A 144,179-nucleotide genomic window follows, 5' to 3' on the forward strand; every position below is an offset into this window, starting at 1 on the left:
GCAGAGGAATCGAACCCAGGTTGGCCGGGCCAGCTGCATGCAAGGCAAATGCCCTACTGCTGTCCTATTGCTTCATTATTATATATTTGGGTTTTTCTTTATTTATTTTCTTGGTTTTGGACTATACCCAGCAGTGCTCAGGGCTTACTCCTGTCTCTGTGCTCAGGGATCACTCTTGCCCTTGTGTGGCATGACTTGGTATGGAATTCAGGTCAGTCTCCTGCAAGGCAAGTACCTTGCTCACAGTACGATACTCCAGCCCCAATCCTGTATTTTAAAAACACTGAAGTTAATATTTGTAAGAACCAATCTGAATCACAATTGGCCAACATCCAGGGATGGTGCTTTCTAATCTTGTTAGTATTGTAAAAACCTTCCTATATCTTCCTAACCTAAAGCTATAACTCGTTAAGATAATGAAGATGGATGAGGATAAAAGTTCTATTTCAGGAACAAGTAATGTGATTATTTGAAAAAACATTAATTTGGAATGGGTGAGTCTCCCAAGTAACATTCAGGAGTTTGGGGTGGGAGACCAGCAACTCCCAGCCAACAAGCTTCAGTTCAGCGCATGAGGGCCTGAGAATGAGATGCTGTGTGGGCCCGTAGTGAGGGGACCTGGGCTACATCTGTGGTGTTGGGACCTTCAGGACCACCCAGTGGTGCTCAGGTTTCCAGGGATGTACCTTAATGTTCTCTGGGGGCCATGTGGCACCAGAAATCAAACCTGAGTTAGGCACAAGCCACACACACACCCTAACTGCTGAACTATCTCCTGCCCCTACAAAATTAAAAAAAAATATTTCACATTGTTGTGTCAGTCACTCTTTTAAATACTTTGTGAATGTCATCTCATTCACCATTCATAATAACTGTAATTTCTCCAGCATACACCTGAGGATGCTGAGGTAAAGACCAGTACTTTCCCTGAATTTCCACAGCTCATAAGGATTGGAGTCAGAATTCATTCCTGGGTATTCCAGCTCCAATGTCTAAACTCTTAAGTATTACCCTCATACACAGATTCTACTTCACATTTCAAATCAATTTTGTGCTACAATGCACCTAGAAGTGCAAGTAGTTACTTACCTTATTTATTTACCCTAGTTAAGTGTAGTTGGTCGGCTGCTGGGGCTGGGTTCCTTGGGGCGGGGAGGGCTCTCACCCGCTCCACTCTGGGACGCATGAGTGAAAATAGCCTGGTGCAGAGTCTGGTGGCATGGCCATGGGGCCTTTATTTTATACTCCCCTCTGGGAGGAGCATCCGTGAGTTCTGCAGGGTGGTTGATGAGGAGATTATCTGGTGCCGGCGGGGTGTGACTTATGGGTATGATCCCTGGGTCACCCGAGACTGGGGGAAGCAGGCAGAGGACCTCTGTTCCCAGGTTCTGTTGAGTCCAGAGTTCAAAGTCACAAAGTTCTGCATTACCTGGGTTCTGTGGGACTTCATTCATGTGTGAGGCTCAGCCTGAGCATCCAGAAAGTGGCCTGGAGCGTGGCGGTGGTTGGGTAGCGGAGGTCAGCTCTCAGGTCTGAGTCCCTTGGGGCAGGGAGGGTTCTCACCTGATCCTCTCTGGTTTTCCCCCAGTGAAAACAACCTGGTGTGGAGTCCCGTGGAAACCAACCTCCACTACCCAACTGCTGCCACGTTTCAGGCCGCGACACATTCTAGGACACTTTCTACCCATTTTCCAATTTTTCATAATTGCCACACCATATTTGATGAGGTTCAGATAGTAGGCAACAAATCATAGAGAGAAATATATAAATATATGTCTCTTGGAGGGCCAGGCAAGCTAGAGAGACTGTTCCGCCCGCAAGGGCCGAGCCTGGCAAGCTCCCTGTGGCGTATTCGATATGCCAAAACCAGTAAGGACAACAGGTCTCATTCCCCTGACCATGAAAGAGCATTCAATCTTTGGGAAAAGATGAGTAAGATGAGGCTACTAAAATCTCAGGGCTGTGAGAAATAGAGACATTACTGGCACCCGCTCAAGTAAATCGACAAACAACAGGATGACAGTGATACAGTGATACAGTTAACTGTAGTTAAATAATTTAACTTAATTAAATAAATGAGTGACCTGCTTAGTATAAAAGGTTATTACTTATTAGTGATTACTCCCAGTCCTTAGCCACTGTCTCAGTCAGCCCTGTACTGCTCCCTTCCTTTTTATTGTATTTTAGGTGAAACCAAATATCCGTTTGGATCAGTGGTTCAATGCTCCTCTATGATCTGTACTTTCATTTCACTTTCAAGTGAAAACAAACAATACACAAGCAAACTAAGAAACCAGACTAGATGGATTAAGAAAGCACAGCTATAACTAAAGAATGTGGATTTGTGCACAAAACAAGTTTGATAAGTACAAAGAATGGGCTGATACATTAGAGAACAGCGATATATTAAATTATAATTGGTCTATGTTCTAGACCTATCTTGGAAGTACTACCATAAGAAAGTACTTTTTCTACCATCTCAGAGTTTCTAGGTGAATCTCAGGTCAGAAGTACTGCTGTTTTGTGATCTAAAAATTGAAGTTAATACTGGTCTGGGATTGGACGGGGGAGAAGAATCCAAGCTCTGTTCACTGGAAAATGGTGTAAATAGAAGTTGCTGAACTGCTAGGCATGGAGATGTTGTGGTTCAGCAGAAGTCTTTAAGGGCATCAGTGTTCTTTCTTCAGAAGATGATAGATGGCCCTGTTTAGTCCTTTCCTCTACGACAAAATCACAAATCACAAATCATCCTGTTATTCGTCGATTGCCTCGAGCAGGCCCCAGTAACGTCTCCTTCATCCTAACCCTGAGATTATATTCAAGGCTCTTTAGGAGAATGAGACCCATCATTGTTACTGGTATTTGGCATATTGGGTATGCCACGGGGAGTTTGCCAGACTCTGCCGTGTAGGCAGGCTACATTCGGTAACCTACCAGTTTGTCCAAAGTAGGAATGAGATAATAAGATGTCATAATAAGATGTCACGCGGCCGCAGCAAATCCGAGTAGGCTGGGAGATCTCGGCCCCGGAACCCGTGTGACTTTGTCCCTCTGCCAGTACCTTCATGTGTGCGGAGAGTGGTCTCAGCATGGTGGTGGCTGGTCCTGGAGGTCTTTGGCTGCCGGAGCCCTGGTCGGGGCGGGGAGGAAAGCTCAACCCGCTCCCCTCCAAGGGGTCCCAGTGGCGAGGACAGTCAGGCGTGGGGACAGGAGACTGCACTGTTCTCTTCCGGGAGCTGGTTTTTATAGTCTCTGAGTCTTGGCCGTTGATGGGATTACACGGCACCAGGGCGCCAGCCTCTACAACAAATACCTTTAATAATCTTTTAAAAATAATCCCAGTCACATAATTTCCTCAGAGAAATGTTTGGCTAGTCCCAGACTTTGCATTAGTGAAAGGGTCCGATCACACTGACCCTTATCCATCCTTCTGCATAAAGCTATTGTTGTTCATGTTGCATAAAGTTGCTTATAAAGTTAGACCCCCATTCTTTGCTTCATGCTTGTCTGAATGTCTCAATTCCTTGATTCAAGGGTGTTCTCTTGATTAAAGAGCGCCCATTGCTTTTGCCGCTGATATAAACACACTTATCCTCTTTGAAGCATGAATTTTTACTTTATGCGTACCCCATATTTGTTATTTTAGTCTATATATCTCTTCAAAACCATATATCCAACTGAACATCAGTTTAAGTACTTGACGACGGTAGAATCATTTCAAACACTGTGAGCCCTACTATAAAGTCACTATCACTTGTCTATTTTCAGTGTACAAATATTACAGAAATTTCTTTCAATTTGGTGATGCAAATAGGAATTTTTCCACTTCTCTCATGTTCCCTCTTTCCCTCACTCTTCTATATATCATCTATTGACAGTATATATGTCTTTGTCCTCTAAATCTCTCTTTTTTTGTATCTTCTGTCCTTCCCTTTGTTGTTATTGTTGATGTTGCTGTGACAACCAGGGATCATAGCAAACAGCCTGGCTGCAGCACACACACACACCTTCTATGTGGTACACACACACATCTGGCTACGCTGTGACCAGACTGTTTATGGTTCTGGGGTTCACAGACAGCATGGCTGCCAAGATCCAACAGCAGAATTCCCTGGAGTTCTGTGCACTTGGCACCGGTGAGACACTGAGGATTTGAACTCATGGCCACATGCTCGCAAGGCAAATACTCTAAGCCACTGCCTTATTTCATGGGTGTCAATTTCCTGAATCCATTTCCTTCTTTCAGTCCAGTAGTGTCAATGAGAATTTTACTATGCACTTGAATGTATCACTGATGAAGCTGGGTAAATGCACATTCTCTTATAGCAGGACTGCATTTCCAACAGACCCTAAAATGAGGCTCATGCTATTAGACCTTAGTCACACTTTTTCAGTCACGATGTTCTAAGATAACAGCAATGATTTCCTGGTTGATTATCAATAATCCTAAGAGGTACAGATAACCCTTGCCATCCCATCCTCTACCGTATAGCCAGAGTCATCTTAACCAAGTTCGGTTCTTCAGAATCCCCTGGAGTCGGTGGCCCCAAGCAAGACCAAGTATTGCAATGTGTTTGGAAATCCTCGCCATGAGTAGCCATTTCCTACACTGCGGAGGAAGGTGATGGGTGATAATGCACAAAAAACCTGACCTTGCACAGCGGCCCTGAAGTGAAACCTTGCAAGAGGAAGTAACTGGACCCAGTGAGCAAAACAGGGTTTCTGCACCATGTGTCCAGCCTTGAGTCTTATTTGACCCTCTAGTCACATATGCCTGAAATGTAGAAACTGTCACGTATGCCTATAGCAACTCATTCTAATCGCAACATAGAGCCTTTTCTTCAATTGATCCTATGAAAATATTTAGAATATGTTCAAATTCTCATTTCCCCTCTTACCAGTGTCTAACATACACTGTACTTTCACTCTTCCCTCAAGACAGAATCTTTATACCAATTACTGCAAACTTTATAGGTTAAATGGTTATTCTCTCTCATAGGATAATTGTAATACCCTTAAAGCTAGTCTCTCCAAATTTACAACTGTTGCACTGAAGACAAGACTTGGAATGTCCAAGTCTGGAAGGCATGTTATGGTCCAGTTTGTAGCTTTGACTAACATCTACCTGTACACAGATACCCAGAATGATATGTAAAACATTCCATTTAGCTATACACAGAAATAGTCTCCCCAGTGATCAAGTAGTTGCATTTCTAGTAACAGGAAACCCTGAGCTGACTCAAAGAATTATAGGTTTACTCATCCATTATTGCAACATATTTGGAAAAGCCAGGAGTGAGCCCTAAACATTGCAGGGTGTGTCCCCCAAACAAAAAAAAACAAAACAAAATTTGAAAAATGTCTGGGAAAGAGGCCATCACTAATTCTTTATGAGGCAGTCGTTTTCAATGTGCTGTAAAATATGAGAAAAGGAAAAGGATTATATGAACAATATAAAATGTGTTAATTGTTACAGGCATTATTGTTACATGATTAAGAAATATTTGTTCTTAACAGTTTGGTATGTGGGGAAAAATCTATTATCTAAAAATAAAGTTGTCATGCGATATATGGACCAGAGCATCCCTAAAAATTTTTCATTCTAATGACTTAATTACAGCAGTCTGCCAAATTAAGAGGAGCATTTCTTCCCCTCCAATGACAGACACAGCAGTCTGACTCCGGGGACACTGCTTATGAAAATAACTCAGGTTTGACAATAGAAAGTCTGAGTTAGAGTTCCAATTCTACCAAGCTTTTCAGCCCAAGAGTTTCAGACAGCTGTCTATACTCAAAAAATAGGAATTCAGAGTGCTTTTCCTGCTTAGCAACAGGATTGCGAGGATGTTCAGAAGAAATAAAACCTTATGCAGAAACTTTATCATATATGTAGTAACAAGATACTCTCGGTAGCCTGCCAGGCTCTCCGAGAGGGGCGGAGGAATCGAACCTGGCTCGGCCGGGCCAGCTGTGCATAAGGCAAATGCCCTACCGGAGGGATAGCACAGTGGTAGGGCATTTGCCTTGTGCGCAGATAGCCTGGCCGAGCCGGATTCAATTCCTCTGCCCCTCTCGAAGAGCCTGGCAAGCTACGGAGAGTATCTCGCCCCCTGGCAAGCTTGATATATAACCAACCAGGAAAAAATTATGTACCCAATATCCAATATGAAAGGGGTTAACATCAAAGACATATAAGGCACTGGTAGAACTTATTAAGAAATAAAATCCAAGCCCATTGAAAATTGTGAAGAAGAAATGAACAGAAACTGCCTCAAAGATGAGATTCCAATGGCCAAAAAGCACATGAAAAAAATGCTCTATACCACTAATTATCAGAGAGATGCAAATTAAAACAACAATGAGATATCATCTCACATCACAGAGACTGGCACACATTCAAAAGAACAACCATTGCCAGTACAGATTCAGGGAGAAAGGGAATCTCATTCATTGTTGTTGGGAAATCCAACTGGTGCAGCCTTTTTGGAAAACAATATGGACATTCCTCATAAAATGAGAAATTGAGGTCCCATTTAACTCAGCAATATAACATCTTTGGGTGCAGCATCATTGGGTCTAAAAGCACACTGACAAAAAACTATCAGCATTCCTATGCTCATTGCAGCACTCTTCACAATAGCCAGAATCTGAAAACAACTTGAGTGCCTGAGAACAGACAATAAAGAAACTATGGTACATCTACACAATAGAATAATACACAGCCACGAGGAAAAATGAAGTCATGAAATTTGCCCAAAAGTGAATGAACATGGAGAGTACAGTTCTGAGTAAAATGAGTCAGAAGGAGAGGGACAGACACAGAATGATTGCATTTATGTGTGGGATATTAAAAAAAAACACACATAGTATGAGATAAATACTTCAGAAAAGTACAAATAACGGGAAGGAGGACTGGTCCATGGTTGAAAGCTTGCCACAAGTGGTCAGGGGGAGGGCAGTTAAGACAGAGAAGGTCAAAGAGAGTTGGAAATGATCACTTTGGACAAGAACTAACTGCTGAAAGTAGGTCGAGACAAACCTGGCAACCTTTCAGAACTTGTACTGTGAGGCATAATGCTCAAAAGTAAAGATAGATAAAAATAGAGATAGGAGAGATAGAGAGAGAGAGAGAGAGAGAGAGGGAGAGAGAAAGTACCTGCCAAAGAGACAGACTGGGCATAGGGATGGTCGCAAGAGGGAAACTGAGGATATTGGTGGTGGGAAATGTACACTGGTCAAGGGATGGGTGTTGAAACATCATATGACTGAAACCCAATCATGAACAACTTTGTATCTCAAGGTGATTCAATTTAAAAAAAAAAACTAAAAAGCCATGAGTCAACACTAGTGTAAGCATGTGACCAAAAGTATATTATTTTTTTTTAAAAAAAATCCTGTATTTGATGAGGATATGGGGTAGGGAAAGGGATGGGACTTTGGGGTCTTGGTGGAGGGACAATGACATTGGGGATGGGCTTTGAGATAGAACACTAAGTGCCTTAAACTCTATAATCAATATCTTTTTTCACAGTACATAATTTTTTATTTTTTCATTTTTTATTTTTTTCTGAAAGTTTAGTAAATTTTTTTCCTTAAATTTTTATTAGTGAAACACCATGAGGTACAGTTGTAGACTTACAATTTTCTGTGCTTGGGTTTCAGTTATACAATGATCAAGTACCCATCCCTCCACCAGCGCCCATCCTCCACCACCACTGGTCCCAGTATCCCTCCCATCCCCAGTCCCCCCCCCCCCCAATCTTACCCTACCTCTGTGGCAGGGCATTCCCTTTCTTTTTATCTCTCTCCTTTTGAGTGCTGTGGTTAAAATTCTTTAACATATTATTAAAAAACAAAATTCCTGCCCTCAGAATCCACTCTCCAGCACCGTAAATAAACTGGAGGAAAAAGTGACAATTAAATTAACAGAGAAATTTGGTGTTTCACTAATAAAATAAAAAAATAAAGAGCCAGAAAGCCCCCCCAAAAATAAATTAACAGCAAAATGAAGAATTTGGAGTTGAAGATGTCACTCAGAAGAAGAGCATTTGTTTCACACATATGGGCCCAGGGTTCAATCTCTGCCACTGAAAAAAATAAATAGATTCAATATATAAATGACTGAAGGTTAAGAAATTTAGAAGCCATTTGAAATGTTTGAAACTGAATTTGTTTCTCTTTACTAGTTCCAAGATATTGTTCCACACATTGGTCTGAGGTCATTGACCACTGTTCTTCCAGCATGGAAGAAAACAGGACTCCCTGTCTATCAAAATAAATGATAACTCCTGATCCAGACCTGGCCTATCAAAAGGCAGACTTAGAGTCAGGAAGAGGCAAACACATGTGGGACACAATGTAAATGACTCTGAAGGCCAGTGTGTGAAAATAAGGAGGATAAGGATACCCCTCAGATGACCAGCAAAATGGCAGCCTGGAAGTGGCAGCATCTGCCCCCAGAAATATGCCATCATTAATTCTTTTTAAATTTCATTTACTTGTATAAGGTAGTTCACAGTATTTGATTACATTTACTATTCGCACACCAATCCCATCATCATTACACCTTCCCACCACCATATTTTGTATGTTTCCATCCCAACTCCAACCTCTCCCCAAAACAGAACCGAAATAATTTATTTTGTTTTGTTTGTTGTGAATAAACTGCTGAAAATGCTCCCAAAAAGTTTCTTTAGGGGAAAGTGTGTGAAAATTGCTTTATTTAACTCAGGGGCTATTAACCCTTTTATAAGAGATTACTAACATGTTGTTAAAGGTTGAGCCCTGTGTTTATATATATATATATGTATATAAATATATACATATATACACATATACATATTTTATATATATACATATATATCTGTAAAAATATCTTTCCCTCTAAGATTGGTTGCCTTTTACTTTAAACCCCATCAAATGTGGTGTGCTACTCTTGGAATATGAGTAGTGTGAGGTATGAGATGTCCAGAAATGGGTTTACTGGCGGGTGAGGCTTGGTCTGAGCATGTGGAGAGCGGTTGTGAGTATGGCGGCCATTGAGTTCTGGTGGTTTTTCACTGCCAGTGCTGGGTCCCTAGGGTTGGGGAAGGGCCTCAACTGCCCTACTCTGAGGTGCCCTGGGTTGGAACCTGGCGGCATGACTATGGTGAGTTGTTTTATGTTCTCTTCCGAGAGATCCATAATGAGTCTCTAGCCATCGTTGATTTTGGCTTGAAGCTAATAACCTAGAGAAAATCAAACATTTGTTTTTTTAGTAGATTATGCATTACCGATGCTTTTACCCAAGATTGTCATTTTAGAGGGCAGGATGATTTTGTTGTTTTCCAATTGGAGTGGAGGGGAGTGACACACCCAGTCGTGTTCAGGAAATACTCCTGGCTCTGCACTCAGGAATCACTCCTGGCAGGATTTGGGGTTCATATGAAGTGCCAGGAATCAAACCAGGGTCAGCCACATGCAAGGCTTACCAACTCTACCGTTTCTCCAGCTTTTTTTTCTCTTCCTTATGTAATCTTTATTTATTTATTTATTTATTTATTTATAATTCTTATTAGTGAGACACCATGAGGTACAGTTGTAGGATTACAAGTTTTGTGCTTGGGTTTCAGTTATACAATAATCGAAGACCTATCCCTCCACCAGTGCCCATTTCCCACCACCACAGGTCCCAGTATCCCTCATCCTCCCCACCCCACCCTGCCTCTGTGGCAGGGCGTTCCTTTTGTTCTCTCTCTCCTGTTGGGTGTTGTGGTTTGCAAAAGAGGCATTGAGTGGCAACCATGTTTGGTCTATAGTCTACTTTCAGCATGCTTCTCTCATCCTAGGAGGATCCTCCCAACACCTTTTATTTTATTTTATTTTATTTTATTTTCCTTAAATTTTTATTAGTGAAACACCATGAGGTACCGTTGTAGACTTACAAATTTTTGTGCTTGGGTTTCAGTTATAAAATGATCAAGTACCCATCCCTCCACCAGTGCCCATCCTCCACCACCACCAGTCCCAGTATCCCTCCCACCCCCCTTCCCCCCCTCCCCCATCCCACCCTACCACTGTGGCAGGGCATTCCCTTTTGTTATCTCTCTCCTTTGGAGTGCTGTGGTTTGCAAAAGAGATATTGAATGGCAATCTAGTTTGGACTATAGTCTACTCTCATCACGCTTTTCCCATCCAACACCCTTTATTTTTTAAGAATGATTTTTTAAAATTGAATCACTGTGAGATGGAACAATACAGAGCTGTTAATGATTGGGTTTCGAGTCATACAATATTCCGACACCCATCCCTCCACCAGGGTAATTTCCTAGCACCAATGTCTCCAGGTTCCCTCCAACTCCCCCAACCCAAATCCTCCCCACTTTAGCCTGCCTCTATAACTGGCACCTATTCCTCTTCTCTCTATTCCTATCTCTCTTCCTCTCTTTCTTTCTATCTCTCTCTTTCTCTCTCTCTTACCTCTTCTCTCTCTCCCTCATTTTAAGCATTATAGTTTGCAATACAGATGCTGAAAGGTTATCGTGTGTATTTCTTTATCTACTTTTAATGAACCCTTCTCTATCTTAACTACCTTACACCCTCAACACACTTGTAATTTTCAGTTATTGATGAATAGCTAAAGCAATCCTTGGGAATAAGAAGATGAGACTCATCACCTTCCCCAATCTCAAACTGTTCTACAAAGCTGTAGTAATTAAAACAGCATGGTATTGGAATAAAGACAGACCTGCAGACCAGTTGAATATCCTGTCAAAGACTCTCAAATAAATGGTCACTTAATCTTTGATAAGGGAGAGATAAACATGAAGGAAGGAAAGCTCTAACAGGTGGTGCTGGGAAAATTGGACAACTACATGTAAGAATGTCTTTGAATCTGTGTTTGTGATAGCTTCTAGTCCTTTGACTTGTCCTAATCACAGTACATAGTATATATACATATACATAGCACATATATGGGATGACTGTGATGGCCTTTCACAAATGAATAAATTTATAACTGTATCTCACAGTGATTTAATTTAAAAATAATAAATAAATGTTATAGGAAGAATCCAGGAATATAGTGCTGAGATCAGAGGGATGCCTGTTGGACACAAAATATCACTTTGTCCCCAAGCACTGTTAGCTGTGGATACTCAGCTGAAACTGACCACCAGGACCTCCGAGCACTGCTTGAAAGGTCCGCAAATAGAAAAAGTGCTCTAGGAAGAACATAATTTTGTCAATGATGGATTTGCTGGTTGAGTCTAAGTGTTAGAAGCCATGACTTTTGCAACACTGTTCACAATAGCCAGAATCTGGAAACAACCCAAGTGCGCAAGAACAGATGACTGGCTAAAGGAACTTTGGTACATCTACACAATGGTGTACTATGCAGCTGTTAGGAGAGATTAAGTCATGAAATCTGCTTATAGTGCATGGACATGGAGAGTATCATGCTAAGTGAAATGAATCAGAAAGAGAGGGATGGACATAGAAGGACTGCACTCATTTGTGGAATATAAAGTAACATAATATGAGACTGACGCCCAAGGACAGTAGACACAAAGGTCAGGAATATGGCCCCATAGTTGGAAGCCTGCCTCATGAGCTGGGGGAGAAGGCAGCTGGAATAGAGAAGGGATCACTAAGACAATGATGGTTGGAGGAATTGTTCGGGATGGGAGATGTGTGCTGAAAGGAACAAACATGATAACCACTAAGTATTTATATTGCAAACTATAATACCCAAAAGTAGAGAGTGAGTATGTGGGAAATTGTCTGCCATGGCAGCAGGAGGAGGCTTGGAAATGGGGGTTTACTGGAGACATTCATGGTGGAGAAGTGCACTGGTGGAGGGATGGGTGTTTGATCATTGTATGATGAAACTCAAATATGAATGCTTGTAACTGTATCTCACGGTGATGTAACTAAAAAAAAAAAAAGATAGAGAGAAAGCCAAAAAAAAAATCCATGACTTAACAGGAAGGAAACTAGGACATTGATGAAATTTATTGGACAATAGTGAAAGGATTGGTGTTGAAACATCATATATCTGAAACTCAATCGTAAATCTCCTTGAAACTTTGTTAAAAAAAAGCTAAAAAACTATGACTTAATGCTCTCTTCTAGTCAAATTTTTTTCTTTCTAGTGAAGCTTTTAAAAATCAAATAATGTTGTTGTCTCAAAGTTAATTCAACTTTACTAATTAATTAAATTTTTCCCATTAGTTCTATATATAAAGCAGACCAATATATTTAACTAATGAAAAATTTCCATTCAACAATAGTTGTGCACATAGGTAATTGTTTAGGTAGAAAATATAATAAAAGATAATAGACTGAAATTATAAACCAATTTCCTGCATAATCATATTTTGAATATTATGTAGAAATTCTAAGGCTTATATATATATATCATCTAGAAAAAAAGATTCATTTATATATGTTTCAATACACACTACCACAAAGAATTAACAACTGACTCTAAAACCATAAAGGTCACATTTTGCTTTAAGGGTAAAATGTAAATAGTGTAAAAAGATATAATTGTTTGCATCTTTTTATGTTAATCTTTTTCTTTGTAATATAATGATATCCATTCTTTTCAGGGAAGCATGGTATCTTTAAAAATTTAAATTTTTAGGGATTGGGACTATCAGTAGTGCAGCAGGCAGGGCAGTTGCCTTGCAGTTGGCTAACTGACCCGGGCTCAATCCTGGACATCCCATATGGTCCTCTGTGCCCTGGTGATATCTGAGAGCAGAGCCAGGAGTAAACCCTGATCACTGCTGGGTGTGGCCCCCCACAAACAAACAAAACAAAAATTAAATTTAAGTAATTGTCAAATCCAGGATTTTGCTGTTGTTGTGGTGGTTGTTTATCAAGATTGCAGACTAATACTAGCTTAAGAAATTTTATCACATTTCTGAAATCTTCCTGTCTCTTGTTTGTGAGAGGAAATATCAGATAAATCATCTGACTTACTGGAAATGCCTTATTTTGGAGTGTTTTCTTTAAAATTTTATTCGAACGGATTTTTGTCTCACAAGAGCATGTCATTAGTCAAAATGATTCTATCACTTCTGAAAATATTTTTATTTTCTGACACGCACTGAGGTGCCATAAAATAGTGTTGACAACTCCGTCTTTACCATTCTACAAATCTTATGGAGATATATCATCCAAAACCACACACTTCATATCCGGGCTTTGACAAAATCCGAAATATGGCCTGCCAGCCACAGATAAGGCTTGAAATGTTAGTCAGTGAAAAGGTGATAACAGAAGAAAAGGATCAAATGCATGTACACCCTCACCTTTGGACACCTGAGGTTTTAAGTCATGCCACTTTGGTAAGAGATATTGCCATTTGGCCCCTCAGCACGGTGAGTGGCTATGTCAAGCGTGATAGAATCTGAAGACACACTGAGCACGTAGTGTGGGACACTGCCTGAGTGAAACTGGGCATGCTGGAAGCAGTAATGCACATCTCTACAAGTTGGAGAACCAGGGACTGAGGGTTGGAACAGCCAGAAAGCCAGAAAGATCAAAGCAACATGCCATCATTAAAACCGGCCATCGCGGCTCCAATGAAAACCATAAAACATTTCAGAATCTTTCCTCTGTTTTTGCCACTTCTTTATCTCTCCTCTTCTTTCTTGGAGTTTTGTTTTAATCTGTTAGTGATCTGGGATTTCAGGCTGTTCTCAGTTTTATATGGAACAATTTCAATCGATAGGGGACAAAAACTTATGTTGGACCTAGACATGAAATATTAAACCAAAAAGAATTTTAAACTCTTAAAAAATATAAGCAGAAGGACCATGAATAGTACCTTTAAGACAGAATTTATAATCATTTGCTTCTTAATGGTTCCTCCCCCATGCCATCCATTTCCAAACAGAGCTGAGTTTAAGGCCATCATGCGAGATTCCATTCCCGTGCAGTTGCCGTATTTCTTCTGCAATGATTTATTTAAAAGGGCTTCACCATGATAGCTCTCCAACTTTGTTCCTTCCTGTATATCACTGTTCAGGGTCAAAAGCTGGGAAAAGGGCTGGTCCCTAAGGCCCAACATATTTCACCAGTGGAGACTCTGGCTTTTCACTTCTCTCTCTCTCCTCATCACTTTATGCTTAAAGAAGAACAGATGTGGAAACGCTCAGAAAAAGACTAATTGAATTTCGCATAACACAATTCAACATTGTTTGAGGAAGTACCTAAATCAACAGCACATTTTCTGAAGCTGCAGCCTCGCCTAATTAGAACACCAAACGTGTGACTAATTGGCCTCACTTCCAGCAAAGGCTCCGCAGCAGATCAGCTGTGGCCCACTCCCTTCAACCAGCCGAGGCTGGCGGGCTGGCTCTGAGGTAAGGCAGTTGTTCTCAATGAGCCAGGTTGAGTATAATGGGAAAGTCTGGGATGCCTGGAGAACAAATCCACGCGAGACAGGACAGAAAGGGTAATGTTTACTCCGTGACAGTGCCCAGGGAATTACCAGGAGATTATCAGTACATAAATTTAGAGATACTTGGGGCTCCTTAATTGGGACAGTTGATAGTCTGCTCTCCATCATTTCAGCTCCCAGGGTCTTAGAACTTGACATTTAATTAAAATATCATCTGGTATCATCCGCGAAGGTCCCATTTAACCCAAGCCTTTCCCTTTGGCAGATCTGCCTTCTGCATGCAACAGGAGGTTTTCTTTTCTCCTCATTTTATTTCCTAATGGTGGTCAGTAGAGTATGTGGGAAAGAATGGACATAATTAGGGGAAAGGGAGAGGATGATTCTGGACTCCGTTATATTGTAAAAACTAAGCACTTTGCCTCTGGTAATCTGCCATCCCCACTTTCTCCTCCTGGGCATGAAAGAAGTGGCTAAAAATCATTTAATGTAGCTTTCACATTTTATAGGTGAGGATTCAGAGGCCAAGATGAGTGAAGTGATTTGCCAAGAGCCACGTGTCTCTTTGGTATCTGACATTAATATCAGAAGATTTTAGGAATGAAATCTGATATTAACCGCTAGTGTCGTTTATATTTCCTATTTCATGCTCCAGTTGACGTTGAAAGAGTGACTTAGTGCAAGGGTTCATAATTGCCTGCTGACTGGAGTATTCTTCATCCCTATCCTTCAGATAACGAAATAACCTATCAGATTATAAATGTGCTAGGGAATTTTCTATGCTATTCTAGGTTTTTAGTGAAGATCTTGAATTCTGGATAATTAGCTAGCTAAAAACTAAATATTTCATTTGATTAAATACATCAGTTAGTAGAGGAAATATTCTATAAGATGAAAACTAGTAATCCATTACTGGATAGGAAAGCTTTTCAGAAATAGAGGCTATTTCTTCAGACTCAGGTTAAGTTGAAACGCTATTCATGTTCATTTTTTTTACCAAATTTATGTTTGCTGTTCATTAAAGAAGAATAATATGGCTTTAAATTATAAAGACATAAAATAAAATTTATCTTCCACTGAGGTTCAATCTGTAGCACCATTGGGAAAATTTTAAGCTTTCCTCTTGCCACATGAATAGTGATTTTTTTCTTCATTTTTTCACAGTAAACTGATGAAATCACAGGGACAAAAGTTATTATAGCCCTTACACAAGAAAATTACAATTATTATAGTAAGCTTCATTATATATTTGATAATCTTCTGCTTAGAATAGTTTTCCTTCTGTTTTCCCCATAAAAAAACAAACTAGAAAAGAATCTATTCATTTGGAATGGATGGATTTCCAACTTCCAAATACCAATGCAAATAGAATCATAGAACTATTCTTAAATTTTAACCAAATTTTTAGAAAACTAGAAATGAATCAGAGTCTGACGTTATAAAAAATTCTCATGCATCACCAATATTGAAAATGTATTATTGATACGTCACAAATAGCAGGACACTGACTAAATTTTTTTTCTCTTCTTGAGAATGTATAAAGAAGAATAATGACATTGTTGAACCCTAAGAGAGTGACCAGATAATAAAACCAGGTAAAGGTGTTCTGATTTTCTAATACTTGGGGAATAGCTCTATCAACTCTGTAATGTGACCAAATAGGGTAAGAAGTCAATACATCACTTAGAAGGAGTTAGGCTTGGGAAAGTCCCGTCAACTCCATTTGCTTCAGTCTTGAAGTACAAATGAACAAATGGACTGTGGCATGATTGTATGTCAGAATGGCGAATTTTACCCATTTCTCTTCTTCCCCCTGTGTTCACCACAACCAAATGGACTGTTGGGTGGTCAGAATTTGTCATGAAGATAGACGGTCCCTGGGAACAGTGCTGATGGGTCTTCTGGGCTGTGATCCAAAGTTTTGCTTCGTGTAGAATAGTGCTCCGTGTCACCACATATAACATGGTATCAATAAGTTTCTTTCTTTTAAAAAAAAATTATCTCAGTGAGAAAACTTGAGAACACATATAAGTTAGGAAATTGGATTAACCATTTGAGATTGTTTAATATAGGCATTGACTGGTGTACTTCTGCATTAAAAGAAGAAATAGTGAAAATCTTTGACATTAGTCATGTGTGTTGTTGATTCTGAATTCACTCACAGGCAGTAAAGATGTGACCTTTCACATTTAGCAAACAATCAAAAATTAAATAAAACTTTGAGAAATAAAAACAAACTACATATTTGTGCAAACTATTTTCAAATAATATCTCAACATTTCCTTTAAATTTTGAAAGGATTGCCTAGATTATACAAGTAGACCAAAGATATTGATATAATAATTCTCTTTCCTACAGAGAATAGTGCACAGACCATTAAATGAAAATGGAGTTAATATCTACATATCCATCTCTAAGATACATAATGCCTAGGCATTATCTGTTTTTTCCCCACATCGTTCTTACTCTTACCTATTCAACTTTGTGTCCTCTCTTGTAATTCCTCATTTGAAGAAATATACTTCTTTCATTGGAGTGAAAAGGAAAAAATGTGTCCAGCATACACATGAATGAAAGCAAACGTTTCCCCTTGTTTCTATCCAGGCACATCAAAAATATACCTCTTCTGCAACTTTCATATCAAAGCATTTTTAATTAAAGCGTGATTCTTCTCTAAACTATGAAGACTAGAACAGACCAAGGACTGCCACATCATTTTTCTCCTCATTATCACCTCGTTAAGATCCCAGAACATGCCTCAGAGGCAGGGGGTTGCTTAACAAGGTGATAATGAGGAGAAAATGTCTCCAGTCTTTGGGGGCACAGCCCATGCCAGGTCAGATGATAGCATACCAGGTTGAACTAGAGCACTTTGATACTAAAATGTGGTACTCTGACATGGATTAGGCTATTTTAAGGGCTTCTGCTCATTGCTATTGGTAGGTCAAGATGGTGGGCTGGGGGTGGAATGAAGACTTGATATTTTGAGCCTGAGATTTGGGGTTAGAGATAACAAGCTGTTTCCTGATATTCATTTATTATCTCTAATAACAGTAATCTTGATCCAGCTGTAGTACTACTTCATAGAAATCTATACGTGCTATGTTTTGGTTAATGATACCTAAATTATCTAAATGGAAACACATTTGCTACCTCCAAAAAATTGCCTTTGTCTTTGACCATTTCTTCCTTTATGTTGGCAGAGTGTGTCCGATAATCAGAACTTGGGCAGTCATCTTGCATCATTAGGTGGTGAAGCATAAAGAAGGAACTTAATTACCATGTAGATATCCTTTCAACCTAGGCAGTTTCCCTCTGGATTCTATTACCTGAGGGGAAGAAAACCCAAATTTCTAACTTGTTTAATCCTGTAGTACTTTTCCGTGATGATATTGATTCATGATATGAATTCAAGACTACCACACATATTGTAAAGATTAACTTTTTGTTTTTGTGATGTTGGATTTCAATATGACCCAAAGAGCAAGTCACTTTTCCTCAACTCTTAGCTGTCATCTAAAGTTGAACACATGGGAACGTGATATGCTACAACTTTGCTTTTTGTCGTTGTTGTTGTTTCCTGAACTCTTCCAGGAGTTATACCTGAGCTCAGAACCAGGAGTTAATTCAGAGTACTGTGGGTGTGACACACAGCGCGGATGTGTGAGCACACACACATACATACACACACACCCCACATTTAGTAACAGTAAATATTTTCTGAACACACAATCTGAAAGTGAAAAATCAGTCTTAATGAGTCCAAGGTGCTTCTGGTAGGATTTGCCTGTGCTAACTGTGTTGCTCTGAGAAAAAGAGGCTATGAGTGGAAAGTGTTTTAGAAGTCCTATTCTAACCTTTCTTATTTTCTCATGTGGAGAATGACTTGCTTCATCTTCTTCGTATCCACGGACATTTTTTAAAAGTTATTCAAACACCCTTGTTTACAAAGTTGATTATAATACAGTTGATTCAGTGTATTCAATGATCCAACACCAATCCTTCCACCAGTGTGACATTCCCTCCACCATTGTCTTTCCATCCCACCCCCCCACAAGTATTCCCCCTCAGCAGACACAAAATAATTTATTTTATATTGCCTATGACAGAAAAATGGCTAATGGAATTATCAAAAAGTAGTTGAGCAAAAGAAAATTTGTGAAATTTGTTATATCTCACAATGGTGTTATTAAAGTCATTGTCTGAGGATTTACTAAGCTGTTTGCTACCACTTCAGCCTTCTGTGTTATTGTTTTCTCTTATTGAGCTTATTGGGCTTCTGTTTAACTCTCCCATCTAATTTTCTATGCTCCTACTGGGCGGTCAGTATTGTGAAATAATGCTCCAGAGGCATTTTAGAACAAGGAGGATTCATCAGTTTGGCATTGTAAGGAAGCTGTGAAGCTGGGCCCTTCTATGTGCTAGAGGCTGGGAGGCTAGAGGGTGTTGGTAGAGGTTCTGGAACGGGGCGGGGTGGGGGGGGAGGTGAGAAATTAGGGGAAGGGTTCATAGGGGTCAGAGTTTTCAGCCTGGAGAGCAATTTCCTGGGAGTTTGTTGGCATGGCACTATTCTGAGATTAGTCTTACAACGTTGCTTCTTAACATCTTTTCACTTTTGATTTATAAAGTTTTGACCATTTTGTTGTTTGTTTGTTTGTTTGTTTGTTTTAGGCATTTGGGTCGCACCCGGTGATGCTTAAAGGTTATTCCTAGTGCTGTGCTCAAGAACCCCTCATAGTGAGCTCAGGGGACCATATGAGATGTTGGGGATTGAACCCAGGTCTGCTGCATGCAAGGCAAATGCCCTGTCCACTGATATTACAGCTCCAGTCCTTGTTTGGTTTTAGGACCACCCTCATGGTTCTCAGGGCATACTCCTGGATGTGTGCTCAGGGCTCCTAGTTGGCTATGTGGACCATATCGGGTGCCAGGGATCAAATTCAGGTCAGCCGCTTGCAAGGTAAACACCCTATATCCTGCACTGTCACTCTAGGCCCCCTTGCAATCCTCTGCCTGAGAAATTCTTACATGACTCTAAGCATATAAAACCAACATGAAAGTCAAATATTACTGATTAAAAACTCATAAATTTATTTTAAAAAAGTTTTTATAACCCTCACAATTAGTTACACATCCCCTTTGGGGTTGCAACCCACCATTTAAGAAAAGAGGTGTAGGAGTTGACTCAAACCAGTTCAACTGTTCAGAATTTGGGGACTGGAGCAAGAGTATAGTGGTAGAGGGCTTGCCTTGTTATCAGTCAATCCGGGTTCAGTCCCCAGCTTCCCTGAGTACTGCCAGGAGTAATTTCTGAATTCTCAGCTAGGAGTAGATCCTGAACACGGCCAGGTGTAGTTCCCCCCGACCCTACAACAAAATAAATAAATATTCAGAATTTTGTAAGTCAAGCATTGAATGTATTCTTTATTAAAATGTAAAATATATTTCATCATCATTTAATAAATTATGCTAAAAAACAAAAATATAAGCATTTGGACAATAATAATAATACCCTAAATTCATTCTATGTTCTTGGGTTTATATTGTACCTAAATGTAGAAAATATCATGTCATGGATTGTCACTGTGCATTTGTTTTCAAATTTATGCTTAGTGGTAAGCCATAGCTGGCTTATAATTAGCCATCATGAGTGTATCAAGAGTATCTTCACATAATTTGCCAAATTCTACAAACTGGAACTTGCTGTTTATGTTGTTGCTTAAGAAAGCAATGAGGAAAGCTGGCGCCATGTTCACTCACAGACTGGTCCTGCTCCATCAATTCCCATCCAAATCCCCCAAGAGATGCACACCACGCAGCTAAACTTCATGGAACCACAGGAACCTGCAGCTGAAAACTCCGGAGCCTCCATGGAAGTCGGGCGGAGTCAATACCCACAGCTGAAGCTCCAGCAGCAGTACCCTCATCCCACCACCATAGCCTCAACAAGGGCTCAGGTCCACAGCTCCATGAATATTCTCTGCAGAGACGCCAATCTGAATGATTTTAGGCACATGGTGATGTTTTTTTTTTGTGGGGTTTTCAGATTTTTTCTTTTAATTGGGGGGGTCACCTCCCGGCAACCCCTATACTTCCTAGCAGTCACGCCCTACCGCCCACAGCCACCACCTGTTGGCTCATTGGCCCAGACCATAGATCTTGAAAGATCCGGACCTCCTAAAGCAACAAATAGCTTATTAAGACCTTAGATAATGACTTAACAACCAGAAGTACTGTTCTCCCGTTGTTCATCTATGTACTTGAATGTGCACCAGTAACCTCTCCATTGTGAGACTTGTTGTTACTGTTGTTGGCATATCGAATACTTAACGGGTTGCTTGCCAGGCTCTGCAGTGCGGGTGGAATACTCTCGATAGCTTGCCTGGGTATTTGAGAGGGACAGAGGAATCGAACACCGGTTGGCCATGTGCAAGGCAAACGCCCTACCTGCTGTGCTATCGCTCCAGCTCGTGAGATCAGATATAATAATTTTTACATAAATTGATTTTCTACAACTACTGGTTTTAATTTTAAAGCTTTGTTATATAATCAATTTTAATTCTATCAACAGTCGTGGCTTTTTTCTACATTAGAATAAATTTTAAAATATAAAAAAAGTATTTAAAGTGCTAAAGACATAACAAAATTATGGTGGGTCAGACAGATAGTACAGGGATTAAGGAATGTGCCTTGCATCCCTTTAACCATGGTTTTACTACCCAACACCAAAATTGGCCTCCTGAACATTAGGAGTCAGTCTTGAATACACCACCAGTATAGCTCTTAGCATAGCTGGGTGCGGCCCAACCAATCCCTATCAAAAGTAATCAAGAAATTGTTAATAATACGCTTTAATTTTTAATGTGTATGATGTTTAGTGCCTATACATTTTTTAAGATTTTAAATTTAAACACCATTTTTGTATAGAAAATAATAGAAATTGAGCAGTAGTCTAATAGCACTTGTCACATTTTGTGAAAATAATTTTATTATGTAAAAGATTTGGGCTTGGGTACATGGTGTTTTCTCAATACACGGTTGGACTGCAAATGTACGTTGGCCACAAACATAACAGTTCAGCAACATTAAAAGAAAATATTCTGAGAATGAATTAGAATTTACAATAAGTAATATTGTGTATTTTATCATTTTTAAATTTATGTCACATATATCAGTAACATTTATAATAAGCTGATAAGTTTATGGGTTTTTTGAAGGATGGGGTTGTGCCACACTCCACAGTGCTCAGGAGTTATTCCTGGCTCAGTGCTCAGGAATCACCCCGGTGGTGGTCCGGGGACCATATGGAGTTCCAATTTGTAGAATTGGTTTGGTGTAGTACCATTTAAAAAATTTTTTTTATCCCTTCTCTTCCCCTCAGCGTTGAGTATACAAACATATCACTAGGGCAAAGTCAAGAATGGTAAGTCCTGATTTTGCTCTGTGAATACTATACTATGGTCTCATTTAATGTTTTTTTAAATGTGGCTACAGTTTTCCTAGCATTATTTACTGAAGAGAGTTTCCTTGTCTCCTTTGCCAAAAATTGGTTGTCCATATTGTGTGTGGTGTGTGTGTGTGTGTATGTTTTTCTGGACTTTTAATTTGATTCATTTGCCTGTGTGTCTGTTTCTATTTAAAGACTAATCTGTTTTAATTACTGTCACTGTGTAGTTTAGTTTGATGCTGCAAAAACATACCTTCACTTTTGTGCTTCTTTTGTTGAATGTTTGTGATATTTGGGGATTTATGTAATTCCAAATAAATTTTCGAATTTTTCTATTTCTGTAAAAAATGTCGGTGGGGTTGTGATATGGATTGCATTGAATATGTATATTGCTTTAGGTAACATAGCTAAAGAAAACACAAACCTCAGTGTAATAAATACTTCACAAAGAATATTCTCTCAAGCTAGTATATCACACTGATTTGATATAATGATACAAAATTTTATGGACATGCAACAGTTCAGGAACTTCACAGCAAGAAGTATTAAAGAAACTTCCTTGAAAGATAAGACAAACCTCACAAGCATGCATAAATCTCACAAAATGATAGTAATAAATCCCACAATCTTAATTATACTGCTCAGTGTTAATGGCCTGAACTCACCCATAAAGAAACACAGAGGATGGATCAAAAAACTAAACCCAGGACTCACAAATAAACCTCGGAAGGGGACAAAAGTAACACACCAGAGAGATGCCTGTGGACCCTGCACCAGGCTGTCTTATCTAGGACAATGCTGAGGGGGGCAGATTCGTCCCACCACCCACCCCAAAAGGGCCCTGGCAGCCAATAACTCAATCACATCCATGCCCACAGCCGATCTCCACAGGCTAGGATGAGCCTCATTCAGGAGGAAATCTGCTGAAAAAATCCAGGTATGCAGGACTTGTGACTGAAATCTCCAGGCTGGAATGGACTCTGGAATGGGTGACCCTCCCTCACCTCCCTGTGCTTCCGGGAGCCTGGCAGTCACGCCCACAAACTGTCTCTGGTCCTGTTTGAGCTAATTAATGGCCATGATCCAGAGACTCACAAATAAATCTCAGAAGAGGAAGAGAGCAACATCCTACAGAGGTGCCTCGAGACCCCAAGTCACCATCCAGTTAAAAATTTAATTCTAGCTGTATCACCCTATTTAAAATATTAGAATTCCTGGAGAATTCTAATATCGCTGGGGCTGGAGCGATAGCACAGTGGTAGGGCATTTGACTTGCACGCAGCCAACATGGCTGACCCGAGTTCGATTCCTCCGCCCCTCTCGGAGAGCCCGGCAAGCTACTGAGAGGATCTCGCCCACAAGGCAGACCCTGGCAAGCTACCCGTGATGTATTTGATGTGCCAAAAACAGTAACAACAAGTCTCACATGGAGACGTTACTGGGCCTGCTCGAGCAAATCCATGAACAATGGGAGGACCATGACCGTCAGTGGATTATTCATAAGAAGCAATACAAAATAAATTATTGTGATCTGCTTTGGGGGCAAGCTTGGGGCATTGGGGTGGAATAACTAGAAATATGGTGCTGAGAAGGTGTAATAGTAGTGGGATTGGTGTTGGAATATTGAATGTAATCAATTGTTGTGAGCAACTTTATAAAAATAAAACAAAATTAAAAAAAAAACCTAAACCCAACTTTCTGTTTCTTACAAGAAACACTTCTGAACAGTCAATAAAAACACAGTATCCAACCCAAAGGCTGTAAAACCATTTTGCATGTGAACAATTGCTTTGAAAAGGTTGGAGTGGCCATACTTTTTTCAAGAAACATGGAATTTAAATTTAGAAAGGCAATAAGAAACAGGGAGGGTAATTTCTTTTTTGTTTTGTTTTGTTTTGTTTGCTTTTTGGGTCACAGCCGGTGATGCTCAGGGTTACTCCTGGCTCATGCACTCAGGAATTACTCCTGGCGGTGCTCGGGAGAACCATATGGGATGCTGGGAATCGAACCCGGGTTGGCCATGTTGGCTGCGTGCCAGGCAAACACCCTCCCCATTGTGCTATCGCTCCAGCCCCAGGGAGGGTAATTTCTTAATGATCAAGAATTTTTATAGTGTTTTGCATAGTGAAATGATTCTTCTTAGATGACATTCCCATTAACACTATACCTGGGCACCCTTTTTAGTACTTTGTTGACAAAATTTGTTAATTCATAATATTTTTAAAAGTCATTTTAAGAGTTAAGAAGTGATATGTCATTATAGTTTTGACTTGCATTTTCCTTATTTTGATCACCTTTTCTTACACCGTTGTAAGTTTGAATGTCTTATTTGAAAAAATACTTTTCTTCTAACCAAGGTCCTTTCCCTAAATTGGTTTTAAGTGGGTTATTTGGCATTTTGTTAATGAGCTGCACAAGTTCTGTGTATTTTGACTATTATCAGATTTAGTTTGCAAATATTTTCTCCCATTCCATTAATTGCACTTTCATATTTTCATATATTTTATATATATACTAAACTATGCCTAGAAAAGTAATTGCACATATAGACCTAAATATTAACAAATATTTCTCTGAATGATAGAATTACCAATGGACTTTTAAAATTCTATTTTTACTTGTTCTCCTTTCTATTTTTGTAAGCTCATTATCTGTTGTGTGGAAAAATAATTACCCAAATAAGAAAATGTTGATTAGTTCCTTTAGTTGAACAAAGACTCATGCCTGTAAACTCTTCTAGAAGAATCCATATAAACTTGTCATTTTCTTTCATCTGTCATAATTATAGATAAAATGTGATGCTGACAATCCTTAACCCAATCATGAATCTCCTAAAACTGTATTTTTAATTGATAGTGACAGGTGATGGAAGACTGAACAGGCGGGAGAAAAGTCTTTGCCCACTTTTGAAATGACAAATGTTACAAGTGGCAATTGTACTTGTTGAAGCTAGTGGAAGTTAAGAGTAGGCTACCAAGTGTGTCAGAATCTTCCAATTAACTTCTTTACTATTAAGATTCCTAAGATAAAATTGGTATTCTAATAACAAGATATGACTTTTGTCTTTAGGGAGAGTCATTTTAGAAGAGAAATATACCTACAAACTTGGGTAAATAAGGTGCCTCAGAGAAAAACTAGAGTAGAAAATCTGTATTCAACAAAGAGCATTTTATTGAGGGATCTCAGAAAACGTGATTGCTCTAGGCCAGATCAATAATACAGCGTGTGGGGAATTTGCCTGGCATGCTCCTGGTCTAGTCTGATCACCAAATAGTTCCCCCAGCACTGCCAGGAGTAACCGCTGAGCATCACCAGGTGTGAGCCCCTCCAAAAAAGGGATGTGATTGCTTCAGTTCTTAGTTTTTCCCAGATACTGCCAAGCAACTTACTAATACAATAAACAGTAAAAGTCTATCTGTCAACATCAGTTTGCACTACAGATCATTTGCTTAGTTGTATGTGTTTATTTTTACGTTTATTGAGTGCCACTATACTAGATATGAGCAATAGTTGTAAACAAATTGAAACGACGTCCAATTTATATTGGTAAATATTGTCAGCTGGGAATCAAGTTGATATCAGCAAGTTTGAAGAAGTGGAAATAAATCAACAATAAAAAGAGCAGACATAAAATACAAAAGTGGAAGAGAACAGGAGGAGATGTGCACAGTGCAAAAGCTGGGAATATGGGACATAGAAAGGAATAGGCAGAAGACGCAAATAAATCTTAGACAAACAGCCGGGCACACAGAGACTCTTCTTTTTGCCCAAAGCGATTACGTGTCACAAAGGGGCATCTGGCAGTGGAGACCTTTAACTAGACTTATTTCCTTTTCTATTGACCATGTAGCTGTTGATCTAGAAATTTGACAATCTTTATGATGCTTATTAAATTTACTTCTAAAGGGAGTTATAAGGATAAAAACTTCTGTGATTTAAGAACTTGGCTCTAGTATCTCTGTTTATATTATCAGAAGGAATTAAGATTATTCATTTGAACAAAAGGGAAATAACCAAGAGACAGACCTGTGTGACAGGCACTAATTACTTTTATAGTTCTAGATTGGCCATCCAAGACGGTCTAGGAAGAAGAAATACAATAGGTAGAATTCAAAACTATATTCCTTGGGATTTCTCTCTTCTATTCACAGTGGTCCAGCCTATAGAATAGATGATAAATTAACAGCTATATTTTTGATTAAGTAAATAATTGAAATTACTTGTAAAACAGATTTTTACTTGCTAAGGTTAAGATGGATTCTAAACAAATCCTTACCTAATAAAAAAATACATCTATTTCAAAATGCTATCATCTTTGTTCAGATTTGTCACTCAATTTTGATTTTTATGTATATTTTATGTATATTATATTTATATATATTATGTGTATTATAGTATAATTTGCTATATAAGACCAAGATGACTGCCCTCTGATGTACTGATTGATCTATCACACCTTCCAGAAGGGCAATGGAGAAGATTATCCATGACTTCTTAGATCTCTTTGATAGCCACGTCCACCTGCCCACATACCAAATTCCGCAGGATGGATATGTCATTCCCAACATTCTCCCTTCTGAAATCTGACACACCATTTTGTTGGTAAAGCAGTGTACAGCACCCAGTTCAGACAAGGTCAGACCCAAATACCTGAAGGATCTGCCATCAGTACTCATCAATACACTGGCTCAACTCTTCACACGCTACCTGTCTGAATGCAAGTTTCAGTCCCAGTGGAAAACCATCAGGACCGTTCTGTTGTACAAGAAGGGAGACACCCACGACATTGGCAACTATCATCCAATTGTCCTGTTTTCTGTCGTCTACAAGCTTTTCACTTGAGTCATCCTGAATTCAGGATTGGCAGAACACTAGATGAAGGACAACCATGCGAGCAAGCTGGGTTCCGAAAAGGATTCAGCACGATCGACCATATCCACATGGTAACCAATCTCATTGAGGTTTCTAGGGAGTTCAAGGTGCCGCTCTGTCTAACGTTCATCGATTTAAAGAAGGCCTGTGATTCTATTGAAACTGAAGCAGTCATTGAAGTCCTAACCAAACAGGGCATTCAAACTCAGTACATCAGGACCCTCCGTGAGCTGTAGTATGGATTCACCACCAGGATCTCACCATTCTACAAGGAAGTGATCATCCATGTCAAGAGAGGGGTTTGGCAGAACCATACTATTTTACTTAAACTCTTCAGTGCCACCCTCAAGAACATCACGAGAGGACTGGAATGGGAAGGAACGGGAGTGAAGATAGACGGTCGGCAACTATACCACCTCCGCTTTGCTGATGACATTGTTCTAATAACACCCACCATTAGCCAAGTGGCACAAATGCTGGCCAGCTTCGACCTTGAGTGTGGAAAGGTCGGACTGAAGCTGAATCTCACGTAGACATTGTTCATGAGAAACAAACTAGTCCCTGTTGTGCCATTTGCTCTCAAGGGAACGGAAAACTCCAAATGCCAGAAGTTATGTGTACCCAAGTCGAGAACTGAACATGATGAATGACCTGGCACCTGAGTTGCGTAGGAGGAAGAGAGCAGCACGGAATGCCTTCAAGAGCATCAAAGCATTTAAGAGGCAAAGAACCTCCAGCTCTGGGCACATTTTTTCGACTCCACCATTCTTCCTGCATTAATATTTGCCTCAGAGACCTGGGCCCTACAAAAACAGGATAAGAACACTATTCGGGTCTCCCAAAGAGGAATTGAAAGAGCTATGCTTGGAATATCACATTTCACCCAAGTGAGAGAAGGAATCCGGAGTTCCAACCTCCATTGATGAGGGATAATCAGGGATGCTGTCTTGTTTGCCAAGGTGTCGAAAATCAGATTGGACGGACATGTAATGCAGTTTAGAGATAACCACTGGACTAGAGCTGTTACCGACTGGATTCCATGGGATGTCAAAAAGACACCTGGCCGCCCACCTACAAGATGGTCAAACTTCTTTGTCAAGACCCTGAATAAACAGTTTGAGGCTCTTGGTGTTCCTGGAGCAAGCAGATGCCATTGGGCTACACTAGCACGCGACAGGGACAAATGGAGACGTTACTGGCACCTGCTCAAGCAAGTCAATGAGCAACAGGATGACAAGTGATACAAGTGATAGTATAATTTTACTCATTTACGTATAAATTTTGATTATTTTCTTTGAGTTAATTCTGTCTTAGATACTGGCATACAAAGAACATGAACCAGACAGAGTCTTTGCTCTCCTGCAGCTTCCAGGTACAACAAAAGAGAATATATACATATATATATACATATATATATATATATATATATCACAAATCACAAATCATCCTGTTATTCGTCGATTGCCTCAAGCAGGCCCCAGTAACATCTCTTTCATCCTAGCCCTGAGATTATATTCAAGGCTCTTTAGGAGAATGAGACCCATTATTGTTACTGGTATTTGGCATATTGGGTATGCCACAGGGAGTTTGCCAGACTCTGCCGTGTGGGCAGGCTACATTTGATAGCCTGCAAGTTTGTCCAAAGTAGGAAAGAGACAATAAGATGTCATAATAAGATAGTCTCTGAGTCTTGGCCGCTGATGGGATTACACGGCACCAGGGGGCCAGTTGGTGGGTGTGACCCCCGCCTACTGGAATTTGGAGGATCTGGGTGGAGGATGCTCAGCCCCAATCCAAGTAGGCTTGGAGAACTCGGCCCCGGAACCCGCATGGCTATGTCTCTCTGCCAGTACCTTCATGTGTGCGGAGAGTGGTCTCAGCATGGTGGTGGCTGGTCCTGGAGGTCTTTGGCTGCCAGAGCCCTGGTCGGGGTGGGGAGAAAAGCTCAACCCGCTCCCCTCCAATATATATATATATATATATATTATATATTATATATATATATATTCTTCAAATGGACTGTCTATTTCCCTCTGACTCATTTCACTCAGCATGATACTCTTCATGTCCATCCATGTATAAAAAAATTTCATGACTCAATTTTTCCCAATGGATGCAAGATTTTCCACAGTTTACTGTTGTGTAGTTTTACCATAGTTTCTTTATCTACTCCTCTGTTCTTTGGCACGTGGGTTGTTTCCAGATTCTGACTGTTGTTGATAGTGCTGCAATAAACATAAAAGTTCAGATAACTTTTCTGCATTATGTTTTTGGCAAGAAAGTATTTTTTAATCATTTTAAAATTTCAATTGCCATGAATTACAGAGCTACAAACTTATCCATTGTTAAATTTCAGGCATTCAATGTTCCAACACCAGTCCCTTCACCAATGTCTCCAACCTGCCTTTACAACAGACACTTTTCCCCCGACCGTTGTCTTAGTGTTTCCTTCCTAATTTATTCCCCCATCACCAATCTAGAGTTGATCTTTTACTGAAGAATAGTTTTCTTGTTTTTCTTTTCTATCATCTTTTGGGCTTTGTTATTCCCTCATAAAGTTTTATTATTATATCCCACATATGAGACATTACACTTGATGGGGAAAAACTGAAAACCTTCTCTGTAAGATCAGACAGAAGAGAAGGTTGCCTACTCTCACCGCTTCTTCACTATAGTTCCGGAAATATTGCCATCGCAATTAGTCAAGATTTAACTAATTGTGGTTTACGTACCATATTTAGATATTGCTAAAGACTCTTTTAAAAGTTTCTAGAAACAATATGTTTATCTAGTAAAGCAATAGGCCCAAAATTAACACACACATGCCCATGGTTTTCCTATACAAGAATAATTAAATAAAAGAGATATTAAGAGATGAAAGCATTTAAATGAATAATGGATAATAACTGTATTAAGTCACTGAATTAATCTTATTATAAATGTACATTGAATTGCACATCAAAGAAATTTACATGGGTAGCAAAGAAATAATTCCTGATTTGTGGAATATTTAACCTACAATATTTTAGAGACATGATTACTCCCCAAAAGTGAGACAAATAAATAAAACAAATATACACAAACCCAAACCACCTCATTTTTGACAGACCTACAGGGTAGACCAATGAGTCTGAAGATGTTAATCTTTTTTATTGAATTAAAATAACATTTTTCAGTACTTTAAAAGTTGTTTCTTTAAAATGGCTTAGTACAAAAGAGAATAATTTATCTGTAAAGTAATTACCACAAATAAAATTGAGAGTCAGGAATAAATCCTCACTGGAATTGGCTTGATAGTAAGTAATTCTCTTTTGGAATACTATACTTTTGGCAAATAATAATTTTAGGGTTATCCTAAGCATATTTTGGCTTCGGAGTAAATGGTTTTGTCATAGAATGAACTCAGATAACTTAGCATAGTGTCTCAATGTTGTTGCTGGAATAAATTTTATGTTTCAGAAATCAATCAGATTTCTAAGTCAAAGCTTCGTGTAAATCAAGGCAGAGCAATGTGGTAGTTGAATGCATGGTTGAGGAACAGCTAGCTACAAACTTATTAATATCCCATTGCCAAATCAATTTGGGATGGTCTTTGATGAAAAGCCTTTTTCAAATTTATAAAAATTTCTGGAATGGTTGGGATTTATTCTTCTCATTGTCAATTAATATATTGATCAATAAAGGTTTATTTTTAAGGAAATTAATTATTTCAACGTTTTTCAACGACAAAAAATTCTCTTGAATGAGAAAAAGTAGACTATCTTCTATGTCCCAGGATTATTTGAGTTTCCATGACATCCTTATATGTATCCCACACTCAATTTGTAAGTGAGGAAACAGCCTCAGGACAGTTACTTTCTCAGAGAAATAAACATTATTATAATTTTTGGAACCTGACTACCAAACTAAGTTTCTTGCCATTTAACTCCTTTGCACTTGTTGTATACAGGAAACTCACAAAAATGTCAAGATATAGCATCCACTTTTCTTTCTTTTTTTTGTTGATTCACCATGAGCTACACTTACAAAGCCTTCATGCTTAAGCTTCAGTCATACAATGATCGAATACCCACCCTTCCACCAATTTCTACCACCTATGTCCCCAGTGTCCCTCTTCCTCTTCATCCCACCCAGCCCCCTGTGTCTATGGCAGACAATTTGCCTCTTTCTCTCTACTTTGGGGCATTATTGTTTGTAATACAAATACTGAGAGGCTAGCATGCTTGATCCTTTATCTACTATCGGCACACATCTCCCATCTCAAGCAATCCTTCCAAACATCATTGACTTAGTGATCCCTTCTCTATCCCAGCTGCCTTCTCCCCCTGCTCATAATGCATACTTCCAACTGTGAAGCACTCTTCCTGCCCCTGAATCTACTGTCCTTGGGTTTTAGTCTCATATTATGATATTTTATATTCCACAAATGAGTGCAGCCATTCTATATCTCTCTCTTTCTAACTCATTTCACTTAGCATGGTACTCTCCATGACCACCCACTAAGCAAATTTCATGATTTCATCTTTCCTAACAGATGCATAGTATTCCATTTTGTAGATATACCAAAGTTTCTTTAACCAGCTGTTTGTTCTGGGGCACTCGGGTTGCTTCCAGATTCTGGCTATTGTGAATAATAGCATCCTCTTTTTCAACTTAAAACATAATTTAATGTCATTAATATTAAATATCAAAAAATAACTCTTTAAGTATCTATCTGGATATTTAAATATGCTCATGAGTTTTTGCATGAGAATTTGGGATTAGGCATGAGAGCACAGTGCTTCAGTGGTCCACCTAGTGGAAGATCAGGACAAAACAAAGTGAAGAGAAACTCATACAAATGTACAACACTGCCTACAGAGCAGGATTTGAACTGCAAAGAGGCTGCTGTATGTCCTGAAGAATTTTAAAATCATTAAAACTCCCCAGGATAAGACAGACTTCCCAAAAAGTCTCCGTTAAAGTTTAAAAATAGTTTATCAGAGTTATTTCAAATTGAAAATCAGACATTGTACAGCTTGAAGGTTGGAAAAAGTGAGAGATGCCAAGTTCTAGTGGCATCTCTAGGGAACCACAGTTCTTGGGGAGGCCAGTAATGCAATAGTACAACAGACTTGGAATGGAAGGAAAAGCTGGTGAAAAGCTGAAGGGTTAAAAATCCAACGCAAAATTATTATTAAATTCTTCCTTGAGCTTCCGCTTTGGTTGTAACAAAGTTCTGTAAGTAGAGAAAGCAGATATGTGTTAGTGTCCGAGGCCGTCATAAGTAGAAAGGACCTTTAGGTGATGACTTTCCTGGTACTGCAGATGTATGAGGAATTTAGATGCCCCGTATTAAAGAATGGTGGAGGTATCTGCACTAGTCGATCATTAAGATTCCTTAAAATTATCAAATTCTCTAAGAATTTTAGGAATAACTTTACTGTCATTCAGATATTCTTTGGTACTGTCACAGTACCATTTTAATGAATTAATTCAACAAATTCATTTAAAAATATATTCCATGTACTAAATACTGTTCATTTAAGTACATAACCTCAAAAATTTTAGTGATATAGGTAAGAAGTTAGAACTGACAAGATGCTAGGATCTGTAGAAACAAAAGTATCACCTCAGACTATAAAATTATCATGCCACTAATATTTCTTTGCACTTCTTATCCTCGTGTCAGACCGTGGAATTTCACTTTTGGGCGTATTATGCTCTATCTCTGGTAGATGGTATGTAGAAATTGAATCGCACGTTTTCAACTGTAAAATAGTTTCAAAATAAGCATGAGTCCAAGTTCTGTGAGGTTTGAAAATGGATTTACCTGAGACTTGTGGCCAAATTTAGAGCTAACAACTTCCCATCCTTTGGGGGAAAGGATCACTGAGGTCCATGCAAATTACTATTACCCTGTCTTAAGCAAACAGGATTCTCTGGATTTACTCACCTCTTTTTAGTTTTCAGCTGTTTTGCATGTCTAAAATATGTCATATTGAAATATTTTCCTTGTATAAATAGTTTTTGGTAAGTTGGTAAAAAGTTATACATGTTTATCATATTAGTGAGATTGCAGTATCGAAGTCAATAGCTTATTTAAAATCAACCACATTTGAAATATACATTCAATTCACTATTAAATATATGTATATATTCAGTAGATAAAAGAGAAGTAAACAATATGAATTTATTTCATGATCACGATCACGACCACCCTGTTGTTCGTCGATTGCCTCGAGCAGGTGCCAGTAACGTCTTCTTCGTCCTAGCCCTGAGATTTTTTTTTTTAAAGTGCCATATTCAAGGCTTTTTCAGGGTTAGGAGAATGAGACCCATCATTGTTACTGGTATTTGGCATATTGGGTATACCATGGGGAGTTTGCCAGACTCTGCCGTGTGGGCATGTTACATTTGGTAGCCTGCCAGTTTGACCAAATTAGGAATGAGATGATAAGATGTCGCGTGGCCGCAAATGCGACCATGCGCTTCCGGGAGCTGGGTGTGATAATCTCTGGATCCTGGCCGTTGTTGGAGTTACACGGCAGTTGGTGGGTGTAACTGTCTAGTTACTGGCAGGTCCAGTTCCAAACTGTGCAGGCTTGGAGATCTCAGCCCCGGGTCCCACACACCTGGGTTCCTCTGTCAGTTCTTTTATGCGTGAGGCTCATCCAAGTGTGTGGAGAGTGGTCCCAGCATGGCCTTGGCTGGGCCTCGGTGGTCTTCAGCTGTTGGGCCCTGGTGGAGATAGTCAGGCATAGGGTAGGAGACTCTGTCTTGTTCTCTCCCAGGAGCTGAGTGTGAATTTATTTATTTTTAAGAAATTTAATGTAAAGTAATTGAACCATATGAATCAAGGCGATATAGGTTATCTGCAATATTAACAAGGACTCAAATGTGATTCTAATTCCGTACAAACATATATTTTAACACACACACATACATACACATACACACATATATATAATATTAACAGGGCAGATTTATGAACCAACATAGACTAGGCTATCTGCTGCAGTTAACAAATCTACCATGAAGCCTCAGTTCCTTAACACAAAAGTTGTTTTTTTGTTTCTCTTTCATCATGCTTCATGTTCAACATAAATTGATAGGGTGCTCTACTTTTCTTTAGTCATTTATATCAGCAAGCAGAATACACAATACAAAAGAATATGTAGACTGGTGAAGCAAGTAAAAAGAGAGATACCAGAATTAGAACAATTGGTTTAAAAACACAGGTATTGTGCCATTTTTAAAAGCTTAGTTCAAATGGGTTCAGATGATCAAACACACACAAAGGAGGAGATGATAAAACAGGTAGCCACAAATATCATCTATCAAAACAAAACAAAACAAAACCACAGTCCTTTCATTTTGTCCTAGGCTGAACAGATTCAGTCTTTGCAGACCTGTGGGTGTCAGCCCTTCACAAAGAGGGTAGTGGCCAGTGAGAACCAGAGTAGTCTCCCTTGGATTAAATAAAAACTACACTATCATCCTGTTGTTTGTCGATTGCCTTGAGCAGGCACCAGTAACGTCTGCTTCGTCCTAGCCCTGAGATTTTAAAAAGTGCCCTATTCAAGGCTTGTTCAGGGTTAGGAGAATGAGACCCATCATTGTTACTGGTATTTGGCATATTGGGTACGCCACGGGGAGTTTGCCAGACTCTGCCATGTGGGCAGGTTACATTCGGTAGCCTGCCAGATTGTCCAAAGTAAGAATGAGATAATAAGATGTCGCGTGGCTGCGAATGCACCTGGGGACATTTGGTGGGTGTGACCCCTGCCTACTGGAAGATGGAGGATCTGGGTGGAGGACGGTCAGCCCCAATCTGAACAGGCTTGGAGATCTCAGCCCCGGGGGCCACATGGCTTTGTTCCTCTGCCAGAACCTTCATGCATGTGGAGAGTGATCTCAGCATGGTGGAGGCTGGTTCTGGAGGTCTTCAGCTTCGCTGTGTAATCCCAGCAACGGCCAAGACCCAGAGACGATAAAACCCATCTCCTGGAATAGAATGGTGCAGAGTCTCCTGCCCCCATGCCTGGCTGTCCTTGCTGGGGCCCCGGGGGGGGGGGGGGCTTGAGTTTCCCTCCCCGCCCCAAGCAGAGCCCCGGCAGCTGAAGACCTCCAGAACCAGCCACCACCATGCTGAGACCACGCTCCAAAAACTACAATTAAAGATTAATTTCTGTTGTCAGTGATTCAGAGAGCCTGACTTAACCTGCTGTATTGTAGCTATGCTGTTACATCACTGATTCTTCTTTTTACATACCTCCCAAAGTCTCTCTCCTTTCTCCTACCCTGCCATAATGATTTGTTCTCCCTCATTGAGCATCCCCCAGTCCCTGTCTAATGTTTTGATGAATGTGAACACTACTTCTTAATTTTCTTCACATTCTGTGCCTCTCGTGAGTTATTTCTGAAGGCCTTGAATCATTTTCAGCATCACTCAGCTGCCTCCTGTTTGAAGTCCTTGTCTGGATGTCTGCTTATTCATCACCGCTCTCTGTAATACACATGTGTCCAGGGTACTGTTTATATTGGGCTTTAAGATGTTGTTAGTGGCTGCTTTTGTGTACCCTTTCCCGCCAAGGGATCCATCCCCGGTCTTCGTCCGTACAGTGAGAGAGCAGGAGTTCTGATTCTTAACCTTGGCCTATGGACTCTTGCCCAAATCTTCATCCAGACCTCCTTCTTTTGCTTTTCTTTCAGAACAGCTTCTTTCGGTGTTGGCTGTACAGTCAGCTAAAAAGACACAGGACCCCCAGTCGATCCGTTCAGAGACAGTGCTGGAATAACACCCTGCAATGAGAGGTCACTTGTTCTTTCTCACCACCCACCTTCCAACAGACACGCCCCTCTTGCTCCATATGCCAGGTGGTTCTTGTTTGTTTGTTTGTTTTTATTTGAAAATACTTGAACATGCAAAGCCTCTAGTTCCCACTGCTTTGTAGAAGGTCCGATCTCATGTCTCCAAACACTGAGGTTCTGCACGAATCTTGACATTTCAACAGGCTTCAATAGGTTTTCGTCCAGTTTTTCCCCTTCCCCCAGCCAGTTGCTCTGGAATTGATTTATGAAGCTAGCTTGTTTTTTACTTATTTTATCCCCCATTATTCATATTTAATGTTACCCACACTTGACCCCGTGACTCTAATTCCTTAAACTGAATAATGTACACACATTGACTTTGTTCTTCTTGACAGGTCTTATCACTTTTTATCTCCTCCATCCCTCTTTCAGTCTTTTAAAGATCTCGGGCTCTCTGACTCTCTTATCTGTTTACATTCTTCTTCATTATTTGGTATTAATGTTCTTCTCTCGGCCATTATTCTCTAGGTTGTTATTTCCCTAATTTCCTGATTTGGGACTTTTTGTCACTGAGCCAGGTCCCTTGCTACCACATTTCGTAGGTCACTATAACTTCACCCATTAAAGCAATTCAGATGTCATTAAAAAATCATTGTGACAAGGAACTCGGCAATAGTTCGGACTTCTTGCATGAGATTTTTAACATCTTTAGATTAGTTGTGAGTTTTAGCAATAGTACACATTTAATCAATGCAGGAAGATCACTTAGTAGTTGAACCATAGGACATAAATTTTGTTGTCAAGTAATTTTTAGGCCACAGATACAGCATAGATCACTTACACAGCTATTATTTTCTCCATAAATTTCACAGGAAGAGAGTGAAATATCTCTCCATTAATGTCCCTCCAGAATCTAGAGACATACTCAGGATAATTCTTCTGTTAATTTCTTATGAAGTGCTGTAGCACAGGAAATAAAGTATATAATAACATGGGGGTTCTTTACATTTTTAACATAGATGGTCTGGTTTGCTTTGTTATTTAGACTTTTTTCCTTCTTTCTTCTATGAGGAGGTCTGTTAATTGTACAAAATATTTCTAGCTGGAGAAAACTTACAGGTGTTCACAAATTTTATTTTAAGAGGGAATTTGGCCCTTCATAGATTCAGTACCAAAAGGAAAAAAATTGTTTCAAGCTATTTGCAGTGAATTAGTTTCTTGTCTTTTAAGTGAAAGGATGCTTTTATTAATCCTAAAATTGCAATGATTTTATCATTTTATATCATTAATCTTAAATATTAAGTTTAACAAAAATTATTTAGTTTTAGTTCTGTTAAATTTTTCTTAATATAATTTTGTTGATAATATTATTATTTTATTTTATTGATAAATTTTATTATTATTTTCTTTCTTCCTTTTTTCAGTTTTTTGGACACATCCAGTGGTCTTCAGGGCTTACTTTGGCTCATGTTCTCAGACGTCATGCGAGGGACCATATGGGGTGACAACGATTGAATTTCCATCTGATGCATGAAGGCAAGTGCTCTACTGACTGTACTGTCACTCTAGCTCCTATTCTGTCTCTTTTCTGATAAATATGATTGTAATACAAAATTATAGAAGTGTCTGTGAAGTAGCAGCATATTCAAAAAATTGTTGGAGATTTATGAAAATACCCTTCCTTAGAAACCCTTTTTGGTTTTTTTAACTGTTATGTATGTCTGACTTGACAGTTTTGCTTTCTTTTTGGAGAATGCGTTTGGACCATATCCATCTCTAATCATCAAGGGATCACTCTCTGGTAGTGCTCTGGGAGGCCTGTGCAGTGCCAGGGATCCAACTGGGGTCAGGAATGTAAAGGCGAATTTATTATTTCTCAAGCCCAACTGTTTTGCGTGCTGCTCTCGAGTTTCTAAATGGCATTTTCATCACAAAAGTGTGGAGACTGGCAATCTCTATTTGTATGACCCTCAGTTTTTCCTTCTTTTATCTGTTCCTCTAAATATAAGGGATAAGGAACTAACAGATATCACAGATTTTGAGTGTGCAATAAAATTTGCATATATTTTTTAACTATTAGCCAAATTTCTTTTTAAGTCACAGTGATTGGCCAAAGCCATTTCACGATGAATCAGAGTAGCTCTTTCAATTACCAAAATCTAACAAAATCATCCACAGAAAGATCCCTAATGCCTATGTAGACTCTGACCAACAATCTAGTTAGGTTGTTAGGTTTTAACATTCAATGCTGCAAAAACAAACTCCAAATGCAGTGGCTCAAATACAGCAAAGTGCCTCTTTCTTCAGGGTCACCCAGTGATTCTGTATTTTTACTTAAAAAAATCTTAGGATTTTATATTTGCCCACATGGCTGAGAGAGGGTCACTATCTCAAAGCTAGCAGGTAGGATGGAAAAAAAAGAAAGTTGTGTAGGGCAAGCATCTTGCTTGCTTGCTTGCTTGCTTTCCTTTCTTTCTCTTTCTCTCTCTCTTTCTCCCTCCTCTTTCTCCTGTCTGTTTCTTGTTGTTTCTAAGTTTTTAAAAAAATTATATTAAAGTCCAATAGCGATAGCACAGCGGTAGAACATCTGCCTTGCGTCCAGCTGGCTGGCTGAGCCAGGTTTAATTCCTCTGCCCCTCCCAGAGGAGCCTGGCAAGCTACCGAGAGTATCTCACCCGCACGGCAAAGCCTGGCAAGCTCACTAAGACATATTTGATATATTTGATATGTATATATTTGATATGCCAAACACAGTCACGAGAAGTCTCAAAATGGAGACGCTACTGGGCCCGCTCGAGCAAAATCGATGTACAACGGGAGGACAGTGTTTTTGTTTTGTTGATTTACCAAGTTATTCATCATCAGGTTTTAGCCATACTGTGTTTCAGCACCAACACCACCATCAGCATCTTCCCTCCACCAGGAGTCCCAGGTTCCCTCCCACCACAGTCCGCATCCCCAGCTTGCCACCTGGACAGGCTCCTTTTTAATTTCAGTTCTTGAAGTTTGGATCTCTTGATTTCAGTGTTGTTCACTTTAGGGTTTGGCTATGAAGCTGTACCACTCCTTTACATCACTAATGTGCTCAGATTCCCTGGGGCCCGTAACTTTTTTTTGTTTTTTGCTTTTTGGGTCACACCCGGTGATGCTCAGGGCTGACTCCTGGCTCTGCACTCAGGAATCACTCCTGGTGGTGCTTGTGGGACCATATGGGATGCTGGGAATAGAACCTGAGTTGGCCGAGTGCAAGGCAAATGCCTTACCCGCTGTGCTATCATTCTAGCCCCAGCAACTTTCTTTTTAAGGACAAAATTCAGAAACTCTCTCTCTCTCTCTCTCTCTCTCTATATATATATATATATATATATATATATATATATATATTATATTTGCTTGAGCTGGCCCAGTAACGTCTCCATTGTGAGACTTCTTGTTACTGTGTTTGGCATATTGAATATTCTCAGTAGCTTGCCAGGCTCTTCAAGAGGGGCAGAGGAATTGAACCTGGCTTGGCCAGGCTGGCTGCGGCAAATGCCCTACCGCTGTGCTATCACTCCAACCATATATATATATAGATAGATAGATAGATAGATAGATAGATAGATAGATATAGATATAGATATAGATATGCACCACTTTTACTCCCAATTAAATGGCAAGAATGTGGTCACCTGATCATATCTGGCTATGATGGGGACTTTGACCTGCTGGCAGCACCATATCCCCATTGTTTCATTTCTCATTGAAACTTTGGATTGTGCATTTCACTGATTTTAGTAAATAAGGCAGGCTAAAGCAAATAAGTTTCAAGGCTTATGACCATTAAATGGACTTTGCTCTAAATCCAGGTTTTCCCTATCCTGGGAAAAAGGTGTTCCAGAACAATGTAACTGAAACTTAGCACCTTAGTCCATGCCCAAAATGATCAGACTAATGTGCATTGCATTACACCCTGAGCTCTAAATCATACTGTAACTTGGCTGGAGCATAAAGTTCATTCTTCATATAATTGAGATATAAAATTAAATTCTACTCACACAGTTTTATCAAGATAATCTGGACAATGCATGATTTCCAATACTCAGTGGCCCAGATTCAATGCCTTGAAACCAAAGTATCCTGCAAAAGATGCTCTATAATTTACTTCTCAGCTTTTGTTTACTCTTCAAAAATTATTTTCCCCTTCAGTACCATAATAAAATTAGTAAGTTAAAACATTAATTTGTAACAGTTTAATAAAAACGGAAGTATTTTTGGTTCTTTAATTCCAAGTACACAAGCACCATTGAGTCATTTTTTTTTTCCTTACTGGAAAGTGACTATAAAAATACAGCCCTCATCTCTCAGCAGTGTTAGATAAGGAGCACTGAAACAGCATTAATAATTAATGGACAGACAAGATGAAACTCCAGTTGCTCAGACGGCTGTCTCCACATAATCTGTATTTTATACAAAAAAGAGAAAGAACTCAATGGAATTTCAGCTGGGACCGGATAAAAACTGCCAGCAAAATGTGATAAGAAAGTCTAATGTGTATATTAATCATGTTTATAGCTCCTCATTTGTTGATATATTAGCCTAAACTCCCTTTAAAAATATATTTTTGATCACTAGTGGATTTATCTAATGCAACAAACCCTCTAATAGGGTCTAATTAAAGTTTCCAATTTTATTAATCAAAAATAATTAATCTATCCCATAAATCATGGAAGAAATGGGTTAAGAATTTTAGTGCAAGATGAAAAACATTAAGAAAAAAACCTAGAAAAGTTTGATGCATGGTATAAATATGCCATTGTATGTTTATAGCTTGAGTTAACATTTGGCACTTTTATTATCCAAATTGTTTTTCTAGATATAATGAATGTATAACATGACTCAAAGTGAGACACAGTTTACCCTTCAATGGCGTAGACTTCAAACATGATGCATTTTTATTTTCTCTGGATCTTTTAAAAGAAAAGAGATTATAAGATTGGGTAGAAAATGCAGTATATCTAAAAATTTTACGTTTTAACTATATAAAGGTCTGAGAAAACAAGGCCCAATTTAATCTTGAATAAAGTGAACTGATCCATGCAACTTTATAAATTATTGACATTGAAAAATATGTATGAACAAAAAGTTAAGGAAAATCTATTCAATTATATCTTTTTATTAATTTTTAAATGCTTATTTTATTTATTTATTTATTTATTTAATTTTTGTTTTTTGGGTCACACCTGGTGACGATGCACAGGGGTTACTCCTGGCTCTGCACTCAGGGGTTGCTCCTGGCAGTGCTCTGGGGACCATATGGGATGCTGGGAAATGAACTCAGATCAGCCGCATGCAAGGCAAACACCCTACCTGCTGTGCTATCTCTCCAGCCCCACATTTTTATTAATTTTTCAAGTTATAGGCATAGAAACTAAAGCTTATATATTTATTCAATTATATATTTTATTAGTTTTTTATAATTACCCATAACTATAGATAACATCCTAAATTTATCAGAGAAATCAAGAATGAATGTTAGATAATAGGTGAGAAGTCATATTAAATGTATGGAAGTATTATTTAGTCACATTATCAAGAAATTTGAAGAGGAAGAAATTTTCTAATGTATATTTGGATATACATTCACTGTAATGACTTATTTTTAAAATTTTCTAAAAATTGAGTCTTATAATTTAGATAAAGGTAAAGGTAAAGGCCCTCCCGTTGATCGTCGATTTGCTCGAGCGGGCCCAGTAACGTCTCCATTGGAGACTTTGTTGTTACTGTGTTTGGCATATCGAATACGTCACGGGGAGCTTGCCAGGCTCTGCCGTGCGGGCGAGATACTCTCGGTAGCTTGCCAGGCTCTCCGAGAGGGGCAGAGGAATCGAACTCGGGTCGGTCATGTTGGCCGCTTGTAAGGTGAACGCCCTACCGCTGTGCTATCGCTCCACCCATAATTTAGATATTAATCAAATATTTATGTAGTTGGCATGCTCATGAAAAAATTCTGTAAGTTTTTATTCTTAGAGAGATTAGAATAAGTCCTTCAGAAGTAAAGCTGTAGAAAGTATAAGGGAAAATATGGCACGACATCAAAATGAAAGAAGATTCAAAGATCTAGTGTAATAATCCTTAAAAGCTATAGGTTTTGTTTGCTGAAAGATATAAAAGTAAACTAGTGGAAAATGTTTACTTATGTTAATTGGGAAAATGTAGGAACAGTTTTGTCCAGCTGTGTCTTAAAATGTTACATAGATAAAAATAAATTCCTAGCCAACCAATGATTCATGACTAGCCCCATCAGGGCTAAATATATTAATTGAGATAATAGATTCTATCTTATATAGAAGAAATGAGTTGGGAAGCCTGAGTTCAAGTCATCCCAATTATTGAAAAAATAATCAATAGCTCTTTACCCATTGCTAATCAGTGCAACCACTATTCCCATGAATAAGACAAAATGTAGATGGATGATCTAAATAGATAAATGCATTACTTTCTATGAATTCATTCAATAATACCTAATCTTCTTGGTTCACAAAATCAAATGAGAATTTTTATTTAAAATAGAAGAAGTTGTAAAACTGCACAAATAAATAGATGGAAGGTATAAAAATGAGCTACGGATTTCTCGCCTTAGTGAAAGGATTTCTAAGAACTGAGAATTAATTCTGGGACTGAGTATCACGCTAAGTGAAGGAAGTCAGAAGGAAAAGGACAGATATAGAATGATTGCAATCATTTATGGGATCTTAAAGAAATAGTATGAGACTAACACCCAAGGACAGTAGAAACAAGGGACGGGCTGAATGGTCCATGGTTGGAAGTCTGCCTCAAAGACTGGGGGAGAAGGTAGTTAGGATAGAGAAGGGACCACTATGACAATGATGGTTGAAAGAGATCTCTCTGGATGGGAGATATGTGCTCAAAATGGCAAAGGACCAAACATGATGGCCTCTAAGTTTCTGTTTTGAAACCCAAAAGAAGAGAGGGAGGGTGAGACAAAGACACAGAGAGAGAGAGAGAGAGAGAGAGAGAGACCTAGAGGCAGGCTGGTGGAAGGGGATACGGGCTTATTGGTGGTGGGAATTGTACACTGGTGGAGGGATGGTTGTTAGAACATTGTATGACTTGAAACTCAATCATGAAAGCTTTGTATCTGTATCTCCTGGTGACTCAATAAGAAAAAAAATTTAAAAAACGAAACCAAGTCAATGGTCTAACTGCATTAATCAAGGAGCAGAATTAATTGAGAAAACTTAAACCAACTTTCCACTACCTACAAAAGACATTTGAACAGCCAAGGCAAACAAAGGCTCAAAGTTAAAAGTCAGTAAAGAAGGAGTATTTCAAGGAAACAAAGATAAACGATGTTTTTAAGGATAAAAACGTTGAGGTGGCCATATTTATAGAGACACCATAGACTTCAAACTTACTTTGTTGTGAATTCTTGGCTTTTGGGACAGAGACAGCTGTGCTCAGTGTGTACTTCCGGTTCTGTACCCAGGGATCACACCTGGTGGAGCTCACGGGACACAATGTGGTGCCAGGGATTGAACCAGAGGCTGGCCACATGTAAGTCAAACATCTTACCATCTGCACTCTATTTCTAGCCCCAGACTTCAAAATTTAAAAATATTGTTGAGGGGTCAGAGATGGTCATTTCTTAATGATCAAGGTATATATACACTAAGAAGAACACACATGCCTAAATATTTGCTCACTTCATGAGGGACCATCAAAATATTCAAGATAATTGCTAAAAGATCAGAAGGAAGATATTGATAGAAACATAGTATTTGGGGACTTCAACACTGCTTTATCACTCCTGGATAGACTAGACTGAAAATTGACAATGAAGAACTGACTTTGAAGAAGGAAATGAGAGGCATAGCTGAGTTGACATGTATAGGCCACTCTGTTTCTCAAAGTCAAACACATTTTTCTCCATTTCACATGGGATATTCTCACATCCCATGTGATATATCTTATACCACATGACGGGCTGGAGGGATAGCACAGTGCATAGGGCATTTGCCTTGCAAGCGGCCAATATGGCCAACCTGAGTTCGATTCCTCCACCCCTCTCAGAGAGCCCGGTAAGCTACGGAGAGTATCTCGCCCACACGACAAAGCCTGGCAAGCTATCCGTAATGAAGCCGATATGCCAAACACAGTAACAATTGTCACAATGGAGACGTTACTGGGCCTACTCGAGCAAATCGATGAACAACGGGAGGACAGTGACAGTGACAATGACCACATGATAGGCCACAAAACACAGTCCCATAAAATCCAGAAGATAAAAATTGTATCAACTCTCTTCTCAGAACATGATACAATGAAAGTGAACATAATTTACTAATGAAAATGTGGAAAAAACTAGAACAGCTGGAATTTAAACAAGTCACGACTGAAAAAGCAGTGGGTGAAAAATCAGAAGATCCCTGAAAACAAATGAAAATGATGATCTAAGAAACAAAAACATATGGGACACAGCAAAAGCAGTATTAAGAGAAATGTTCATAGCAATGCAAGTGTTCATCAGGAACAAAGAAAAGGCCTAAATAAATAACCTAACTGCACTCCTACAGTCTCTCCCTGTTTAATCAAGAGGAAACGGGTCACTTGAATGGACCAACTATTATCAAGGAAATCAAGATTTTAATCAAGTTTCTCCCCCCAAATAAAAGCCCAGGTCTAAAAGGGGTTTACCTAGTGAATTCTTTCAAATATTTAATTAATGCCTACTCTACTCCCAATATTCTTCAAGCTCTTTCAGTAAGAGTGAGAAATGGAATTATTCCCAGCTTTTATGAGGCAAACATTACTCTGATAGAAAAAGATGTTAGAAAGGTCACTCAAAAAAGAGAACTATAGTAGACTTAGATTGCGGATGAATATTGATGCAAAAATCCTCAATAAAATGATAACAACCAAAAACCCAAGTTACATCACTAAGATCATACGGAATGACTAGATAGGATTCATCCCAGAGGTGAAAGGATGACTTAGTAAAGTCATTTAAACATAATAAATGACAACAATACAAGGAAAAGTGAAAGTCATGAGATCATACCAATAGGCACAAAGAAAGTATCTGACAATATTTAACATCCAGTTAGCATGATAAAACCCCTCAATAAGATGAGAGTTCAAGGAACTTTTCTCAAATAGGCAAAACCTTTTATCACAAGCCCACAGTAAATATTGTCCTCAGTAGTGGAAATATGAAAGTCTTCTTGCTAAAATCAGGCACAAGACTAGAATTGCCCACTCTCACCACTTCTACTCAATACAGCACAGGAAGTACTTACTATCACAATTAGTCAAGAAAGAGATATTAAGGTATCCAGATCAGAAAAGAAGAAGTCAAACTCATTATTTGCCGATGACATTACACTATAAAAAACCCTAATTCCTCCGTAGTCAAGTTTCTAGAAAGAACAAACTTGTATAGTAAAATGTTGGCTACAAAATCCATGTGCAGAATACAATGGCTTTTCTAAACAATGTTATTTTTTAAACAACAATTTAAGAAGGAAAGGCACTTTCAGTAATCTATAAAATTCTAAACAGTCTATTATGGAGAAACTTTTTTGTATTTCCCCAATTCTTATAGGAACGTTATGTAACTGTATGTACCCAAATGAAAAAAAGAACATAAACTTATTCTATAAGCTCTGGGTCATATTGTTAAGAACTGCTTGGTTAATCAAATTGCAAATTATTTTGTTTCTCATTCCACTTAATGGATCATTCTGAGTTCTTCCACTGATTTTGGTTACTGAATTCTCTAAGCTCCAAAGTTTTCACCCACGACAAGGGGAAAATACTTGAATGTGTCCCTCAGAATGCCTAAGTAAATCAAAGGGAAAACAGTACAGTGATAACTGCTCAGTGATACAAATGGTCATATTTTCATTGCTGAGATAACTTTTTTCTCTCACTGAACTTAGGAAAAGTCTTTCTTCATTGAAAGGCAAGGGAGGAATATGTCGACGTAAATTTAGGGTGATTTAAGACCCTGTGCTGGTTTTCTTAAACATCTAGAATATTGTGAGAGAATTCTGCAATGATATGGAGGTATGTTTTTTGCCTCAAAATTCTCCTTTTCCATTTTGAATTCATCAACCATGGGTGGACTTCCAGATTCAGGGCAAAATAGAATGATTCTTTATTGCTTTATTTATATTGGCTGTGTGTCCCTTTGAAGATGTTTTTTAATGATATTTTGAAAGGGTACAGGTGAACTTTGTTGAAAACTCATAAATAAAAATACTATCAAATTATCATGTTTTTTTGTGAAATAATCAAATATCTGTCTGCATTTTGATCTTTAAAAAGGCATTTCAGTAGCCCAAAGAGCATGATAATGAAGTGTTTCAATTGAAAGGAAAATTGCTATTATTAAAAATGTGTAATATGTTGAGAAATATTACTTACATGCTGGTGTATCGTGGATACTCTGCTAGACAACGTGCCAGGAAAAGTTACATTCGCTGGTTGCACTTTTAACCCAGTGATAAGTGGAAGACTAAAATCCCAATAGACGAAGAACCACACATATTTAAGATATCACTTTACTCCTACATCTGATGATGGAAAGTTTTATCTTGGGGGCTGAATAAAAATGGATTTGGTTGCTTGTGTCTACACATTAAGATTTGGCTAAAGCATAACTAGTTTTTTTCCTTGTGGCTTGTGTGGAAGGATTGGAGATGTGGTGGATGGAAACTGGAATTGATCTTAAAACTAGGGGAAAGTGCAGCAGTGACAGCTTCTCACTCCCTGAACGCAGCCTTTCTGAGCTGGTTCTCCTTCCTATTGGGCCAAAAAGCCCACACTTTTTTCTCAAATCTAAGTAAGACCTGGTCTGGTAGTTTTCTAAATGTGACTCCTTGGGTTGAAATCATTTCTTGGGTTGTGAAACCAATTTAGGGGTTGGGGATCAATATTTTGAAATGTGCAGAAGGGAGATGAAAATGAAGAAACACATTGTGTGTGTGTGTGTGTGTGTGTGTGTGTGTGTGTGTGTAAGCCAAGATGTGATTTGTATTTCTGACTTTGAATATGTTTACAAATTTCTGGAAGTGACTAAATCTTCATAATAGCATGAATAATGTGAATTGATAGCATAGTTCCTGAGTATTTCTTTTACATCTCTCACTTAAGTTTTCTGATTGTTGCTATATACTATTGCGTGTACAACTTACTGGGTTACCAACCCAGTAGCTAAATAAATACAGCTAACAGCTCAAATTAAATGAACAATTATTAGTTGTTAGATAGTATTCTAAGTGTTTTAATTATCAAAATAATCCTAGCAATCAAACTTTGCTAAAATTCTTTCTATTTAAGAAAACGGAAATTGTGACCTATAGGGGTTAAATCATTTTCTTAAATTAACATATATAGAAAGAGGGAGAGCTATGATTTGAACCAGGCAGGGTGACTTTTGAATATCGAAATTTGACAACTGACAGAAGAGAAAAGTCCAAAATATGTATCCAATTTTATTGACTATACTCTTCTTTTTTTGTCTGAAATAAAGAAAATAAAATAAAGCAGCTCCTACTATAGTATCACCTGCTATAAATTTATTATATATGCGATTTAAAAGTCTGTGTACAAATACAAACTACTCAGTATTTACATGAACTTCATACACAGTTTCATTGGAGATTTAAAAGATGGCAAAAACACTGTGATTTTTAAATAATGTGGACAGCAGAAGGCCAACCTCTAGTTAGCTTAGGCCAACCCAAACTTCTCTAAATGTAATTCATCAGAATTTTAATATTTTATTTTAATTATTGGGGCTGGAGCGATAGCACAGTGGTAGGGCGTTCGCCTTACAAGCGGCCAACATGGCTGACCCGAGTTCGATTCCTCCTCCCCTCTCAGAGAGCCCAGCAAGCTACCGAGAGTATTCGATATGCCAAACACAGTAACAACAAAGTCTCCAATGGAGACGTTACTGGGCCCGCTTGAGCACATCGACGATCAACGGGAGGGCCTTTACCTTTTACTTTTATTGAGTTGAGCCATATGAAATTGATAATATTTGAATCATAAACGTAAGTCATATATGGCAATATCTCATAGTTCTTTCAATGTATGAATAAATGATGAAATTTGATTTTTTTGTTTTCTCTAATATTAATACATTTATATCCAGGCACTAAGGAAAATTAATACTTGACTATTTTCTATTTCACTTTTCAGTTCTTCTGAGTTGGATTTTAATAGGGATATATTTTGCAGAGAAGTAATGCAATTGCATGGTAGAATATTTGAGCTAGGAAGAACCTTATCAGTTATTCAAATGGAGTATCTTTCATAGGTGTGAGGAAACTAAGGCCTAATGAAATTAACTTTGTACAGCAATTACTCTCAAAACTATGACTAAAATTCAGGCTTGCCTGCATTTTATTCAGTAATATATACTTTTGACTATGTCAAAGTAGTCACCAACAGATAATATTAAAAATTCTCAAAGGATGTGTGAATGTTGTACAACTCCCAACCTCTGTTGCCAAAATGCTAAGAGTCACATGTAAAACTTACCATTAGCAGTAACAACTCTACCTTTGTTTTACCTTCTTTCCTTTTTTCTTTTCTTCCTTCCTTGAGACCTTCCCTACAATTTGACCTGAGTCAGGTCAGTTACATTAAAAATTCAATTTTAAGCACAAGCATTTCAAACTTTTAGAATGTTTTCTGTGAATTTATTTAGGGTATTTTTATTCTGTCATTGACAAGAAAAGGGCAGTGATACTTTAAGGAATGTGCTACCATAGCACACTGCTTATTCTGTCATCAGAAGATTATAAAATGAAAGCAAGATGGCTCCCAGAATATTTCTTTGATAGCTGTTATTTCAGTGACCCAGAGCTATGTAACTTTTCAAGTGATAACTCCCTAATTAGTTGAAGCATTAGTATCCTCTGCCATCTTGTCTTCAGCCCAAATGTTCACTTATCTACACCAGAGTGCTACATGACGTCTTTGTTGTTTTAGGAAAGCAGTTACCGTTCCCAAGCCGCCCTCATACTATCTCAGATATGTGTTATATGACACATCTTCAAATTCAGAGAAGCATGTAGAGGGGAAAAGGAAAGGTCTTACTAGTTTGAATTTCTTTACTGACAATTTCAAATAGATAGCTCTTAAAATGGGTTTTTACTCTACGTGCCCCTAGGTTTTGCTGGTGTACAAAAAACTAAAGTAGCCAATTGCTGTTTATTAACAGTGTAGTGAAACATAAAAATAGCCACACTATAAACCTTGGTAGTAGTTTCCACATAGATCATACAAGTATTTTGTTTCTTTGACTTGTGAAATAAAAAATGATTTAGGAAAGGAAAGTAAGGTATCACACAGACAGAGAAAGCCCTATCATTGAAAAAGCATTTGGCTATCTTATAAAATATCAATTATAAAGGGAAATTAAGAGCTTTTTCCAGTAGAAGGAACTAGAGGCATCAAAAATATAAAAATAATAAATAGCAGCCAGGAGTGTGGGTTGTATTAAATCTGTGACAAGATAGTCAATATGGTTGAACTTTAGGATTGTCAAAAGAGTAGGCAAGGTTAAAAAGGAGAAGTGAGCATTGCTAGAAGGAATTTTATTATTTTCATATAGATACATCAATAAGGCAAAATGACCTGAATTCTGTTCTTAAGAGCAAGGATCAAAGTGAGAAACAAGTGTAAGAGTGGAAACAAGAACAGAGCTTAGAAAATAATGTTGTGTGTATTTCAAATTAACTTATTTAATTTGAAAAGCTGTTGATTCTTCACAAAGGATATATGTTCGTTAACTTCTGTTTACTGAAGAACCCTAACTGATAAGGACCCGTAAACAGAAAAAATATTCATCAATTAAAACTGTTCCTGAGACAACCCAGATATTGGATTTACTAGACAAAAACCTAAAATCAGCATTTAAAAATGTTAAAAGAAGCAAATTAAACAATGTAGAAAGAATAAAATAAGAATATTCCCCTCAGAGAATGTAGAGAGGAAATGAACAGATGTGTCTCTGAAGAAGACAAACAAATGGCCAATAGATATATAAAATGAAAACACTGTATAAGGATAGAAATGAAGAGGCACATTAAAAAGAGGTGGTCTAGATACAACATAGGGGCGAGGATCAGGACCTTGGACAAATCATTGGCATAGAGGTGTGCTACCTGTATATATATATATATATAAACCACCGGAGCCAACACCATAAGCACATTGTGCAACCTTTTTCCTACTTGAGTTCACGAGCATAAAATAAGTGTGAAATATGTACCTACCTGGCAAATTTCAGATAAGGATGATACTTGGTATTCAGTGGATAATGAAAATAACTATTCACTTATTGATATAAGAAATGCTTGATATGAACCTCTCAGCCTATTTTTACCAATGGCACAGCAATTCTTAATCTAAAATTTATTAGTATTGAATTACACTTATAAACATTTTAAGAAATAATTATGATCTGTCCTTTCTCCCTTCACGGGGAGCTTAGGTTTGTTGAGTAACTCCCAACGCAATGCTCCCAAAGCACACCCAATTCCATCAGGCCCTCCCAGTCCTCTGTGCGTATCTTTAACCTCTCTTTTGTGTTCTTCTTTCCTTATCTGTTGATCACAACTATCCCCAGATCAGACCCTGTATCTTGTAAAGTCAAATTCTTTTGAGGGCTCTGGAGTTTGTGTAAATGATGCATTGCTTTTCTCTTTCTTTTATGTCCTTTGTGTAGTTTATTTTAGAACAGTGCTCTTTTTGTATAGACACAGGAAAAAAGTTAATGATAGATTTTGTAACATGGGAGTTGATTGACTTCAAGTAAGATTTAGTCCTGAGCATGTGTCATGTTTCCCTGACTTAAGTCTCAGTTGTACTTACTTCCTAACATTCCCAAAAGGAAGGTCCCAGTAAGGGACTTGGCAAACCATAAGCTACCCTTGCATTGATAAGGGACAAGATAAGCACCATAGAATTATAAGTTAAGAGTGCTGTCATGGAACAAACTCGGCCATGACCCCAAAGATTTAACTGAATAAGGACCCTGTGTGGGTTAGGAAAGACTAACCTGGCCTGAGGACTGTAGACTACGATAAATATCAAGATACCCCCAGGAAAAGCCACCCTTTAATCTTAATGTATCTCTTATTATGTCCATACAAAATCACGGTCACTGTCCTCCCGTTGTTCATCGATTTGCTCCAGCGGGCCCAATAACGTCTCCTTCGTGAGATCTGTTGTTACTGTGTTTGGCATCTCGAATACGTCACAGGTAGCTTGCCAGGCTCTGCCATGCGGGCGCGATACTCTTGGTAGCTTGCCGGGCTCTCCATACAAAATGACTAGAAATATTAAGAAGTAAATTTAAGATGACTGATGACTGTTTAAATGGATTCTGGCTAAGGAAAGGAGAAAGCAATACACCCTTCGATGGAATTCTGACCTCAGGCAGATTTCCCTACAGAAATCTAGAGTGCTGAGCATCTAGATTTTGTCCTTGAGTATATCTCCCAGAAGAACTACTCCCCAAGGAAGGGCTTTACATCTGTTCATTGTTTATGATTATGTTCAACCACACCTATGTGTAATTGCTACCCCCCAACCCTACTTGATTTCTCTAGAACTAAGGCTGCGAGATTGAATTAACAGCCACTGATGACCAGTCAGCCCCCATTCCTTCTTTTCCTGTTCCCTCCTTTGTTCATCCATTGAGGTTGGCTGGTGGGGTCATGAGGGGGGAGGGGAGGTGATCAACCCAAATGTATCAAGAGGATCCTCGGGTCACCATGGGTAGGCCAGTGACCACCCACTCAGAAACAGTGACAATTAATATAATTAAACTAATGTGCATAGATGCTCAACATAGAACTAGAGAAAACAGATGTACATAGAAGTAGGTTGAACTATATGAAAAGGATGAATTTCACTCTTTTTATAAAAAAAATGACTATTGGCAATTTCATATTATTCAAACTAAGATAAATGTGTGCATACAGATATAAAATGCATGAAATTGAGACATAAACATATAAACATGACTGAAAAATTGATAAGGAGTTGACATTAGTAAAACTCAGTAAAACTACCAGCTACTGTTTAGGTGACCAGTTCTTGCTAACTTCCCAAGACTTTTCTAATTAAGCATTAAAAATTCCACATCCTGGGAAACACTAGTTTCTGACAACCCAGGGTGGCCACTTTCCTAAAGTTTTGCAAAAACTATGTACAGAATCAGCATCCAAGTAGTGACTTGCTCTACGTTAGGTGCTAACCTGTGGCTCAGAATGTATCATAGAAAAATCTCATCAAAATTCTGCTTTATAGCTGACCAATCTTTTAATGACCAGGTATGTCATAATAACTAGGGGAACACAAGAAGATCTATAGCCACGCGAGAGTTTGGTATAGGTCAAATGTTGCTACTCTATAATTTTGGCCAACATTATTGCTCTGAGTCACAAAATCAGCTTAGTTCATTTTATTGTCACTAACAGTATGCAATAAGAAAGTAGAGAGACCATTATGTTCTCATACCTGCCCAGGATTAGGGCAGAGTAAGAAATCTACAATGTTATAATCATATTCAGTGCATCTACAGTGACTTGGTAGGAGATGAGAAATGGGATGGAGACAGAAGGATCTCTGGAGTTGCGTTACTTGCACCCTATAGGCGACCCCCCACACCACACCTCTTGGCAGCATGTGGAGCCTCCACATTGTAACCTAATCTAGAGGTGTGTTAAGCATTAAGGCAGCAAGACTTAACCTGCAGGGGGCACATCTCCGTGCTACAGGCTGAACCCTGGGGAAATGGCTTCTGAGCTCCAGCTGGAAAACACATACACAGGCGACGAACAGGTTTATCTTTGTAAACTCTATTTACAAACAAGGTGCATTTGTTCTCCACACAGTTTGTCTTTGCCACTGGCACTTGAGGAATCCAGTTTCAACTTCAGAACTACAAGTTTGGATCACTTCCAAACCATGGTTTCTTGCCAGGATTTTTCCTTTTAAGGGAATCTCTTTGTCCCAGAGTAAGAGAACTAGAGTAATTCATCTACTCAAAGCATATTCCAAGATCTAGTTCATGAAATCTGTGGCCCAGAAAGATGTACACACAAAATATATTAAACTTCTAGATTAAATCTCTCTCCCTAAAAATATAATTAAACAAATCTATCCTCAAAAGTCATCTGATAGTAGGATGAATTGATAATAATATGATAGTCTGATGAAACTGACAAAAGTCAGAGTCCATAAGAGGTTGGGAAACAAAGAGGAAAAGCATTGAAAAATCTGCAGATCATAACATAAAGGAGGAATGCGTTATTTCGTTTGATTAAAACAAAGGATATGGGGCCAGAGAGATAGTAGAACAGGGAAGGCCCTTGTCTTGACATGGCTGGCCCAAATTTGATATCCAGTGGTCTGAAGTACTACCAGTAGTGATCCCTGATCATGGATCCAGGATTATACCCTGAGCCTCGCTGGGTACAGTCTCCAAACAAAACAACAACAAAAGAGCTAAATAAAACACAGGGTATGAATAGAGTTGAAGGAGATGCATCAAGGTAAGTGGGAGGAGTCAAATAACTAAGTTCTAAAACACTCTGGATATTACAACTGTAACAATAATGAGCAAAATGAGGCCAATCTTAGATCTCATGATGTTTTTATTTGAAAGGGAGAGATCTGTGTTGAGCATCTATAAGCATCTGTTTTCGTCAGAAAAGCTAATGAAAGGGATAGATGACTATTGTGTGATCATGACTGGTTCCCACCAAGTGGCGTAAGTGGTGTTAAACAGTTTCTGAGTAGTCAATTTCTGCCAAAATTCAAGGAAAAAGATACAGATGTGAATTAAGGTGAATTCCAATAATGTAAAAACAGAAGAATGGCTAACTGTGATTGATGTGGTGGCTCTGTCCTTTTAGTGACTAACAGAATTTGGGGAAGAATAGGAAGGAAGAGCAAAATAATAATAATAATAATAATAATAATAATAATAACCTATGATGGTGATCCTGAACAAATGGGGGAAAAGGAATACATGAATAGAATCCTAAGGTACATTTAAAAGTTTAAGGTTTGAGAATCAACACATTAGTCAGCAAAAATTTATTATAATGTGCTTAATTAACAAATTCATATGTTGCAGTTCATGCATGAGGCTCTGTTTAGGCAAGGAATCTAATTTCTGGGTCCTGAGTGACAGTACAAGGGTAGGGTGCTTGCATGCTGGGGTCCAGTTCTATCCCTGGCACTCAGTATGGCCCCCAAGACCCTCCAAAAAAGAAATAGAGAAAGAAACAACAGAAAAACGGAATTTGGGGAGAGACAGTACAACAGGTCAGGCACTTGTCTTATACACAGCTCACCTGGGTTTCATCCTTGGCATCTCATGCAGTTTTCTAGTGATCCACTAGTGATCCCCAAATGCAGAACCAGAAGTAACGCCTGACCATCACTGGGTGTGGCAAAAAACAAACCAAAAAAAAGAAAAAGGGTTTTAAATTAAGCTCATACATTTACCATTTAGTGAAAGAGAAGAAATATACACTCAAAAGTATATCGTGACAACTGAGGGGAGGCTAGACAGTAGCGATCCAACTTTCTGGCCCTTTGGCTTTACTTGAAACCTGTTTTCTGCTTCTACAGAGTTTGTGATTTTAATGGTAAGGTGATAATAACGATAGTAATTAGTTTAAGAGGGGTGTGTGTGTGTGTGTGTGTGTGTGTGTGTGTGTGTGTGTGAGAGAGAGAGAGAGAGAGAGAGAGAGAGAGATTCTATTGTGCTGACAGTTTTGAGAACCAGTGTTGGAGGAGATTATCAGATTATCCTTCTCAGGCACAATCCAGACAGGGAACTACTTGCTATTGTATATAAGGTGTATTGGGACTTAGACATTTACATTTTTTCTGTACTGTCACTTGTATCTATATCCAAGAAATTGAGTGGTTAAAAACTCAGATAAAAAAGCCCACAAGCTAAAAAAACAATCTATGAATACTTTAGAGAAAAAAAATGTAAAACTGTGTTGATGCCTCTAATAGAAAGAAATGGTGTATCCAAAGGCATATAAACAAACTATCGTGACACAGCATCATGATGAGGTTGAAGATACAGCGGGATAACATCTTTGTAGCAAAGTTGCTTAAGGCAAAGGAACATAAGAACAACTCTAGGGGCTGCAGCGATAGCACAGCGGTAGGGTGTTTGCCTTGCATGTGGCCGACCCAGGTTTGATTCCCAGCATCCTATATGGTCCCCAAGCAATGGCAGGAGTAATTCCTGAGTGCATAGTCAGGAGTAACCACTGTGCAAAGCCAGGTGTGACCCAAAAAGAAAAAATAAAAGAACAACTCTAACAAAAAGAGAAAACCCAGCTTAACACCTACTTCAATGCAATGAATTGCCACAAAATGTAATGGTTTGAAACAACACTCACTTTATGTCACCTTCCACTTAGAATATATCCTGAACCTTAGCAAGAAATTAGAAAGTTATTAACTCTTAGTATTACATAGTAATTGAGAAGTAGTTAATGTCCATCTCTTTGTCTTAAAGTGAAACCCAAGTGGTTTTTTTTTTTTTGGTAAACTTGGTGCCTTTTCTGCAAATTCTACTCTGGCTAAGGCAACTGAACCCTTGGTTTCCTTCAAGGTAAGTTCTTAGTACTACAGCCCAGTTTCTGCCTTAAAGATCTGTAAAATGTCTGACATTCAGATTACCAAATGGGCTGGATATTTGATCTTCATCTGCCCCCAAACTCTCATTCCTTTCCTAGCCACCTCCCCAACCTGAGCCCTTTTCCTAGCTACACACCTTCAGCTTATTATCCAATAATGCAAAGATTTTCCTCTATCCAGACACTCTCCAGGAGGACTCTTTGTCTTGGATGTACAATGAGTTCTTACTTCCTTTCCTAACCATCTGCTTCTCCCGGATGGTGTACCACTTGGCGTTTCTGTCAAAACCAGGATCCGTTACTAAATTTGTGGGGACAGGAAAAGATAAACAGGACTGTAGTCTTCTTTAAAATTACCAAAAATTTCACAGCATCAACACATTAAATCAAGTGTGTCTCTTTCTGACTCCCAACGACCTCCAAGGAACTGGAAAACAAGGACGGCATTTTTTGTGCCTCTGTTAATTCTACCCACAACCACGCTGTGTATGCAGATCCATGAAATACAATGAATGATCATGAATGCTACAGCTACACCAATTACCTAGACAGTTGAGAAAGGGGAAACAAAAGACACCTCTCTTAACTCTCTGGTACAGAAAATGGAGAAAAGTTGGGACTTCGGAATCCAGCAACCTAGTGCCAACCCCCCTTACATCTCTCGAGACCTTGAGCTAAGTTCCTAAAACTCACCCATCCTCCATCACTTCCTTTGTAAAATGGACAAAATCACAGAATCAGTCTCAGAGAGCCACTGTTTTAAGTGAGACAATGCGTGTCCAAAAATGTCTTGGATATGAAAATTATATAATTACTGATCATTGCCATCCTTAGACAGAAGGGGTTAAATTTAAAGTGGTACTTTAACTTTTCAAAGAATTTTCATGCTGACTACTATTTCATTTAACTTTAAATTCCTGATTCTCTCTCAAAGATGGAGAAAAGAAAATTCATTTTCAATCATCTACCCCAGAGACTGCAATAAAATAATCAGAGTTAGATCACTTTTCACTAATCCAAATGACTTCAATTGCATGAGGAGCACTATAGCTTCCAATGAAATTAATCTATCAAAATATCGCATTTTTGGTTAATTAAATGAAACTAATAAAAGTAATATTTTTGCTTTAATATATAACTAACTTATTTCTTCTGCCCGTAGGACATAATAAATAACTTTCTTAGTCTTTCACATACTTGGATTTAAAGAACTACTGAGGCAATTTAGAGCTTAGAGAATGCAACTGGCTCTTTAAGCACAGCGAGTCAATTGAGACATTCAACGCTTTAATTTGGTGCCACTTAAAGGTTCACTCCTTTTGCTGATGATGGATATGAAATACAGGCCTACAAATAGTTGTCGTAGAATGGGGGTAGCTTCAACCTAAAGATAAAAACTGCACTGAATCTGCCTCCCTACGCCTGTGGGATGTTCTTTCAATCTTTCCTCCTGCCTTCTTGCTGACTGATAAAACACTCAGTTTTCTAGGGAAGTTGAAGTATTTAAAAAGAATATGAAGAATCTCATGTTTGAGAGACAGTGTATGAACTAAGAGAAGTTGTTATGCAGAACATAGATTTTACCTTTCCCTCGAAAAGGTAAAGGCTCTGGAAAAGAGACAAAGAAAATTAGCTCCAATTTGTCTCATATTTTAAGCCCCAGTTTCACTATATTGTTTCATGGTGCAGCCTAAGTTTATCTGAGTCTTCATTGGTCCAACATAAACACACACACACACACACACACACACACACACACACACACACCACTCAAAATTAACCTTCCAATAGAACGATTCAAAAGAAAGTGTGTGCACATGTTATTTAATGGAAGCATAAGATAAAGGATATTCTGTACCAGAAAAAATTTTGGAATAGATACTTACCAGACTCCCAGCATCTTGCCCCAAATCTCCCTTTATCTAGTTCTCTATTGAAAAAGTTTCATCTTTCTCAGCAGTAAAATAAGGAATAGGACAAGATTCTTCTCAAATGTGCTGAGAAGAAGCAAAGGAGTTAGTGTTTATAAATGCGGATATTACTAAAAGAGGAATTTTATTGGAATGTAAATGTTTCTACAAATACTTAAACTTTATCGGTATACTAGTTGAAAAATGCAAAAAAAAATAGCTTTTTGGTTAACCTTCAAGTATTAGCAAATACTATCACTTTATTATATTTACGTCAAATGATTAAAATTTTAAATATTAAAAATCATTGCAGTACACAGGGAAGAAGGACCACATGGAGGGCTGGCTCCACAGCTCCCGGAGAAGAACCCAGGTTCCAAAAAGAGCCGAGATCACCGGGAAGTCCCAGATGGGGTAGGTGCCGCATCCTGCCTCCCCCAGATGGAACCCCGGTGACCAGAAGCCTCCACAAGTATAGCTCGAGTATGCGGGAACTAGGACTTTTCCTCCAAACTGCGGGGCCGCTTACGCGGCTGCACGACATCTCTGTATATACAAAGTCATCAATGGGAAGTAAATCACCCAATGTTTCTCCCTGAAAATCAGAGTTAAGTTTGGAGCACGGCCACAGCCCCAGAAACAGAAGGACTTAATGCAGAACCCAGCAACTTGGAGCAGAAAAGTGAACAGACTATTCGTTAATCCAGGCCATCATGTCTGCCCGGAGGGGAAAGGGTGTTGCCCCAATCGCCCTCTCCTCTCTGGAAAGAAGATGGCAGCCACATGGGTGCCTTGTGGAGAGCAGGTGTGAGCCGGGGCTGTGGGGGCAACTAAAACCTCCTGGGAAGGGGGGCGTTCCGATCCGTCCTTCACACCCTACCGAGGCCGCCAGTTGCCCCCCACGAGCGGCTCTCCAGCACGGCCACGACTCCAGAGCACAGAAACCAATCTCTTAATTATCTGACTCTCAGTAGAAATACTTCCAGGGTTAATTAGCAAAATAGTGTAAATCCAAAACCAACATTTAATTCTTGAACCCAGCTGTAGAAAGCAAATCACTTCGCAATGCTTTCTCAGCATGTCTGATTTTGGGGGAGGGGGTAAACTAAATAATAGTGGTGCATCTTTTATTGAAACAATGAATCTAACCAAAGCAGATAGAGTGTCAACTAGAATTCATCTGCCTCGCAGGGACGGGGAGGGGTGGGGGGTGGGGTTTTGTTGGGGTTCTTCGTGGTGAAAAATAAGTATTGGTAAAGGGAAAGGTGTTTGATATTTGCATGACTGAGACCTAAACCTGAAAGCTTTGTAACTTTTCCCACAGTGATTCAATAAATAAATAAATTATAAAAAAAAAATCATTGCAGATACAGTTTAAATCCTGTTTGTGTCCTCTCTAGCGTCATTCTCACCCTTCTCCAGAAACTTGATTTGGATTTCTTTCATTTTTGCTTTTCTTTTTCTGAGGGGATCTGGGGGTGGGCTATGGTCATAACTGGCAGAGCTCAGGTGCCATGTCCAGAGGTATAGCACTGTCCTCCCGTTGTTCATCAATTTGCCCAAGTAGGCCCAGTAACGTCTCCATTGTGAGACATGTTGTTACTGTGCTTGGCATATCGAATACGTCACAGGGAGCTTGCCAGGCTTTGCTGTGAGGGCTAGATACTCCCGGTAGCTTGCCAAGCTCTCCAAGAGGGGTGGAGGAATTGAACCCGGGTTGGTCAGGTCGGCCGCATGCAAGGCAAACACCCTACCACTGTGCTATCGCTCCAGCCCTGTGTATATGTAAACATATATAAAATTTTTACAGGTATATGCACATAATGGCTCACGAAATAGGTTTACGGTATATGGCAGCAGGAATAAAACCCAGGCCTCTTGCATGCAAAGCATCCACTTGTCTTGTTTAAAATTGCCAAAAATTACCAAAAGTCCTCTAAATTAAGGAAACTAAGGTAAAACTCCACTACTATGAGTTTTATAATTTCTTGGTACTGAAATATTTTTATGCTATTATTATGGCATATAACATTTAGTTTCCTAAAATTATAAAAATAATGCCATTGTGTATTATTCTGCAATATCCTCCTTCAACTCATAATTAGACAATAATATGCACTGTATAATATTTTTATTTTCATTCCACACATTCACGGTCATGGTCCTCCCATTGTTCATCAATTTGCTCAAGCGGGCCCAGTAACGTCTCCATCATGAGACTTGTTGTTACTGTGTTTGACATATCGAATACGTCACGGGTAGCTTGCCAGGCTCTGCCGTGCGGGCGAGATACTCTCGGTAGCTTGCCGGGCTCTCTGAGAGGGGTGGAGGAATCAAACCTGGCTCAGCCGAGCTGGCTGCGCACAAGGCAAATGCCCTATTGCTGTGCTATCGCTCCAGCCCATTCCACACATTAATTTCTCATATTTATTTTATCCATACTACTGCCTGTAGCACTGTCCTCCAGTTGTTCATCGATTTGCCTGACCAGGCACCAGTAACGTCTCAGAACAAATTGTGAGACTTGTTGTTACTTGTTTTTGGCATATTGAATACATCACAGGAAGCTTGCCAGGCTTTCCCGAGAGGGTGAGATACTCTCGGTAGCTTGCTGAGCTCTCCGAAAGGGGTGGAGGAATCGAACCTGGGTCTGTCCTGTCAGCCAGGTGCAAGGAAATGCCTTACCCGCTGTGCTATCGCTCCAGCCCCATCCATACTACTATTAATGGATATTTGGTATGCTTGATTTATTGTTCCTTACTTAGCAAGCAGTGGAGATCATATACAAATACCAGAATGTTAGACTTATAGCACAGCGGGTAGGGCATTTGCATTGCATGCGGCTGACACAGCTGACCCGGGTTCAATTCCTCCGCCCCTCTCAGAGAGCCTGGCAAGCTACAGAGAGTTTCTCACCTGCACAGCAAAGCCTGGCAAGCTACCTGTGATGTATTCAATATGCCAAACACAGTAACAACAAGTTTCACAATGGAGACGTCACTAGGCCCGCTCGACCAAACTCTATGAATAACGGGAGGACAGTGCTCCAGTGTTTAATTTATAGAACATATTTCTTATTTTCACTTACATTACAGAACTGTAACAAATATACATTGGTTATTATGATGCTTCTGATGCTTATGCATTTTTTGTACAAATTCCTAAAGATGATTTTACTGACTTGGTAAAACAAGCTCTTAGAGGTACAATCCTGGGAAAACATGTTTTGTCTAGCCCCTAACACATTCACATTCTGAATTGTTCTCATTTCTCTTAGCATTCTCTAACAAGGTCCAGAAACATCACATTAGGACCTAGTCCATCTTTCTCTGACCTTCACAGAATTCTTTGTGCCTGTAATGTTTTCTTAAGACCTTCACTACTTCATCATTCCTTTGAGTTTTATTAGTCTGCCACTGCCCTCCTGTTGTTCATCGATTTGCTCGAGCGGGCCCAGTAACGTCTCCATTGGAGATTTTGTTGTTACTGTGTTTGGCATATTGAATATGTCATGGGTAGCTTGCCAGGCTCTGTCTCGGTAGCTTGCCGGGCTCTCCGAGAGGGGCGGAGGAATCGAACTCGGGTCGGCCATGTTGGCTGCGTGCAAGGCAAATGCCCTACCGCTGTGTGTGTGAGTTTTATTAATGTCGAAAATATTTATTATTTAATCTTCTATTTTCACTCAGTTATACCCACTCAGGATTATAGCTATGCCAAGGATTTGCAGGTGATCTAACTTGCTAATGTCTTAAGTTTTAATCACAGCCCTCCAATAGGAATCCATCACTTATCAAATTGCATTTTTGCATAATTCCCACTACCTTGTACCAACATCCCTCTAACTTTGTGTGTTTCTACCCATTCCAGAACCTAACTTTTAATCTTTCTAAAATTTTCTAGTAATCCCCTAGATCAGCATATTCTTTTGTTGTTCATAACACTGCTTTGCTAACCTGGATAAAATCCATTTCTCTTCTATATATGTTTCTGTTTATACTGGGAAATCATATTTTCTAATATAAAATTCATTCTAACCCAAGCTTCCTCCTTTGGAAATAGGGCGAAGGGGCAGCAGGAGGAACCAGCCAATGCCATAGAAGGCATCTCACTGTTGCTCAAATCAGTTGTTCTTCTTTGCTAGGGTCCATTCTATTTGATCTTTAGCATCTTCTAGCATAAACCGGTTTATTGAGTCTAGTAGCTCTGAACTTGAGTGCTATGTAATCACTTTCGAAAATTTCAAAATGGGGATGCATAAAATTTTCTTTGAAAGAACTCCACACTGGTATGTGGAGTGATCTGGATAGGGGCATTTTTTTAAGTCTCTCCAAGTGTTGGGGCTGGAGCGATAGTACAGTGGGTAGGGCTTTGTCTTGCATGCGGCTGACCCAGGTTCAATACCCAGTATCTTGTACGGTCTGTGGAGCACTGGCAGGTGTAATTCCTAAACAAAGAGGCAGAGGTAACCCCTTAACATTGCTGAGTGTGACCCAAAATACGGAAATTAAAAAACCCTCTCTCCAAGTGTTTTGAACTGCAAAAAACCTCATTTAATCTAATGTCATCAAGTTTTATTTCTTCTATAGTTATCATACTCTTTTTTGTGGTTGTTTTGGGGTCAAACCCAGCATTGTTCAACACTTTCTTGTGGCTCTACACTCAACAATCACTCTGGAAGGCTTGTAGGACCAAATGTGGTGCCAGAAATGGAACCTGAGTCAGCTGCATACAAAGCAAGACCCTCACCACCACCCACCCACCCCAACCCCGGTGATGCATCTCCAAACGCTTTAGTATGCATTCAATGTGCATAAACTTTAATTCCCTCTGTTCTTCCTTCATATCAAGATTTTATTCTGACTCTGATGTTCAGTCTGCCACTCATTTTCAAGGGAAGGGGTTAACCATATCCACACTTGGTTAATTAAGCATCCTACCTCTCTCTGTCTCTCTGTCTCTATCTCTCTCACACACGCAAACACACACGCACTCTCTCCCTCTCTCTTCCCACAAACACCACTGAATCTCTATGATTTTGTACCTTGGTCTATAGGTTCAGTAATATGAATGTCAGCTGAACTTATTGTGGTAGCCATTTCTCAATACGCATAAATCAAGCTATCATGATATATGCCTTATTGAATGATGTCTGTCAATGATCTCAACCTAAAATTGTAAACTAGGAAAAATATCTCTAATTTGTAGAATGTTTTTATGTTTGAATATACTGCAAATTCCAAATTGATGTTCAAAGTTAAAAATTATTTTTTGTATTAGATTAATAACTTTTATTTATTAATAAAATTTATTAGATTAATAAATATTCAGCATAAAAATTAGATGCCCACTGTCAGGGAGATAGCTCACAGTGCTAGTGAATGTATTTTTGTATGCTGGTATCTTGAGTTTGATTCCTAGCACTACCTGATCCACTGAGCACTGACTGGAGAGACTTCTGAAAACTCTTTTTTTCTTTTTTACAAATATATATCCATATATATTTGTAAAAAAAAATTCCCTCTAAGATTGGTTGCCTTCTACTTTAAATACTATCAAATATGATGCAATACTCTTGTAGTATGGGGAATATGGGTGTGTAGTATGAAGTGTCATGCAACCCACACAGAATTTCTTATAAATCAGTATCTTTTATGTTTTTATCTAATTTGCCTGAAATGATCTTTTCTAGCTGTTGCAGAATTTTATCTTCCCTATAACTAATCCCCTTGTCTGTTTATTTTTCTCCAAACCATTCATCTCTTTCTAACAATAATAAAAATAAATATTCATTAAATTTTTCTCCAAACCCTACAGTACATTGTGCAGGTCCCTTGTGCGCCATCAACGTTTGAATACAAAGACAAAGTGTCTCTGATCTCCACTTCACCACACCACAAACAGATCTACGAAATACAATGCTGAGGTAAAGATAGTTGACCTGCAGTAAAACTCTCATTTTAAAAAGAAGGGAGAGGAATATTTACAGCAGTCTCTGGTGCATAGCAGTAATAAATCCTGCTGGGAAGATGTTATTGGTAATGATCCAAAGAACAACTTGGTGGAGAGAGACAGATCACTAGAAGAGAAAGGTTCATGGAACTTAGACACCTCAGTTCTGAAAGTATCACCCCCCTGAGCAATTTTGTAGAAAACACCTATCAGCAACTGTCCTAAATAAATTTACTCGAATTATCCAGGTTAAACAATTACCCAAATGTATCTGATTAAGTGCAACATGTAGAATGTATCAGAGTGTATATTACTCAGTTACATGATTCTGGAAAAAAAAAGATGATGGATGCATTTACTATTGTCTATGATTATTTCATTGCATAAGAATCTCACCTTGCATTCCCTGTCTAGACTTTTAGGCAGAGACAAATCATATTCATATATTCTTCATTTGAATAGTAGAGGCCTCACTCATCGGGCCTAAATATTTTCTGGAACTTATATATATAAAAGTATATATATATATATATATATATATATATGTATATATATATATATATATATATATATACTTGGGCCCTACAAAAACAGGATGAGAACACTATTCATGTCTCTCAAAGAGGAATCGAAAGAGCTATGCTTGAAATATCATGATTCACTCAAATGAGAGATAGAATCTGGAGTTCTGATCTCCATCAACGCTCAAGAATCAGGGACACTGTCTCATTTGCCAAGGCATCAAAAATCAGATGGGCTGGACATGTAATGAGGTTTACAGACAACCGCTGGACTAGAGCCATTACTGACTGGATTCCACGGACGTCAAAAGATCACGTGGACGCCCACCTACAAGATGGTCAGACTTCTTCGTCAAGACCCTGAATGATCGGTTTGAGGCTCTGCATGTTCCTAGAATGAACAGATGCCATTGGGCTACGCTAGCATGCAACAGGGATGAATGGAGATGTTACTGGCACCCGCTCGAGTAAATCAATGAATAACAGGGAATCAAGCGATCAAGTGATATATATGAAAAAAAAAAACACAGGGTTGGAAAGGTATATAAGAGATAAGGCCCTTGTTTTGTAGGTGACTCATCTGGGACCTACAAATCCCTGGCACCATAAAGGATCACACAGAGCCACCAGGGTCACCCCTGAGGACATATTCAAGAATTGCCCCTGAGCACTGCAGGGTAGATCCATTACCATCCCCAAAAGGGGGAGGGAAAAATTACGTAAAAATATTTCTCTATTACTTTCCACACCATTGTTTTAAGAAACTTAATCAAGATAATGACGTCCAATGCCTCTTTTGCAAACCACAACACTCAAAAGGAGAGAGAGAACAAAAGAACAGAGGCAGGGTGGGATGGGGGAATGGGAGACCCGTGGCGGTGGGAAATGGGCACTGGTGGAGGGATGGGTGTTTCATCATTGTTCAATTGAAACCCAAGCACAAAAATTTGTAAATCTACAACTGTACCTCATGGTGTTTCACTAACAAAATATTTTTTATTAGTGAGACACCATGAGGTACAATTGTAGACTTACAAATTTTTGTGCTTGGATTTCAATTAGACAATGATCAAATACCCATCCCTCCACCAGTGCCCATTTCCCACCACCACGGATTCCAGTGTCCCTCCCACACCCCGTCCCCCACCTCCCTCTGTGGCAGGGCATTTCCTTTTGTTCTCTCTCTCTTATTGGGTGTCACTAACAAAAAGTTTTAAAAAAATGTAAATGATGGAGAAAGGGCACTGGTGGAGGGATGGGTACTGGATCATTGCATAACTGAAACCCAAGCACAAAATTTGTAAGTCTACAATTGTACCTCATCGTGTTTCACTAATAAATTTTTTTAAAAAAAAGATAATGACATCCAAAATAACAAAATCCTCACAATATCATAAGGATTTTAGAAAGACAAAATCAAAGGACAATATTTCCCCAGCAGTCAATATGTAAATGTGGGGATCTCCACATGTGAACTAATTCCTTTTAACATATTTTATCTATATTAAAACAACTTGGAAACTTTCAAGTATGTGAATCCATTCGTGGCAACAGTAAGTAGGCATGTTTTGAAATGTCATGTAATCCCTATATACCTTATTCTTGCTTCAAAATGAGGAGTTTTTGAAACTGCTTTAAAGCCAAATGGATTCAGCTTTGATCATTTTCTTTGCTATTTGTATTGAGGGCATGTCCTCACATCAGAACTGTGGTAATTTTGAATACAGCATATTTTCACAGTACCCTGCTCACCATGTGTGAGTGCTGTGGTGGTTAGGTCATAGCTTTGTTATAGGCGTTGGGAACCCAGGTTCTCAGACGTTTTTTGCCCTAACCAGACAGATGCCCATGGTCTTTAGGAAGGCACCTCTCTCTTCATTTTATGATGCATTCTAGGCTTCTCCATGACTTGATAGAAAGTACTAGGGGAGAGATAGCAGTACAAGTTAAAAATGATTTTAAAGGCATCCTGCAGAAATTGAGAACTGGTCTTTAGTAGGAAGCTTACCAGAGGAGGGACGGGGCATTAAAGGGAGACAGGGGTGGAGAGAGGTGAACTGGATGTGCTGGAGAATGTGGTGCAGGATCGTGTAATGCATGAAACTACCATTTACTTTATTGTAAACTATGGGGCCTAGAATAAAATGATGAATTAATTAAAAATTCTAACAATAGGGAGCTGGGTTTTATAGTCTCTGGGTCTTGGCCGTTGATGGGATTACACGGCGCCAGGGGGCCAGTTGGTGGGTGTGACCCCTGCCTACTGGGATATGGAGGATCTGGGTGGAGGATGCTTGTGGCCGCGCTACATCCTATTATCTCATTCTTACTTTGGACAAATTGGCAGACTACCGAATGTAACCTGCCCACACGGCAGAGTCTGGCGAACTCCCCGTGGTATACCCAATATGCCAAATACCAGTAACAGTGAAGGGTCTCATTCTCCTAACTCTGAAAGAGCCTTGAATATAGCACTTTTTAAAAAATCTCAGGGCTAGGACGAAGGAGACGTTACTGGGGTCTGCTCGAGGCAATCAACGAATAACAGAATGGTCGTGATCTAAAAATAATATAATAATAATTGGGACCAGAGAGATAGTACAGTGGGTAGGTCACTAGCCTTGCATACAGCCAACCCCCAGGCTTGATCCCCAGAATCCCATATGGTCCCCCTAGCCTTCAGGACTATTCTTTGAGTGCAAAGCCAGGAGTAAGCATTGAGCACTGCCAGCTGTGCCCTCTCCCCCAATTAAAAAACAAAATAATAATAATTAATCATCCCTGAAGTCAGGAGGCATACTATCAGGGTTTTAGTGTTTGTCATGCATGAGGCCAGCTCTGGCTCAGTCCTGGCATCCCATGGCCCCCTAAGCACCACTGGGAGCAACTCTCCAGGGTGGTAACCAACCAAAGCTGGTAATCATGGTCTGAGGCCTCCCAGGTGCCAGGCGTGATTCCTTCCTCCAAATCGTGCATTTTCATGTCCTGAATTACATACCTGATCGTCAACGATATTTTTCATACTAGAAAATATCAATCTTGCTTAAAAGTCAAATGTGCTCCTGAAAACATATTCTCCAAGACATTTGAAGGAGAAAGTTTCATTCCCCCACTAATATTTATAGTCAATTATTTGTAGGTCTTGTAGGAATCACTGGGCTGGAGCAATAGCACAGCAGTAGGGTGTTTGCCTTGTGCGCAGTCAGCCCGGCCAAGCCCAGTTCGATTCCTCCGCCCCTCTCGGAGAACGCGGCAAGCTACAGAGAGTATCTCGCCCTCACGGCAAAGCCTGGCAAGCTACCCGTGATGTATTCGATATGCCAGACACAGTAACAACAAAGTCTCCAAAGGAGATGTTACTGGGCCTGCTCGAGAAAATCGATGAACAACGGGAGGACAGGACAGGACAGGTAGGAATCACTGAACTCAGCCTAAGGTGGTTGGACCTTGAGAGTCACCTGATTCATATGCTTCACTTAACAGATGAGGGAACAGAGGCTTGAGAAAGATAATTAAATATAATTGAAGAGTCCTGGAGTTAACACCTTATCATGCTACTTCCTCAAGTCCTTCAAGAGACTCCAGTTATTATTTTTTTTAATTATTAGTGAGACACCATGAGGTACAGTTGTAGACTTACAAATTTGTGTGCTTGGGTTTCAATTGTACAATGATCAAATATCCATCCCTCTACCAGTGCCCATTTTCTACCACCATGGGTCCCGGTACCCCTCCCAGTCCCCAGCCCCCATACCCCCCATCCCACCCTGCCTCTGTGGCAGGGCATTCCCTTTTGTACTCTCTCTCTTATTTGGTGTTGTGATTTGCAAAAGAGGCAATGGGTGACAATCATGTTCGGTCTATAGTCTACTTTCAGCATGCTTCTCCCATCCTGGGAGGATCCTCCCAACACCCTTTATTTGGTGCTCCCTTCTCTATCTGAGCTCCCTTTTCCCCTAGCATGTGTGATTGGCCTCCACGCCACGCAGCAAAATTCCTGGTACTAATCTCAGTCATTCTTGGGTGTTAGTCTCCTATTTTGTTACTTTATGTTCCCCAGATGAGTGCAATCTCTCTATGTCTATCCCTTTCTTTCTGGAGACTCCAGTTATTAATGTTAGGTTAGGTACGCTGCCCCTTGAAACGTGATGCTACTTCCTAATTGTTTAAATGATGTTCATCTACTCCGCCGTGCACAAGTACAGCCACATCCTAAAACTCATCTCCAGCTCTCTAACTGGCAACATGCTCTCCAGGCCTCTTTCTGAGGCAAGGTGCAGAGCTGGGGGAGGGCACACAGCAGAAGCAGAACAACCCTGGCAGCCTTCGGAGCTCTGCCTCAAGCTAAGCCCTGCCAGGAGTGAAAGTCATTAAAGGCCCTTTGCAAAGGTTGTTAAGAAATGTGTAAACAGCCGTATAAACAACACCAGGTCAGGTCAGGGAAGAAGACAGGCAACTGGGGAGGCCCATGGAGAGCCTGCCAAAGTGTGAAATTCCCAGCAGGGAGAAGACATTTGGAAAAACAACTCCATCAAGTTTTATCAACACAAATCATTTCCTAAGTGGTATATTTTATTTAGAGTATGTGTGGCCCAACTTTAACAAGGGAAGCTTTTATCAATAGTGGTTTTTATCGCTTCCAGATATCTCTGCGTCTGAGTTACTGGGAACGTTTATGGTGTGCTCATTTTTGTGGGCTTTGCTCTCTAAACACACCATGGTGATGCTCTCAGTGTGGAGAGCAGGGCGGCCCTCCACACACACTTCCTGTTGGCCATGCTGCGTGCCTCGGGTCCTGCACATGCGGAATTGTAAACAAACTTGGGCCTGGTGTTCTAATTTTAAGCCTTAGAGGAAACAGACATATTAATAATCACAGTGGCAGAGAAACACCCACGCAATAAAGGCTACAGGATGAAATATCCGGGGTCTTTGTTCTGCCATAATAAGGACTTTGGAGTTTCTCTTTTGAGGGGGTGGAAAATGGAGGACAATGATTTCATCCATAAATTCCTTGACCTTCTCAGGGTTAGCATCAATGGCCACAAAAAATTCAGTGGAGCTGCGTGGCTGTGTGCATTTTTCCTTGTCTGGGTCTTGGATCCCATGTTTAGAACAATTGCGTGAAGATGGTAGAAGTCTTATTATGCAGATAATTGCTAGGACCTAAAATTCTTGACCTTTCCCACCCAGATTCTTTCCTTGCTAGCCATTCAAAAAAAAAAAAGTCTTTCTGTATGACCTAGCTTTTGTTCGTCTGCCAATGTTTTATTCCTCGTTAGGCAGGTCTTGCCCTGGTCTAGGAAAACTAACTCTGAGAATATGCTAATAGACTCTCAGATATAGGTAGACTTCCCTTCCTCAGCAGTTTTCCTATTGTTTATCATATTGAATGAAAAGTGAAACATTATGTAACACGAATAAATTGCATTCCGCGTCTCTGCCTCCTGGCTATCGTTGAAGAAATCACCACCAAACTTAAAGCGTGTGTTTGTGCTATTCTGATTTAAAATATAGGCTGTGTAACCTATGAGGAATTGCCCTGTGGATATACCTCAAAGAAACATGCCGTCACCCTCCAGGACAGCTGAAGAAAGAGTTCATTGAGGGGCCAGGCAATTATGGATGCCCTTGAAAGAGAAATAAATCATAGCCAGGTCTTCACCATGACCGCCCTGAATACAAGTTATAAATGGCAGACTTTTCCAAAAGAAAGCATTACTTTGGAATCAAGTGCATGCAAGTCTATGTGGCAGTCACCTTGGGCGAAGCATTAGACATTTATTTGTTTAACGATGACTTTTTATTCACCTGAGTAATGCTGGGAGTGGTCAGCATTTTACAAGCATATAGTACATCCTGTTTTCTTCAGTCGTCACTTGGCATAAGAGCTGTTCACTCTCCCAGAAACCCTTACTAAGTGTCAGGAAATTATGAAACGTTTTCTTCCCTGAAAATGTAGCTGTTTCTACCTTTGTGTTTATAGTTTTACTAGGAAAAAAAAGAGAGATGGTAGCATCTATTCAATTTGGTGTTACTAATAGCAACTAACATTTGATGAGAGCTTATTTTCTAAATGGCTTATTTTTATTTTATTATTTATAAAATACCTTAAACAGTTTAAATATATATGACTGGTGATTTTTACAATAGTTATAGAGTTTTGCAGCTCTCATTCCTGCTAAATTCTAGAAAAGTTTCATCATGCTCGAAATAAACCTGGTACCTACTAGCAGTTAGAATGCTCTCAGTCACATCTTCAGTATGACACATAGTATATAAAAGGTAAAAGTATTAAAATATTAAATATTAAAATATTAGAAGCTGTACACTTACTATCTTTTTGTTTCTGTGTATTTGTCAATCTAGATGTGTCACAAAATAGGACCATGCAATATGAGGATTTTTGTGACTGTTTTCTTACACTTTGTATAGTGTTCCTAAAATTAATTTATTTATTTGGAATAGTGGTGCAATGAGCATTTATGTACAAGTTTTTCTGTGAATTTATATTTTCTTTTCCCTTGGGTACCTAGGAATGGAAAGTGGAGTCGAACCACAATTAATTTTTTAAATTCAACAAAATATATTTTATTTCCTGAAGCATACTGCTAAGAGAATAAAAATTCAAATTTCAAGCTAGGGAAAACAATATGCAAAACATTCGCTTGATAAGAACTTTTCTCTAGAACATATAGATATGCTTTATCTATATGATCTAGATAAAACGACTATTGATTAAAACAGCAAGATGCTTCTGTAAATTGGCAAATATTTTACTATTTATTTAATTCTGATTTTCTATCAAATCTGTGTGAAACACATTTACAAAGTTGTTCACGAATGGGTTTTCTTGTCACACAATATGCCAACGCCTGTCCCTTCACCAGTGGGCATTTCCCAGCACCAGTGCCTTCATTTTCCCTCCATCCACCTCCCACCTCCTGTCTGCCTCTACAACTCGACAGCACTTCTCTCTCTCTCTCTCTCTCTCTCGCTCTCTCTCTCCCTCTCTGTTTCTCTCTCTCCCTCTCTCTCTTTCCTTTAGGGCATTACAAACCACAGTTTATATTTTTTGTACTGTCAATCTACCCAAAGATGCTTCACAATCTTGGGGCTGGAAAGATAACGGGTTTAGGCATTTGCAGTACTGCATCTGCTCATCCAAGCACTGCTGGGATGTCAGGCGTGATCCCCCAGCGCAGAGCCAGGACCACGCACACTCCCTGGTATGGTCCAAACCCATGCTACAGAATCTTATAGCCTGCCAGCAATATATGGACATTCCAATTTCCCATACCCACTACACTCCCTGTTACTGTTTGACTGTAACCACCCTAATCTGTCAGAAGTACCATTCCACTGAGACTCTAATCTCCATTTTCCTTTATTTTTTTAAATTTTAATTAATTAATTTTTTTATTAGTGAAACACCATGAGGTACAGTTGTAGACTTACAAATTTTTGTGCTTGGGTTTCAGTTATACAATGATCAAGTATCCATCCCTCCACCAGCACCCATCCTCCACCACCACGGGTCCCAGCATCCCTCCCACCCCCCATCCCCCCCTCTCCCACCCTGCCTCTGTGGCAGGGCATTCCCTTTTGTTCTCTCTCTCCTTTTGGGTCCTGTGGTTTGCAAGAGAGGCACTGAGTGGCAATCATGTTTGGTCTATAGTCTACTTTGAGCATGCTTCTCCCATCCTGGGAGGATCCTCCCAACACCCTTTATTTGGTGCTCCCTTCTCTATCTGAGCTTCCTTTTCCCCTAGCACGTGTGGCTGGCCTCCAAATCATGGAGCAAAATTCCTGGTACTAGTCTCGGCCACTCCTGGGTGTTAGCCTCCCATTACGTTACTTCATGTTTTCCAGATTGAGAATCTTTTCATTATATGTTGACCATTTGAGAGGTTTTTGTTTGAGAAATAGCTATTAATTTTTTTCTGCTTTAATGGAGTGACTTGTCTTTTATTATTTATCAGTGTGTAATAGAATTCTTTGTGTGTTTTTTGTTTGTTTGGAGGCCACACCTGTGGTTTCAAGGATTACTGCTGGTGGTGCTAGAAGTTGAGGGGAGCTAGATGCAGTTCCAGGGAACAAACCCCCGTCAATCATGTGCAAGGAAAGTGCCCTCCCCTCTGTATTCTTTCTGACCTTCTTTATATATTTTGGATTTAAATTCCTTATAAGACATATGCTTTTGTATATATTATCTTTCGTTCTATGGTTCATCTTTTTTTTTCTTTTTGGGTCACACCTGGCAATGCACGGGGGTGATTCCTGGCTTTGCACTCAGAAATCACTCCTGGAGGTGCTCAAGGGACCATGTGGGATGCTGGGAATCGAACCCGGGTTGACCACGTGCAAGGTAAATGCTGTATTATTGTTCCTGCTCTTCTATGGTTCATCTTTTTATAGTTCCAATTGCTTATTAGCAGCAAAAAAAATGCTTTAAAACTTTATATACTTTAAGTTGCCTACTTCTTTCATTTCTGTGCTTCTTATAGATATACTACAGGCAGGAAGCACAATTTATTCATTTTATCAATCTTTGTCTTTCAATAAGAATAATAATTTACATTTAATATAATTCGTAAGGTATGGTTTACGTTTCATTTGGAAACTGTATTCTATGAATATCTAACATATTTTTGTTCTTCTATTTCTCCATTCCTTCCTTCTTTACTTTACATATATATCTTGTCATTTACTAATTTTATTCCCTTATCATCATTTTAATAAGGTAAAGGTAAAGTCCCTCCCGTTGATCGTCGATTTGCTCCAGCAGGCCCAGTAACGTCTCCATTGGAGACTTTGTTGTTACTGTGTCTGGCATATCGAATACGTCACGGGGAGCTTGCCAGGCTCTGCCGTGCGGGCGAGATCCTCTCGGTAGCTTGCCGGGCTCTCCGAGAGGGGCGGAGGAATCGAACTCGGGTCGGCCATGTTGGCCGCTTGTAAGGTGAACGCCCTACCCGCTGTGTTATTGCTCCAGCCCCATCATTTTAATATTTTAGTTATTTATTAGTATTTTTACTTAATGACAACATCTTATTTTATAGTAATAGAGTTTATATTAAGAATAATTAGACACAGCCGCAGAGAAGAGAGGCCGCTGGACGGCTCTACAGCTCCCGGAGAATGCACCAAGTCCCAAAAAGAGCCGAGATCACTGGGAAGTCCCAGATGGGGTAGGTGCTGCATCCTGCCTCCTCCAGTTGGAACCCTGATGACCATGAGACTCTACAAGCATAGCTTGAGTATGCGGGAACCAGGACCTTTACTCCAAACCGCGGGGCCGCTTACATCTCCCTATATACAAAGTGATCAATGGAAAGTAAATCATCCAACGTTTCTCCCTGAAAATCGGGCTTAACTCTTATACAAACCACAACACCCAATAGGAGAGAGAGAACAAAAGGGAATGCCCTGCCACAGAGGCAGGGTGGGATGGGGGGGTGGGGGTGGGAGGGATACTGGGATCCGTGGTGGTGGGAAATGGGCACTGGTGGAGGGATGGGGATTCAAAATTAATTAATTAATTAATTAAATAAAAAAGAATAATTAATAGTAATAATGTTCATTATTTTTTAAAATAGTTCCACCGCCTTTCCTCTCCTCCATGCTATTATATTTACACGCATTGGATCTTTATATATTACATACCCATCAAATAAATTCATTATCATTACATTTTCAGTTGTCCTTTGAGTCAAATAGGAGAAAAACGACAATTTAAAATCTTTAGTTTATGCTGTTACTTCCAATGGCCTCCATAGTTACCTTCGCTATGCCTGTTATTTTTTCTCACAGATTCAAGTTATTCTCTACTGTCTTATCATCAATGAATGTTTTGTTTTAGTATTTCTTCTTTAGTGTTTCTTCAACTAATAATTCTTTCTTCATCTTATTATTGTTGTGGTTAGTATTGCTTCTCTTTTATTTTAGACACAATTCCTGGTTTACGTTAGTTTTCCTTCAGTAGTGTAAGTATGTTTTCCGACTGCATTCTGGCCACTGTTGTTTCAGTTTAGGAATCACCTATTGGGCCAAGAAGATAGATCAAAGGGCGCAAACATGTGCACTGCCTGCTGGAGGCCTGAATTGATTCCAAGGACCACATGGCCCCCTGAGCACCACCAGAAGTAAGCCCCAAGCAATGCACTGAGAGTAGCCCTGATCACCATTGGGCATGGACCAAAATCAAACAAATCAAAAAGAAATTGCTGTTCGTCTTACTGAGAGTCATGTTCATGATGAGTTACTTCCCTTTTGCTATTTTCAAGAATGTCTCCCTGTCTATGCATTTTGACAGTTTAATTACGATGGCCTATGAATGAATAGGCACGGCAGAGCCTGGCAAACTTGCCGCGTCATACTCAATATGCCAAATACCAGTGACAATGATGGGTCTCATTCTCCTAGTCCTGAAAGAGCATTGAATATGGCTCTTTTAAAATCTCAGGGCTGGGACGAAGGAGACGTTACTGGTGCCTGCTCGAGGCAATCGAAGAACAACAGGATGATTGTGATCATGATCGTGATTATGATGAATGAATATCTGAGTTTCTCCTTTTCAAGTTTTAAAGTTTCATAGGTGGACAGCCCAAAGTTGAAGTCATTCTAGACATTATTTCTTCAAACATTCTTTATATTCATTATTTCTCGTCATTGGTATCCTTTGCAATGTTTCATGGAATGGTATTCTTTGGCTCTGTTCATATATTCACTCTTTTCTTTCTCTTTTTCACAGGGTTGGAGTTTGGAACACAATTGGCAGAGCTCAGGGTCTACTCCCAACTCAGTGCTTGAAGTAGCTCAAAGAGATGTTAGAACTAGGTGATGTCCTACATAATGGAGTACTATGTAGCTGTTAGAAAAGATGAAGTCATAAATTTTACATACAAGTGGTACCACATGGAAAGTATAACAATCACAAAAATCACAAATCATCCTGTTATTCATCGATTGCCTCGAGCAGGCCCCAGTAATGCCTCCTTCATCCTAGCCTTGAGATTATATTCAAGGTTCTTTAGGAGAATGAGACCCATCATTGTTACTGGTATTTGGCATATTGGGAACGCCACGGGGAGTTTGCCAGACTCTGCCGTGTGGGCAGGCTACATTCAGTAGCCAGCCAGTTTGTCCAAAGTAGGAATGAGATAATAAGATGTCATAATAAGATGACATCTTATTATCTCATTCCTACTTATTACCCACGCCTACTGGAATTTGGAGGACCTGGGTGGAGGATGCTCAGCCCCAGTCCGAGTAGGCTTGGAAAGTATCATGCTAAGCGAAATGAGTCAGAAAGAGAGGGATAGACATAAAAAGATTGCATTCATCTGGGGGACATAAAGTGACAAAATAGGAGATTAATACCCAAGAATAGCCGAGATCAGTACCAGGAGGATTACTCCATGGCTTAGACGCCAGCCGGACACTCTAGGGGAAAGGGGAGCTCAGATAGAGAAGGGAGCACCAAATAAATGGTGTTTGGAGGATCCTCCCAGGAGGGGAGATACATGTTGAAAGTAGACTATGGACTGAACATGATTGCCACTCAATGTCTCTTTTGCAAACCTCAGCACCCAAAAGGAGAGAGAGAACAAAAGGGAATGCCCTGCCACAGAGGCAGGGTGGGAAGGGGGGATGAGGGTTGGGAGGGATACTGGGATCCATGGTGGTGGAAAATGGGCACTGGTGGAGGGATGGGTACTTGATCATTGTATAATCGAAACCCAAGCACAAAAATTTGCAAATCTACAACTGTACCTCATGGTGTTTTACTAATAAAAATTAAAAAAAAAAAGAACTAGGTGATGTCAGGATTGAATCCAGGTTTTCTGAATGCAAAGCACATACCAAGATCATTGTGCTATCTCTATCAGCTTCTCAAACTTTTTTTTTCACTCAAACTTGATTCTCTTTCATCGATGAAATTCTTAAATTTTTTTCAGTTAAACTATGTGATCAATCATTTAATATAATTTTATTAATCTACTTTTTTTCTGCCAAGCTAAACCCTCCTACAAAATTAGGTTTTCTTTTCTCTTCTACATTCCATGTCCATGCAAGAATAATAAGAACTTATAGCATTTGCTTGGTGCCAAGCACTATTTAACACATTTTACAAATACTAACTTATAAGATTCTGCGCTTACTAACTCTCTTGTAGACACAAATTAAATAATGAATTCAAACTTATAATCTATTAGTAGAACTAAGACTTGAACTGAAGTATCCTGAGCTCCTAGGTCTTAAATCGTACCGTAGACAAATTAACCTGTCTAATGATGGAAATTTATATTTTTTAAGTACAATTAACTTGTACTATCTTTAAGCTTACAGGAAACTTTGGCAAATCTGGAGATACAATAACGCAGGTCAGGAACTTTGTCTTGCATGCATCAGATCTGGGGCAAATCCCCAATTCTTTGCATTGGCCCCCAAATCTCTCCCGGAGTGGTCCCTGAGCACAGAGTCAGAAGTAAACCCTGATCACAAAAGACACATATATTTACTAAATTCTGCATTATATTATAAAATTGTACACTTTGGAACATGAAACAGAGGAGGAATATTATTTTACTGATGTCATCTAAGAGGTGATTGTGTTATGTCATATAGTAGCAAACATATGCTATAGACATAATTTTAAAAGAAAATTTAGGTACCAATACAAAATTTGCCATGTGAATCTTGAATCTATTCCAAGTTTTTTCACATTATAAATATATATAGTTCCAGACTCATTTTGAAGTTTGCATAAAATTCTACAAGCAGCAGTAAGATTAATAATTTTTAAAGAGTGATTTTATAGAAAGTTGGCACCAGAAAATAAGGTTCTGTTTCATTATTTTGACATATAAAAGTTTATTGAGGTCACAATGTATTCTCTTTTGAAAAAAATCATTAGCACATGGTGAAATACACAATTTATTGGCAAAGTCACAGTACCACTTTTTCTGTGTAAATTTCTGAGCCCATCCAAACAGTGTTTTTGACAACTGCAAAATAGAGCTAACTGATGAACAGATTAACATGAGTAAAGTTTTTCATGCCAGTATTTAAGCTTCTACTTCTCAAATAACGTCACTAATCATTTATCCACATAGACTGCTTTATTTTAAAAATTCCTCTATACATGCTTTGCAATCAACACTTCCCTTTCAAAGGCCTTGTTCTATCCACTTTATTAAAACACCCTCTGTGTGATGGCGTATGGAACGTTTTTCTACCTCTCAAGCTTTTTCTCTTTAGAAGAGACTCCACTGTACTTTCCCCCCTCAATACTAACAGCATAATAAAGTGTTGATGTTTTTCAAACACTAAAATTGAACAAGGTTTGAAATAACTGACCTACAGTTCGTTTTGGCCAACTAAGTAATTTACAGCTTACCTCTCTGGCTTAGTTTTAACTCACTGCGAACCTCAAAGATCTTTTGGGTCTAGAGGCAAAACCTGAAAAAATATTTGCACTTACAGGTTTGTCAAAATATGTATTCCAGAGACTCTTTCTTTGAGAAAGTCTAGAAATTTCAACATTATAAACTTTATTCAAATTAGTAATTAAAGAAAATTAAACCAAAGAATTCTTTATCATCTCCCTCAAGCTAGATTGGCAAATAAAGAAATAGAAAGTTATGTTGGTGATTGCCTTATCCACCTTTCCATAATTCAGTCCATTTGAAATATGGCTTTCTCCGATTGACTTCCTTGAATGCCTTAGGAGTCTTGCAGGCAATATTCCTCTTTATTAATACTCCCAGGTCAAGTACCAGACATCCAGAGGCATCTCTGGAGCCCGAACCCACTGAGATTCTGAACTAGCCACTTTCAAACTCATCACCCTGCCTTACCTAGAGTTTCCTGAGGAAACCCTAATTAAGTTCATAGCCCTAAGCCTCTCTTCACTCTTTTACTCCAGAATACACTGAAAGTTTTGCATGTGATTGCATACACTCCGTGAGAGTGAGAAAGACGTGCTGGTTAGGGTCAGAAATGGTGAATTTCATGAAGAGAAGTACAGAGCTGTTATCCTTGGCAGGAAGTGTCATTATCCCCCACAACTCCCTCCCATTCACACATTCCCTGATGTTCCTTAATTCACTTTCTTGTCCAGATCCTTGATATTCCTTGACCCAGTGCCTTGCTGTCAATAAAAGGGGAGATAGCATTTCACTCTTCCTTTTGAGGTGGTGAGGAATTGGGGGTCACACTCAGCTGTGCTCAGGGTTTACTCCTGGCTCTATGCTCAGCGCCCACTACTGGTGGGATGGGGAGTCAATCTCCTCTCCGATTGACTTCCTTGAATGCCTTAGGAGTCTTGCAGGCAATATTCCTCTTTATTAATACTCCCAGGTCAAGTGCCAGACATCCAGAGGCATCTCTGGAGCCCGAACCCACTGAGATTCTGAACTAGCCACTATGGCCATATGGGGTGCCAGAGATCGAACCCAGGAAGGCCGTGTGAAGGCAAATGCGCTACCCACTGCACTGTCGCTCTGGCCCCCAGCATTTCTCTCTTCTGTGCCAATAGGAAAACTGGGAATATCCCCACTGAGACTTAGCTCAGTTCTGTTCTTCACACCAGTTTCTGTTTTTGTCACAAGATTATGAATATATTTTCTTCAACAGGAAATAGTTATTGGGTTAGAGTGATAGTACAGTGGGTAGGTAGTTGCCTTGCACATGGCCATATGATCCTCTCAACCCACCAGGAGTCATCCCTGAGTGCAGAGCCAGGAGTAAACCCTGAGTGCTACCAGGTGTGGCCCGCCCCCACACAAACAATAAGTACACAGTTATCCTTAGGTGGTCATGAGAAATACTATTTTGGAATAGTAACTTTATGATCTCTACTGGAAAAGAGCTCTCTCACAGTACAACATGTCACTGTCACTGTCACTTTCCTCCCGTGGTTCATCGATTTGCTTGAGCGGGCCCAGTAACGTCTCCATCATGAGACTTTGTTGTTACTGTGTTTGGCATATCTAATATGCCATGGGAAGCTTGCGAGGCTTTGCTGTGTGGGCGAGATACTCTCAGTAGCTTGCTCGGCTCTCTGAGAGGGGCGGATTACAACATGGATACAGGAAAAAAGGTATGGGCATTGCAGACCAACCTGCTCACTCCAGCTGTGTGCCTTTCATGTGCTCTTCAAAGCTTCTCTCAGCCTCAATTTTCTCACCTAAAAAATAGAGAATCATAACCTGTTGTGAAGAATCGCTGCATAGATGAAATAAAATTTCTATTATGGTTATGTGAAATATTATATAAAATGTTATTTCTACTATATAGGTACATAATGTGTTCTTGGGGCTGGAGCGATAACACAGCGGCAGGACATTTGCCTTGCATGCAGCCAGCCCGGCCGAGCCGGGTTCGATTCCTCTGCCCCTCTTGAGGAGCCCAGCAAGCTACCGAGAGTATCTCACCCTCGCGGCAAAGCCTGGAAAGCTACCCATGACGTGTTTGATATTCCGAACACAGTAACAACAAGTCTCACAATGGTGACGTTACTGGGCCCGCTCTAGCAAATTGATGAACAAAGGGAGGACAGTGCTACAGTGCTATAATGTGTTCTTGGTATATGACAAGTTATTTCTCTTGCCATTGGTCATATAAGTCACAAAGTTCTTTTTCGCCTATGGCAATAGTGAGAAGGAGGTGGGGAGAAGGGAGGCAGAGCTTACTTCCTTTCCGATAGGGCATCCGTAAGGACACTGTGATTTCTTTCATGTTGGTAGCTTAAGTGTCGTTTCAAATTACTAAACCCCTCTATGTCAATATGAACAAAAAAAAAAACACTTGGGGAAATTAAAAAAAAGCTATATACGATCACTATCACTGTATCAATGTTATCCTGTTGTTCATCGATTTACTCGAGTGGGCGCCAGTAACGTCTCTATTCCTCCCAGCCCTGAGATTTTTAGCAGCCTCTTCTTACTCATCTTTTCCCAACAGTTGGAGGATCTTTCAGGGCCAGGGGAATGAGAGCTGTAGTCGTTACTGGTTTGGGCATATTGAGTTCACCCTGAGTAGATTGCCAGGCTCTGCCCGTGTGGGCGGGATACTCTCAGTAGCTTGCCGGGCTCTCCGAGACGCATATATTTATATATTTCTCTCTATCATTTGTTGCTTACTGTCTGAACCCCATCCAATATGGTGTGGTAGTTGTGGAAAATGGGTAGAAACTGTTTCATAATGTGTCCAGAAAGCAGCCTGGAGCATGGCGGTGGTTGGGTTGTGGAGGTTGGCTGCTGGGGCTGGGTCCCTTGGGGCTGGGACGGTTCTCACCCACCCCATTCTGGGGCACTCTGAGTGAAAGCAGCCTGGCACGGGGTCTTATATTATCACTATAAGAAACTATAATAGCAAGAATAGTGGAAGACATTGCAAAAATTCTTGATGTGTAAGAACCCTGAAAATAGTATATTTGTTCTAAATGTACATCATAAGTTAGGTATTCATTTGTATATTTACAAACATACATCCAGGTTTCCAAGGAGCAAAAACGTTTTCTACATAACTGAAGAATCAACTTCTTTTCCTACTCCTATTAAAGTTTGAACTATCTTATTGTCAAAGCTCTTCTATATTACTTAGGATTTTCTATTAGTTCTTCATCCTTATTTTTACTTTAATATTGAAAATAAAATAACAAGTATTATTCATCACACAGCTACTTTTTAGAGTCAATAACCAAAATTGTATTTTTGTATGTAATCTTAAATTTACATATCCCTATGTGCTGTTCTCATACTCTGGTCTAATTGTCAAGTTATGAATTAATTTTTCTTTCTAGTTTGTAAATTTGGGGCTGGAGCGATAGCACAGCAGTAGGGCATTTTCCTTGCACGCAGCCAACATGACCGACCGGAGTTCGATTCCTCCGCCCCTCTCGGAGAGCCCGGCAAGCTGCTGAGAGTATCTCGCCCGCACGGCAGAGCCTGGCAAGCCACCCGTGACGTATTCGATATGCCAAACACAGTAACAACAAAGTCTCCAATGGAGACGTTACTGGGCCCGCTCGAGCAAATCAATGAACAACGGGAGGACCGTGACCGTGACCATTTGTAAATTTGATTTAAAGACTATCTCAAAGTACTCTTGAGTTGAAATCTGAGATTTCTTCACAAGGATCTTTCTCTAGTTTACAATTTCTTTACCGCTTTTTTTCTTTTATTTATTTGGGGTCCTAATATTTTTTCTTTGTGTGCTTTTTTTAAAAGTAATTTTTATTAAAGAAACATAATTTACAAAGATGCTGAGAGTTGAGTTTTAGACATACAGCATTTCAACACCAATTCCACCACTCGTGTCAACTTTCCTCCACCAGTGTTCCTATGCTCAATACCCCCTCACCCTACCCACCCCTACCCCCCACCTACCAACTTAACAGGCTCGTTACAAAGTTCAGTGGTTGCAGCTTTGATCTTATGTTTTCAATGTTGTTGAAGCTTTACTTTGGAAATATAACTATACCACTCTCCCACATCACTGGTATAACTGAAGCCCCCCGACTCCTGTTTCTGCATGTCTTCCCTTTCTCATCTTTAACCTGCCTAGAGTGTTGTCAGTCACAAGAACTGGAAAGAGTGAAGTTACATTTCCCCATATTGAGACCAGCACCTTGGCCAAGCGTTGCCAGTGCCAGCAATCACAGCAGCAGCAAACACAGAGCAGCCACAGTGAGCATGAGCTCACCTTTACCTAACACCTTCTCTAAAAATGGCATCCTGCAATGGCTTGAATGTCACACCAACATTTACTAAGTTGGTAAATGAGCAGAGCTGATAACTACCTTGAGCAGTCCAGACTTAGCCAAGAGAATCCACGCCCAAACAAAGACTCAGAATAAAAAAAAGTGCAAATAACATAGAAGTCGGCTTGGCCTTCCTCAGTGTTAACGTACGCCCAACCCCTGCAGGCAAGTGGCCCAGTACTGATGAGTATTGTCTGAACTCTGATTAACAAAGACCTTAATACAAAGACTTACAAACATCCATTTAATTTCAAAGGTAAATAAGTTTTTCAAAGATCTGCAAACGTCAGGAGTCAAATGCCAGTTTGTTTATAGACTTTGCTTTCTTTAATCATTCAAAATATGAGAACTTTCTGAACATGTGAAGGAATAATGAGAGGTTTACTCTTTTGGAAAAATGTCAGTGACATCTTTTTTATTACCCAGTCTCATTCACGTACTTGTGCTGGAATGCAACTGTATATTCAATCCTATTATTTGCATTTCAAGCATTGAGATGTACAGTGATGGAGAATGTTCGCTTTCTCTGTGTGTGTGTGTGTGTGTGTGTGTGTGTGTGTGTGTCTTTGTGTGTGTAGACTGAGGAGCTATTGGAAAAGCTTCTGGTCTGTAATCTTGGAGTCATGAGAAAGCATTGCAAGAAACTATGGAAATATGACCATTACTTCAATCATGTTGAGAAAGCAAGTATAACAATCAAATAAATATTTCTCTGGAAAAATAAGCCTGAATTAATAATGCATGACATTGCTAGAATTGTGTGTTCAAGACTAGGTGATTTACAAAACTTCAATTTGAAGATCTTTCCTTCTCTGACTCTGAACTTAAGGTATATTCACTGTTGTGTTGTAAAATCAATCACATCAAAACTTGTTGGTAAACAAAATATCTCCCTTTCTGTAGGAAAAAGGAAAGTAACCACTATGTGCTGTGTGATACTTTTGTTCTCTCTGTGACTGCATGCATTTTGAAAGTACATATGGGATGTAATAGCCAATGTGCTACACACACAAATTTGGAGTGTTAGCACTGATTATCATTAAAGATGCCTCATTTCTTCTCTGTTTTCAACTGATTGTCCCCTAGATATCAGAACATGTGAACATGTGTATAACTTTAATGACATTAAAACCTATTATCTTTCCTTCATTTTTATAATCTGGACCCAAAGTAACCCAGAGTCACTTCTGTTACTTTCTTTTGATCAAGGCCAGACCAGATGCCATGTGCATACGCCGAGATAGAACAAAGCAACGGCCATCTTTGCGCATGGTCTACCAGATCAATTGCTATGATTTTCACTTTGTAAAACCCCAGTTCATTTCTTTTCGACTAGACATAAATATTTCAGTGCTTGAATAAGAAAAGGGGACGTGAGACCAAATTCTACGTGCAACTTTTTTTTCTTTATGGCTCACTAAAGAAACTATCTGCTTTGTTTTGTTTTGTTTGTTTTAACTTGGTTAGTGCTTCTCAGCAAACGTAAGGTAATCTCTGAAGTTCTCTCAGTAAAAATCTATTTATCAAAGGCATGAAAACCTCTGCTAGGTACGCTACTGTATTTTATAAGCATTTCGAATAAGGTTGATATCTTTAACAGTAAGCCACAGTGGCAAGAAATATAAATAAAATTTCTGTTATGCTTAGCGACAGTCACTTGTGTGTCTATGCGTGTGTTAAATTATTGTGTAAAAGTGGTACTGAAACAAAAGCTCAAGTAGGGCGTTTGCGTTGAGAACGCAGCCGACCTCGGTTTGATTCCCAGCATTCCATGCCGTCCCCCGAGCACTGCCAGGAGTAATTCCTGAGTGAATGAGTCAGGAGCAACGCCTGAGCAATACTGGATGTGACCCAAAAAGCAAAAAAAAAAAAAAAAATTATTGCATAAGCGTGTTGAGGACTCCTTTCCAAATTTAATCGCAGATATTTTAGATAGTGCCTTTTCTATGTCCACTCTAGAGAGGAGGGTTTGGGACACACCCAGATGTGCTCAGGTCTTACTTACTACTGCAGTATACTGAGGAACTACTACTAGTGGGACTCAGGGGATCATATGTGGTATTCAGGATAAAACTCCTGGTCAGATAAGGCAAGCACCTTACCACTGTCCTATCTTTTCATTCAAACTCCTCCTCCTTAACTACATTTTAACAGTTTTTCCTTTTTCAATTCTTACAGTGTCACAAGATTTAATTCCATCTCTCATAACTGAAAAACAATCTGAGATTCTGAGCACTGCAGGTGTGGCACAAAAAACAAAATTTAAGCAAACTCCAAAATACAATATAAATCCTGTGCCATGCTGTCGTTAGCAGATACCAGAGTATTTCTTGGCATCTACCCCACTAAACAAAAAAAAAAACACCACTAATTCAAAAAGATATAAGCACAGCTATATTCACTGAACTTACTATAATAACTCTGATAAGGAAACAACCCAAATGTCTTAATTACAGATAAAAGGATACAAAAGTTTTTGTAACTATACAGAATAGAATATCATACAGCTATAAGAAAAGATGAAATTAGGCGATTTACTGAAAGGTATCATGTTAAGCAAAATAAATCATAGGAAGAAGGACCAATACCAGATAATCTCACCCATCTATGGAGAGTAATGGTATTGAATAATGGCAAATCCTTGACCTTGGGTTACAAAATTGATTAGCATGTAGGGTAAAAAGGAGGAAGGAATAAATATCGGACCAGAGGTGGTGGGAGGTCATGGGTACTTCGTGGTTTAGGGGGTCCGGTAACTTTGTGCACCAATATCATAAACTTTAACAGTATTGTAACCATATTATTTAATCTATGATGTCCGAAACAAAACAAGCAAACTGTCCTCCCCTTGTTCATCAATTTGCTCGAGTGGGCCCAATAACATCTCCATCATGAGACTTGTTGTTACTGTGTTTGGCATATTGAATACGTCACAGGGAGCTTGCCAGACTTTGCCGTGCGGGCAAGATACTCTCGGTAGCTTGCCGGGCTCTCCGAGAGGGGCAGAGGAATCGAACCCGGCTCGGCCTGGCTGGCTGCGCATAAGGCAAATGCCCTACCGCTGTGCTATCGCTTAATCTATACTAAAACATTTTAATGAATAAAATAAAATAAAGTAACTTCTTAAAATTAAGTTACTGAGGAACATCTGTATAGTTACCAAGAATGAATTTACTAGAGCTTTTGGAGTAGTTGACTACCAAGTAGGAACCAATTACCATAGAGTTACAGAATGATTGATAGCAGAAATAAATTTATGAGGATTTCTCAAAGACGGAACTAGCCGTGCGAATACCAATTTTAATGTTGGCTCCAAAACAAAAACATTTTCTTTTTCTTTGCTTCTATTAGTGATGTATAAACAAATTGTGTTAAGTATCCATGATTGATTCAATAGTGATTTTCAAAATGTTTTTATATTCTTAAATAAAAGCCTTAGCTTCATAATATTGTAATATATCAGGATTGGCCACCAAATACATAAATACTGGGTGCAGCTGTAGAATTTAATAAAACGAAAAGTTTGAGCTGGCAAATGAAAAATTGCATATTATTGGAAACTTGTGCTCAAAGTTGAAACTTGAAGGAAATATTTTAGCACTATCACAATATTACATTGCAATCATTATTTAATTTATCTCCTCTGAAATGAGTTGAGGGAAGTGCTTGCAAAGCCCTATTTACCTCAGCCAGGAAGTTAGGCAGTGGTCAGCAAATGAAGTCATGGAGAGAGGACAATGCCACTATTGTGAGAGGACCTCGGAGTATTGTTCGATGTTGACCAAGTGAGGAATAAGCGTCGGGAAATTTTCATTTCATCTTCAACTAAAGAAATGAGCCAGATAAAACTGACTTACTATATAAACTAATGGAGAAACAGCCTTTTCTTGAATCCTGGCTTTTTTTAAAATCCCCATAAATAAAAAATACAATCTATATACACCTGAAAGTCAGGACCATGCTTTAGTAAATTATAAGAATTTTCTAAACGTTTTACATTTTTAAACTAATTTAAGAAAATGACATATTTTAAGCTCCAGTATATTCTATGTAAATATTCTATGCATTAAACATATGAACATACATTTATAAATTCATAAATTTTTCAAGAAAATAAATTGGAGAATTTCTAAGAAACCTGTGCCTTTCAATTGTCACTTTGAACTCTGGAACAAAGGAGACACTGTAAAACCAGTTTATAAAAAGTATTATGAGATACCACAACTGGCATTTTTACGACCTTATTAAACTACATTCAAGTAGCATAAATTATATGTAATGAAAGTGAAAAGGATCTCTGACCCGATTTTAATATTGGGTGCATGCTTATTAGTTTGAGTTTTTTTCTGAATAGAAACCTTTTTCGAACTTTAGCAGTTGATGTTATGTGGAAGTCATAAATGTCAGATTACATTAAACTATGTTGGTTCATAGAATAGCACAGTCATTAGTTACCAGAGAGTAATGAGTAGCTCTTCTCAGAAAGTAAAGCCAAGGTGTTAACTTAGATTTGAAACATTCCACCTCATTATAAAAGCCAAATTAATTTGCCAAGTGTAGAAGCAGCAAAAAAAACAATTTCTCAAATGTGAAAGACCTCCTTTTGGTAGGATAAAATGGAGAAGGTTATTATAACGTTCTATTAAAGAGTAAGCATACTAGTTCCTTGGAGGTTGTGACTAAGACTTACAAAGTGTATTACTAGGAAATTATACTCAAGAAAACTTGACATAACTAACTAAATGTTAGTGATAAAGGAGAATTTGGGCATTTATGCAGTCCCAAGTTTGAAAATGTGTAGAATTAGGTATAAATAAAAATTTGATTTATCTCCTCCAATTTTTATAATTTATTAAAGAAAATATTTTCATCGGGTTTCAGACATTCATTTATTTAAGTATTAGTTACAAATTCTTAAAAATATTTTTAAAAGCCCACTAATTAGAGCCCACCCCAAATTCAAAGCATCCATTTATTAAAATATAGACCAAATGAATTCTGCTGAGAGTCCTGAGCACAAAGGCAGGAAAAATTATGAACGCCATAGAATGTAGTTCCCAAGCCAAAAACAAGTATTAAAGAAAAGAAGAATGAAGATACTTTGTTTTAAAAACTGAAATAAAAGGTCAACAGACTTTATAAACCTGATAACAATGTAAGGTGAGAAAAACACAAATGTTGCACTAGCTTTTTTTTAAAATGTGAAAAAGCAATTGTCACTGTCACTGTCCTCCCATTGTTCATCCGTTTGCTTGAGCGGGCCCAGTAGCATTGTGAGACTTGTTACTGTGTTTGGCATATCGAATACGTCATGGGGAGCTTGCCAGGCAAACACCCCACCCACTGTGCTATCGCTCCAGCCTGTGAAAAAGCAAAGGGGGAAAAAGTGTCAAAGATTGGGATAAAAAGGGACTGTTTGTAGAAATACAACTCAGAGAAAGACAAGAATTTTGGTCGTGTATATACAGCGTCAGCTGGTTACATGAAAGACCAGTAACTAAAGGGTCTCTTGTAAAGATAGCAGGTAACCGAAGCACTAAGAAGGACCCAACAAGGATTACTAGAAAGTCCTGTGTTCTCTAGGAAGAAAAGTAGCAGACACTTGTAAATCCCAAGAGACTTTAGGAAATGAAGTCATACAGAATAACTTAACTTTGAAATGTAAAGCAAACCTAGTCTCTTTTATTTATGTTTTGTCTTGAGGATATGAAGCTTGAGAAATGCTTTCATATTCTCACATGAACTGTGCCAAATGGTTAATATTTATATCTTATTTTTCATATTAGGAAGTAGATTCAGAGAAGATGAATCAATTGTCAAAGACCACTAAGCCAGTTAATATTGGAAGTATTAATTTATAGATTATGCTGATGGCCATCTTATTCTTAAGAACATCTAGAAAAAGTACTGATATCTGGGGGAAGTTTACTTTCTTAATAAAAGGAAAATCACTGTCCCTATCACGATCATCCCACTGATATTACTCGAGCAGGCGCCAGCATGCTATTCCTCCCAGCCCTGAAATGTTAAAAGCCTCTTCTTAGTCATCTTTTCCCAACAATTGGAGACTCTTTCCAGGTCAGGGGAATGAGACCTACTGTCGTTACTGTATCTGGCATATTGAATACGATACAGGGTGCTTGCCAGGCTCTGCCCATGTGGGCGGGATACTCCAGGTAGCTTGCTGGGCTCTCCAAGAGGCACAAATGGGTAGGAAGTGTCTTATAATGTGTCGCATGGCATGGCAGCTTTACGGCTGCATGGTCAGGAAAGTGGCCTGGAGCATGGCAGTGATTGGGCAGTGAAGGTTGGCTGCTGGGGCTGGGTCCCTTGGGGTGGGGAGGGCTCTCACCCGCCCCACAGCCTGGTGCGGAGTCCGGTGGCATGGTTCTGTGAGCCTCCTTTTGTACTCCTTTTAGCCTCCTTTTATACTCAGGAGTATTAAAAAAAAAGGAAAATATTCCAATCAAAACCACTTTTTCTTGAAATATTTTGTAATAGCTAACTTTTAATGTTTCTAACATAGCATTTTGGGTCAGTAATAACCATAATAATTATTATGTATGTGTTATTTTACTATATTTAAATTATCATAGTACATATCACAATAGTTTCTCTTCTCTGGACTATATGTTCTAAGACCCGAGTGAATTCCTGAAATTTTGGGTAACACTGAAACCTATGTATGCTGCATGTTTTTCCTACTTAAAATACCTCTGACAGAGTTTGAGTTATAAAGTAAACAGTAAGAAGATAACAATAATAAAGTAGGAAAAATAAAATATATTCTAATAAAGGTTAGGTTAATGTGATCTCCTGCTCTTTCTAAACATAACAATACAATTCTGCTTTCACACAGCAATGCATCTCAAAGGCTCTCCTGTCTCCCTTAACCTTCTCAATATCCATTCTTATTTCTTCTTAGATGAGTTCCAGCTCACCCATATTCCAAAACACAATTTCAGACACAGCAGTAATATTCTAGAAACTAAATTTAGTGAGACGAGTAACAGTGTTTGTTGATAAGATACAGAGAGAGAGAAAATGAGATGACGTAAAAAAAACTTCATTGTGCTTGAAGTTACCAGGTTTGTCCTTCCAGATTCATCTCCCAGATTCATTACTATTTGCTCCATTACTTCAAACTTCCTCCTCACCACCATGTCAAAGTGACTGTCAGTCTGATTTTTGTTTTACAATTAAGAGAAAATCATGGTTTTACAAAAAAAAAAAAAGGTATTAAATTACTGTGGCCGAGATAACAAATTACCACAGACTTTGATGATTGGAAACAAAAGATATTTATACTCTCAGAATTTTGGAGATCAGAATTCAAACTCAAGCTATCAAAGGATATTATTTCTTCTAGAAGTTTTCAGGGAGAGAGTTTCATGCCTCTTTTCAAGCTCTTGGTGATTGTAGGCAAATATTGTTTTTATATGATTTAATCACCACAATCTCTGCTTCCATATTCACACACCTTTTCTATCTTTGCGAATGCTCCCACCTTTTTTGTCTCATAAAAGAATGATAAGAATGCTTATCATTGACATGTATTATTATTTGATATGATAACATTTGATATGATAACCATCATTATCATATCAAATGACATGAATTTGAAGGTGGGCATGCATGTGGGAGGAGAGACATTATTGCTCCTCTTGCGAAGAGCGATTTTAGACCTTCATATGGCATGTGTACCTGATAACTATGATGATGACCAGGCTCTGAGTGATTTGAAAACTACAGATTTTAACCTCCAGTTAAAATGAGCAAATTGACTCAATTGGTCTTTAGAAATTAGAAGATGGGTGGGGGCGGGGCGCTAGAAAGAGAATCATAGTCATCTCTTAGGTGGCTTTTTTTCCCTATTAATAGAAATGATACCATTTCAAACGGAAATAAATTTAACGTACAGTATGTAACTTTCAATGATGTGTCAAACATTTCATTGAAAAGTCACTAGATTCTTCCAAGATACTCAGTCATAAAGCAGCATGGATAAAGGCCAAAATGAAATAGAGGAAATCTAATAACCAAACATGTGGAAGCAATGTACTGATTCTATTAAGAAGTGATAGATAAGGCCATGGGGATATACAAATCCATCACCCATTTTTCAGTGATATATATATAAAGACCAGAGACCCTAAGACACTATTCATCTATGCATGATGTTTTTCGCCTTGTCTAAATTCCCTGAGAACCTCAGCTAACAGTACAAAATGTGTTATCGCAAATTTTTAGTCGAATGAACTTAACAAATATAGAAAGGGAGAATTGGATCTCAAGACACGGAGAAATTTCACACAGGTGAAATTTTTCTAGACAGAACTTTCCCAGCTGTCTGGCAACGTTGGGATGTAGAAAACATATGAGCTGAATACAGTTGAGTTTATTTGCAAGTCAAGAAAGACTTGTAGATTCCTGTCTCTCAGAAGGCCCAGCTAGGTGGAAAGTAGAGAAAAGAAGAGCCAGAGGTAATAACAGAAGTGCAAAGAATTACTGACTGATGGAAAAATTTATTTTATTGATCTCTAGAGTACATCCTCGTTGTGGGGTTTACCAAACTTGTTTGGCCTGAACTTTTCCACAAGGATAGCACTACCATGAAATGTGAGCCCTTCTAGTATGGTATTTTGGTGGGAGATGGAACACAGCAGCTATCCAAACTATCTATTTTTTATTTGAATTTTATTCAAATCAATAAGATGCAGTTATAGCTAGTGAAGGATTAGTTTTAGAGAGAGTCAGTGAGATGGAACAAAAGAACAAGGCAAGGTGAAGGAAGTAGGGATGCCCCTGGTTCCAAAAGAGATAGGCTTATGCTCAGGTGATAGGATAGGAGTCGAGGACATAGAACAACAAGGTGTCTCTGTCCCATCACATGGCATCAGTCTATTTACCTCATTAAATTTGATTACATATGATTATCACGAGGGATTTGACTTGTTGGTGAGCTCTTATATGTAGTCATATGCACAGAAGATGTCTGCAAATGTAAATCATCCATTAGGTGCCATCCAAAATCCCACTCCAACTTGGCGTTGCCATTGGATTCAGACTAGGGATATAGTATAAAACATTATTATTTAGGCATATTGGGGTTTGCTATCAGTTCCATAGTTATTACACTTCTCCTTTCCTGAGTGTCCTATGCTTAAGGAGGTTGCTTACAATTCACTTCCTTGATTCTTGTTCTCTTTAAAGGCTCTTTGCTTGAATAAACTTTCTTGCTTTGTCACTGTGAAACTGGTGTGTGAATATGTGTGTGTGACAGTCAATTCTTTTTTTAATAGTCCATCAAAGAATCTATTTAATTCATTTACCTCTTTTTGTTGATTGTCTTAATCAAAAGTACAAAGTCTAGTGTTTTCAATACTTTTCTTAGAATTAACACAAAGAAAAATGTACCTGCAAATAACTAGCTTTGTCATCAACTATGTTCGACTGTCAATTCTTTGCTGATCATTTACAAGAACCAAGAACTTCTCATCATCCTAAAGTTAGAGTCACCCATATTTCAGTAGCTGCTTTTTCGGTGCTTTGCCGGTGTCTGAGCCGTGACTTGTTCTGCAGCAACCAAGTATTACACAACTCTAATAGCTACTTCAAGATCACTTAAAGAAAAAGATTTTCTTATCCCTAAGGCACGACTGTGAACTAGTTTCTAGAAATTTGTTCACTCTGTTCTTGTTTGCAATAAATATGACTAAGAGTTTATGATACTTTTCATAAAGGTATCTAAATATTTTATGCTTAATATTTTCATTTGGGCTGGAGCTATAGCACAATGGTTAGGGCATTTGCCTTGCACGTGACCGACATGGCCGGCCTGAGTTTGATTCCTCCGCCCCTCTTGAAGAGCCCGGCAAGCTACCGAGAGTATCTCGCCCACAGGGCAAAGCCTAGCAAGCAACCCCTGATGCATTCAATGTGCCAAACACAGTAACAAGTCTCACAATGTTACTGGGCCTACTCGAGCAAACCGATGAACAATGGGAGGACAGTGACAGTGACAGTGATTTTAATTTATTTCAAATGAGTTTCTCAAATCTAACCGAAAGGAACATATCCATATTATCTTCCATTGCACAAAAATAAAAAGGGACTCTCTTTTATTATTGATAAGAATGCCAACTGGTCCAGCCTTTTTGGGAAAACAATATGGCCTTTCCTCAAAAAGCCAGAAGTTGAGCTTCCATGCAACCCAGCATATCACTTCTGGGAATATACTCCATAGACCTCAAAACATTGCAACACTGTTCACAATAGCCAGAATCTGGAAACAACCTGGGTACCCAAACACAGATATGCGGTTGAAGAACCTATGGTACATCTACAGCTGTTAGAAAAAAATGAAGTTATGCAATTTTCTTATAAATGGATGGACATGGAGAATGTCATGCTGAATGAAATGAGTCGGAAGGAGAGGGATAGACATAAAATGATTGGAATCATTTTGGGGATATAAAATAAAGCATAACATGAGACTAATACCCAAAGACAGTAGAAACAAGGGCCAGGAGGATTGGTCCACAGTTGGAAGCCTGCTTCAACTGCTTGGGGAAAAGACAGCTGGAATATAGGAGGGATCACCATGACAAAGATAGGTGGAAACGATCACTCAGGATCAGAACTGTGTGCTGAAATAAGGTAAAGGAGAAAACATGATAACCCCTAAGGATTTGTATTGCAAATTATAATGCTGAAAAGGAGGGGAAAAGAGAGAGAGAGAGAGAGAGAGAGAGAAAGAGAGAGAGAGAGAGAGAGAGAATGTGTGTGTGTGAGAGAGAAAACCTGCCACAGAGGCAGGGTAGGGGTATATATCACATTACAGTAGGCTTCAATGTGATAACTATTATGAGAAAGAAAAACGTATTCGTATAAGATATCATGGAAGCACTTTTGCCAACTTGGAAAACAAAGGAGGTAGGACAGTGAGTTGCAATTTCAAGTTAGCATTATCAAAGTAGACTTCATTATAGAAATAGATCTGTACAGACGCTTGAAGAAAGTGAAAATTCACCAGAGGCTCTCAGAAGCACAACGATTCCAGATTTAAAAAATAGTCTTTGCAAAGAACCAAAGGTCTTTTGGAAGAAGAGCAAAGTCCAGCTTACTCTCTTGAATTTGAAAGAGAAATATACACTTATATATGTTCTTGTAAAATCTATTGGCAGTTATTTTCTCCCAATTTCTTTTAAATCTATGCAAGTTTCATTATTTTAGAAGCTGAAGTTATTTCTTTGGAAAATATGAAATTAAGTTGCTACTACATAAAAATCTCTTCTTGAGTTTAAACATGAATTTTTTAAATACATTTACAGAAAGTAGCAATATATGGCTATTAATAGCAATGTTCTGAAATTTCTATAGTTCTTTTCACAGCTTTCTTTTACATCTATATAGATAAGCAAATCAGCCTCTTCACATGCCAACATTCAAACAATTGGAGTCATCTATTAAAAATGTCACTGCACCTGCATTTTTGCAAGAACTGACATCGAAATAGCACCCACAGAGAATTCAGTAATTAATAGGTAGGCATTTTTATCACTTATCAGAAGATGGATTTTTAAATACATGATAATGTATCATAAACTATCTGGTGTTAGAATTCATGCCTCTTTTAGGCACATTTATAGTTTTGTCCATAGGATTCTCCAGTTTAAAGCTTTTTAAGGAAAAATTTTATTTTTGTACTTTCTTCTTGTGTGTTCTTATGTGTGTGCTTGTGTGTGTGTGTGTGTGCGTGTGTGTTGGGCCATACTTGGTAGTACACAAGGACTACTCCTGGCTTTGTGCTCAGAGTTTGTTTCTAGCTGTGCTAGAGAACCATGTGGTGCCAAGAATCCAGCCCAGCCTTCCTGCATAAAAAGCATCTGTTCAATCTGTTCAGCCCTTTGAGCTCTGTCACTCTCTCTCTCTCTCAAAATAAGATTCTTTAGTGAAAAGAATATTTTGAGGGAAAAAAAAAACAGATACATCACGATACCCATAATTTCATCATTGAACATCTTTCAATGCTGCTTTTAACATTACCACCTAGTACCATGAATAAAACATTTGAGCCTTGTAATTTTGGCAAAATAAGAAAAACGGTTTTTAAAAAATGGCTAAGATTCATGCTTTATTTCAAAGTAAAGTTTCTTTGCTTTCACCACCAGGAAAACCTAGATCTTAAGCCACCCTGTGCTCTGAAGTAATTCATAAGAATGGAAATTTCCTCAATAGTCAAGGACAGATCAACCTTTACAATAAAGAACAATTCAATCATGGGAATTTTTTTTTCATTAGAATTAACAGCAATGGGAACTGAGGCCTTTGTTTCATATCGCAGTTCAGCAGATGTCTAAATCTTGAGGGAAAAATGAATTCCAAGTGTCTGTCACTTTCTCCCTCCCGAATGGAAGGTAGGTAGAAGGGACATGTCTCCGCAGAGCTTGAGTTTCCTTCGCACACCTGCGTGGAGGAAGGAGGGTCTCTTGTGTAGTGGCACACTCCCAACATCTGCTCCTTTCATTGAACTGAGTTGTAAATTGAAATTCCATTGCAATGTTTTTAGAACTAGTTGAAGTAAGGAGACTGTCAGAAATCCTCTTTAAACTTACCCTTATCCAAACAGGAAACTGACCCTTGGCCCCTGGACGTAACAGTACACCAGTGGAAATTTCATTATCCCCGTTTCAGCTGAACTAAGTGAAAATTAATTGTGTAATTATCTGGATGAGCGCATGTGTAAAATTTTACAATGTGCCAGTTAGATTAAGTAACGTGTTAGTGGCATGGTTTAGTGCAGAGTCAAAGCCATCCTATAAAAATGGAATAAAAAAAATCCAACAAGGTTGGAAGGAAAACATGCACACGTCAGAACAAAAGATTAATATAAGAAAGTAAAGTTGGGTTTAATTCCATAACCCTACGAAATCTTACTCTCCAGATCCTAGGCAAATGTGACAGGGTTAGGGAGCAGATGTGTGGGTGCGTATATGTGTACATCTGGGTAATGTGCATGTACATTGTGTATCTGAGTGAATGGGTGCTTATATGCATGTGTGTGCTCTTATAAGCACACATGGGGACATTGTGGACATGACTAATCCAATCACTGTTATTTTGAAATGAAATCATAATTAAAATATTTAACCTGTTCACTATTGTCCAATGATCGCCATGTACAGATTCCCTCTACCAAACACATGACAAATGCAGACTCCATAGAAATGTTTTGTTTCAGATATGCTTTGTTCTCTGTTCAATAAATTTTTATTTTAGGTATAATTCTTTTGAAAAATCATGAGATTAAGATTGTATCCTATAAGATCATTTCAGTAAAACATGTGGGCAGAATAGGATTTGACTTAATATAAAATATATGGGAAATTTCCATTCAATGTTTTATTTGCTTTTATTAAGATTTCAAGGAAGAACCTTTTTCTGAATTTTTGGTCTCCTACAAAAATATTGCATTATGGAGACAATTTCCATTTCAAAGTCTCTGAAATGTTTAGATAACAGAATTTCTGGATGAAAGATACAACTTGGGTAGACGGTCTTTGAAAATGAGGACCATCTTTAAATATTTGAGTAGTACATTGAGATTTTAGCAATTCTGAATGTCAGATTTCACACTGTCAGTACTATCTGAAAAATCCAGGTAGTAATTTATGTGTCTTCTCAATGAGATGGTTCTCTGTTTTTCTCATTTCTAGTACAACGCATTGGCTCCATAAAGTTATGTTGATAGTAAAGGTCTGCAAAGATTTTTTGTCCACTACTCACCTCAAAAATAAAACTTCCATTTGACAGAAAAGGTAACAGTCTCAAAAAAAGTACTCAAAATATATCTTAACATTTTTTAGCTTGGTTAATATAGTGCCATTAGATGCTTGTATTTCTGGTGCTTTAAGATATTGTTAGTCTATTAATAAATCTATAACAAATTTGTAAACTTCTGGCAGAAAATATTTAATGTTCGACATGATTACAAGAAGGAAAGCCTCAACATGAATTATAATGAACAGGACAATCAGTGTGCATTTTTTTTTAGAAAAGCACAATCATTCAAAAGTAAAAACATAGCTACATCAGGGAAAATCAAACTCAAAATAAAAATGAGACTCTAAAATTTGCTCTATATTTTACCACTATGAACATGACAGAGTATTCTTTTTTCGCAAAGATTGAGAGGGGAAGGGGTGGTCGTTAAGATACCTTGAAGAACAAAATGGCAACCAGGAGGCTGCATTGTGAACCTTCATTTCCCCATCCATACAACTGGCCTATCAAAACCCAAAGTCGCATTGTGTTTGTCAAGTGCCTTTTTAGGCACTAGAGGTCTCTTAAAATCCTTTCTAAAATCTTTTCTAGGAAGTTTTTCATACCTTTACACAAACTGTAAAAACCAGGGAACTCTAGCTGACTTTGTGATACACACATATCCATCTGCACACATACGTATATAGCAAAATCAGGGCTATATATTTATATTAGTCCTGATTTTAGAACAGGAGAGCCTGGCAAGCTACCCGTGACATACTCAATATGCCAAACACAGTAACAACAAGTCTCATGATGTAGACGTTACTGGGCCCGCACCAGCAAATCGATTTTAGACCAAATTTTAAAATATTTTATTTATATTTTAATGTATAGCTATACATGACAGGATTTTATTTTTCAGGACAGGGGACTTTGGGGGCCACATCCGGCAATGCTCAGGGCTTAGTCCTGGCTCTCTGATTAAGAATCACTTCTGGCAGTGTTCAGAAGACCCTAAGCAGTGTCAGGGATTAACCTGGGTCTTCAGTATGTCAAGTGCCTTAATCTCTGTACTGTCTCTCTGCCTGTTAATATGAACTTTTAAAAATGTTTTTACACTTGGAATATACTCCCAGAGCCTAGATTATATGTCATAGTCCTAAACTACTTATAGTTTTAAATAACATTTTAGTATTGATTCCCGTTGAACTATTTTAGTACATAGAATTCCTGGGCTGAAAGAAATCTTAAAGATTCTCTTGTGAGTTTTCAGGTAAGGAAACTATGTCCTACAGAACACCTTTCTGTTAGTCCAGTGCTGTTTTCATTAAACCACATTTTCTAATCCTGGAGAAACACACTGTCCCAAAAATAATGAGTAAAAAATGTGGAAAGTCAGTTGCAAGTTCTAACAGATATAGGGAGGATTGAGAGTTGAGGTAGCTTGAGGTAGAATACTGGTTTTTCATGTTATTATCTGCATAGCTCATAATGTGTCGTGCGACTTAGCTTTCCAATCTTTAGAACACCTCATTTAGAAAGCATCTATTTTTCATTTTATTGTGAGCATCAAGTTTAATGACATATAAGCAATTTCCCAGAAAATTATGGAAACCGGTAAGCTGTAAACATATGAAGAACAAATTTTCAAAATCAAGAAAACGATTTTTAATATTTATGGTTAAACTATGAAAAATATCTCGGAGAACTTAGAGAAACTCATATAAGCAGACATTTATATTCTAATAAGAAGTAAGTTCTTGGTACCTGGATATGAAAACCACAGACGACCAAGTTCAGATTTAAATTTGAGAAAGAAAAAGAAAAAGAGAGAATACTGTCTTTCACTTCAGATAAAAAAGTGAAATTCCAGTTTTTTTTCTTATTCCTTATGGAACTTATAAAATACTTCATGACAAAGCTGACCTAGAACAACCTAAGTGAGAGTTTAGGAAATGAAATAATTGGGTTCTAGAAACCAATTGAAAGTTTACAGTCAGTAATTCCATTTTTTTTAAACAGACAAATAAGCTAATTGAAAAATGACAGTTTATGAGCAACAGAAGTGCAGTAGAGATGAAAATTTTTCCCCTTTATCCATGGAGTTCTCATTTTAGTTTAAAAAAACAGACAAATAATTGTGATGCTCAGTGTTGAGGTAGTCTGAAAAATCTAGATGCAGAAGTGCAATGTTATAAGAACAATCTAAGAAGCAGTCTCAAAAGCAATCGATTAGATAACTTCAACTTCATTCTGAAGGTCCATGCTTCCAAAACTCCAAGCGTGAGCTTGGAGTTTTTTAAGGAGTTTTTTAAGGAGTGCTAGAACTTATACTTGCTCGGTTACTTCTAAATTATGATTGTATTTAGTATATAGGGTTCACATGGGTTCTTTATTTCTACACCATTCAAGCAACCTATGATGTATGACCGGCAGTACCTGCATTTTAACTAAAGTGAAATCCCATGAAGCCATCCAAAACAGGAAGAAGCTGAAGGGTAGATACTCCACTGGAAAAGAAAATTGTGGGGGGAGGACCAGGAAATGTAAAATAATACAGTTACGAAAGCTAAAAATAAACGACATAGTATCTGATCTTAGAAAACATAACACATCTTCCTGGAGAACAGAAATCTAAGACAGCAAAGGGAATTCTTTTCCTTACTGTCCCACTTTTATCCCAAAGATCTGAGGGAGCCCAATGAAAATTTCCTGGCATCCTGGGGCAATAAAATAATCTTGGTCTTCTTGTGAAACCACATTAGTATGGAGAGGGAACAGAGGCCCTTTGAGCGCTCCTAAGTGCTGTGTAAGCTGCATTCTTCCCCAGGAACTCAAAGCTTTGTTTATTTGCAAAGAGTTGTGCTAGTAATGCATGGAGGCCGGAATGGGCCAGGTGACATCCTCAAATTTGAACACTTATCAAAAAGAAGTTCTCAACTAAATGCTTATTCAAGAGCCCTGAGAGCAGCATCAAAGATTACTATAGGTTTTTTTTCCCCCTTCGCAGAGACGTGAGTAAGAAAGAAAATGGCCTTTTTTTTCAGACCCAAGACAAAATGTACTCAAGAACAAAACAACCCTTGACACAGCCCTGGGTGATATGAGCCAATACTTCCTTTCACCTTTAACAGCTCCAAGAACTTTGAGTATCTAACTTCCCCGTTCAAAAGGCCTGGAATTTTACTTTCAAGTGTCTACATTGAGACCTACATAGGATTTTGGGGGGCAACTATAGAACTTGATGAAAGAAAAAAAATACTGTTATTTTAAAGTTGCCCCCATAGAGACTCTACTCATGTATTAAATGCTAAAAATCACTTTCTCAACTGCAGGAAGTGTAATCGCATTTACCTCATCTGAAACAAAGATAAAAATGCACACGGTCATCAAAATTATTTGAAATCTGATCTCTGTTACTCAGCACAGTTCACCCTCCATTCTTTCTCCCAAATGTTTGCTTGAAGGTTTAATGTTTAGCTGATGAATTTTGTGCCTGTAAAGGGAGTTAATTTGATGGCCCTGCGAGCTCTGATTATTTAAAGAAGTTTGTGTTATTTCTGAATACACGAGAATTTTTATCATTCCACTCAGTCACTCGGGATATAGGTCATGTAAGAGTAGAGCGGGTAGGATGACAAGTAGATATTGTCCCAAGTCAATTAACTTATTAACTCTTAAACACAGTTTAGGGGGGCAGCGGACTTGAGAGCTAGCACAGCAGGTAGGGCACTTGCCTTATATGCAGCTGACTTGAGATCAATCCCCAGCATCCCATACGGCCCCTGAACACTTTCAGGAGTTATCCCTGAGCACAGAGCTGGAAATAAGCACCGAACACAGTCAGTGTGGTAAAAAAACGAATCAATGAGCAATGTTTCTTAAACAAAACACAACTTAGATGCTACCTTCTCCTGCCTGTCACCTCTTTCTCTGGCCACCTGTTGCAACGTGCCCAGAACATTTCACCGATGCTGGCATTTCTATTTCAGAATGTTTGAGGTCATTCAGAGCAGTGTACTGTAAGTCCTGTAAGAAGGTTTGTAAGAGAGGGAAAGAGATAGAAAAAGGGTTTTCGGAGTGCCAGCCATGTAGCCTAGATTGTCTGCCACAATTGTCAGACTCATGTCCCAAGGTCCCTTCAGACAAGCCATGTCTTTCATTCCTTTGTATTTTCTTTGATTACTTTGAGCCAACGAGGTTTCATAATTTCATCATTTTCAGTGTGCACTCCTTTCACCAAGTTTGTTAACTTTCTCATTTTATCATTTTGCATATTTTATAACAGGAATTACTTCCTCTTTTTATATTTAATTTATTTTTATTAAAGCACTATGATTTTTTTTAAATTGGCACCATGACTGGTGGAGAGATGGGTACTCGACCATTGTCTAACTGAAACCCAAGCACAAAAATTTGTAAGTCTACAACTGTACCTCATGGAGTTTCACTAATAAAAATTTTATAAAAAAAAAAAGAATATTTTACTTTTAATGCTTTCTCAATAAAGCAGATTTTAAAAAATAAATAAATAAATAAATGAACTGGCACCATTTATTTCCTAGTGTGATGTAAAATATAGGGCACTTTATGATCAATACAAATCAGATTTAAAATGCGTTGTTTGGGGGGCTGGAGCAATAGCACAGCAGGTAGGGCATTTGCCTTGCATGCAGCCAACATGGCCGACACAGGTTCGATTCCCAGCACCCCATATGGTCACCTGAGCACCGCCAGGAGCAATTCCTGAGTGCATGAGCCAGGAGTAACCCCTGAGCATTGCTTGGTGTGACCCAAAAAGCAAAAAAAAAAAAAAAATGAGAAAAAATTATAAAAAAAAAAATGCGTTGTTTTCTTATGTAAAATCGACAACAGAAATCAAAACAAATTTTATTTACTCACTTCTGGTTTGTTTTCACAATGAAGCACTATGGTTTTTGAAGTTATTCATAGTTGAGTTTTCACATACTCTACTACAGCACCAATCCGGCCACCAGAGTCAACTTCCCTCGGGCAATGTTCCCAGGATCCTTTCCTTCCCCCCTCCCCCACCCACCCCAAACCTGCCCTCTTGACAGGCGCCTTTCTAAGTTCATTGTTAAAGTTTGGGTGGAGTCAAGAATAGTCGGGTAAGTACCAGGAGGATTGCTCCATGGCTTTGAGGACAGCCGCACACGCTAGGGGAAAAGGCAGCTCAGAGAGCGAAGGGAGCACCAAATAAAGGGTGTTGGGAGTTTCTTCTCAGGATGGGAAATGTGATGAGAGTAGACTCTAGACCGAACAAGATTGCCACTCAATGCCTCTTTTGCAAACCACAGCACCCAAAAGGAGAGAGAGAACAAGAGGGAATGCCCTGCCACAGAGGTAGGGTGGGATGGGGGGATTGGGGGGTGGGAGGGATACTGGGACTGGTGGTGGTGGGGAATGGGCACTGGTGGAGGGATGGGTACTCAATCACTGTCTAACTGAAACCCAAGCACAAAAATTTGTAAGTCTACAACTGTTCCTCATGGTGTAAAAATAAATAAATAAAAATAAAGTTTGGGTGAAGTGATTTCAGTGTTTGTGACTGTGTTTTATATATTTGGCTCTTATCACCAAAACACCATGTTTTCTTCTTAATTCTCTGACCTGCCTTCTGCCCTCTCCCCCACCCCCCCGTGAATTCTCACCTGTCTCTTCTTCACCTCCCCTCCACTCTTTCTTTCCTTCTTATCCCTATACCCTGGGGCCACGGGTGATCTGGGCATCCTCCCTTTACACATTGCACTCCCTGTCCCAGTTATTCTAAATACCATGTACAAGTAATATTATCCTGTTTGTGCCTCTTCTCCTGGCTTACTTCCTTTAACATGTCTTCCTTTTCCATCCATGTCATGACAAAAGGTATGATTTCATCATTTCTTACAGCTGTGTAGTATTCCATTTTGTATATAAATCACATCTTCATGATCCACTTATCTGCATTGGACATCCAGCCTTATACCAAATATTGGCTATTGTGCTAAGTGCTGCAATACATAATAACGTGCATGTTCTTTTGAATGAATCTTTTTCAGTCCTCGGGATAGATACCCAAAGCTTCCCACATGGGATCTCAGTTCTGAGTTTACTGGGTGCCTTCCGTACTGTTTTTGACAGGGATTGGACTAGACAACACTCCTACCAGCAATAGATAAGGGCTACTTTTCCACCACAGTTCTGCCAACAGAGATCCTTCCAAGGATTTTTTATGTATGCCAATCTTGCTGGTGTAAGATGTTATCTCTTGTCTTGATTTGGATTTCTCTAAAAAGTGATGTGTTTGTTGGTCATACTCAGAGAAGTGTCCATTCATTAACAGAAATTATTTTCTTAATATCCTTCTTTAATCAATAATTTTTATTGTACAGAAACAAACATTTTTTTACTGTGCTTTTATCTTTATTTTTTTAATTAATTTTTTTTTGCTTTTTAGGTCACACCTGGAGATGCACAGGGGTTACTCCTGGCTCTGCACTCAGGAGTTACTCCTGGTGGTGCTCAAGGGACCATATGGGATGCTGGGAATCAAACCCAGGTTGGCCACGTGCAAGACAAACACCCTACCAGCTGTGCTATCTCTCCAGCCCCAGTAATTTAATTTAATTTTTATTAGTGAAACACCATGGGGTACAGTTGTAGACTTCCAAACTTCCGTGCATGGGTTTCAGTTATACAATGATGAAGTAACCATCCCTCCACCAGTGCCCATCCTCCACCACCAATGAACCCAGTAGCTTTCCCACCTTGGCACCCCATTTCCCCCTGCGACAGGACATTCCCTTTTTCTCTCTCTTTCCTTTATTGTGTTGAGGTTTGCAATAGAGGTATTGAGTGGCCATCGCGTTCGGTCTATAGTCTACTTTCAGCACCCCATCTCCCATCCCGAGCATGCTGTTCCCTTTACTTGGTGTTCTCTTCTCTATCTAAGCTGCCTTTCCCCCCAGCATGTACTGCCAGTTTCCAAGCCATGGAGCAAACCTCCTGGTACTTATCTCAACTATTCTTGGATGTTAGTCTCCCATTCTGTTACTTTACATTCCACAGATGAGTGCAATCTTTCTATGTCTGTCCCTTTCTTTCTGAATCATTTCACTTAGCATGATGCTTTTCATGTAGAACCAATTGGATGCAAATTTCCTGACTTCATCCTTTCCAACTGCTGCATAGTATTCCATTGTGTAGATGTACCAAAGTTTCTTTAACCAGTCATCTGTTCTAGGGCACTCGGGTTTTTTTTTTTTTTGAGATTTTGGCTATTGTAAACAGTGCAGCAATGAACATACAAGTACAGGTGTTATATCAACTGTAATTTTTCACGTCTCTGGGGTATATTCCTAGAGTGGTATTGCTGGGTCAAATGGGAGCTCAATTTCTAATGTTTTTTTTTGAGCATTGTCCATATTGTTTTCCAAAAGAGCTGACCAGTCAGAATTCCCACTAGTTTCTCTGAAACTCCAAGGAAATATAGTTACCTAATTAGCAACTAGCTCTTTACATGAACTCTCAATTCCAAAGGGTTTAAAGTTCTTTTCTTATGTAGTCTTATGTGTTAAATATGTGCATGATTCTATCTGATGGGTTTGGTTTTCATTTTATTATCACAGCAATCTTAGAAGGTTTCTTAAGAGATTATTAAATCATCCCTACTTTATAGCTGAAGAAACTGAGATTCAGAGAGATTTGCCCTTAGTCAGACAATTAGCAGCAACAAAACAGAGGCTGTAGCTCAGGTTTGGATCCAGAGGCAATATCTTCAGCCATGGTGGTCTCATTTTCGTGCCAGTTACCCAATCACCAAGGTTGGATGCCTGTGTTGGCTTTATCAAGTCTCCCCCTTATATCCACATACGAATATTTATCTACACCCTTTCCACTTAGACACAATGTCCACCTTAGTAAATCAGTTTGGTATCTGGAGAGGATCGCGTCACAATTTTTTATATGATCTGACCGTAACTTCTTCAGTTTTACCCCTTCTTGTCCTTACCTGAAATGGATGCAACAGCATTATTCAGTGGCTAAAAGCACCATATCACACAACACAATAATGTCACTATCCTGTAGATTTTTTTAAGATTCCTTTTTACGTAAATTTCATCATTTCTCCCCATACACTCTCTTCCTTATTCCTGTGCATTTCATACGTCTAGCTAAGAGTTCTCCTTCCAGCAAGTCCTGCATAATTTCCCTCTCACCACTTCTGTACTCCAAGTAGGCTGGCTAAATCAACCTTTATTTGTGCTTCCATAACAGTTGGTGAATATTTCCATCATTGATTTCTTTCATTCTACTTGTTATTTTGTTCATATTCTCACTCCCACTAGAATCATTTGCCCCTTTAGGGTTAATTTTTTTTAGCTTTTAATGGAGATAGACTTTATTCCAAGCATTCTGAGCACAAAGTTTATTCCAATAATTTTTAATTGAAGAAAGTTTTGACCTTATTCAGATAAACCCAAATGCCAGTTTAGCCTTGCAATTCCATAACTAGGAAAACTTTGGGAAATTATTGTGCTTTTGTTAGACTTTTTTAATTTCTTTGTCACTTAAAAGAGCAATACATAATTTTTTTCATTGGATCACTGTGAGATACAGAGTTACAAAGCTGTTCATGGTCAGATTTCAGTCATATATATACAACACCCATTCCTTCCACCAGTGTTCATTTCCCACCCCTGAAGTCCCCAGATTCCCAGTTCTCCTCCTGCCCCTCTGCCCCCAATCTCTATAGCAGATACTTCCCCATCCCCTCTCCTTTTGGGCATCACGGTTTGCAATACAGATACAAATACTGAGAGGTCATCATGTTCATTCCTTTCCCTACTTTCACCACGCAGTTCTTATCCAGAATAGTCATTTCCAACTATCTTTGTCATAGTGGTCCCTTCTCCATCCCAACCACTTTTTCCCACCATGGACCAATCCCCCTAGCCCTTGTTTCTACTGTACTTGGATATTGTCATATTATTATCTTTTATATGCAACAAATGAGTCTAATCACTCTAAGTCTACCCCGCTCCTTCTGACTCATTTTACTCAGCATGATATGACTCTCTCCTTGTTCACCCATTTATAAGCGAATTTCATAGCTTCATGTTCCTAATAGCCGCATAGTATTCCATTGTGTAGATGTACCATAGTTTCTGTAATCAGTCTTCTGGTCTCCGGCAAATGGGTTGTTTCTAGACTCTAGCTATTGTGAATAAAGTTGCAGTGAAATTGGACTCTGTGTTTTTCATTTCTGCTGTGTGTTTTTGAGCTCCAGGGTTATACTCCCAGAAGCAATATTGATAGATCACACGAAAGCCCATTTCACTACTCCTTCACTTGTGCAAGTTTCCAACCATCAATCAGTCTTCCTCGTCCCTGTTTTTTCTAAATTTAGATATTAATCTTATACTATTTTTATACCCCACAAATGAGTAATGAATGCAGTCATTCTATACCTGTCTCTCTACCAACTCATTTCACTCAGCATGATACTCTTTGGGTCCATACATTTATAAGAAAATTTCACGGTTTCTTTTTTCGTGACTTCTTTTTTTCCTAATGGCTGCATAGTATTCCATTATGTAGATGTACCATAGTTTCTTTATCCAGTTGTCTGTTCTAGGGCTCTCAGGTTGTTTCCAGATACTAGCTATTGTGAATAGCTTTATGAAAATTTCTGAATAGCCTTATGGTAAATTGAAAAACCTGTCATCTCTCTTCATGAAATGACATTGAATTCTGAACATCTCTTCTGTACTTGGAGAGTAACCATATGTTCTTAGCCATTGACAATCTTGGTTTTCAAAATTTGGGCTTCCACTGTGTCAAAAAACTAGGTTCAAAACATTGTTTCCACTGTTTGATTTAATCTTTACTATTAGTGGGTTTTTTTTTTTTTTGCATTTTGGGTCACAAGTGGCGATGCACAGGGATTAATTCTGGCTTTACACTCAGGAATCACCCCTGGCAGTGCTCAGGTGACGCTGGGATGCTGGAAATCAAACCCGGGTTGGCCACATGCAAGGCAAACGGCCCACCCACTGTGCTATCGCTTCAGCCCTCTCTACTATTAGTGTTTTTTTTTTATAGAGGAGGACTTGAAGCTTAAAAATTTTAGAAGTTCTCTCTAAAGCATTGATTAATATTTAGAAATAATGGGAATTAAACTCAAGTCTATATGTATCGAAACATTATTGACTTGGCAAGAATTTCAAATTTCATGGTAAAACTCAAAAAAGAAGTGCATTATCATGTAGTCATACAAATCACTGTTTTTACCATGTCCCAGCTGGGGACTTAAAGTATGACTAGCTTGACAGTTAAAAGTTTGTGTGTGGACTTATATTTTAGTAAGAAGAAATACAAATAAGAAATAACATTGTCTGATAAAAATTATCAGTAAAATCAGTAAAATGAGAGTGGATGGTTCGATTTTGTTCATAATAAGGAGAAAACAATCCTTAAAATAAATGTACCAAAACATTTAAGAGTACCAGAACCAACTTTGTAACAATAGTGAGTGAGAAAAGAATTGTGTGATTTAAAAAACAGTAGATAAAGCGAGCAGTTCTCAGTGATCAAGTAAATGGGTCAGCCTATAGCAGACAGAGAGGACGGAATGATTCTTTAGTCTTCTCTGTGCCTCCAAAGCGATCCAAGAGGATCAACTGACATGCTTATCTAGGTTGGCGGCTTTGCAGTCTCATCTACAAGATTATTAGAGAGAAGCTTCTTTTTTGAAAAGTTGGGAAAATACTGGGTAGTGGATAGTGGTCACATTAACTGAGTTGTAGCACTGAAGCACTGTCGTCCCATTGCTCATCGATTTTATTGAGTGGGCACCAGTAACGTCTCTATTGTGAGACTTGTCATTACTGTTTTTGGCATATCGAATACGTCACACTCATGAAGGTACCGGCAGAGAAACAAAGGCATGCGGGTCCGGGGCTGAGATCTGCAAGCCTGCTTGGATCGGGGCTGAGCATCCTCCACCCAGATCCTCCAAATTCCAGTAGGCAGGGATCACACCCACCAACTGGCTCCCTGGTGCCGTGTAATCCCATCAATGGCCAAGACCCAGAGACTATAAAACCCAGCTCCCAGAAGCGCACGGCCGTGAACGCGGCCGCGCGACACCTTATTATCTCATTCTTACTTTGGACAAAATGGCAGGCTACCGAATGTAACCTGCCCACACGGCAGAGTCTGGCAAACTCCCCGTGGCATACCCAATATGCCAAATACCAGTAACAATGATGGGTCTCATTCTCCTAACCCTGAAAGAGTCTTGAATATGGCACTTTTTAAAAATCTCAGGGCTAGGACGAAGGAGACGTTACTGGGGCCTGCTCGAGGCAATCAACGAACAACAGGATGGTCGTGATCATGATCGAATACGTCACGGGGAGCTTCTCAGGCCCTGCCATGTGGGCGGGATATTCTTGGTAGCTTGCCGGCCTCTCTGAGAAGGATGGAGGAATCAAACCCGGGTCTGCCACGTGCAAGGGAAACTCCCTACCTGCTATGCTATCGCTCCAGTCCAGTAACTGAGTTAAGAATAGAAAAAAAGAGATTCCCAAAAATAGTGGCATTAATTTTGGAAATAGTGAATTCTATTCCAAAGTAAATGTTTAATAGGTAACTGGACATTAAAAATATTTTGGTGGATATATTTAAGGTATATATATATTTTTTTTAATTGAGATAGCATTAGCTTACATGACTGTGTATGTTTCAAAGTTTCACACCTCTCCAAATTATGTGTTAATACAACACAACTACCGACCAAAGTATCACTAATCCTTCCACCATAGTCCCTTTGTGCTGCCTCCACCCCTCTGGTTACTATAAGTCTGCAACTTGAGCCCATTTGTTTGTGAAACTTAGATATGATACTAAACAAAGAATTGTGCTAGAAATTTTTTAATTTAGGAAATTAGTCATAAGAATTGATAATGGTTGAAATTACCCTAGCATTCAAATACCATGCTTAAAAATAGGGAGTCTACATCAAAACATAAGGTATTATGTAATAGTGACATTTAAGGATCAAATATAGAAAGAATAACCAAAACAAAAGAATGTTGTGAGCTCAGGAAAGCACCAAGAAGGGGTGAAAAAGAAGCAGATTTCAATAAAGTGATAGTGATTATGTGTCAAATGTGAAGGGGTAAGGAATTTAAATTTTACATTGAAATTGGAACTTAGAAAATCACTTTGAACCTTACCAAAAATGCTAAATTATAGTGAGATGAAAAGTAAATAGAAGTGAGAAAGTGCTACACTCAATATTAAGGATGTTTTCTAAATTCCTGTCAGGAAAGAAAAGACTGGAAAACAAGATGATGCCTACAAAGCAATTTAGGAGAGAGAAAAAAATTTCCTTTCTTCAAATTCATGATTAAGGCTTCAGTAGTTGTCAGCAAAGTAAAAGATACAAACAAAGGTAGAAGGAAAAGAATATGAGAGAACCATGGTTTCTCTGAGAGAACAAAATCAGAATATAAAACTTTATAGTAAAGGATGTGTAGTACATGTCTTAGGTCAAAGGAGAGGAATCATAGAAAGTAAGATGACTATCTAACAAAGTATAGATGATTTATAGATAAATGGCTACAGGAGGTCAATGGGTTAAAACAGAGCTACAAACATTTAAAAGGAAGAATATCTTGTTCTCTAAGAAAAGAGGAAAGAATAAACTAAATCAATAACTGATGGGAGGGAGGCATTCCCAGTCAGTGCTCAGAGGACCCAGGGTCCCTCCCTGAGATTTTTGGCAAACTGACCTGCCAAGATGTACTAAAACTTGGGTCCCATTGTGCCAGAAATGACCAAGGGCATTGGCATTGCTTGTAAATTCTCGCGGGAACTTGTGGCAGTGAAGATTGAAACCAGTACTGAATTCATGCAAAGTATGTATTTTAAGCCTTGTGCATCTCTTTGCCCCTCAAGAACTTTCTGATGGGTAAAAATTATTTAAGGTGCATATGTTGGACCCAGTAGGAAATTAAGTCACTTATTGAAATAGTAGAGATTGTACCAAAATCCAGTGGAAAAAGATGCATTGGAGGGCTCTTTGAAAAGTTGCTATTTTGAACCCACGCTATATCCGCACCAGGCTATTTTCACTCTGGGTGCCCCAGAGGGGGGTGGGTAGAGCCCTCCCCACCCCAAGGGACCCAGCCCTGCCAGCCAACCTCCACTACCCAAGCACCACCACACTCTAGGCCACTTTCCAGACATATCGTAAGACACTCCCTACCCATCTTCCATAATTACCACACCATGTTTGATGGAGTTCAGACAGTAGGCAACAAACAATAGATAGATGATAGATAGATAGATAGATAGATAGATAGATAGATAGATAGGCAGACAGATAGATAGATAATAGATAGATTTGCCTCTCAGAGAGCCCAGCAAGCTACTGAGAGTATCCCACCCACATGGCAGAGCCTGGCAAGCTCCCCATGGCATATTCAACACGCCAAAACCAGTAACTATAATAGGTCTCATTCCCCTGACCCTGAAAGAGCTTCCAATCATTGGGAAAGATGAGTAAGGAGAGGCTGCTAAAATCTCAGGGTTGGGATGAATAGAGACAATACCGGCGCCCGCTTGAGTAAATCCACAAACAACAGGATCACAATGTTACAGTGATACAGTGACAGCTATATCCAACAGATATTTCCTTCCCAACTGTAACCAAATCCAAATTTCCTACTAATATGTGTATGTGGGGTGTGTGTGTGTGTGTGTGTGTGTCTGTTTGGGATCCATACTCAATGGTGCTCAGTGATTACTCCTGGCTCTGTGCTCAGGATTCATTCCTGGTAATGTTGGGAAGCACATATATAGAGCTGTGTACTGAATCCAAGTCAGCCACGTGCAAGATAAATATTGTAGGGCATTTGCCTTGCACGCAGCTGACCCGGGTTCGATTCCTCTGTCCCGCTCAGAGACCCTGGCAAGTTACCAAGAGTATCCCGCCTGCACGGCAAAGACTGCCAAGCTCCCCATGGAGTATTCAATATGCCAAAAATAATTACAAGTCTCACTCCATGTTCCTTGATCGAGCAGATGCCATTGGGTTACACTAGCATGCGACAGGGACAAATGGAGACAGTACTGGTGCCCTCTTGAGCAAATCGATTAACAATGAGATGACAGTGCTACAGAGCTACTATTTCTCTGACCCTTAGACCATACCTTAAAATTTGTACAAAAGATCTCAGCTTTGTCCTTTCCTTCCAAGGTTTTAGTGGGACTTTAGTGGGACAAAGCCTGGCAAGCTACCTGTGACATATTCGATATGCCAAACACAGTAACAAGTCTCAAAGTGGAGACATTACTGGGCCTGCTCGAGCAAATCAATGAACAACGACAGTGTTTCTAAAATTAATGAAGGGTAACCTTTTCCTCCCCTCCCCGACCAGGGCTCCGGCAGCCGAAGACCTCCAGGACCAGCCACCACCATGCTGAAACCACTCTCTGCACACATGAAGGTACTGGCAGAGGGACAAAGCCACGCTGGTTCCGGGGCCGAGATCTCCAAGCCTACTCGGATTGGGGCCACGCATCCTCCACTCAGATCCTCCAAATTCCAGTAGGCGGGGGTCACACCCACCAACTGGCCCCCTGGCGCCGTGTAATCCCATCAACGGCCAAGACTCAGAGACTATAAAAACCAGCTCCCGGACATTTTATTATGACATCTTATTATCTCATTCCTACTTTGGACAAACTGGCAGGCTACCGAATGTAGCCTGCCCACACGGCAGAGTCTGGCAAACTCCCCGTGGCGTACCAAATATGCCAAATACCAGTAACAATGATGGGTCTCATTCTCCTAAAGAGCCTTGAATATAATCTCAGGCCTAGGATGAAGGAGACGTTACTGGGGCCTGCTCGAGGCAATCAACGAATAACAGGATGGTCGTGATTCGTGACCTTTTCTTAAGGAGTAGGACTCAACCAACCATGAACTGGTAACACTCAATTTGTGAAGATGACTTTTTAGAAATTTTTCATTTCATTTCATCATCCTGTTAATCGTCGATTAGACTCTTTTTAGAAATGAAAATGCTAAATTTAGAGATTTCCCTCCTCTGCTCCCGGACTCATTGTTCCTGTTTACCACACAATGGTTTCCATCAACAAAGCCACAGGCTACCCTGATTCTACTTCACTGTGCATACTTCATTCTGTTCTCCTAACAGATAGGAAAGGGGGTTAAGGCGAGAACCATTTACCGTAGAGCACAGTGCGATAGACTGACTGTAAACTTTGAAATGTCACGAAAAAAATTCTTACTGTGTTGCAGTGAGATAGTACAGCGAGTACATGTCTTGCACATGACTTACACTGGTTCAATTCTTGGCATCCCATATGGTACCCCACCCCTAGCTTTGCCGGTAGTGACTGCTGAGCAATTGTTGAGGTTGAGCCGAGAGTAAACCCTGAGCACACCTGCTGTAGCCTAGATTCCACTCCCTCCAAGGAAAATGTAACGCAGCCAAAAAATCATGTTTAACAAGTTCTCCATTTCAGCATATTACTACTACCCCTATTTCTGCACTCTGGTGGTTTTCTATCCCCTTGCCATTTTTATTTTTGTCTTTATTCAGAATAGCTTACCTCTCATAATATCAGAATGCTCTCTTTGTTCTTATAATCCAAAAATCGCTGCATTATTTTTTACCTTTGTTTTTAATTCTTTTAACTAAAAAATTGAATTTGAGCATGATTTTTACCTTTGGTTCTTTTACTGTTTAGAAAGCTGAGACTACTTTGTTTTGTTTCCAAAGACATTTCTCACTTTGTCCAGCTCTTGATTTTTCAGTTTTTTAAAAATTGGATTGAAGGACCTTTATTCACTTAATGAAAGAAGGTGATTGATAGTTGGGTCTTAGGCATAAAATGTTTCAACACTAATCCCACAACCAGTATCATCTTCCCTCCACCAATGTTCCCGAGCTCCAACCCCTGCCCCACCCCCAACCTTCTCTCTGGACTTGTCACCTTGACAGGTACATTTTAAAGCTCAGTGACCGTAAGTTAGTTGTCATGTTTTCACTATTGTTGAGTCTGTTCTTTGGAAATGAAGCAATACCACTCTCCACACCATGGTACAGCCAACACCTCGGTCTTTGTTCCCCATCATTTCCCTGTCTCTTCTTCTCCCATCCCTCCTTGATTGCTTTCCTTCTCTGACCTTCTCCCTATACTCAGGGTCAGAGGTGATCCCTTTACGACATTATATTTCCTGGTCCATTTATTCCATATTTCACAAACATGTGAGATTATCCTGTGTTCATACTTCTTCTTCTGTCTTACTTCACTCAAGATGATATCTTCCAATTCCAATATTGTGGGATGACACTGTTCTGTCCTTCCTGTCCATCAGGAATAGTTGATAGTTGATAGTTTATTGATAGTTTATTGGACTGAGGAAAAGAGAAAAACACCTTAAGGAGGAATTTTGCCTGGGGCAGTCAGGAAGGGCTTTAGAATACCTTTTAGGTGGACCCTCAGGCAGGGATTTCTGATGTTGATTTGGCTACCTGACTGGGGGCAGTGTCAGCCCAGACAGCAAGGGAGTTGGAGAGACAAAGGGGCTGGAGAGAGAGAGAGCAGGGTTGCAAGATGAATCACGGAGAGACTAGCAAGGGGAACACGTGCTTGAGAGAAGCTAGGCCCTCCATAACACAAATTTCTTTTTTAATTTTATTTATTTATTTTTTTAAATTTTTATTAGTGAGACACCATGAGGTACAGTTGTAGACTTACAAATTTTTGTGCTTGGGTTTCAAATATACAATGATCAAACACCATCCCTCCACCAGTGCCCATTTCCCACCACCACCAGTCCCAGTATCCCTCCCACCCCCTATCCCCCCCTCCTCTGTGGCAGGGCATTCCCTTTTGTTCTCTCTCTCCTATTGGGTGTTGTGGCAAACTCAACTTTTTAGACAGACTCTTAAGGTGTGTTATCTTTGGTCATTTTTTTATGGGATAAACTTCCTTGTAATAAACTGCTACCAAGATCAACCGGCCTGGCCCTCGTCTCTTCCTTCGTCTGCCCTTGGCCAACAGCCGTCCTGATCCAGGCCACACACAGCAGCTCTAGGGCACCGAACGCGAGGTGAGACAGAGCCGTCCAGAGAGCCCGCGAACACACAACCTTCTGTGTGCTTAGTTTTTTACACAATTTCAGAACATTGCATTATTTCATTTTCCTTGCAACTGTTTAGAATTCTGTACTTATGTCAGTTGTCATAATCCTTTCTTCTCTCATTAGACTGCTAGATTGATTCCTTCTTGGCTATGTGTAACGATGAGTAATGGTATGCATATGTCATTTTGAACGATATATATTTTTTGTCCTGGGAGTAGAGTCCCAAAAGTGGAATTTCTGGGTCTTTTATTTCTTTTTAAGTGTTTGGTAGCTTGGTAGCTCAACATAAATTCACTGAGAAGCCCCCATATACTTTACACAGGGGTTGAACTAGACAATATTCCCACTGATTGTGAATGTAAGTCTTTTTTTCACCATATCTCCATCAATAAAGATTGTTCCTAATATTTTTGATATGTGCCATTCTCACCAAAGTGAGACGGTAACTTATTGACATCTTAACTTGGACCTTCCTAATGATAGGTAATGATGAGCACTTTTTTATGTGCCTACTGCCCATCTGCCTCACTTCCTCTGAGAATTGTCTGCTCATTTCAACTAACTGATTTTAATACAATTTTTGGATTTTTGTTGTTGATCATCTTTGTGCGTGCTTTCTATATCCTGGCTATAAACCCTTTATCTGATGTGCTGGGTGTGTATAAATTTTTCCCATTCATCTAGCTGTCTTTTAGTTTTAGCCTGTGTTTCTTTTGACATGAAGAAATGTATTAATTCAATGTGTCCCCCCTTTTTAATTTGCTTTTTGGGGTCGCACCCACAATGCACAGGGTTTATTCCTGGCTCTGCACTCAGGGATTTCTCTTGGCAGTGCTTGGGGAACCATATGGGATGCTGGGAATCGAACCCCGGTCAGCCGCATGCAAGGCTAATGCTGTACCCGCTGTGCTACTGCTCCAGCCCCCCTTTTAAAAATGTTTTATTCTGTTGTCTTTTGTAAGATAACACTGTTCTGTCCTTCCTGCATAACCTCAGGAATAGTTCATAGTTTATTGGACTGAGGAAAAGAGAAAAGCACCTTAAGAGGTATCTTGCCCTTGAGCAGTCAGGAAGGGCTTTCTTATGTTGATTTGGCTACCTGACTGGGTGGAGTGTCAGCCAGACTAGAAGGGAGCTGAAGGAGGAGAGAGCAGGGGGCTGAAAGATGGACTACCAAGAGACTAGCAAGGGGAACATGTGCTTGAGAGAACCTAGGCCCTCCGTAACGTAAGTTCTTCTATGGGATAAACTTCCTTGTAATAAACTGCCACTAAGATCAACCGGCCTGGCCCTCGTCTCTTCCTTCATCTGCCCTTGGCCAACAGCCGTCCCGATGCAGGCCACACACAGCGGCTCTAGGGCACCGAACGCGGGCGGTGAGATAGAGCCGTCCAGAGAGCCCGCGAACACGCAACTTTCTGCGTGCATAGTTTTTTACAGCTGGCATCCCTTGGGCGGGCTCGAGCTACCAACTAAAGATAAGAATTGCATTCGGTGCACCCCCACTGTAGAAAGTGAGTGGGAGAATAGGATTTTTTAGTTTGCTGGGAGTTAGAATCCTAACAGCAATCCCCCACTAAGATGGGACAGATTCTGGGCCTTCCCAAGATCTTTCGTAGTGTCTCGAGCCAGACTGAACAGGCCAAGACATTTATGGATTTGATTCAGCGTCTCTCCCACAAGATAGGGAACCCAGAATTCTCCATTTCCAGAGACCAGCTCCGGTCCTGCCTTAAGGTAGTTTATGAAGTTAACCCATGGTTCCCAGATGAAGGGACTCTAGAAACCAAGATTTGGGAAAAAGTTAAGAAAAATGTCTATAAGGCATCTAAGGAAGGGACTAAGATTTCCCTGGAATTCTGGTTTACATGGGAGATTGTTGATTCTATTCTCTTGTTTTGGAAAAGCACAGTTGAGGAGGAGGAGAATATTAGCGATAATACGGCCTCAGCTCCTCCCCTACCTAAGTCTCGAAAGGGTTTTCATAGTGAAAATATTTCTCAGGCTGATGAATATAGCTTCACTTCCAATGCATCAGATGAAAGTGATATGGATTATGAGTCTGCTAGCACTTACTCGGATTATGAGTCCGAGAGTAGCTCAGCAAAGCGGCCTCCAGACCGCTCGGGACATGCTCCCAATCGCCCAGTACAGGCTGAGAAGAAGCAGCTTCCATCTTATCGCAGGTTAAGAATGGATTCTCTCGGTCGTTTCAAAAAGGCCTGTGCCTCATACGGGCCTACATCTCCGTACTGTAGGGAGTATCTTACAGACTGGAGTAAAAAGGCTTACTGGGTACCTCAAGATTTTCGCATGGTTGCTAAAACTTAAGAAAGCCCTTCCTGACTGCTCAAGGGCAAGATACCTCTTAAGGTGTTTTTCTCTTTTCCTCAGTCCAATAAACTATCAACTATTCCTGAGGTTATGCAGGAAGGACAGAACAGTGTTATCTTACAGTCTTTGTCAGTGGTATCATATCACTGAAGAGGCCTTTGAGGTACACATTGCGGAGTGTTCTGCCTATATGTTTCTCAGTGTACTTTACAATTTTCAGGAGTATCTCAAGACTTTTGATTTACTTTGAATTGACTTTTGTGTAAAGTGTAAGATTTTAATTTAAAAAATTAAAGTGTAACCCAACTTTAATTTTTCCAGAACCATTTATTTAAAAGGCTACCTTGAAGAATGTTGTCTAAATTTGGATGGGGATCACTTTAAATCTTTATAGCTTAGGTAGGATAGCCATCTTAACAATATTGATTCCTCTGATCCATGGGCATGCAATAATTTTCCATTTCCAAGGTCTTTTATCTCTTTTTAAATGTTTTAAGGTTTTCATGGTTTGAATCTTCCACATCTTTCGTTTCTTTGATTTCTATATACTTGATATTTTGGGATAAAGAGTATTCGATATGCCAGACACAGTAACAACAAAGTCTCCAATGGAGACGTTACTGGTCCCGCTCGAGCAAATCGATGATCAACGGGAGGGCCTTTACCTTTACCTTTACCTTTACCTTTACCTTTACCTTTACCTTTACCTTATTTTAAATGGCATAGACTCCTTGATAGCTTTGTCCTCTGGTTCATTCTTTATATATAAAAATAAGACCAGTTTTTGCATATTGTCTTTGTAGCTAGATACTTTGTTATATATATAATTATATATTATATATGGTTCATTTTTTCTGTTTAATATTGTTAAATACATGGTTTATTGTTTCATATATGTGCTCTACATATACAGATACATAGATATATATATAGTCTATAGTTTCTAGGAGCTTTTTGTAAACTCCAGAGTTTCCTATGTGTATTATCATGTCATCTATAAGTCATGATAATTTGACTTCTTTTACAGTTTGGATCCCTTTGATTTGTTTTTGTGTTGATTGCTTTATTCAGATCTTCTAATAGTATAACTTAAAAAATACGAAGACAGGAGACATCCTTGCATTGTACCTGCTGTAATCAGATCTTCTAATAGTATAACTTAAAAAAATACGAAGATAGGCGACGTCCTTGCATTGTACCTGATCTCAGAGAGGATAATTTCAGTTTTTCACCATTAAGAATAATACAGATGGCCATTACTATGATGAAGAAAATTCCTTCTACCACTATTTTGTTGATGATTTTTGCCTTGAATGATGTCAGATCTTGTCAAAAGTTTTCTCTGCATCAATTGATATGATCGTATGATTTTTATCTTTACTTTTACTAATGTGGTTTCATTACTTTAATTGATTTGTGTATGCTGAATCATCCTTGCATTCCTGGGATGAATGCCACTTAAGAAGAGCATACGATTTTGTTGTTGTTGTTGTTGTTAGGTTGCTGAATTCTTTTAACTAATATTTTGTTAAGGATTTTCGCATTGATGTTTATCAGGAAAATTAGTCTGAAATTTCCTTCTCTGGAAGTATCTTTACCTGTTTTAGGTATTAATGTAATATTAGCTTCATAAAAGGTATTAGGAGGGATTCCTGTGTCTCTGATACTTTTGAAAGAGCTTAAAAGGGCAATAAATCTCCTCTAATGGTTTGATAGAACTTACAAGTGAACCTATATGGACCAGGACTTTTGTTCTTGAAGATATTCTTCATTACTCTTTACATTTCTTTGCTTGTGATTTCCCCATTCAGGCTTCTTACTTCCTCATTGTCTAGTTTTGGGAGATTTTATACTCTAATAATCCATCCATTTCCTCTAGATTATCCAGCTTGAGAGCATAATAATAGTAATGGTTCATAGTAATCTTTAATTATATTTTTTGAATTTCTGAAGGATTCATTGTAATCTCTCCCCTTTCATCTGTGATCTGATTTAATTGAACATTTTCTCCTATTTTCCTGGTGAGTATAGCTAAAGATTTATCTTGTTTATACTTTCAAACAGCTCCTGATTTCATTGATTGCTTAAATTGCTTTACTGATTTCTGTGTTGCTCATTTCTCCTCTAGTTTTGACAATTTTCCTCCTTCTAGTACTTTTTGGGTTTGCTTGCTATTCCTTCTCCAGAATTTTGAGTTTGTGCTTAGGTTATTGATTTGGGCTTTTTCTTCTTTTGAAATGTAGGCCTTCATTGCTATGAAATTTCCCCTTAGTATCCCAGAGATTCTGATAATTAGTATCTTCATGATTTTGATAGTCATCTGATTTTGATCTCTTAACTCCTCTATTTGGTAAAAACTCTAATTTCATGTTATTAGTAATTATATATTTTTTTAATTTACAACTTTACATTCAGAATTAATAATTAACTTCTCAGGGTCTATGTTTTCACACATAAATGACAAATTGCCATTTTCTAATAAATTTAATGAGACATTATTTTATTGTAAAAAAATAAGACAACAGACACACTTTTAAATATCTGGAATTTATTTACTCATACTTATTTGCACAAATGAGTCAAAGTTGGGGTTTTTTTTGGCTTTTTGGGTCACACCCGGCAATGCACAGGGGTTACTCCTGGCTCTGCACTCAGGAATCCCCCCGGCAGTGCTCAGGGGACCATATGGGATGCTGGGAATCGAATCTGGGTTGGCCGCGTACAAGGCAAACGCCCTACCCGCTGTGCTATTGCTCCAGCCCTGGTTTGTTTTTATTTTTTTTTTTTAATCAATGACTAAACCTGACTTTTGGGCTAATATGGAAAGAGAAGGAGAATTTTACTTATTCTTCTAATTGGGAAAGTATCAAAGAAAATCGCAATTATTAATACTAATGGAAAAAACATTCAGAGATTAATAACTTCACATTCTTAGTAAAAAACGTGTTTGATCCAGAAAATTTCCTGAACTATGGTTTTCTCAAAGCCTTTGTAGATGTGTTTTTTCAACCCCATTTTATTTCCACTTGGGGAAGTAGGAAAGCCCGAGCTGTAGACTGCGAGACTCCTTTCTATATTTCTAGAAATAAAACGTATCTTCTTTGTTTCCGAAAGCACTGTCTCTGTGATTTCTTAACAATTCTTCCTTTACATGGGCCTTAAGTGGCATAAAAGGTGGTTGCCAAGAACCCAAAACCATCGCAAGTCGTAAGAGATTATATTTGAGTGAGAAGCTGCTAAAATTGTTTTAAACCACCCAATTTTACATAGTTGAAATGTGAACAGGGGAACAGAGGTGAAATGTAAGCTTTCAAAGGAATGTTAACTGCTATCATCAGGGAAAGATATTCAGAAAACCTACTGTCAGTAAAAATAGGGGTATGTTCACTAGGATATGCGGAGGCCGGGGGCAGGGAGCCAGATGGAGAAACCGATGGAACAGAAAACAAAAGAGCAGACAATGTGGAATCTCTGTTTAATAAACACAGCTGGGATGCAGCTGAAGTGGAGGAGACATGGAAGCTACCTTTTTACTCACAAAGAAAATCTGCTAATGGTGGAAGTGAAATGGAATATTTGGTGAATGAATAGACATTTTCATGCCAAGAAATAGGCATGATTATTTATTCCCAACAGCTTGTGGGACTTAACGTTAAAGAGAGATTGCAACAAACAGTGACTGCTAGGATAGGATTCTGCTGGCTTGGATAGGAAGAACACTGGCTGAAAAAACAAATCTACAAATTTTTGCAGCCATACATGTACTAAAATGGGCAGCTATTGAGGATATCTTGATGCACTGAGATTATAAGACTCATAAGTTCTAGCAATGATTATAAGCTTTAAACCAGCATAAACTCTTTAAGATAATAGCCTTATGTACTTACTTTTATTCCACAGGAAATATTTTTATAAATTATTTTATAGCCAAAGCATGCTAATTATGAGACAAATAAGTAAAACCCTGCACTTTTTTAAAAATATGCGTGCTGACAACATACAGCCTAAGAGAAGGACCACATGGAGGGCGGGAACCACAGATCCCAGAGAAAAAAAAAAAAGAAAAACAGGTTCCAAAAAGAGCCGAGATCACCGGCAAGTCCCAAATGGGGTAGGTACCGCATCCCGCCTCCCCCAGATGGAACCCCAGTGACCAGAAGCCTCTACAAGCACAGCTCGAGTATGCGGGAACTAGGACTTTTCCTCAAAACCGCGCGGCCGCTTACGCGGCCACGCGACATCTCTCTATATACAAAGTGATCAATGGGAAGTAAACCACCCAACGTTTCTCCCTGAAAATCAGAGTTAAGTTTGGAGCACGGCCACAGCCCCAGAAACACAAGGACTTAGTGCAGAACCCAGCAGCTTGGAGCAGAAAAGTGAACGGACTATGCATTAATCCAGGCCATCATGTCTGCCCGGAGGGGAAAGGGTGTTGCCCCATTCGCCCTCTCTTCTCTGGAAAGAAGGATGGCGGCCGCATGGGAGCCTTGTGGACAGCAAGTATGAGCCGGGGTGTGGGGGCAACTAAAACCTCATGGGAAGTGGGGCGTTCTGGTCCATCCTTCATGCCCTACCGAGGTCACCAGTTGCCCCCCATAAGCGGCTCTCCAGCACGGCCACAGTCCCAGAAGCACAAGGATTTAATGCAGAACCCAGCAGCTTGGAGCAGAAAAGTGAACGGACTATGCGTTAATCCAGGCCATCATGTCTGTTCGGAGGGGAAAGGGTGTTGTCCCATTCACCCTCTCCTCTCTGGAAAGAAAGATGGCGGCCGCATGGGAGCCTTGTGGACAGCAGGTATGAGCCGGGGGTGTGGGGGCGACTAAAACCTCATGGGAAGGGGGGCGTTTCGGTCCACCCTTCACGCCCTACCGAGGCCAACAGTTGCCCCCCACGAGTGGCTCTCCAGCACGGCCACGACTCCAGAACACAGAAACCAATTTCTTAACTATCTGACTTTCAGTAGAAATACTTCCAGGGTCAATAGGTAAAATAGCCTAAATCCAAAACCAACATTTAATTCTTGAACCCAGCTGTAGAAAGCAAATCACTTCACAATGCTTTTTCAGCATGTCTGATTTGGGGGGGGGTAAACTCTAAATAACAGTGGTGAATCTTTTATTGAAACAATGAATCTAATCAAAGCAGATAGAGTGTTAACTAGAATTCATCTGCCTCACAGGGACTGGGAGGGGTGGGGGGTGGGGTTCTATTGGGGTTCTTCATGGTAAAAAATAAGTATTGGTAAAGGGAAATGTGTTGAATGTTTGCATGACTGAGACCTAAACCTGAAAGCTTTGTAACCTTTCCCACAGTGATTCAATAAATAAATTAATTAATTTAAAAAAAAAATATGGGTGCTAAAACATAGCCTCATAGATACAAAAGTTGTAACTGTAGGAGATTTACATGTCTTAATTTAGGTTGATTTTACATATACAACATTCATTGGAATGCACAATATGAGAACTCTTCCACCCTAGCTATTACTCTGGGAGATGTTTGGTTTTCACCAACCTTGGCAAATTAATATGGTGCTTAATATGTAGGATTCACATGAACATTCATGACATTTTGTTCGAGCAAGAATATACCCCTTCTTGGAGAGAGAGAACACAGGGGATTGCCCTGCCACAGAGACAGGGGGGATGGGGGGATGGGGGGATGGGGGTGGGAGGGATATTATCCATGGTGGTGGAAAATGGGCACTGGTGGAGGGATGGGTATCTGATCATTGTATAATTGAAACCAAAGCACAAAAAATTGTAAATCTACAACTTTAAAAAAAATAAAATAAAATAAAGGAAAAAAAAATCAGGGCCCCAAGTTAATTATAAAACCAAAAAAAAAAAAAAAAAAGAATATACCCCTTCTTTACTTAATTACACTGAGCATCAAACCAATACCAATACTACAACAATGCTAATTTGTTCATCATTCAAAACTAAAGCTGGATTTTAATTTAATCTCAAAGTCAATCTACTATTCTAGAAATTCAATTAAAAATTTCTTTAAAAGTATAAATCATTAACTAGCTAAATAATAAATAATTAAATTGCTGTCGTGTTCTTAAAACAGTTCTTAATATAAAAACGTTCATTCTAGGACTAATGTACATGCTTAAATGGTTGCTGGCACTAGAAACACTTGGTCTCCTGAGCACTAGCCTCAAGAACAAATGACCTAAAAATAAAAACTAAGCAAAATATTCCTTCTATAGAGTCAACTAGCTTTTTCCCCTTATTTTTCCTTTCTTTTCTGTAACTTTTTGGAACAATTTCCATGCTTCATTTTACTTTTGGGCTGGAGCGATAGCACAGCGGTAGGGCGTTTGCCTTGCACGCAGCCAACATGGCCGACCCGAGTTCGATTCCTCCGCCCCTCTCGGAGAGCCCGGCAAGCTACCGAGAGGATCTCGCCTGCACAGCAGAGCCTGGCAAGCTCCCCGTGACGTATTCGATATGCCAGACACAGTAACAACAAGTCTCAAAATGGAGATGTTACCGGGCCCGCTCGAGTAAATCGATGATCAACGGGAGGGCCTTTACTTTACTTACTTACTTACATTTTACTTTTAATCAGTTTTAATTTATTTGCTTGTTTTATTATTCCATATAATTTGTGAGTATAAGTCCCTTGGTCCACACACCTCAATTGCTTTGTGTGTTTCACCCACCTACCTCCTAAGTTGTACTGAAATTACACAATGAACTTCATGCCCTCTATCATTCTACCATTCCTTCCCTTTTTCTTTAGTGTCATGTATTTTTTTCCACTTTTAAAATCTGATATTCATTTATTTACTTATTTTGATGATAGAAATATGTCTTTAATTTTTTTTAATGTAGGAGTACTGCTATTTATTCAGCCACTGATTAGGCTGATTGAATTGTACACGAACTCTACCATACTTTTTTCCCCATTTTTAATAATTTTATTTACTGAATCACCATGAGAGCAGTTACAAAGCTTTCATGTTTAAGTCTCGGTCATACAATGAAACATCCGTACCTTCACCAGTGCCCATTCTCCACCACCACAAACCCCAGTATAACCCCATCCCACTCCCTCCCCCTACCTGTGGGGCAGATGATTTCCAAATTACTCTCTCTCTATTTTGATTACATTCAATATTTTGACAACAGACGCACCATTTTTATTTGGGATTTTACCCCAACATTCAGATCTGCCAAAAAGGCAACAGGAGACAATTTGTTTTCTATTGCTGGTTATGAATAACATATGATGTCACGTGGCTGCAGTAGTGGCTGTGATTTTGAAATTTCAAAATGTTAACAAATCTGGAGAGATTTCTTGCCAAAACCTGCTGGGTTCCAAGATTTGTTCCTGAGTCTTTGGGATCATGGCCGTTAAGCAGCTTGTTCAGGAGCCAGACAGGCCGTTCGTGGGCGGCAACTTGGGGTCTCGTTGGGACAAGGAGGAAAGGGCCAGCTCCACCCCCATCCTGTGAGGCCCTGCGTGTTTCATTACTGCGGACCTAAACCTGACTGTCCAGTGACCTCTGGAGGATGATGGTCAACGGGCCACTTGGCCACCAGGGAGAACAGGGCAAGGCACAAAACATATTCTCCCCTTTGGTGGCCCAGCACAGGTAACCTACTGCAGGGACCGGATGCATTTCTGCCTAACGCTGTTGGGTTTTGAGATTTGTTTCTGAGTCTTTGGGTTCATGGCCTTTAAGCAGATTGATCAAGAGCCAGAGAGGCCATTTGTAGGCAGCGACTTGAGGTCTCGTTGGGATGGGGAGGAAAGGGCCGGTTCCACCCCCATCTGGTAAGGCTCCGCATATCTCGTCACTGCAGGCCCAAACCTGACTGTCCAGTGGCCTCTGGAGGATGATGGTCAACGGGCCACTTGGCCACCAGGGAGAACAGGGCAAGGCACAAAACATATTCTCCCCTTTGGTGGCCCAGCACAGGTAACCTACTGCAGGGACCGGATGCATTTCTGCCAAATGCTGTTGGGTTTTGAGATTTATTTCTGAGTCTCTGGGTTCATGGCCTTTAAGCAGATTGATCAAGAGCCAGAGAGGCCATTTGTAAGCAGCAACTTGGGGTCTCGTTGGGATGGGGAGGAAAGGGCCGGTTCCACCCCCATCTGGTAAGGCTCCGAATATCTCGTCACTGCAGACCCAAACCTGACTGTCCAGTGGCTTCTGGAGGATGGCGGTCACCAGGCCGCCAGGGGGAACAGACCAAGGCACAAAACCTATTCCCACCTGGAATGGCCTAGCACCAGTAACCTACTGCAGGAACAGGATGTATTTCTGCCAAAAGCCTTTGGGTTCCAAGACTCATTTCTGAGTCTCTGGGATCATGGCCATTAATCAGTTCAATCAAGAACCAGAGAGGCCATGCCTCCAATTATATAGCTGAGCCAGAGGTGGTTTGTGGGTGTGTCTCCCACATACCTAACTTTTGACCATTTACTTTCTTGGTAAACTTTGCCCAAAGTTTTTGGGGTCTGGCCAAAGGCACAGCAGCAAGTTTGGGGTATCTGGAAGCCTGACGGTGTCATCAGACTGCTGATGCACTCGCCTCACAGGTACAGATTGACGTGCTGGTGGCACCATACCTCCAGTGTGTCATGTATTTTAAAATATAAAATTTTTGTTGTTTCAGTGTCTTGAATTAGTTGACTTTCATTATTTATATTCCACATATGATTGAATTCATCCTTTTTCCTGACATTATTTAGCATAATCATACCAAGTTTCATTAGTGTTGTTGCAAAAGGTGATACACGGGTTAATACTGTTGAATCAAAAGATATATCCATTTTTAGGGTTTTTGGGGGGAGGTGACAGAGGATGGTGCTTGGAAGACTGTGCAATACTCGAGATGAATTCTGAGGCTTCTGCATGCAAGACATGCCCTTCTGTCTTTTGCCAACTCCAAACCTTTGCCAACATTTTTAGTTTTTTAAGGAACTTTCATAATGTTTTCCATAGACACTGCACCAATTTACAGTTTTACCAGCAGTGGCCTCAGAGTTGCTTTTCCTCCGGAGTTTCATCAGCACCTGCAATTTCCAATAGTCAACCAGTCAGCGACCTTAAAAATTAAGAGCCTTTTATTCTCCAGAGAGACAGCACAGCAGGTAGGGTGTTTGCCTTGATTCCTCCATCCCTCTTGGAGAGCCTGGAAAGCTACTGAGAGTATCCTGCCCACGCAACAGAGCCTGGCTTGCTCCCCGTGGCATATCTGCTATGCCAAAAACCAGTCTCACAATGGAGACATTACTGGTGCCCACTGGAGCAAATCGATGAACAAGGGGAGGACAGCACTACAGTGCTACTCTCCAGTTCCATCTAGGTGAGCCTTTGTGTGAAGGGAGGGTTTGGGGCTGGGGAGAGGGAATTGGGACCCCTTGGGGAGGGAAAAGGGCACTCTAGTTCAGGATGTGGTGTTGGAACCCTGGAAATATTGTAAATCACAGAGTTTAAAATTCAAGCAACTTTTTTTTAGTTGATAACAGAGAATGAAAAATAGTACAAAGGTTAAGAAACTTACTTTGTTTTGTGACCAACTCTGGCTCTATTCCTGGCATCACCTGGTCCTCCACACATCTCCTGAGCACAGAACCGTGGTAGCCTCTGAGTTCTGCCAGGTGTGTCCTCTGACCCCCCCCCAAAATTGAGAACAAAGTTATTGAAATTGTGAATTATTTCTTAAACATTAAAATCATTTATTATACACCAAACCATTTATTATCTATCATATGTGCAACACATTTTTCTTTTGTTTCTTTTTGGACTATACCAAATCTTGCACAGGGTTCTGAGCTCAGGAATCACTCCTGGCAGGACTAGAGGGACCATATGTGGTGCTGGAAAAAGAACCTGGGTCGGCCACATGCAAGGTGCTATGCTATCCCTACCTGCTATACTATCTCTCCACACATCACCTATGTATGAAAGACTCATATAAATCCCTAGGGAAAGCTCAAAGAAATAAGGCACAATCCCTATTTTCAAGGAAATTAAAATCCAATAATGATACAGGCATTGAACAAAATATGTAGAAATGGATGAAGGTAGACACCAAAGACTTGAAGAATTTAGTGCTGAATTTGCAATGATCAGCTCCCCAGTGTTATTTATATTATACTGTTTCCCAAATAATAGAATAAATAATGAGAAACAGAACAAAATCCACAACAAAATAAAATAGACCACATTTTATTGTAGAATGGTGCTCATAATCATAAAGGTAGAAATAAATACCCCAGCCGATGAGATTGAGGGTAGAGAATTATGTGGTCCAATTCTATCTGTTTAACTTTGAACTAGCCATTTACATTTCTTGGGCCATATAATCTCCATATTTTAAAAATTATAAACTGAAACACTTTATTTGTAAAAATTTTTTTCTTTTATTTCATTAATTCAAAGCATAACACATCTTAGAAACACAAAATAGAAGAGAGCATTAAGCTGAAAGACTATTATTAACTAAATGATATTAGGTGTTTCATGTCATAACAAATAGTAGCAAGAATAAAAATTAAAGTTCCTAATACTTGTCTGGAATGATCCTTATCATTTCTATTACTCCTGCTACTGTCACTGCAAGTTAAAAAGGAAGGAAAAACTTCAGCTGAACCCAGGAATACATTACAGATGAAATTGAACAAGACCATGTTTTAAAATTGGTAACCAAAAGTTTATAAGCAAAATAATGTGTAATTATTCCTTAAATGTCTCCGTTTAAAAGATGATGTTAATAATGTCTACTAATAGAAATGTCAGGAAAATAATATTGATAGTATTTGTTTCATGTATCCAAGCTACTCTACGTGCTGTATTTTTTTCTTGTGACTGTCCCCTTAACTTGAATTTTTTGAAATACTAGGTGAGATCCTTTATAAAGCATGTCTTTTATTGTTTAGAGTGTCTGTCTTTATAAACAAGGAATGTAAAGAGAGGTAGGTACAGTCCTCTGTGCTTACTGGAGTTATAAATTCATTCACTTGAGGATAAACAGAAAGTCCTGATGCATGTCAGGAGATAAGTTTCCCTCCACTCTAAACCATGCATTTATGGGAAAATCAATCTTGAAGTGCTCGAGTTTTCCTTGAGCATGTGTAAGAGTCTCCACTTCATCTACTCTGTTCCATTTTAGATCAAAATCTTTCCTCAAAATTAGCACCACTTCTTCATAGTGCATAGTGTGGAAAAGCATACAGGTTTTTCCAATATTGTTCAATGTCTTTTCAGGCATAATTTCATTTTTTTGAAGGTTTACTCATGCTCTCAAATAAGCAATGCTTAAAGAAAACTCCTTACCAAAAAAATTAAAACATTGGCAAGTATCAGTTGAATAATATTCCATGAACCGGATACACTGGAATATTATATTTCTGGTAAACATGCCTGTCCACAGAGGAAAAAATGTCTCTGACTGGCTCACAAGCTGAAATATAAGTGCACTGATCATTTAGCAGATGCCTTTATTCTGTGATATGATATAATATATTAACATATAAAGAGAATCCAGTCATCACTGCTTCATTGTAATACTCTCAAGGTTAATTCCATGGGCATATAGGGGAAATGATTAATATTTTTCCATTTAACATTCAATTTTAAAATATTAGTTGTATTTACTATTCACCAAGCAAACTATAAATTCTAAAATTCAAAGATGTTTGAGAATTATCCCTGGGACACATTCACGGTCTTCCCGTTGTTCATCGCTTTGTTCGAGCGGGCCCAGTAACCTCTCCATTGTGAGACTTTGTTGTTTCTGTGTCTGGCATATCGAATACATCACGGGTGGCTTGCCAGGCTCTGCCGTGTGGGCGAGATACTCTCGGTAGCTTGCCGGGCTCTCCGAGAGGGGCGGAGGAATCGAACTTGGGTCGGCCATGTTGGCTGCATGCAAGGCAAATGCCATACCCGGTGTGCTATCGCTCCAGTCCATCCCTGATGTCAAGTGGCTATAATCTGATTATTAATGTTAATCAAAAAATGATTAACACTCTTTATGTCAAAGCCAAAAATTTTAAAAAGTATCTTATGCAATCAAAAAATCAGAGGGGTGAGCTGATTTAGAGTAAGCACAAAAGGCCTCACAGAAGTAGAGGCCTCAGAACCTGAGTTGACAGTAAAGGATGTATGCAGACTGTTGAGAGAGAATATTATTTTATTATCACTTTAGTGCAATCTTGAGCAATACATATTGATGTTATGAGAAAGAAAGTATTCATTGTAGCTTAAGCCATATTCTAGAATATACTGAAAATGACCCTGGGAGCAAAGTGTTCCTTCATTTCAGATGGACGAGGGACAGAGGTAAGTAGGGAGGGGTAGAGAAAACCGTGAACTATACTTGTAGTTGCTGTTCTTGTTGAAAGGTGGTTCCTTGGTGGGCTCTGAAACGAAAGCCACGAACAGAGAAATGCATCAATCAGTCTTCATTTATTCGTTGGGGTCTCACGAGAGGGGAAGTCCTGCATGCCGCACGGATACACTTAAAGCAAGAAAGGGGGGCGATGTGGAAAGAAGATTGTACAGGCACGGAATGGGGTCTTGGTAAGATTCTCTTCTTTTTGGCTTTTGATTGTGTTGTGATCATGTTATGTTAGTTTAGGTTAGGTTAGGTTATGGTGTTAAGTATGTCGTGGTGCTTTGGGGAATGGAGAAAATAAGGTGGTGTCCAAAAGAGAAAAGAAACAGTGTTTGCAATACACACCATCATGTCCCTGTCTTGAGAACAGAGCTGGCTACCTGTGGAACTTCAATAGAAGAGAGACTGATGGGGGGTATGGTGCCGCCAGCAGGTCAATCTGTACCTGTGAGGTGAGTGCATCAGCAGCTCATGGCGCCGTCAGACTTTCAGATACCCCAAAATTGCTGCTGTGCCTTTGGCCAGACCCCAAAATCTTGGGGGCAAAGTTTAGCAAGGAAGTAAATGGCCAAAGTTAGGTATGTGGGAGACACACCCACAAACCACCTCCGGCTCAGCTATATAATTGGAGGCATGGCCTCTCTGGTTCCTGATTGAACTGATTAATGGCCATGATCCCAGAGACTCAGAAACAAATCTCAGAACCCAAAGGCTTTTGGCAGAAATGCGTCCTGTCCCTGCAGTAGGTTATCTGCACCAGGCCACCCAAGCAGGGAATAGGTTTCATGCCTTGGCCTGTTCCCCCTGGCGGCCCAGTGGCCGCCATCCTCCAGAAGCCACTGGTCAGGTTTGGGCCCCCAGTGATGAGACACACGGAGCCTCATAGGATAGGGGTGGAACCGGCCTTTTCCTCCCCACCCCAACGAGATCCCGAGTCACAGCCTACGAATGGCCTCTCTGGCTCCTGATCAAGCCACTTAATGGCCATGATCCCAGAGACTCAGAAACAAATCTCGAAACCCAACGGCTTTTGGCAGAAATGCATCCGTTCCCTGCAGTAGGTTACCGGTGCTGGGCCACCCCAGGTGGAAAGAAGTTTCATGCCTTGGCTCGTTCCCCCTGGCAGCCCGGTGGCCACCATCCTCCAGAGGCCATTGGACAGTCGGGTTTGGGCCCGCAGTGGCGAGAGATGCAGGACCTCACGGGATAGAGGTGGAACTGGCCCTTTCCTCCCCACCTCAACGAGACCCTGAGTCACTGCCCATGAATGGCCTCTCTGGATCCTGAACAAGCTGCTTAACGGCCATGGTCCAAGAGACTCAGGAACAAATCTTGGAACCCAGTAGGTTTTGGCAGAAATCCCTCCAGATTCAATTGTTAAAATTTCAGAATTTCAAAATCGTGTGGCTGCTACTGCAGCCTCACGACATCATATGTTATTTATAACCAGCAATAGAAAACAAATTGTCTAATGTTGCCCTTTTTTGGCAGATCTAAGTGTTGGGGTAAAATCCTAAATAATAATGGTGGGTCTGGTGTTGGAATTTTGTATGTAATCAAAGTAGAGAGTAAATAGTGTGGGAATCATCTGCCCCACAGGAAGGGGGAGGGTGTGGAATGGGGGTATACTGAGGTTTTTGGTGGTGAAAAATGGCCACTGGTGAAGGTATGGGTGTTTCATTGTATGACCGAGACTTAAACTCGAAAGCTTTGTGACTGCTCTCACGGTGACTCAATAAATAAAATTATAAAAAATGAAAAAAAAAGTAAGGTGGAGTTCATGCCCAATTCAATCAGCCTAATTGGCGGCTGAATAAACAGCAATTCTCCTATATATACAGAGAGAGAGAGAGAGAGAGAGAGAGAGAGAGAGAGAGAGAGAGAGACTTAAACAGAGCTGTGGGAAAATTGTAGTCTGCTCCTTCTATTGAAACAAAATTTCACATATCCTTACCTAGCAACTCTTCCTAGAAATAAATTTACCAGTATAAAATTAAAATTTACTAGAGACAATTACATCATCGTATTTGAGTAACAGAAATAACAATGCAAATGTTTATCACAGGGAAAACCATGCATTAAATTATATGACACTACACTATAGAATGCTATGCATCCATGTGACATGTCACTGTATATAGAATGATGTACCTTAGAAATTATTATGTACCTAGGAACAAGAATATAGTCACTGTCACTGTCACTGTCCTCCCGTTGTTCATTGATTTACTCGAGCGGGCCCAGTAATGTCTCCGTTGTGACACTTGTTACTGTGTTTGGCATTTAGAATACATCACAGGTAGCTTGCCAGGCTTTGCCATAGGATGAGATACTCTCAGTAGCTTGCTGGGCTCTCCAAGAGGGGCAGAGGAATCAAATCTGGGTTGGCCAGGTTGGCCGTGCGCAAGGCAAAAGTCCAACCTGCTGAGATATCGCTCCAACCCAGATAAGAATATAATATAATTTAATATTAATATAATTTAATATAATGTCACAGTCACAGTCCTCCTGTTATTCATCGATTTGCTCCAGCGAGCCTAGTAATGTCTCCATCGTGAGACTTGTTGTTACTGTGTTTGGCATATCGAATACGTCATGGGTAGCTTGCCAGGCTTTGCCATGCGAGTGAGATACTCTCTGTAGCTTGCTGGGCTCTCCAAGAGGGACGGAGGAATCGAACCCGGCTCAGCCGGGCTGGCTGCGTGCAAGGCAAATGCCCTACTGCTGTGCTAAGGCTCGAGCCCATTTATTAGCTCTTTAGGGAAAAAAATAATGTTGAATTTCTTTTCCCCATGCTGAATATTGGAATAAATATAAATAAAGACAATGAGATGCACCAAAGAGTTAGATACTTCTTAAATGTATGAAAGAGACCATAGAGATAGTACAGGATTTAAGTTTTCCTTGAAAACAGTTGACCCCACTTTGGATTTCTTGTACCACATATGGTACCCAAGCACTGCCGGGAGTGATCCCTAATCAGGAGCAAGGAGTAAGCCCTGAGCACTGCTATGTGTGGTCCACCTCCCCCCCCAAAAAATGGAAAACAATATTCTCTAACTTAATTTTTTTCAAATACTTTTTAAATTTAGCACCTATCTTACAAATATGTTTATAATAGAGCTTCAGGGATACAATCATCTATTCCACACCTAGTGTCAACTTCCTTCACCAATGTCACCTGCTATCTTTCTATGCCACCACAACCACCCCCAGCCTAACTCTTTAATAAGTACATTTTTATGGTTTTTAGTTTGGGTCCCAAGCTTATAATATCAGTGACCCTTGCCCTTGATACCTCCTTCCCAGTCCACTTCTTCTTACTTCTCCACTTCATTTCTCTCCTTCCTTGGTCTTTCTATTTCTGCAATGTAGGGCCAAAGTGGTGCTTTCTGTCTCCTCGTTGTGCCATTCTATGTACCACCACAGAGAAGTGAGCCCTTTCAGTATTGTCTAACTTTAGGTATAAAAAATTTGTGAGGAATAAAATAGGAATGCCCATATGAACATTTAAAGCTGAATAGCTCTCCTCTTATTATATAACTGAAAGATACCTACAAAAGGCAAACGGATACATGGAAACAATAATTTTAAATTAATATGTGAAAAAGGTCAAGATCCCCATAGGATGGACAAAGAAATTACAAAACAGTTTTTTTAATACAGAAGAGCATAGAAAGACTGTTCAGTTTCCTTAGTCACTAAAGAAAAACATAATCTAAACAAGAACATACCATTTTTACTCAACAATTGACTATTTTTTTTTCTGTTTGGGGACGGGTTATTTGATCATATGGTTGGTTTTGGGGAGCCACACCCAGAGGTGCTCAGAGCTTACTCCTGACACTGAGTTTGACAATCACTCCTAGCATAGCTCAGGGACCTCTGATGTCGGAGACCAAAATCAGATCAGCCGCGTCAAGGCAAGCACCCCATCCCTGTACTCTCTCTACATCCTCAAATTAATAATGATATTTAGAGGTTAACGTCTAAAAGACTACTTGAATTCAAGAACTAGTCGCACATTCCACGTGGCAGCCAGTGCCATCTGTTGGTGACAAGCAGAGGTGGTCTGCCTTTGCTGCAAGCCATGACTTAGTTCTTCCTGGGCAAAGTTCCTAAACCAGAAGTTTGGCAGCATGGGCAGGCTGGGGTATGGGAGGGAATTGGGAATCTTGGTGGAGGGAAGTGGACTCTGGTGACGGGATTAGTATTGGAACACGGTACTCCTGAAACTCAACCATGAATAACTTTGTAACTTTGTGATTTATCGTGACTCGAGTAAAAAAAAAAAAAAAAAGGGAAAAAAAGGGGGAAAAAAAGATTCTTACCAAAAAAAATTTTTTTTTTCCAATAGGAACATCTGCACCCTGTGCATTTTGTGTTTGAGTAAATGGTTTTCTTATTCTTTGTTTTAAAGCAGACAAGTAGGACATTCTTTGGAGGATATTTACTGCACTGTTGCACTGTCCTCCCATTGTTCATCAATTTGTTAGAGCGGGCCCAGGAACGTCTCTATTGTGAGACTTGTTGTAACTGTGTTTGGCATGTCGGATACGTCATGGGGAGCTTGCCAGGCTTTGCAGTGCGGGCGAGATACTCTCCGTAGCTTGCCACGCTCTCCGAGAGGGGTGGAGAAATTGAACCCGGATCGACCTGGTCAGCTGCATGCAAGGCAAACACCCTACTCGCTGGGCTATCGTTCCAGCCCTATTTACAATAGATATTTTAAAATCATTCTAAAATACATTTGTGTACATATATTTATATATACATAATCTTGATTTACTGAGTCATTTATACAAAGGTATAATGAAGAAACAATCTGAAATGAGGAAAATCAGGAACAATGATAGTACACTGTCTGCAGAAAATCAAGCCACTTGAGAGGAAGAAAATGGAAAAGTCTATCCACATTTCATGTTCAATTGTTCCTATTTAAAAGCTCAGAGAATTTTATTTTATATACTGAAGATAGTTATTCCTAAGATGTACAATTATATGTACAATTATGTTTCCATTTTACTTTCCTTATGTGTTTCTGATTTTCTATAGTAAAACATGCTACCTTTGTAGTTGGAAAGGAAAATTCTTGAAACACGCCTGACAATTCTTGAAACACGCCTGACAATTCTTGAAACACAGGGAACCAAGAAGAAAAATAATTTCCAGATTTTCCAAGTACTTTTAAATAGCAATAGGTGAAAGTGACAAAATTAAGTTGCTAACTGCTAGAAGTTCCACCATAGGGGATCAATACTAACTCTAATTGAGCTCATAGGATCTATATTATCTCTAATTGAGGGAATTAGAGTATGAGGAGTTTTTCAAACGTCCACTAAAGAACAAAAACGAAAAACTTGAACATTTTTCTTAGAGCATCTTAGAATTATTTTCGTCAAAACTGATGTGTTTATAATTAACCATAGATTTCTCTTTCTCCCTCTATTCTCCTTTGCTGGGTAAGTTGAAAACAAAGACCTGGTTGCTTTCAAGATTGATACGTCCTTTCTTTTTTTTTTTGAGCACTTTGAAATATAAAAATGTTTCATAAAATATAAAAATGCTCTTCTAAACAGTTTAGTTTCTGAGGTACAAAAACTGTTACCTCGCTCATATGTGTTTGCAATAAAATTTTACTAAACAAAACAAGCAGACAAAGGCAAAAAAAAAAAAAAAAGATTCCACCATTCACCATTTAAATAAGGAATCAACATATTGGAAAACTGGCTACAATTGTGATTCTGAGAAGGTAGGCTGCCTTCTGCCATGAGTGTGTGATTGCGTGTATAATCTGTAGCACACTGACACATGATTCAAAAAGTTAACTCAAAAAAAGTCCTGGAAATGAGTCAAGATTCAGTGGACATTTGTGACATAAAGAGGTTCTTCCAAATCTGAACAAGCCCAGACACCATAGCTGGATGGAGACGCGATCTTGACAGGCTGCTGCGGTGTTTGGGTTCATTGCATTTTGTAATCCAGTGAAACGGAATCTTCTCCGGGTTTGCCCAGCCTTGTTCAAGCGGACAAATGCAGGGGGTCTGTACTTGGAAGCTTGGGAGCTCACTGCATCCTCAGTTTACAATTCACACTCTTGTATAACTCAGAGGCAGGCTTTCTGGTCTGATGACCCTTAGCACCCAAACAATGTGCTTACACCCAGGACTGGAGTTTTATCTAAACCACAGGATGCTCGGGACTGCCCAGCCTTGGCAGATGATGGATGTAGGTTGGTTGATCTAAACAATCAGTGCAGGAATAATCTGATCCCTGGTGACAATTGAGGATGTTTTAGGCATCTTGCTGACAGCCATGGTGACAGCAACTGGACAATAAACTATCCCTCACTGAAATTCAGAAACTGGGTCTTTTTGATCCACTAGCAGACTTTGTCGTCTTTTGTTTTTGGTTAAAGGATTTTTAAATGTCTGAATTTTGCTGTTCACTACACTGTAAGTGATACTACATAGCAGAAAATGTAGAAATAGCAATGGCCATTCCAGCTAAATCAGTTCTCAGATCCAGTTCTTCAGAGAATTAAGCTGGAAAAAAAACTGTAAAAAAAAATACTTACTACTTTTCTGAAATGATGATTTTAAAATGCTAGTCAAATTATTTTCAGATACATGTGAAAACGTCCCCATCTTTTAATTTTTCCTAAGAATGAAAATATTATGCAGCTTACAGAGTGACATACTTTAAACTTGATTAGGTAAGTTTAAAACTGCACAGTTTTAAGAAAATATTTCATTCAAGACATTGTGAAATCCTAAGATGCCAAGATGCCAGCAGAGTATGCTGTTTTGCTACCACACTCAAAAAGGAACCGTTTTAATTATAAGTGCTCTAAAGAAAGAATTAATTTTTTTAACTTAAAAAAGTTCACATAGGATCTTTCCCCAACTCTCTCATCAACTGAATAAGACTGTAACTGTGCTCTTAGCAGGCTCCTATCTTCCAGAAAAGAACGTATTTCTCCAGAAAGGATTTTGAAGAATGTACGAAATCCTAAATCTCTGCCCCATGAGAAAAAAAAAATTAAAGAGGAAATCAGGACATGGATTTCTGTTTCAAGTCTTCTTTCTTAGATCTTTGAGTTGCAGGATATTAAAAATAAACCTAGAAGACATTGCAATGAATTTTTGGAGCAGCTGTAAAACAGACCATAAAACGAGTGATTACAATCAGCAAAGTGTGATAACAGCTGAACACATCAGACCCACCCATAAAAAGCCAGGTCCTACCCCCTTCTCCTCTTGGGCCTGCTCCATGCAGAAGGGGGATGTCACACAATACAATCTAAACAAGTTCTCTGTCCATATTGGGTTAAGAAAATATGGTGTTGGTCATTGTCCCCCCGTGACAGACATCCACAGATGGAGACCAGGAGGATCTGACTTCACCATTGTGGCCCATTCTACTGTCAAAAGTGTAGGTTGAAAAACACCCCACCTGCATGAGGCTCTGGTCTGGAGACTGTTAGAAATCAAATTATTCATTGTGTTTGCTGCCCTCTCTGGAAACTGGGATGATTTCTGTTTACAGGTCTTGCTTTGGCAATGATAGTGAAAGTCTAGAGTCCGTAACACTTCTTGCCTTTGAGTTTTCAATTAAAGTAACAAGAAAGATTAAACATTTCTTGACTTCGAAAGAGTTTTCAATTAAAGAAGAAATACTGAACATTCATTGCCTTTGAAAAGGTTTTCAATTTAATACAGACTTTTAAGAAATTACTCTATTTTTTTCTTGTAAATATGTTTTAATTTCTTCAGCTGCTATCTGAGTATATTTAAAAGCAATTTAGATAAGAGGGCTGGGGGAGTTACTGGCGAACTCTGTGTTAGTGAAAAACAACTGTCCTATTAGTTTTACTCTGAAAATTATTTTAGTTTTTTTTTATTGGTAATTTGTTTCAAGAAAAAGTATTCCTTGACGGGAAATTATGATATGTGGGAAAAAGTCAAAGAAAAGAGACTGTGTTTGAAAGTCTATGCAAAAGTTGATGCAACTCTGGAAAGAATTTCAAAGCAAAAACCATGTTTACTTCTTTATTCAAGTGTATGGAAATCTTCTAGATTTTCAGATGTCCACCCATTATTTTGAGGTAATAGAGAAATAAATGTCCTTTGTGTTTGTCCACTTTCATGTGCAAAACTCATTTTCAACCACAAAAAGCACAGGGTCCTCTCCCACTTTCTTAGGGATAGAGACAACAAAAGTTTTTCCAGCAAAACTTTTAGCTTTTCTTTCAAATCAGGATACTTCCTTGCAACATAATATAAAATATAAACATTTGTATACAATTATATTTACTGTTTCACATCTGTTAAGTATGTAGTATATTAACTGTCTCTGTGACAGATCCACACATTTAGCAGACCTGAAATATCATCTAGTTCCGAGGTTAGTTATTCTATTTCCAGAAGCGTGACATCTCAAAACTGATCAAAATCGTTCTGATGGTTTTCATTTACTCTTGTTAGGGAATTGATTAACCAGTTCAAAAGAAAGCCCATGTTTATATACAAATTTACAGCATATAAACTTATATTGGTCTAATTTTGCATGAAGATTGATTTTTAGTCTTTTAAATGGGAAGATCAGATATATACTTGTAGCAAAAGGAAACTTTTTCTGTTTTGTTCGTTTGTTTGTTTGTTTGTTTGTTTTTTTAGACCACACCCAGAGGTGCTTAGGGCTTACTCCTGATGGGGAACCATATGTGATGCTGGAGATCAAATCCGAATTAGGCACATGCAAGGCAAACACCCCCACCCTCTGTACTACCTTTCCTGCCAAAAGAAAACTTTCTCTAAAAATGAAAACGTGCTTGACAAGATTCTATGGATGTCTTTCTATGAGTCTATAGCCATTCAGTAAAATGCTATCTAAATATATACCTATAGAAGTTGTGTTGACAGTAATTATTAGGCTATTAGTCACAATAATATACATACCCAACACAATGATTAAGAAACAAATTACTAAAGTGATGACGATACAATTTAGCTTTTCTTTCCAATCAGGATACTTCCTTGCAACATAATGTAAAATATAAACCTTTGTATACAATTACATTTACTATTTCACATCTGTTAAGTATGTGGTATATTAACTGTCTCTGTGACAGATCCACACATTTAGCAGACCTGAAATATTATATAGTTCCGAGGTTGGTTATTCTATTTCCAGAAGTGTGACATCTCAAAACTTAGCATCCATTGTTTCATAGAAGCATTTAAAAAATCAGGAAAATGCCTGATATGCTATTCAGTAAAATGCTATCTATGAAAAATAGCAGATATGACAAAGGACACATATATAAGGGTATTTTCTTCTTGGCATTGGAAAATTCTACTAGGTGGCCACTGTTAATTAAGAAGATTTCATTTCAAAATGAATAATATGTATTTTTGTAGCTGTGAACCTAACCTCTGTGCTTCTTACTCTGAAAACGGAGTACTGTCTTTCTTTCCCAATTACACAGAGCAGTATATCTGCCCAAATATCAATAACAGTCACTGAGATTATTCAGTGAAAGAAGTTAATTTATAGTTCATTCCAAGATTTTGTATTTTTCTTTAATATTTCTAATAGGTACTAAAGGAAACCATAGGTGCTAGCTTGAAATATTTATTTATTTAAAATATAGTAGCTTTCTTCATTTGCCATGAAAATACAAACACACACCAATTCCGACTTCAACAATGCCAATAACTAATTTTAAATGATTGTATTTTAAATAGCATCGCGTGGCATAACTTATTAAAAGTCGATCCTGTGAATTAGGAGATGAGGAATTTTTAGCCTACTAAAATATCTTCAGGGAAAAAAAAAAACCCTGTAATTTAAATTTAGAAATCAGAGTGCTACTACTCCTTTACCCAGATCTCCACTTTTATCACCTGTATAAACATACTTGGGATAGTTAAGCATACAAACACCCAACTGATTTCTAGTGAATTCTTTGCTTTCGTCAGTGCTACACCGTTAGTGGGTTTTAATGTAAATATTTTACATGTACAGTGAGAAAGAGCTACAAGTGTGAGGGAGAGCTTGACAAGGTGCACGCTCAACTGCTCACAACTGCGCAGTGAGGGCCAGAGTGGACAAATCTGGGCCTCAGAGCGCCACCCCATGGCAGTCTGAACGCAGGGCACCGCCGGAGTGTGCCGGGCACTTTCCCGTTTTCTATTATGTCAACCTGAAGCGTCAGTTCACAGGGTTTATCTAAAACGTTAGCATTTCTCAGTAGTTTACATCCGTTGCGCTGATGGCCGAATTATAACTGGATTTAGGAACTTCTCTGGCTACTTGAAGAGCAACCTTCTATCTTTTTTTTTCCCCTAAGAAAATTTTTTTCCCCTTAGGAAAAATGTGCAAGGATCTCTTAAAACTAAAACTATCACAACCAAGTCCGCCTTACCAAATTCACTCACAAAAATTCTACTTTCTAAGTTGCAAGATTTAAAATGAGCATTTCATAGTGTTCCTATATAGCTATTTTTCAAAAGAAACAGAGTGTTTGCTAAGATTGTCAAAACCAATAAGCAAGAATATATATGCATATATATATATATATTCTTAAATGTGCATCATTAAGCTTGTGAACAAGAAAGTTAGCAACCTATTACAAAATTCAAAGTTCTTGCATAGATTTGAAACTATTGTAACTGCTACATTGTACATCTGCTTCACTTTCACTATAATCTTTATATATATATGTATTTATATACATATATAAGGAAAACATTAACTTGCCTGTGTTCATTTCCAACTTATTTTTTATTTATTTTTAATTTTTAATTTTTTTATTTTTTAATTTTTATTAGTGAAACACCATGAGGTACAGTTGTAGACTCACAAATTTTTGTGCTTGGGTTTCCAACTTAATTTTTAAATTGTAATGGGAAAATATAAATGAAAGTCTACTTAATATTTATGTATCCATGTTAGTAAAATCTAAGAACAACGCATTGTGACGTATTTTAGTATTAAGTCCTCAAGACTCCCACACAATGGGGGGGGAAAAGCCTTTATAAATGCTACAAGTCCTGACAGGGCAACTCTTCAAATGATTCCCATGGATAGGAATTAGGATAAGAAACCGATTCAGGAGTACAATCCAACATTTCTAGACCTGCATACTCCTTTTTCCAAAAAATATTCTAGTTTTCCAAAAAATCTACTTCACAAATGGCTTTTGCAGGCATAATTGGGGTGAAAACCAGCAGCAGTTGGGAGGAAGATAGAAATTCTATGAAGGAAATAAAAAGTTAAATAATGGAACACTTCCTAGGAAAATTGGAAAATTGGACAGGAAGGCTTTTTAAATGGCATTTTTCTGCCTGCGCACCAAACTTTCTCTATCAATACTTCTTTTGTGTCAACAGAAATGCCGGTCTCAGGAGGTCTCTTTTTCAGAAATCGTGATGATAAAGTGTTCTTAATAAGTAGAGTCATTGCATTTTTCAAAACTCACCCCTTGTGTTTTAAAAACGGTGGATGGAATTTTTTTAACGGAAGACAATGCTTGTTAATAACACTTTTGTTTGATTATTAACATAAAAGTATAGAAGTTAACTGCATTGTTAGATTTTAAAATAATACACGATAAATAGGAGGGGAAAAGTCTTTTATAACTCATAGTTCAGTTTAACCTTGATATCTTTCTTGAAATTGTGGAATGTTTTTTTAAAAAACAGCACATAGTGAAAATATATGAAACGTTGATCATGTAAAGCATAACGATAAAATATTTATACAACTATATATTGTATAGTGTATAAAGATGCTGTACTTTAGAAACCTCAACTTCCACTTCATATATGAATTCCCCTACCACTGAGGTTACTTTTATTTTGATTTCTGTGATGTTCATTCATTTCCTCAAAAATACGATTTTGCTATCAATGTGAGTGGAAACTGAATGGTTTCGCATGTTTTTAATCTTAGGGTGGAAATTTTAGAGTTCATATACTCCCACTTCTTTCTCTTGGCAAAAGATTGAAGTTTTCCAGGATACACATCCTCTACCCAAGCAGATTTGAGTATGGATGCTTTGAAAAGAAAATCAGGGCAGCAGGGGCCTTTGTATTTAAGCTCGGGATGGTGAGGGTGTTTGTGATACATGCTGGGTTCCTTAGGCAGGTGGTACTATACAAGTTTCCTTCCCAAGTTTATTCTGGAATTTTGCTGTGAAAGGAAATCTGTAAAGGTCAGCCTGTAAAAGAAAATAACTGAGAAAAGTTTGGCAGCACACTGACTGGCCCAACCCAGCAAATATCACCTCACTAATTAACACCCGAGGAACATTTAAAAAATGCAACATGATGTTTATATTAGCATGATGTGTTTAGAGACTTTAGAAAAGGATCCTTCTAGCAACGGCTCCCAATATTGCACAAAATCTTGGGTTAATTTAGGACTAGAGACAAAATACTGGATTTGGTTCCAGCCCCACAAGACAGAGCACTCTTGAATAAAATAGGTCATGGGTTGAAAATTAATTTACGTGATGCAGTTTTTTTTTATCAAGTCCTTCTTTCAATTGTTCTATTAAATTCTACTTCTTTGGATGAGATTTTGCACTAACTACATAACAAAAAATTGTGCAGGACTCAAGCAGAATAATTTTTCTGGGTGAACTGATAAAACAATACATGTATCCTTGTTTCTATATGCCAGCTGATTCTATTTGTTAAAGAGATTAAGCCCAAAGATTCTGTCTTGCTCTAGAAAAGACAGCGTCTCTAGTATCAGGCTTCAATTATACCTTAGTCCTGTTGCTCTTAATTTTGACCATTCATTGGAATTGCCTGAGCAGCTTTTTAAAATGCAGATGTTGGGACTGCGGAGGTAAGTCAAAGGACTGAGTGCCTGCTTCACACATGGGAGGCCCAGGTTTGATCCCCAACACCACATAATCCCCTCACCTTCACTCAGCGTGGAACAAAAACAGACAAACAAAATTCCTGATGCTTATGCTCTGCTCTCAGGCTTTCATATTTTCAGGAAATCTTTAGTGTCAGTAGGAGGCTCCTGGAAACTGACTTTAAACAAAACAGCTGTAACCAACACAGGTCATTAAAATAATGACAAATAATGTCATTTTGTTCAACCGCTTTATCTTTTTCCCATCAGTGTTGAAAAGATACAATGGGGTTATTTGAGAAACTACCATATTATTCTATAATGCAGCTCATTATCTAGTGATTCTAAAAGTTGCCCCAGGAGACATACGCTATCAAAACTGAGAACCCCTGGCCCAGTCTCTTCAGAACCAACCCCTTTTTGTCAGAATCAAAGAAAATGGAGGTAGGGCCAACAATGTGTTCTGACAAATGTATTATGGGAACTCCCCCAAAATGTCTCCATATCTTCATTCGTACACCCAACATTATTTGGAAAAGAGTCCTGAAGGGTTTTTCTTTCCTTTTGGGTCTCCTCCCGTGGAGCACAGGGGTTACTCCTGGCTCATGCACTCAGGAACTATGCCTGGCGGTGCTCGGGGAACCACATGGGGTGCTGGGAATCGAACCCCGGGTAAGTCAACGTGCAAGACAAACGCCATACCCGCTGTGCTATGGCTCCAGCCCCAAGCTAAGGATTTTGAGATGATTACCTGTGTGGGCCCTAACCTGAACGACAAATAGCTTGATCAGTGAAAGACTTGAGGTGAAGACAGAGGAGAAACCCATCTGAAGAAAGAGGCAGAGATTTCTTATAAAGCCACCATCTTCGGAATGTTTGGAGTGACAGAAGCCAGAAGAAGCAAGGAAGGATTTTCCCCTGTAGTTTTGAAAGGAAGTGCAGCTCTAGCAGTAATTCCAGCCTCCAGAAAACCAAATAAAATCTTATTGATGAGGTATTATTATCCACATTTGAGAGACCAGGAAACTAAAATTGGAAAAACTTAAACAGCCTTCCTAGAAGCAGAGCTAGGAGTGGTATAAGTAGCATTTAAGTTTCACCAGAGTCACGTGGGGTGGGGTAAAATTAGAATGTGGAAATCCCAGACTATTTGGCTACTTTGACTTGGATTTGATACTTAGGACCAAATATACGTGTTCCAACCCGGTCTCTGACACAGAAGTTGAACATCTTTCATATTTAAGAGGGTTTAGGCAAATGATTTGTTTGAATGAGTCTTCCCTGCTCATCACATGAAAATATGTGATTAAATTAGATATCTGAGAAGAAGGATATTATAAATCCTACATACTGAGAAAATCTTAAAATGTTCAAGCATTGAGTTGCTGACACAGCCGAGCTTATTTAGTGGTCTTTATAAAGGTAACTCTTGCACAGGTAACTCTGCCTAAGACTTGTGTTAGAATTCAAGTTTAGTTAGTAAAATTTGGGATCTAATGGCAATCACTCAGCTTTTCTTCATCTATTGAACAACATGAAAACTGTCCACTCCTCCCTGTTTTCTGTGTGAAATGCTTTGAAAATGATAACATTCTCTATATTTATTTTGTGTGTGCCTCAGCTACTGTTGGAAGTCTTACAGGTTCTGTGCTTTAAGTAACTAAAGAGGGTGAAAAACTCAAATCAAGAAGAGGATGCTGAAAGAGTCAAGGACTCATTGCAATCTGCAATCATTCTACCTTAAGGCTATAGTCACTAGAGAGACTCACACAAGTACCTATCATTAATAGGCCCCTCCCGTTGATCGTCGATTTGCTCGAGCGGGCCCAGTAACGTCTCCATTGGAGACTTTGTTGTTACTGTGTCTGGCATATTGAATACTCTCGGTAGCTTGCCGGGCTCTCCGAGAGGGGCGGAGGAATCGAACTCGGGTCGGCCATGTTGGCCGCGTGTAAGGCGAACGCCCTACCCGCTGTGCTATCGCTCCAGCTATCATTAATATTAAAAAATAAATAAACTTGATTGTAAATAGAGTGTCAAAATTCTGTAATCTGTGTAAAGAATTAATATTTTAGCTTTTCTTCTAATACCACAATTCATTCTTTTCTTTTTCTATTTTTTTTGCTTTTTGGGTTACACCTGGAGATACTCAGGGATTATTCCTGGATCTGCACTCAGGAATTACTCCTAGCAGTGCTCGGGGGACCATATGGGATTCCGGGGATTGAACCCAGATCTGCTGCGTGTAAGGCAAACACCCTGCCCGATGTGTTATCGCTCTGGCCCTACCACAATGCATTCTTAATTCTCATCTATTTTGAACTTAAAACCAACAGATATGTTGAATTCTTAAATAAAGTGTAATGGTTTTTTTACTTACACATAGATTTTTAAAGCAATATTCAAATTATAGGAAAGGATGAGAGTGTAGAATGTAAAACAGACTTTATTTAGTACTTCCCGTTATAATTATACAAAGCAATAATCAGACAATAGAATTTTATAAATAAAAAACAACTAAATATTCAAGTACTATTTTGGCATTATTTTCACAGAACTTAGTTGAAAAGAGAACAGATGGTTGTCACATACTTAATGACTCTATAAGTAAGTATACTGTTGCTTAAATTAAAACACTTTTATTCGAGTAGCATAACATTTATAATCTAAATAATGGAAACGTCACTTTCTATTACATTTACCTAATATGCTACGAAGTCGTGTGAAAGATGGAGAGATAGTAATAAGGTCCATGAGCAAATGTAGTAATCTCATATTTCTTTGCAAATTTTCTCAGTCATTGCATGGACTTAAAATAATAAGTAATCTCCCACTCTTTAAATTAAAAAAAATAAACATTACTATAAAACAACTGTTTGATTTATGGCAAGTAACATTCTCATTTGAATGCAATTTATTTCTTTTGCAGCTCTAGCCCATATTGTATAATTTAACTAATTTTGCTATAATACCATCATAAGAAATTTTTTCCCGCGGTGTGAAAATAAATATAACAACAGTTTCTAGGCTTAATTTGATGCAGCCAAACTGAAAACTTCATTCACGTTGTCAAGGAACACAGTATTCTTTCCTGCACTATCACTCTACTTAAGGAACGTTGGGCCTCAGTTTTCTACTTAAATAAACATTCTTGAAGACACATTCAGTTATTTGGCATTCTGAAATCTCTCTAGTGCAGCGTCTTTAACCTTCCTTACATTTCAGAAAGCTATCACAACGAAGTTGAAAGTAAATGTTTTTTAAAACAAGTTACTTAGAAATTAGCACTCATCACAACAGTATGAAATAAATACGCTTCGATTTTTAAATCTACTTTTACCAAAACAAGGCAAATTTAATAAATATGGATCAGAACCCAATTTTTCTTTTTCAAATTTTATTTTATTTTGAGAAAGTTCTTCACAGTGATTCAATATTCCAACACCAATCCCACCACCATTACATCTTTCCCAACCACCACCCAAGTCTGTCCCAGTAGCAGGCCTTAAAATTTTTTCTTAGATTACAGGGTTACTGAGCAGAAATCTCTCAGGTTCTTGGAAATGATCAAGGTTTTATACTCTGCTTCCTGTCCAGAGGATGACAAAATGATTTCTTCTTGTCTTATGAAAAACAAACACTACTCGGAAGCCTGAAAAAGTCCTGCTACTTAACAATCCATGTTGTAGTTAGTCGTGGAATTTCTGTTTGCATTTTCAGGGCCTGGACTAGATGGTTGGTTAATCTGAGAAAATTGTTTATTATCCCATGTCATCCTCCTTTGGGTGGCATGTGCAAGAATTTACAAGGCAACATTTTGTTTACACTTTTTTAAAAATTAGAATTTGCACGAGAAGCCAAAAGGCCGTTGAAAAATACTCTTCTCTACGATCTGTGTCCTCCTTGCTCTTCCTCACCCTCTCCTCTAGCTAGTTTAAAATTTCAAAGCCCTGCTGAATGGCCTTGTGCAGTCCGCGGTCCTAGGCTCACGGCAACTGCGCACGGCTACGCTTCTGCTTTCTCTGCTGTTAGTCCACGGGCCCCAGGCGTCTTTCAACAATAGTATCAGATTTGCTTGTACTTCTGAAGTAAGTGTTTTCATGGTCTGTCACCTTGATTTTATTAAAGGTGTGGGGACTAAAGCATAACCAAGGTTGGAAAAAAAAATGACACAAAGGTTCTTTATGTCTGGAATGTATAATCACCAATCCTTTACTTCTATCTTTCAATTGTTTTCACATGAAGAGCATACCCACAATTAATCAGAAGTTAAATAAGAACACTAC

Source organism: Sorex fumeus, unplaced genomic scaffold (genome assembly GCF_029834395.1).
Source record: "Sorex fumeus unplaced genomic scaffold, SorFum_2.1 ptg000008l, whole genome shotgun sequence".
Lineage (NCBI taxonomy): Eukaryota > Metazoa > Chordata > Mammalia > Eulipotyphla > Soricidae > Sorex > Sorex fumeus.